This window comes from Colius striatus, chromosome 10, assembly GCF_028858725.1.
Source record: "Colius striatus isolate bColStr4 chromosome 10, bColStr4.1.hap1, whole genome shotgun sequence".
Lineage (NCBI taxonomy): Eukaryota > Metazoa > Chordata > Aves > Coliiformes > Coliidae > Colius > Colius striatus.
This window is the reverse complement of record NC_084768.1, coordinates 21602284-21746462: the sequence shown is the minus strand read 5'-3', so window position 1 is coordinate 21746462 and position 144179 is coordinate 21602284. Positions and strand designations below refer to the sequence as shown.

Below are 144179 nucleotides of genomic sequence, written 5' to 3'. Positions count from 1 at the left end.
GAATTCCTGCAAAACAAGCATCCCTGATACAGCTGAGAGTCACTACGTGCTTTACAATGTATTTCTCCTGAGAGTAGTAAAGTACTAGCATGGCCAACTTCCCCTGATGCTTTTCGTTGTAGATACAGGTTAAAAGTAAGAGCTGGAGTCCTTCTAGCAAAGCATCCCACATATGCCTACATTTTTCTCTCCAATTCCTGTTACTCACATCTTCTTCAAAGGTGCATTTTACTGATAACACCACCATGGTTTATATTTACACAAACCACTGGGAACCCTAAAATAAACACAGTCCTTCAGGAAATTTGATCAGTATCTCAGAATGAGCCTGCAAAAGTCAGAAACAAGTACTCAGGACAATCTATATGGCATTTGATTTCACTTTTTAGATTGGATTTTTGGTGGTTTGTTTCTTAACGTATTAAAAGCCGTAATTCTGCCCCAGGTGGCAATACTCTACATGTAAATGAGAGGTGAAAAAAACTCCACAAATATAAACTTGGAAAAATATTTCATAATGCAAGTGGCAAAGTACCCTCTTTTCCACCAAAATCCAGGTTACTGAGCAAAACTGGTTGGATATAGTTTGAAACAATATCATTGGTAGTACCTTTAGGACTCAAGAATCAGTACAGCAGGTCTGCCATAGTTTTAAGGATACACACATACACAACAGTAACACTGCTTGAGTATAGGCCAAATGTTTTAAGTCAGCTATTGCATTTTTACATGAGTCATTTGTTTATTGTCAGCTTTAGCAGATGAATCAATGACCCTGTGTATCAAAGTCTCTAATGTTGATTTGTTTTGTTTTCTTTCTAAAATGGTACATTGAAATATCTATTTCATTTGCCAGGTAATCTCATGAATGGTTAACACTGCAATCCATAATAAAATAAATCATCAACAGCAAAACCGAAAGGTCTTACCAGGACAAACCCAATCCTTTAATAAAACCCTAAGCATTAAATACTAAATTATTTCTTTCTAAATTGAGTTGCTAGAATTTCTAGCTGAAAAATGTATCCCAAATGAAAAGCTTCCCCAGAAGAGATCACCAGTAGCCTGTTCTCTAGCCTACATCTTTACAAGCTTGAGTTTCTCTGAAAATTGCAAACAGCATTACTGCACAAAGAGGGAAGAAGAGCAAGACAACACATCTCCAAATCTGTGATGTTTGTATCATTTCAGCTCAACCTAATTGGTGGAAAAGTTATCACAGTGTTCTTCTCCATCTTCAATAATATTTTTTAAATTGTTAAATTAACATCTGTTCAAAGAAATTGTTACTAGATTATTTTTCTGGACTTATGCTTCAGCTGAATAATTTCTTCCAAAAGACAGCATGGTTTATCAGCTAAGTAACCCCATGAGAGATTACAATGCACTGTTCTAAAAGACTGCATCAGACTCTGGAAATATTTTCCTTGTGGGACCAATATAGTCATAGCAATATAACAAAGAAAACATTTGCTGTGAGAAAAGCATTCACTGTATTATGAACATCATACATTAGGGCCAGTTGTTTGGAATTCTAGTTTCACTTAGGATACCAAAATAAACCTGCAAACATTTAATTTGTCTGAACTCTATTTGTTCTTTCTCTGAGGACATGAACACAGTAAGACCTAAAACTCCCAGACATACCTCTGTTTCTTTCTAATTAACTTTTAAATATTTTTATTTAAAATTGAAAAGGGTCTACTGAAAAGTGTCTGGTCAGGAATGCTCTGTACAGGGCTTTCAGTGTTGCCCTTCCTCACTTTACCAAGCTCTTTAGGGACAGACATAAATCCTAAAACATTAAGAGAAGGCTCCAAACAGGATTTAAGTCAGTGGTAGTTTTGGTATTGAACTCAATCTACATCTCTTTCTCCCTTTTGAAAAGTGCAGGCTTTTTAATCAGATTTTCAGCTGCCTCTGCTTAAAGCAGATGCACAAATGCAACAAAGTAGTACCATTTCAGGAGCACTGCTTCCAGGCTTAGGCTTAATTTTCAGGCTTAAGGATTACCAGTCAGAGTGGGACCCATAACATTGCACTTGTGTTTTGTGATAAATACACTTCCAGTATAGCCACTTCCACTCTGAATACTCTCTCTGCAAGAGTTTGGGATTATCACTGTCATTGCACCAACTGAGCTCTAGCTGTGTCTGTGCCTGATCCTCACTCCTGTCACCAATCAAGTATTCATTATCAGCATCTCTATAGGCTTAGTGCTAGCAAATATGAAATAGCAGGTAAATAGAATGAATAGGAGTTTTGGCAACTGGGCACAAGCCTTTCAAGACATCCTACCTTACAAACACTGAAGAAAGGAAGATCAAGCCTGTTTTTCCTTTTGTCAAGCCATTGGCTATCAGGAAATATCCACTACCACATCCTTCAACTCTTATGCTAAAGTTTGTAAAAGAAAGGGAAGCAGTGAAGAATACTTTTGAAAAGATGGTGTTAGTATTGATTTACTACCCCATGTATTTGAGCAATAGCTAAAAGAAGCAGCATGATAGAGTCTCCATCTGCAAACTGCAGAGGAAATCCTCAGTTTACTTGAGGTTTCTACTTATGTAGAAACAGGAATGTCTTAATTTAGACAATCAAATCTACAATTTTGCAACAGCTTACTTCCTCTCATGGAAAAGCATTTTCTGAGTATTTTTCTTTAACACAGCAAATATTGATATATTCCCTAAGACATAAAGCCTCATCTATTTTGTCTTTCTGCTGTATCTGACTTGTACACATGGCCTATATAATGTGTTATGCCTCTTAGAAAAGTAAATTTTTAATCAACTGCAGCCTTTGTGACCTCCTTTGAAGCATTCAAAGTACAATCCAGGCTTGGTTTACATATTGATAGGTCACTCCAGAACAAGATCAGTGAGCCATGGAAGTCTTTCCATATGAAACCAAGCCAATAGCAAATGCTGCCAACAGTTGATCACATTAAAAAACATCCTGAGCATGCATGATAACTACCTTTTCTAACTGAGCCTGGTCTGGAACCGCTCTGGACAGTCATCACTCTGTTGCAGGTAGATCTGCATGACATGAATTGCTCTGGATACAGGCTGGATCCAGTTGCTGTTTCTCCTCAGAGGTTTTTCAGATATGCTTGAGGACAGATTTCTTGCCCAAGAGCTTGCTGTAAACATATGAATCTATAGTCAACTTTGGCTCCCAAAAAACAGGGACTCAAACACCTCTGCTACAGAGTTTCACACACAAAAATATTCCTTAGTTCTTCAGGCATCCCACAGCAGATGATATTTTTCATACCAATGGGAACTACTCTATCTGTCATAGTAAACAAAGAACTGATATGCACGTGATACATGTAAACTGTTGGTGGAGAGTCATCCTTATTTCCTACCATCCTGGGATGGAGGAAATCCTGGGCTGTAGCACAGAAGGAAAGGAAATGAGGCAGAGGATGTGCTAGACAACAGTGACACTCGGCACTGCCTCCCAGGCCAGGATCAGCAGGAGGTTTCCACAACATATGGAAACTACTTCTTTTTCACAGCCAGGGAGACAGAACTGAGCAGCCCCTAAGGATATCCCATGCAATTCATGGGGGAAGGTCTGCCTGGTTTATCCTTGTTACACTCCAGGCAGAAAAGCAGCCAAGTAATCAAAAAATGTATAATAAAATGCATTAAAAACACTTACATATTATGGCAAGAAATGTTACTAAAACAAGCGACACAAGCATAAATAGAGAGATCTACACAGAAGCAAGGGAATATGAGCACAGACTCCTCAAAGTAAATCAGAAGTTTGCACTTTCTGCAGCTATCATAGATCATTCCATTGCTGTTCCTGGACACCATTGTAGTATTTCTGCCTTGTATGCAGACTAAGCAGAAATATGATTTCGTCTCTTTAATGGAAGAGTTTCCCCCAACCACTAGCAGCTTTACTTTTTTTTTTGCAAGAAGTATCTAGAAGGCTGCTCTCTCCAATTAGATAGAGAGATAGATGGAAATTTTGCATTTCCATGTCTTCAGCCAATTTGCTGTTAGGTGCCTTGAAAGTGACCTGAACATCTGATGAATGGCAAAAATCCATAATGCTAAATAAAATTGGATCAACTTCAATGTTAATTGAACTGTGCTACCTACAACCACTTGTTTTGTATACAGTAGATAAATAGTACAAATAGTTTTGGGGAGTTACTATGGAATAGTCTGTTTCTGTTGCCTTTCTCAAGGCTGCACAGTGTTCCCTCAGCTTCACACTTAACCTACTCTTTGTGCTAACATTGTGTTGATGTTTTTAATCACCTGGAATATGTTTGTTTTAATGACACATATCCTGCTGTCAACTTGGCCACAAAATCAGCAAGTTCATAAATAAACATCTGCTGGGAAATAGAAGGTACAAGTTCAAAGGCAGGAATTTCTCTTTTGCCTGGTTTAAGGCTGTACTAGCAGGTATCCAGGGAGCAATGGTTGGATCTTGCTCACACAAAGCTGGGCAGACAACCCAGTCCTGCAATACCCATTTGAAAGTATGCTATCAAGTCGGCTACCTGAGCAAGACAGGCAGAGACCTGTTGTCTGGATAGGTCATTTTTTACATAGTCAGGAGGATAGCTAAAAACTGCCCTGTCTTCTCATGTTTTGTTTTTGGTTTGAATCAAGATAGCACTCTTGAAAGTGACAGATGCACTCCTGAAACTTGTAAACACTCATATTTCTTTTTAAAGATTTACAATGCAAGAGAAAACAGAACATTTTTTTGGTCACCTTGCCCCAAAAGCGTGCACAACCCTTCTACAGTTACATCATTGCAGTCTTCAACTTGCCCCACTCCCATCCAGAACAAGGCTTTCTGTGAAGAGCCAGGCTAAACCCTTCCCTTTGTTTAAACAGATCATTCCAATAAACCACAGTGTATGTGGTGTCCTTGCAGAGATACAGACTGTTTACCTAAGCTTGCTAAACCAGGATTTGATCTGCAATATGTTTAGCAAATACATTACTGTCTTAGAAAGAGGGTAAAAGGAAATCTGAGGTAATACGTGACTTGACCAGCCTTTAATCCCTTGAAAACTCATGTACAAACAAATACGGAACAAGAAGATGCATTGGTTCAAAAGAGGCAACAAGTTATGTCTAAGCAATATACTTACTTTCCTGGATGAGACAAGTGGTCCAGTGATAGAAGGGGAATACACAGAGGTTTCTTACACTCAATTTGTCTGGTGGGAAAGAGTCTAACTTTCTCATAAAAATTTATCACCTGGAGTGTAGTAACCAAATCACAGAGGTAAACTCAATGAAGAAATTCCCTTTCCAGCTGTAGTCACCAATGGAATATTTATTCAAACCCAAAGGGTACTACAAGTGAGTTTTGAAGTAGTATCTTAATACAATGACAGGGATGAGACAAGAGAAAGTTTGCTCAGAAAATTTTCAAGGCAATTCCAGGTGCTTTGGAGAATAGGGTCAGAACTTAAAGTTGCCTTGACAAATTGAAAAGTAGGTCAAAAATGAAAGAAGCTGGACCCTAAAGAGACTATCTTACCTATCCTCTGACCCACAGAATCAGTTGTGTCAATACAATTGCTTCCAGTTTTTTGGCAAATTCACTCTTAAAATCTTCTAATGGTAAAATGATTCCACATGCTTCCATGTGTTTGGGGGTTCCTCCCCACCCAGGCTTAATCACATTTACTGCTAGAAGAGCTTTTCCAAATCCAACCTGAATCATCCTTAATGTAATTAATTTTTTGTCTTGCCTGCTGTGAACATAAAGGACATGGCATTTTCTCTTCTTTTTGCAGCAACCTTTTAAGTTCTTACAGATTTATGTCCCACTCTCCTTCCTTCAACTCTTTTTAAACTGAAATAATGGGGGGTTTTTAATCTCTCTAAAGAACTGTATTTCTTCGATCTTTGACTGTTCTTACTGTGTCTCTCCTGAAATGCAGCATCCAAAGCTGGACTCCAGTCAGGGTCTTAGTGATGCCAAGTAGGGCTGATACATCACTATGCTTTTTCAAATAATGCTCCTTATTTCACATTCTCATATAAGATTTACCTTCTAGCATTTGTTTTGTGATGCCCTCTTGGGGCTTGTGCAGCCTCAATTCCTTTGCAGCAGAACAACTCTCTTGCTGCATGTGGTCCAACTAAATGATCTCTTGTAATCCAACTAAAAGTTGAAGGCTCTAAAGTCAGATGTCCACATCTCCACTTTTCCAGGAGAAGGTTGCTTTTTGAGTACCAGTAGACAGAGAGTTTATTGTTTTACACAAGTTGCAACATGGAGTTGATTTGCCAAAATAAAGACAGTGCAAAAAAACACCAAGACACACATTTCTAGTATCTTCCCTGTGTATGACATTTCCTTCAGGCACCTGCATAAGCCTGACTAATCCTGACCTTTTTTTAATCAAAGTGACACCTTGCTTACCGAGGAACTTGATTCAATCAGTATGTGTCATCTCACTGCAGTCAACAATCTCTCCCCTCCAGTCTCTCAGGAAGACCTTTGTACAGCTCGTCTCTCCTTTGATCCCTAAGCTCTCAGCTTTGGCAAAACAGCTACATCACCCAGGTCACATAAGGAAATCTTTATTATCTTACTCTTGTTTCAAAGGGTAATGTTTGGGAGGCTTCTTACAAGGCATTAGACTGCACTGGTTAATTGTTTGCCTCCTTCTGCCTAGGCCTTAAGCATGCAAAACAATGCACAAGATTACTTTTTTCCCCCACTTTGTTTTGTCTTCCTTTCCTGTACTTCCAGTCTTCTTTTTCGGTCTCTCTAGACTTTTCTTCCACTCTCTCTTCCTCATTCTCTCTTCTTCTTTCTTCCTTCTAATGCACACACCCTCCCCATATTCACCTTAAATCTTACCAGCTATAGCTAATGATAATAATCCCAGTACATTAAAGAATCAATTATTCAGACTTAAATTCCATGAGCCACAGCAAGTATCTCATTCCCATTTTCAGTGATGTCAAAAAGTCAATGCTTTAAAAGCCCACAGGCATTCTTGGCAAATACCATAATCTCATTACAGTTGGGATTTCTATTGAGTTAAACATGCACACAAAATAGCACAACACCCTCACCCCTTCCCCCCAAATTATGCTCTTACCTGCCAGTATTCCTGCTTAAAATCTGTATTATTAAAGGCACTTTGCAAACAGAACCACACAAGTCTTACCTGTAGAAGGGTGATGTATACAAATATAAACATTTCCATATTGCCCTTTTATTTGGTCCAATCATTTACAGGTGAAAGAGCAATTCAGCTATTGTTAGCAGGAGGTGATTGATAATTTGTCAGCAAGAGCACTAAAGGGAGTGCTAATAGTGCAGGACAGAGAATACTGTAGTAATCCACCATTGAGCTCCACTGGACTGCCATCTCTAATTCAAACAAAACTATCAATGACTTAGGAGATGGAAAATCATGCTAAAGCATCTATATGTACCCAAACTCTCTGCATTTGCTGAAGTGGAGAGAATACATGCAGTGTAAACCATTAAAAGAGATTCTGAAAGTTCTTCCACTGAAATAGTTCAAGCAGCAAAACAGGCTTCCAGCCACTTTGAAATACACTACACTTTGGAATATCTTTCAGTTTTTGTTAAAATCTTGTTCCAGTTCCTATTTAAACCTTTTCTTGCCCACAAATACAATGAAAGTATTAGTTTGCTGCTTCTTTATCTCTCTCTCACTTCCCAAAAAAAACTTTTTCCAACTGTCTTTTCCAATCTGTAAAAGTAATTATATCAAAAGGAAACAGGTAAAGGACCTGGAGAGAGTCCAGTAGAGGGCTATCAAGATGATAAGGGGAATGGAGCATCTGTCTGATAAGGTAATGCTGAGAAACCTATGGCTGTTTAGCCTGAAGAAGAAAAGACTGAGCAGGGACCTTGTCAATGCTGACAAATACCTAAAAGGCAGGTGTCAAGAGGATAGGGTCAATCTTTTTTTCTGTAGTGACAGGACAAGGGGTAATGGGTATAAGCTAGAACACAAGAAGTTCCACTTGGACATGAGGAGAAAGAAATTTCTTTGCTGTTCAGGTGAGGGAACCTTGGTTGATTAAATGCTTACAGAAGCTCCACTGCATCAATGGCTCCTTAGGGAGGGTGTGGAATCTCCTTCTCTGGAGGTTTTCCAAAATCTACCTGGACACATTCCTTTGCCACTTGATCAAGGTGAACCTGCTTTAGCATGGGGTTGGACTGAATGATTCCTAGAGATCCCTTACAACCCCCACTATTCCATAGAATTCTGTGATTCTCTGACCTAAACATCATCTTGCAAGCCTTGGGGGGGAGGGGGGGGGAAAGAAAAAAAAAGAGAAAAAAGTAGAGGAAGGCAAGGAAGGATGCAAGAAAAAGAAATTAAAAATATTGAATTTATGAGCATAAGCACATCCAATTCACTTTCAAACAGCTGTTTTATCATAAAGATCCAGACTGAGGGTAAAAGTTTCCACACGGGTTTCTTCTACAGAAGAAAATTGATTTTTCAGTACTTCAGCCACAAACTGTGATAGCCAAGAAGAAAATACACATAAGACTTGTTTTACCCTTTCATCTTGCTCCATCAGACACAAGTTACTTTTTTTCTTGAAAGCTTCCAAATCATGCATCAATACTGCTGCTAGTGTTTGGTTATGCAATCTCAAATCATTAGAAAGCAACCAGAAGCATCGTTAGCTTTATTTATCTTTCTTTCTATTATAAGAAACCATGCAATAAATATTGTCTCTAGAAATTGATCCAGGAGAGTGATCCAATGACACTGTTTCAATTGTAGGAAGTTAAGGGCATTGGCTCAGCATCTGTGGAAGAAAACTCAGGGAAAATTGAGAAAGTAGTCCGAAAGTATGAATCTAGGGGTGGTTTTATAACAACTCCTTCTCCAAACCTTTCCCTTCTATATGTTTCAAGTATTGAATCCTGTTTTCACCTATTTCATAATACTTTTGTGGAACAGATTTTTTTTTTAACAAAGAAAAAGAAGAGAAGATTAATTTATTCTAGGAAGAATCATTAAAAATAACAAAAAGTAAGACAAGGAAAGGTTAAAAACAAACAAGCAAAACTCATGAGATTATCTTAAAATACAGATCATCAAGACCTTGCCAGTGAGATTTTAAGTGAAGTGCTTACAGAAGCTCCACTTCATCAATGGCAACATTTGTAATAGCATTTGGTATTTCTACTAACTTTACGAACCAAACAGATAACCTGATGTCAACAGTCACACAACCTTTTTTTCCAGATACATCCTTTGCAGTATGAAAGCCAACCTGATGACCAGGATTTGCTAAATATACACATAAACTAAATAAGTAGCCTTAGCAGGATCCTTATTACTGAGGTAAAGTTTAAGCTACAACAGAAAGACTTCCTTTCACAGCTTTTGGTACTGTTAATTTCCATTGGATTCTAAAATACTGTGAACCTGTCTAAAGAAAAATATTTTTTCCAGAATATGCTCAAACAACAAATCTGAAATCTTGCTAAGTACATCCAAATTCCCATGAGGACATAGTCCTTCTTCATGACAAATACAAGGCACTTTCCTCTCTGCTAGAGGAAAAGTACTCCACTCACGATTAAGAGTATCCACATTATAAATTATATGACCTACTATAGACTAACTTTCCCATTTAGGCAAGTCCTAGGTTTCACTGTGTTTACTCTTCTTCACATGGGTAGTTTCAGTGAGGTTTAAAAAGGTAATTGGTGTCTTTTTTTAGAGAGATCTCTTTCTGCTTAAGAGTCTTTTTGGTTTTTCTAGACCAATTTTCCCCTTGAATATGATGGGCTCATTCTCTAAGCACAGCAGTTACTACTTTCCTTATCTGTGTTGCCTTGGAAACACAGGCAAAGATTAATTTTCCTAACCAGGTCATTGATTTCCTCTCCCTTATGTGCTTATACTGTACTACAGCAGCAAGAGTTAAGCTCCAGTGAAACTGAAAGCTCTCTTTAATGTCGTCAAAACAGTTAGTATGAGTAGGTGCTACTGATATAATACTTCCATTCCTATGCATCATCCATACTTGATAGACTAGCACAGAGGAAAGGTCTTTGTGCATACCCAAACCTTCAGAAATTCTGAGGAAAGAATAGAGTTTCATTTTCAACTGCTTGATCCAGCAAGACATTTTTTCATTTGTTCTTTTACTTGCCTTTTATACCACCCTTTTCCTCCTGTTAATAACCTTAAGAACATGGATAATTGGAAGCCCCAACATTTCATCTTAAACTCCACAGATTTTCACACTGAGTTGACTCTGAATTGGACACTGAATCTGACCCAGCACATGAAAGCAATCTGTGGATGACACTGATTGTATTTCTCTTTGCAGCAGAAAGACCCAGCAAATGCCAATATTTCTTGTTTCTCAAGTAGTGGAAAACAAAAGCTTCCTCTACATTATCAGTTTAGCAAGCATGACTGAGCAACAGCTTAAGACTGCTTCCAAAATACCATGTCTCAGAAACGATGATATATCTATTGTCAATTTGCCTTAAAAAGATTTGTAGGTGCAGTGAAGAAAAAACCTCTGTGAATAAGATGAGCATTGACATCACATCCCCATAAAACAGTACAAGCAAGATCAGAATGTGGCCCTCATCAGCCTTAGCATGCCCAATGCCAATTAAGTCAGTGCAGTTAACCAAAAATTTGCACTGAAGCTGAATTTGTCCCAAAGATCACAGCTTTAGCTTCACGGCTACTATTCAGATGATGAATCACCAAATCCATTTATTATATATCCATGTTAAAAACTGATGACTAAAAATGAAAGAAAGGGGAAATGGAAAAATCACTGAGAACTAGCCTCTCTAGGACTAGAGAATGCAGGGGGAACAAAATGCAAATATTTTACTAGTGTTTCTGGAAGAGTAGTGTGCAGAGGAGTATTTACATTAGGAAGTGTATGTAGCCCGCTTCTGAGGAGTTGAGAGAAGTGGGGCAAACAACATAAGCACTGCTGCAAATCTAGTCCCAGAGTCTTGTAAAATGAAGGCTTTAAGTACAGCAGCCAACCTCAAAAAAGCTGAAAGTTAGTTAATTATTTTTAACCATTTAACCATCAGTACACACCAATGTGTTTCCTCCTTACACTTCAGTCTTATATCTTCAGAGTGCTTAAGCAGAAACTCTAAGTGAAGCAAGGCAACTGGGAAGTTGCTTAATCTGTCACTAGGAAATATTATACTCTATATTTATAAATAAATTTAAAAATTAAAACCAACATGAGGTTGGAACCAAATGGAACCAAATGTATATAGAGATAAAACCTCTTATTATATAAGTGAGAATTATTTACTTGTTGCTGTTTAACTGTAAGAGTAAAGTGCTGCATTTCAGGTAAATAAGACTAACCATCCAAACAAGTTTTTGATGAATGGCATTAGGTACTTTGTGAAACAGTCTTATTATGAGATAATATTCATACACTGAACACAGTAGATTAGTGCACATGCCCTTCGACCATCTCCCAGTATAGTTGCCAACATGATGAGAAGTCCAGGCCCCACAATGCCCTGGGAATACAGACACAGAAAATACCATTGCATTTTTATTGATTTAGACAGCAGTGGCAAACCAGCATTGACAGCTGGAGCTGAATGTAACCTACAGCTGGCAAGAGATACATTGGAAAAATAAGAGAAGGGGGGCAACAAAAGCCCAATCTCAATTAGCTTTTATTGACCCTATTGCATAAGCAGATCAGATAATAACATTAGAGTAGAGCTCTAGACTTTGTATTTTCCCCTTTGCTGATTTTCCGAACTGTCCAAGGGCGCAGAAGTACAGAGAATATTATGTCCTATCTACATGTGCAAGCACAATACAGAGCCAACAACAGACTGAGAACACAGAATAAGCCTATAGAGTAGCTGAAAAATAGTCTGGGCATAAGGCTGAGCAATTTCTGGGGAAAAAAAATAACAATCACGTACTCAAAAATTAATCTTAAGAGCAGAGCTTTCATTAGCTTCCACGGTATTTTCAAATGCAAACTCTTTTTACCATGTGTTCCCCAAAGTTAGAGTCCATCACCAATTTTGCTGTCAATAAAAATGGCATTTCTAGGCAGCTCTGTATAGTATAAGAGGTATTTCCTTCAAGAAGGGGCTAACAAAACAGCTTGAAAGAAGTACTGAGTTTACAAATGGGTACTAGGATAAGAGGGGGCTAATGTTCCTAATTAAAAATGGCATAGTAGGAGATGTAATCACAGGTTAAGATACTAGATTCATCATTACCTGAGGAACAAGTTTTATGATCAGGTCAGAGAGACAAATGATTTTGTCTACTAAGAAAATGCTCATTGGTCAACAATCATGACAAATTGCTATTAAGACATTCATATGGCAGGCCAACAAGTGGAGTTTGGATGAGCCACTGCCACTACCTTACAGACTAAAGGGAAGAACTGACCAGCTGTAGCAAGCATGTTACTGAAAGTAGGCAAGATGTTTGAAAACAGGCACTGAAAGAGTTACACACACCAATGCTGTGCATTATCTCTATCAGTCAGGAAATTAGCAGTTTTGTACCATTTATTTGATCAATCATGCAGGCAATTGCACCTAATGTAAACATGACAGAGATGCTCACTAGGCAGCTGCAGCAGGGAAGGGGAGCATAAAGACTCAGGTTTGCTCTTTTAGAGAACAACAAAGTTTTTACCCTAAGCAGAAATTTAAAATGTGCTAAATGTGATACATAAACTACTCTTGGTTTCTGTGGACTTGGGCATAGGCTGTCTTCATATGTTAAGAGACACAAAAGCCTCAGAAAAGAGAAGTGATTTTCTGTTCTACGTCTGCAGAGCACTGTACTTTCCACTTTGTCTGAGAGTTCTTTAGAGAAGCTGAATACTGAACATTTCCCAGTGGTTTTGCCCTCCTGGTGGAATGTGCATTTTGTTGACTCCATTCTGACTCGTTCATCTTTGAGTCTTACAGCAACAGCCACCATTCACCTCAAGCACAAAGCTGAAGGTATGATACATTAAGCATAATACAGCCTTTGGTCATGAAGAAACAGTATGGGATGAAATATTTCTAATGCATGTATTAAAGGGCACCTCTTTCTCCAGCCTTGGGAGGACTATTATCACTGCCTTGAAGTAGGTTTTAAAGTAAACAGAGACAGATTTTAGCCATATGACTATGGAAAATAAACATGGCATAAGAAAGGAAGGAAGAGAGGAAAGTATTTCCTCTGTTGCAAGGTTGTTGGTTACAGAGTCTTACTGCTGAGAACGGAAGTTGCCTTCATGCTGCAGTTCATCTTTTTATTCCAACTGTTTTTCTTTACACTGGAAGAGCTGTTTATCCCTTCTACTCATCTGAGGTGTGTTAAACATGCCAATTTCCCTTTCTTTGTAGCTACTGCATCTGCAATTACTATCACAACTGTGCCTTAAACAAAACTTGGCAAATTTTATGTCTTTTATCATCTTACTGAGATACTTTAAGCATAAAGCTCTAATTTCCTGGCAATGTTAGCATTTTCAAGTAATTACAGTAATGATTATTAGGAAACCAAATACAGAATCACAGTATCCAGAAAGCAATCCTTGGCCCCAATTCTGATATCATACTAATAAAAGTTAACCTGTTAATAGCTCTTTACCAACTGTTACACAACTGTAAATGACTCACACAAATCACAAGTTCAGGAATTTAAATCAATGTCATGACCAGCTATCAGGATATCACTTGTATATAACAGGTAGACAATGTTTCGGCTCTTCAAGTGATTGACATACACATTAGATAATGTATGCAATATCCCTGTAAAGGGTAAGGACTATTACTTACCATATATTGCAAACATGGAAAACAAATGCAACAGTAAAAACTAAAATTTACACACATTCAGGCAGCAAGCTGTTGTTCAGCTCCAACTTCTACAAACCATTTTAATATGCCCACAATTGACAATTCCATACGAGTTCAGGCCAGCAGTAGGATGAAAACTCACCACATTTCTAGGCTTTGGTCCTCTTCTCAGCTCAGTAAACCTTGTATTTACTGCTACTAAATCTCTGGTGCTGATTCTTGTAGGGGGAAAAAAAAAAAGGTAAGACCCCAAAATGCAAAAATGAGAAGAGAGAAGCCAACCCAGGATTTAAATTTTGTGATCTTTTAATACTGGAAGACACAATTCTTCCAAAGACATGTAGTCAGAGAAACTTAAAAGATTCAGAAACAGAATGGTGAAATTAGGAAGTCTTCCTCCCTAAGTGCTAACAAGTTTGTCAAACCACTTTTCAATGACCCAAAACCAGTTAATTCCTCACCTGTGCTGACAGGTTCAAGCTCTGCATGCAAGCTCAAGCAGCCATTACAATGAAAGCATGAGGTTCTTTGCTAGCTTTACTCCTTTCTTCTTCTTTCAGCTAGCAGCTGTGGGTTAAAAAGGCTATCAGCATCCATATCCTAGGATCATGCCTAACCCACCAGCATGGGTGCTCTTTCTGTGTCACTGCACCTTTCAGGATCTCAGATGAATTTCCCCACCTTTGCTGAAATTCCCAGGAGAAGGATGATTCCTCCACTTTGCAGCTCCTCCTGTGCCAGCTGCCATCACTATTCTTTTTTTGCCACTGGGAGCCTACCTCTCAGATAAGGTTTCACTATGGCACCTTCTCACTGGCCTAATAAGTTCCTGCATAGTACCTCCTCCATAAGATTCAAATAACTGTGCACTCGCCCCTTCTTAGGGACTTTCTCCAAATTTCTGAAGGCTTCCTTACCTGTAGCACATGTGAGTACCTACCACTGCTTACAAAGTGACAAACAGCACTTGCTTGCATTTGCTGTGAGTCATGAGAGCAGCATTATAACCTCTCTTCAAGCTGTGGCATTCTCCATTTGTAATAATTCACCCTACCACTTCCTCACCTGCAACAAAATTCTTGCCCATCAAGATTCAGAGGGTTTTTTTGTGTGTTCTTTAGTTCTGTTTCTGGAATATAAAAAAGCTACTCAAGAAAAGACCTCAAATCCTGTGTCCTCTGGAAATCCTATTGCAGCACTGAGTGTATAACTTAGGCAGGTACATTGGCCAACAGACATCAAAACAGAAGCTGCTGTATATTTGTCCTTCAATTTCTTTATATTCAGTAGTCCCAAAGAATTTTATGTAGTGCTTGTGGCTACAAATGCTGAAAGTCACTGGAACCCAACTCCAAAACTCCAAAAAGTTGTTACTATTCCGGTTTCAAGCAAAGATATAAAAACGAACATGCTAAATCCTCAAAACAACACTGTCCTAAAAACAAGCATTACAAAAAGAATCGGGTTCCTCTCAAGTACTGTTGTTTGTAAGCAGGCTGTATATTGTCATTGTGCATCCACCTACACTTCTGGAAAGGTCTTCCTGGCTACACCACCTGCACAAATTTCAGAAAGATCTCATCTCAACAACTAGTGGAAAAGCTGCATCAAAGAAGATCTTTGTGCAACTTACAAAGATTCTTACAGTATTTCCCTTTTTTTAGTTTGGTTTTTGGAGAAGGTTGTCTTAAGATTTATAATCTTTATATATATTTTTGCATTCATTGCAGCAAGATATCAAATTCACACGTAAATAAGTCTTTGCTTTATTACAACCTAACAGAAAGTGACACTGTTTTCTGGTGTGTGTGTATCTGCTATAGAGTTAAATGCATTCATTAAAAAGTCTATTTAAAAGCTCATCTCTTTCCTTTAAACTCTTCTACAGCTTTGATTATCACAGAAGTTGCCACTGTTTCATCCTTATTAAATTCTTAAGAACTTGTTCATGAGAGTATTTAAACAGAGGCTGACAAAATGAAGATTTCAAGGATATCCTAAGCATTACATTATTTACATCCTTAAGAACACTGTGCTCCAGACAATGAAATTAATTTGAGCCGGCTTGCCCTCAGCTTTTTTCCATTTTCTCAAGAGATTTTGCTACTGGGTTTAACAATATCAAGCTGTTAAAGAACAAAGTACCACAAGACTTGTAGAACAATCCATAAATCATATATAGAATAAAAGTTCAGTGAATTAGATCCATTTGAAATAAAGAAATTATAATACATAAGTATAAAGTGAAGAAAAGCTGCCAAAAATAGTGATGTTCTTACCAGACAGAAATTCAGATAAGTCTTTGTGTTTTTCTCTCTAAAATGTCTTTGTAAACTATTTGACTACTTTGGCCAGATATAGGTAGGGCTGGGAAGAATCTAAAAAGGTACATTCTCATGTTAGGTGGCTCAACTTCATCTAGCATTTGATATTGAAAGTCTGCAGAAGCACATAGTAATACCAAATACATTGTATAATTTTCCCTCTATCAGTAAGAAGAGCTTATCAGAGCTCTTCTACAGTGAAGCTTCACCTGGAGCAGCAGCAGTCCTGGAGTCATCATTTCCACTGAGATCCTTCAAGCACTACACCAGGGTGTCCAGCTCTTCAAGTTGCCAGAAACTCCCCACAATCTTCTCATCCCTTGCCTTGCACATAAGGAAGACATGGTGGATCAGCAGTGGCAAGGGACCTCTCTTCCCTTAAGTGACAAGGACTGAGGGACTGCTCACGTTCCTGCTAAGTGCAAGGATCAACAGGCTCTTGTTTGGTCTTACTTCTGGAAAAGGCAAGTATTCTTGACTTCCAGATAGCTGCTGAGGTTGTCACTACATTCCTTACTCTCCAGCTGCTGACTGGCTTTACAACAAGAGTTAACAGACCTTTGATTCAAGACCTCTGTGGTGGAGACATGGTAGTTCCCAGAAAATCTCCTGCAAGGTCTTTTTTTCTTGATGTTAGGTATTACAGATGTCATGGATATGGAAAACAGAGCAGTAGCTTTGCCTTTGTAGCAGCTTTTTAGTCCTTGAAAACATGTTATTCTTCACTTTCTTTTTCCTCAAGCAAAACTATCCTTATTATAATAATATAATAATAGACCTTATTTCCATGTCCCTGGTTAACTTTCATCACTCATCTCTGGACTGTTTGCTCTGGTCTACCTCATTCTTAAAATGCATTTTTCAAACAGTGAAATCTGAGCACGTCTTTCAATTTAAGGCCTTGCCAAAGGCAAAAGCTTCTTCCCTGAGACCAAGGTTTTGCTATGGGAAAAAAGAGACCCAGACCTTACAAGTTAGCCTGAACAGAAAGGAATTTATGGTCAATCCTATAGTGAAACAAAGAAAAGAAGCATAGAAGCATTACTTTTGCTTTTCAGTTTCAAATTTCTATGATTAATGGTAAGCATATGAACATATTTTCAATACTTGAAGGTCTCTCATTAATTATCCATTACAAAGCATGTGTAATTGCAGATGTTATAGCTCTTATTCACATATTCTGTGTTACACAACAATGATTACAGTGACCTGAAACTGCCACAAGATATTTAGCACTCATTTCAGGCCAATTGTGGAAAAGATATTAAGATGCCTAGAGATGCAGATTGAAATCACTCAAACTATTAAACATAATTAAATACAGCATGCATATACAAGTATGATCTTGTACATAGCTGCAATAAGAAATATTATTTACTAGGTATGGCATAATTAAATCAACATTTTGAACAGCTACAGGAAAATGGACACAGCAAGAACTAGTGTTTAGATGAAGACTTCCATAAAATCACCAACTAAGTCTCGGGAGAGTGATAAGTGATAAAGCATGAAACAGAAAATAACATTATGCCATTACATACACCCATGGTGCTTTCACATCAAGTACTCTGTGAAGCTTTGGTCAAATACAAGGCAATAAAAATGGAAAATATTCATAAGAGAGCAACTAGGATGATTAAATGTTTGAAACAACTTCCATATGAGGGAAATATTTGGTTTAAAGGGCTTGTTTTATAGGTTTATATTCTCCTGAATAGCCTGGAGGAAGTGAGTAAGTATCAACTACTCATCTGATGCAGTGGTTCTTCCACTAGAAGAGAAAACCAAGCTCACTAAGTCAGGTTCAGATTCTTTCCAAAGCACTTGTTCAAACATATTTCAGACTAATGTAAATTTTTGCCACCGACAGCATCCCTTGGTTGTAGGGATTTGTAGAGTTGTAGGGATTTGTAGAGTTGTAGGGGTCTAACACAAGCTGTGTAACTGTCTCCTTCCGTATTTTGGCCATGGAGTTCTACTGAATTAACCTTCATGTGGACACTCTTCTGTACCATTGTTGCCCTTTCCATTTTTAATAAGCAAAAAGCTCACATGAGATCACAAGGCAACGGGGCAATTGCTTAGGAAAAAGCTACAGTTGGGATAAGAAAACTGACAAAATCTATCAGCCTTCCTTGAAAATGGCTAGGTGGGAGAGAACATGAGGATACACAGAAGAGGGAAAGGTATGATATATATTTACTCTATTTTTACTTTTTTCTTGTCATCCATCAGTTTTGTTCAGTAGTGGGCTATACAATACCTTGGTTGAAATCAGCATTTCATGATGCCCAAAACTTCAGTGAAATTTAAAACCAAAATAACTTAATGTACTTTTACCCCCAAAAAAAAACTATATAACATTTAATGTTCTATTTTAAGCTGATACACTTTGAGCACTTTGCTTAGTGGTAGCTAGTAATGAATAATTAGTAGTTGGTAAACAATTATTGATAGCATTGGGAATCTTGTACAGCTGTGAAGATATTTTGTGAAGGTGTATCCTCAGGATTGTTTTCCAGGATAATTCTTCTTCCTTCAGGACTCCTGTAAGTTTGCTGTGATGACTCATTCCTATTACACAGCACAGCTGTTTTTTGGGTGCAGATGACCAGGCTGATGGATTATCATCAAGCTCAAAGCAAAGAAAGGATGGATGGCTTCAACCTTTCACACAGTTTTAATTTTATTAGACAAACTGCCCATAAACCGATTTAAACGATACTGAGTCACTCCAGGTTTTGGGGTATGTCCAATAACCTGACTGACTGAGTAAGAGACATCTTACTCTCTGTCTTTGATAAGGCAAAGGCCAGAAATGTCTGAATTTGTGTTGTGAAATGCCTGAATTTGTGTTGTAAAAAACCTGGTAAGTACACACAGACACTTCCTGCTTGATATTGCCAAGGACTGAAAGAGCCCTCAGTATCAGCAGGAAGACCTGACATTGGCAAACTCTTTTATCTTTGCTGATATTTTTATTCCTTTGATTGTCTTATTTCAAATCTGGATCCAAAATTTCCCAATTTATCTTAATTTTAGGCTCCACTAAGAGAAAACAACCTTTTAAGGTCCATGAATCTTCTGAGCAGTGATGAAATGACATATTCTGAAAACATTGTTTTCAAACCCAGAAGCACTCAGAGGGCAAGCTTGAACTCAAGAACAGGACTGCTGTCTGTGTTAGCATTTTGAAGGAAAATTTAGTTCCTCCACTGTAGTGATTCAAGCTCAAAGTGTGTTGACTTCTACTGCCTCTAGCCATGAACACATTCATTGTAAGTACCAGGTAAGACTTACAGGTGAACCAATGCTTCATTGTTTTGCTGTCAGGAAATCAAACACTTCTGCTGAGTTCTTAGGTTTGCTAAGATGTTGCTACACGAGCTTACATGCCAGTGTAGTGCATTTATAAATTTCTTTGCATGGCAATATTTGGGGAGAAGCAAGACAAAAACTTTCCATAGACAAGCCAGGTCTCTATAATCAGGAGGCTAGTAAAACCTTGCCATGGAACAACATAAGCAGCATAAACACTTGTACATTTCAAGACCCTCAAATGAGAGAATTTCTAGATTTGAAAGGGAAATAATTAACAGATCAAAGTGGACAAAAAATATTTAATTAATACCCTTTGGAAACTTCCCTCCTGTGAGACTGCAGGCAGTCACCACCAATCACTGATGGTGAGCCAACTGCCATTATATACAAGTCAATGGTGGCAACATGCACTTCATAAAATAGAGGTTGTGAATTAAATTCTGACAAGATTTCTGACATTTTTTTTTTATTTATGAGGACACTAAAACATATGAACTAAGCTTAAACCCATCAGAAGCGAAACCTTATTTCTAGTATAATCATCAGCAAGTGACATCGTGGAGAAGAGACTTCACCACAAATCCAATTTACACTGTCTGATCTTCTCCACAGACAAACACTCCTAATTCCAGGAGAGGTAACCTCAAAGCAGTTTATGAGGCTGATCACCTTGTCTTTGTAGGTCAGCCCATCTTCACTAGCCCCATGAGCTGTGATACTAACCTTACCTATAAATTTAGGTCACTTGTATTTTGTCTTTGTGATTGCACAGAGTTCATTTATTCCACTTCAGAGAAGAGCAAAGTGTGTGTGGAGACCAACAGCATCAACAACAGAGAGAAGTAGGAAACGGCTGCTGAAAACTGCAAGGAAACGGGAAATTTATCTGTGAAATTCATTCAGCAATGAAGCAATAAAATTATGTAGTCTGAGGACAGAACAGACTTTAGCAGAAAAATCAAGTATATGTTATAACACCTTTTCACAGAATATATGATTTCTTACATAGTCTTTCTATGTAAAAGTTGTGCATTTTTACAGCAAATTTAAAAACTTTAAATCAGATTTTTTTTTCTGAGCTGCAAATAAAATATTTTGCCACTCTATTTTAACTACTGTAAATAAAAACTGTGGCTTGCTCTGGGCAGACATTTAGAAAACACAGCAGTTCCCAAAAGTCTGAGGAAAGGTTTCTTTTTCCTTTGACTACTCAGACAGTATTTTATTTTAGCCCTGTCATACTGCTCTTTCCACCAGATGGTTTCCTGGTTCCTATTCTAGCTAAGAAGGATTTAACCAGCTTGAATTAATCCTTACAGTTGTCATCAACTAAGTGTTAATGCTCTGACACTGACCTAATCCTTTGGGGTTTCTTTCCTTTCTGTCCCTGCCATACCTTTTGGAAGGGAAGGGAGGAGAATGCTTATGGTATTGAGCTGACAGAGCAATGCTGTGTTCCATGTCAGCAACAAGCCTAGAAGTACCCACCAGGCACTGCCTGGATAATTAATCCAGGTACATTCATAGTGTAGATACAAATGACTGGGAAAGTGCTTTTCTTATTATAGGAGAACTCAGTAATTTAAGCGAAGCTATGTGAAACAGAAGCCCATACACATATAACATTTGGTTTGTTACTTTTTGGTTTACTCAAGCTATTTTGTGTCTTTCACATTGTCCAGTTTTTTAAGTTTTTCTCTTTTAATATATTCCCTTTTGATCTTTCAAAGCTAGAGTCTTTTTATAGCTTTAACTCTCTTTTCTTTCCCTCTGGAGTCCATATTTTCCATTGTACTGCTGAGATTATGAATTCAATATACCTGTGTGCCACCTGTGTGCCCTCTGTGTGCCTTAAGAACAACTCTTGGAATTTGGGTCATTAGTATATCATTAACCTCTGGAAACTAATTGTAAAGCACATGCCTGGTTTACACTGACTTTTTCCCCATGAAGTAACTTAGCAGAATTTAGACTGTGATCTAATAGCCACTGAATTTAATAACCATTCACAAGTATTACGTTCATATTTTAGATGTTTGCAGGATGAAATTATAAAATCAACATTTCCAGCTACCAAATGTGCAATTTCAAAAGAAAACACAAGCCTTCTCTGGTTATGGCTGGGATCCTGAAAGAGACATTCACATTTCCATTTTTATCTTTTCTGTCAGTTGCTTTTTTACTTTTTGCATTAGCATTTTAAGCAGCATAACCAAAAGGTTTTTACAACAAGAGAAGTGTGTATCTATATTCTACTTTTCTGCAGTGCTTTCAAGAAGCAGCAAAGGAATTTTTGCTCAGGTTTCCTAACACTAATCTTCAAGCAGCAACAGGTCATGCAGGACTTCTGCCCAAAAAATGATGCAGGGAAAACATGTTGATATAATGGAAACAAGAGCAGGACTGCAGCTGGTACAACCAGCTTCCAATATTACAATTTAGGTTATATTTATGTTTCTATATGTATATGATTTCCAAAGTCCTTTCCTATCCCTCTACATGTTTACACGGGTTGTGTATCCCCCCTTTCTTGTACTTCTTCCCCTCTGCAACACCTGGGTCTGGCCTCTCATTCCTTCAACAAAAGAAGACAAATACAGTGTTTCAATCCACTTCTCTGAATTATGGCTCCTGAATTTATATAGCATAGTTAATTTTAAGGATACTCTCAAATACAGATACTAGAAGATAAAAAGGTACAATTACAAGCAATTAAAAATGGGGGGGGGCGTTAGTCTGCTAAGATGGTTTTTATTATCCATTTTCACGTTGTACACATTGTGTACTTTAAGCTCAGACTGACTTTTCCTCCTGCTCTATCCTAAATAATACCTTATGATATAAAGATCCTCATTGAACTAGGGTTAGGCTGAGACCAGTTTTGGTGGCTTTTCCTTTTTTTAAAAGAAAATTTCTTCAAGTCAAGAATTGACTCTCTCATCTCAGTTTTTGCATTCAAGGGCCTTTTCTTAGTGAGCAGAAGCTCAGGCAGGGTTTACAAGGGTCCCAGCTCAGTAAAGCACAGCTGTATGATTGATTTCCAATGCCTAAATAGGCCAAGTTTAAGTGAACCTGGGAGTCCTGGTTGACAATAAACTAACCATGAGCCAGCAATGTGCCCTCGTGGCCAAGAAGGCCAATGGCATCCTGAGATGCATCAAGAAGAATGTAGGCAGCAGGTCAAGGGAGGTTCTTCTCCTCCTCTACTCTGCCCTGGTGAGGCCTCATCTGGAGTCCTGTGTCCAGTTCTGGGTTCCCCAGCTCAAGAGGGACAGAGAACTTCTAGAGGGAGTCCAGTACAGAGCCACCAAGGTGATTAGAGGACTGGAGCATCTTCTTGATGAGGAAAGGCTGCAGGAACTGGGGCTGTTTAGTCTGGAGAAAACTGAGAGGGGATCTCATTAATATTTATAAGTATCTAAATGGTGGATGTCAGGAGGTTGGGGCATCCCTTTTTTCTTTTGTAGCTAGTAACAGGACAAGGGGTAATGGGATGAAGCTGGAACACAAAAAGTTCCTTTTAAACATAAGAAAAAATTATTTCACAGTGAGGGTGAGGGAGCCCTGGCACAGGCTGCCCAGAGGGGTTGTGGAGGCTCCTTCCTTAGAGGTCGTCAGGACCTGCCTGGACATGTTCCTGTGCGACCTGATCTACATGGACCTACTTCTGCAGGAGGGGTTGGACTAGATGATCTCTAAAAGTCCCTTCCAACCCCTACCATTCTGTGATTCTATGATTCTCTTTTAGAAGAATTACCCTTTTATGGTAACGTCCTGTCTCCTTAGATTGAATTCCTAACACTTGTTTCTCTCTGCTGTGCTCCAGAAGCTGAGAAGATTTACTTTTATTATGCACAGTACATTTACTTGCAAATGCTTTCATAGTTGTGGCTGTGATCCTTATCCTCTAAAGACTGTTAATTAAAAAAATCTACTCATTAACGTTACAGGATTATTTTGCATGATGTCAGTGATTACCTCTGCTATTACTAAGGACAACATCTTGTGTGAACCTGTGTGTCACAATTAATAAGGCAGTTACTCCTGGTCAAGAAAGAGAGACAATTATTTTACTCTCATTCCTCACTGAATTTAAGCCCTGACATGTACACCTGCCCATGTTAAATACCACCATGGTTACAGTCTTTAATTCAAATAAGTATAAATGTATTCTATTCTACCCAAACACAGAGATCTGGCTAGAATATGTAGTAACCAAGATTCTTGGTCTTGTTGCAACCTGTAACAATCACTATAGTTTCCAACAGTATACTTTAATGTTTGACATTACAAATAATTTCCCTTCTGCTCACTAGTTAAAATAGAGAATTCACCTGTGCTAGTGGGTGCGTGTTGCTGTACATGCTGCCTCATCTTCTGGGGCAAGAGGTAAGAAATGGGACAACGGAGCACATGTGCAGGATTGTACAGAGAAGAAAAAAGCACACACATGTGCAGAAAAAGCTGTGCCCACATGCTGCAGCCACCCCATTCAAGAAGACTCTGACAGAAAACAGAAGAAAAGACTTCCACAGAGCAGGCTTTTTTCCATGGAAGGGGGGACAAAGATAAAGCAAAAAGTAGCAGTGGAGCTATTTCTGCACTGATGAGTGTTCAAGCCTGCTCCTCTCAGCTATCCATCATAGGAGGAAGTTTTGGAGAAGATAAGAGACAGCAGATGTCTTCTCCACTAAAACCACCTACCTGATCTTTACATATTGATTTAATGGCAGCTAGCATAAAGGAAACAGACATTCTGCACTCGATATTATAACCCCCCTGTCTGAAAAAATCCTGTGCCTGGATTAGCTGGCAGAGCTCCAGGGCAGCACAGCATACCATACTCCTCTCTGTGGACTCAATAAACATTGTTTAATCTAAACACTTTCTCAGACCTCTGGCCTTTCTTGCCCCACTAAAGCTTGAAACAGTCTCACAATCTCAGTGTCTCTTCAGGTTGATAAGTCCCACGTGGCTCTGGACTAACCAGCTACCGACAGGATCAGAGGTTTTTAGAGGTCCTTGGCCAAAAAAAAATCACAGGTAAATTAAAATGTATGGTTATTCTATATCCCACTGCAAGTACTAATAGGAAATTGCAAGTTTATTCTGGTGAAATGTACCTTAACTTAGCCATGTCAGATACCTCGCTTTGCCGAGTTAACAACTGGCTTTTACTTCCATGGTTTTATTACAGGATTCTAGAGCTCAGCTTTCAAAGGAAATAGCTTCAGGCTGCATCACATGTTATACCTCCATATGGTGATAGTTATAAACCCCTTTTCTTAGACATATCCAGGAAAACTCAGAGTTGTTGTCAAGGCTGACATAACAGTCTGCTTTATCTCCTTAGTGGAAGAACAGACTAAAATAGCCTTTTTTTGCACACAACGCCAACACAGTTCTGTTGCTATATATATACCCATAGATTTATTGCAAATCTACTGATTAAACTAGTACTACAATAACTTCTGCAGACTACTTAGTGGGTTTTTTCCCCTTTATAAAATTTGAATATACTCCTGGTATTTCTCATTTTAAATCTTTTTACAAGTTGCTCTAGGAAAACAACTCATTTTCAGTGCATTCTGACATTTCCTAATTTGACAAGCACCTCGGAACACAGACATGAACTGTACAATGCTAATAGATGTACTTGGGCTAAATCTGTCAGCTAGAGAAGTGAAATTGAAGTGTTATCTATATATGCCTTAATTTCTGAAATGACCATCTAATAATATGGTGCCCAAGTTATTTGTCAGCTTTGTTGGCAGTGGTAATGTGTAACCCTGCCTGGCCAGAATTTGACTCAGGGACCAGCTTTCAGAAGACTGCATACCACCACCAGTCACATGAGCTGTGCTGGCTCCCAAACACCTTCCTGTCCTTTAGTGCTTTGCCTAAAGCATTAGCACATGTTTTATGTACTTGTTAATAGATGATGGTATGCCAGCACCCTTCTCCTCACCTATTTCCAGTTCTCCAAACAAACCTCTATGTGATGCAAATCTTTTATAGTAACCTGAAAATGATCTTAAGGGTCTTTTCAAACATAAACGAATCTATGAAAAAAAAAAGAAACAAAAAAGGGTATGTGGGAGTGTGTGTGTGGTGTTATTTATGGTAAGCTTTCAGCAGTATTTCTTCTTTCTTCTTCTTCGAAGTTTCTTCTTTCTCTCTGCTGTAGTTGCTGGCAGGTTCGACCTCCTCACTGTGGATGCAAGTTCAAGATCTGATGTCATTCTGACAACAATAGACCACACCTTTCTGTGGAAAGTTTCTAAGGTGTGGTAACAATTACTGTGTCTTGTGCTCCGAGGGATGGGTAAACAGGTATAAGGCAGCTGGATTGGGAACTGCTATTATATAATGACCCAGCCTAAGTTCCAATTATCTAGTAACGCAATTTCTTTGGTTTTCTTAAAGTTCCTCTGAGCAAGCTTTTTTTTTCTGGACCATGTTAGATCAACATAGGTCTTGAATGTGAGGATCTGTCTTTAACACTATGGAGAAATTGGTTTTCGTTTCCAGGTAAGTAGTAAATGCTGGCCTAGGTATGCCAGAGCTAGAATAGAACAAAATTGAAAGAAGCCTTAGATAAAGCCAGAGGGGAGGATTGCTGTGTCTTCTTTTCTATTCTATATAGAAATTCTATTTCTAGAAATTTTTATTCTATTTCTATTTAGGAAGGGCAGTTTAAAAACTGCCAGGGAAACTGAAGTTGAGCCACCCAGGAAAGTGCAAGATGTTCTCTTCTCTAAAACTATCAAGGAGACTAAAAATGAAGAACAGATTTGGCAGCACAGTTTGCATTTCCCATTATTATTTGCACTGTCTGCATGTTGAATATGGCAAGAGAAAGCAAGGCAGCTCTGAAATCTCTTTGCATTGCTCCTGCATAGTCTTGTTTGTCTTTATACCCAAAGCTCTCATTATTCAGACAGACACTCCTACTATTTTCATCTCCTTGCTGTGTTTATCCATGATAGCATGATTGAGTACTTTTCTCTCTTACCATGCAAGTAGGTGTTATGATTTATGCTTTGTTTTCTTAAATAACCTCCTACAACAGACTCCTTCAAAACACAATCTCCACTGCACTTTTCTCTTTTTTTTCTCAGGTGTCAGATTAGGTACCATTCCTGTTGTCATTTCTCTAACCCCAAAGGAGAGGCAGCCTGGGTAGAATAGAGCAGTACTTACCATCTGTCAGCCACAACCTTGATCTAAGAAGCTGATTGAGGAGCCTTGGAGAGAAAGGAAGAGTTTAGTCCTCTTCAATCCTTGTCCTTTTTACTGAAACACTTGGAAGCAGAAATACTTGTCCCTCTGGAACACAATTGAAATCACATTTCTACCTGGCAAGCTCAAATTGTACATTTTTTTAGCCCATGTCAACCTGAGTGTGAACTGACAACTTTATAGATAAAAGCAATGAAATCCATCAACCAAGGCTTCTTTACCACTGACTATTACATTTTCAATTATTGAACAGAATTACATCACTGTGTTTTGTACATTTCTGCCTATAGCAATTTCAGGATGAAAATACTAGTGCTGATCTGTGCTTGCTGTTTTACAAGTCAAAACTACAGCAGTCTTCTGTGATACAGTACAAGAATTTTTTTTTAATGTACTTTTGTAGTTGAGAAAAAGTATTACATTACTTTAGAGAAAAAAAAGTTACTTTCCTGACAGCTACTGTGGAAATAAAGCAGAGTAAGTACAGGAAAGCTAGTGTGCTGTACACTATTGGGTACACACTTCTCTTAGGATCATAGAACTGTTGAATCGTTATGGTTGGAAAAGACATTTAAGATCATCAGGTCCAACCACTCACCTCACACTGCCTGACCCATCACTAAACTAAACCATATCCCTCAGCACCTCATCTATGCATCAGTTGGATCCCAATATTTCCTCAATTTCCCAAACACATGGAATATTATTTACATTACAAATTACTTATACTTGGAGAGAAAACATTCTGAAAACATTGTCATTAGATAAATATTTTAAGCTAAATGTTTAAGCTAATTTTCAAACTCTTTCATCCAGTTTGATTTCATCAGATCCTACTGGGTCATGTTTTTTCTGTTGAACATCTTTCTGAATCAGTTTTGCTCTGCTTCATTATTCTTACACAATTTCTAGAGGAAGTTCACAGGCTAGGAGTTTATCATGTCTTTCCAAATAAAAATGCCTCTCCTAAGCTCTGCTGTTGTTACAAGGTGTGCCAGCCCAGTTAGTGTGCATGTTGCAAGAAACAGAAAAAATCTTGCACTTACAAGCTTATGAACTTACAAACTTCTAAGCACAAAGAGACAAAGTTAATCAGAGGCTATCTTAATTCAAATAGCCCATATAGCTTGCCTAAAAATCATACACTCTACTACAGGTCAGTGCAGAGATCTATGAGGGAAGCAGATATTGAGATAAAGTAACTTTTTTTCTGCTCTTCATTTTTGGGTGAAGCCACTTGGCCTCCTTTGTAGGAGCCCATTTTATCCTCTTGTATGTAAAATAAGGAAGACTCACGTTTTCTCTGAGTTTGCCACATGCAGAGGCTCTTTTGTAACGTGTCATAAAGCACTCTCCATTTGAGGAATGAAGTTTGGAGTTATAATAGAATTTTTCTTTTCTGATAGAAAGACCTAGCAAGTTTATATGACTTCATCAGTATGAGACAACTGAAACTGCTGCTTTACTTACATTCAAGCTACATTCATGGGTTGTATTTGTCCTATTGCAGATCTGTTTTTTCAACATATAATGCCATTAGTAGATACCTCTGTTCTCTGCCCATGAGAACTAAATTATACAGACTACATCACACCCTGCTTGCTTCAGAAATCCAAGAGCACTTCATCCTTGTTCATTATCATCACTGTCATTATAAAAATGGATACGTAGTTGAAAATGGGTCATGTAAAAAAAAGATAGATATTCCAGAAATGATGCCCCAAGACATAACCAGAACCCTTAAATATCTCTATTTCAATGGGTTCAGTGGAGCCATAGCAACTTAAGTAACTCTCTTTATGGCAGTCAAAGGTCAGAAAATATTTCCACGTGTTCAGTAATGCTTCATCACTCATCTTTTACACCCTGTGATAGTTTATTTTTCAATTTATACTTACGACTTTGGCCTCAGGAGGTTAGTGGTATTTTCATGTATTCATATGTGCTCTTAGTTTCACAAATGCAGTGCCACGAATAATTGTCATCACCCACGAGGGATCTAAAGCCTACCAAGTTCTTTTTAAAAAATTGAATAAACCTTATCTCACACCAGGGATTTTTTGGTTTTAAGTGCATCCAATTAATTACTGTTGCCTACTAGATTCATAATCCAATATTTCCTGGAGAGATGTAGAAGCAGAATTCTTTCAGACAAGTACATCCAGAAAATAACACTTGCTTACTCTAGATAATGCTTCCCACTGACTGCTAACATCTAATGTTTATTACATCTTGAACTACAGTCTTGAAAATATTTACAACTTTATCTCCACTTTTTTTTCCCCCCTCTCCCATGGTGTCATATGAAATTTGACTGTATATCATTAACTTTTTGAAATATCCCAGATATAATTTGGAACCAGGCTGTTTTCACATGAAATTATTTAAATGGATTTTTTAAAAGACACTGTTACTGAATCTACTAAATATGGTTTATGTTAGCTTTACCTTCAAACTGCCTGAAGTTTCAAAATGCATGAAGTCTCTGAGAAATTTACAATGTATACATGATGAGGTGACACCTAATTTAGTTTATGCAGTGAAAGTCTGATCCAGTTCCCATAGAAATAAATTAAAAACATTGTGATGACTTAATCAAAGTTGGATTCAACCCAAAAAGGGTAGGACTCTGCTTATAGGAAGAGAAAGGAGGGTATAGAATTTCTTTCAGTGTTTAAAGTGGAATCTCTTGTTAGAGAGGAGAGAGATAAAGACATATCATCAGTGAAGTCAGCAGAGATAAACTGATATAAATCCTTTCAGATGAATTGTACCAACCTGACAAATGATGCAAACCCACTGTAGCTGTTACAGCCTCAGGTTAAAGTCAAGACATGAAATAGAGATGTGTTGCATGAGACACTACTATATTTATGAATGTAAGAACATATATTCAGCTCAGCATTTTCATATTTTTCATTTTATACTTGCATTTATGATCTCATTTAGGTTTTCTGCCCTTGTTTCTTTAACAGTCATAAACCTGCTGCACTCCATGCTTTGGGACTTTGTGAGCTAGCATGGATTCTGCTTGGAGATTTTACATTTCAATACCTATGGAACACTGCATCAGTACTGTAAGCTGTCTTTTTTTTCTAATCCATATGCTTTCATGTTTTGCAAATAGTACTTCATGTAGGGTTAAAGAGTTCCCTGGAAAAAACCCTTGGCTCCTGTGCACTGAATATGATACATGGGAGAAAACAGTCTTCCTTAAGCTTCTGGCATGCTTTTGCTCCCTTGGATCTTCCAGAGGGAAGGACAGCAGCTGAAAAAGTTAATTGTTCTGTGCCATTAAGACTGTGTATACTGGGCATTCTGAGCTACCTGTAATTAGCTATAAAGCCCTTTCTGGTAGCTCCCACATAGCATGGACTAGACTGATGCTGTTACCACTCAGTGAGAGTGAAATGAAGTGGTACACATTTGTTTCTTCCTCATCTGAAGCTCTCTGCAGCATCCATTTCCAGTAGGATAATTACTGTGCACTTAGTACACAGTAACCCTGTAACAAAGCTGGTCCTTAGAATGTGAATAATCATAACCACTGAAATGCTGAAGCAGAATCTATAAAACCTTCAAAGGCTTTTACACTTAGAATTCTAAGACAGTACAGTAAACTTAACCACAATCCGGATTTCTTTTAGAACCATGCTTAAAGACTAGGAAAATAGCGTTGCTGAGCCTACATCTCAGTATATGCTTTGCAAATGAAAAAGTGCATCAGGTATTAAGCCCAGCTGTTTTTTACTGGGACAGTTTCCATAACTGAGAACTGTAAAGAGAGAAAAATCACATCTTCATTTCGACACTGAGGTTCTTCATGAAAAAGGCTATACATTAAGCATGGAATACAAATATATTAATTTATTAAAAAGCCAAATGAAGCAGTATTAGCAAAGACAGTGAATAAGGAAACATAGCGGGGATAGATTTGATTAATACATTAGGAATAGCAAAATAACCCAAGTAATGTTAAGTTTACCAGCATTAAGTAACCTTAATTACATTCTACTTCTATAATATAAACATACATGTTTACCACAGAGCACCTATTCACTATATTGAACAGTAAATTTATGTATTCATTTTTAGAATTCTCAATATCAGCAGCCTATTTTAAAAGGTAAAGTTAAGGTCATGTTATGTTTTGTATTTAGGGTCTGTGCCCCAGCTCACTGGAGTCAGATGCAGGCTCTTACTGAACCCCCAGCACTAAACCAAGCTGTGTAAATGTGAGATGTTTTGTGCTGGGGAGCCTAGTCACTCTCGGGTGTGTCTGCCATCCACTGAAGTAGTGTGTTTACCACTTTTCTATAGGTGAGAAAGTGAGTGCTAAAACTCTAACTCAGACTCTCTACCAGGTTGTACAGCTCCATACTGCCAGGAAGTTGTGGAGAGAAACAACCAGGTAAAATTTGCTACTGCCCAATCTTCAGTAACCCAGGCTCAACAAAACCTGAAGCAAAGGCAAAGTGTTTTGAATTCACTCACTTGCATAAGGTCAGTAATGAATTTTGTGCCCACGGACAGTGTGTGTCATGGACACTCTCCTTGGTAGACCCAAGGACCCCACTGGTGCTCCCCAGCTGTGGTGTGTCTTTTTCCCCTTCAAGGTGAGAAGGGTGACTGGCCTGACCCTGCTGTTTGTCCAAGTAACTGCCATCTCTCTTTAGCAACGGCATGCTGCCAGTTGACTGAAGACCCAAACCCTAAATGAACTGTTAAAGAATAAAGAGGGACAAGGTAAAAGTTAACATTAAACATTTGAAGACTTATTATCGTATTTACAAATTCTTTATATATTTGTCTCAGTGAAAATTATTTATGAAAGGAGATAACAGCCATTTATAAAAGTGACAGTACTTGTTATCACTGTGAAATAAGCAAATCCTGAAAAAAAGTAAAATTATCTAAACTATGAGAGAGGCAGTTAAACCTCATGGTGGTGACATTTAAAACTGTAAGTACTGGAATGAAGTAATCTAGCAAATAATGCCTTTCCACAAAACACTGCTCATAATAACTGACACTTTCAGTCCTTATTTTAATGCCTTGTTGTATGCTAAAAGCTATTGCCACATGAAAACATCAATTTCAAATTGGAAATGTTACAGAGATAACTCCTTGCTACCTTGAGGGAAGATATCAATGTCAAACAAAATTAGCTCATCAGCAAAAACCAGCTTGGCTTCTGTTATAGATGGTGAGAAAAGAAATAAGAAGATACTTGCACAGAAGTAAACAGATTTGGAGTGAGGAGGATTTGACATGTATTATTATTATTATACATTCTATTTTGTCTGTATTGTACTGAGCCCATCAATTGTTGTGCATCCAGCTTTGGGCAGCAAACATCCAAGTTTTGTTAATAAAAAGTACTTTTACTATTTACTCTGCTACAGCTAAAAGCAGTTTTGCATTTCAAGGGAATCGTTGTGTTTATTCCTTCATTAAAAAACCTATCTTTCAGCTGGAAACAGGTTTCATGTTTTGCAGTGTTAGTATTTAAAGCTAGTATCTTCCTATGTTGAGAATGTTACCTACTGATTAAAACAGGGATCCAGCTCAACTGGTCCAGTTACTTCACATCTCTCTGAGATGTCAGCACCCATAAGATGAGATGGATAATACCTGTCTCCTTCACGCAACGATGGGGCAAGGCTTATCAGTTCTTTGTAAAGTTTAAATGAAGGATCTTGATTCTGCAATGTGAAGAAGATCTTGTTCTTCCTCCCAAAGCAGTGTAAAATCTATGTTTTGCAGTCTGAAGCTGAAGTGGTTGGGCTTTAGCCTATGGACCCACTGATTCATTCAGACATTAAGGTAAAATAAGCAGCATGTAGCTAAGCATTTAAACACTAAAACCTCCCCTGTACAGGGTAAGCAGCTGCCAGATGAAGTAGTTCCCATGTAGTTCAGCGTTCGCACCAAATAATGCATCACACATGAGGCAAAGCATCTCGTTCTGAGTTTTGCTGTTATGGATGACTTTGCTCGGTCTGTCACCACCCTAAAGGTGAAGGTCCTGTTACTGTGACTTTTTAGGGCTTGGCAGAATTTTTTATTTTTATATTCATTTTCAGGAAGTAGTTGCACAAGACTTTACAAGCATGTTGTTTTCGGCAAAGAAGGTGTGTTTCTTTGTTCTCAGATTGCCTTTGGACTTACAGGCCTTTGCCATCTCAACAGTTATATCTGAATTACATTCCTGATTCCAAGCTTAAGCAGAACAAGCTAATTGCTAAGTGAGTTCATGTACACAGAGCTATTAATTGCACTTAGAGAATAATGCACAAGAAGGTTGATGGATTAAATTTTGTTATCTAGCCTTAATCACCTCACATGGATTGGGGTTGTAAACTTTATTTCCCATCACATGATTTCTCTGTATATTACCTGGCAGTCAGCCTTGAAAGACACAAGTTATAATCTACAAGTCCTATTAAATTTTCATAAATATTCAACTTTGGTGGTGATATGCTGAGTATCCTGTACTTGATGTTCTCTTTCACTCAGGACTAATTTCCCTCAATAAACACCAATGAAAATGCAACAAAAGTTAATTGACACAATTTCCCTTTTTCATTCTGAATGTAATTGCCCTCGACTTTACTCTGTGTGTGCGTGCCAAGGATCAGTTGTCTTAGAGAGGACTCATTCTGCCTGAAAGAGAAGGCTCACTCTTAACTGCAACATCTATCTACAGGCATTTCTGTGACAATCTCCTCCAGTCTTTTGCCAGCCACTTCCATACTCAAAGATAGTATTAACCTTGTGGTGGAAAACTGTATAAAAATGAAAGCTGTTGTCACTGCAATCAAGAAGCCCTCCTTCCCTTTCACACAACCCTGTAACTTCCCCTCAAAAAAGCAGTTCCCAGAAAAGAGATATTTCTAACTCTATTTTAACCAGAAATACCAAGGAGTACTTTTATGGAAGGTGCTTTTTAGAGGTTTTGTTTATCTTTAAGAGCCACAATATCAGTAGCATCATCATGAATTCTGCCAGTGTTTTGTCTCTCCTAAGCAGAACTGATCGCACTGATCTTTCTCTGACATTTAGCCATGATACCAGTTTCACTTGCTTAAAAATAACAGCACCGACTGCCACATTCCTGAAGGTTTTTACAACATTTGATATTGAGACTGAAAAATAGGAAGATAACCAGAATACAAATGTATATTTGTAATGCTTAAGTTTGTTTCTGATGGCATTATGTACACAGAATGCTTTCTGCAGACAGGCCTTCAGCCTATATATTATTCCTTTGCTCCAAGTCCTCGAAAAATTAGTGAGTATGTCAACATGGGTTTATACAAAAGCAGCCTCCAGGGCCAAAACATGATGCTTGAAAGGCTGGAAATTCTACAGTACAAATGCCTTAAACATACGAGTATGTCACTTTACTCTTAGTATAAGTTAAAAAGCACCATGATTATGTCAACAATTTCAAATGTTTTCTGTTCCTTTCTTTTTTACGGGAAGCTTGTCACCATGCTTCTAAAGATTCTTGAGTTTCAGTGATTTTCAAAAGCTTCTCTGCAAAAAATGTCCAGTTTTGCTCCTTTCCATTGTCAGAGAGTACTCCTGTCTTCATTTTTTGTGTAGCTGCAGGAGCCAACCTAATTGCCTTTACTTTGCACAAGTAAGACCATGTGGAGGTAATCAGACAGATAAACCGAAAGGGAATGGATAGAGTCAAAGAGCATCAAAAAAATTTGACTTCTGATCTAATCTTTCAGCTCACTGGTTGCTGTATAGCCAACTCTGCTGAGTTCCCCTTGCTCCAGGAATTAAGACATCTGGGCATCTTACAACACTAGGCTCAGCACTTACAGGTTACCTGTGTGTAAACCATAAGGTAAAATGGCACTGAGACATTTTTGAGGGAAAAAAATGTTACAATTTCTCCTTTTTATTTGTTACTGAAATCGTATAGCAAACCAAACTCTTCTCTGTTGGTTGGGTTTTTCAAAGTAAGGCCACGGTTTTAGCATCCAAAGTTGTTTTTCTTTAAAATTAAATCCTGAACAGCAGGTGTTTTGAAGTATTTAAACCTTGAAGGAAATGAAAACCTTCAGATACTTCTGAAAATATCGACAGGCCTCCTTATTTTTTCAGATGTTAAACAGCAGTCTTTTTTTTATTGGAAAAGGCATAGGGATCAATCAGTCCCTTTGCCCCAAAGTCTCTAGATCAGGGGATAAAGAAGCCTGTGCAGCTCACTGGCCTTGTTCCTTATACAGAGAGAGTTCATACTTCCTTAGACGGGTTTTGGGTCATGATTAGCTGTACTGCAGTTAAAAAAATTCAGAGATGTATACAGAGCTGCACACAGAGATCAATCCACTCTACAGCCAGGCTGAGAAGTGAGATGTGAGAGGAGCATGTGTATAGAGAAGTTGGTTTGGGTTTTTTTTTTCTGCAGACTGTAAAACTCCCACATTAGAAAGTGGACACAGGAAAGGAAGTAGAAACCATGTCTTGGTTAGTATGTATTCACGGGTGAGCAGACCTGAACCAGGGATAATCTATATCCAGGGGAAGGCACAGGAGTGGGGAGATGAATGAAGTGGTAAAACAGCTGTTTGTGTTAAATGGGAGAGGGTCTGTGCCAGACTGGGATGTGCTGGCATCCCTCTCAGAAGGAATCTCTTCCCTATGGTCTCTCCATACTGTTGTCTCCAGATCACAAACCAGTCTAGAGTAGAGTAAGAAATGACCTGCTTAGATACTCTGCTTTGCTCTCTAGTCCGAGCTGACGCTTGAAGGTGGGCACTCTTCTTCCACACAGTAGCTATAGGATTACTCTTTACTCTTCAGAGATATGAAACTGGTAGCATACGTCAATGTATGTGGTACAATATCATAGGCTAATTCAATATGTCCCAAAGTTAGTGGAGTGACTCCCATAGATTTCACGGGGATTTTGCTCAGCCTCAGAGGACCAGAGTTTTCCAAATAAATTTAGTTGACTAATGGGATTTTCAAAAGTACCTTAATAAATTAACCATCTAGTTGCCCCAAGATTTAGGCACCTAATTTTTATTTCATCAGATTTTCTTTCCAAAATGTGATGCCTGGATGCCAGATGCATTTCCAGGGATGCAAAGATCTCTGAGAAGTGGATTCTGAACAATTTGCCAGTGAGCATGGGGTATATCAGTAAGCAAACTCAAGAGGACAAGTTTCATAGTCTACTGGCTGTGGCTCACCTCTCCTTCTGAAGCTCACCCAGTCAGCCTTAGGCATTAACGAAATTTCAGTGCATGAGTACATCTGGCTGACATGATTAAAAATAAATGTAAATGCAGATATTAAAAGTACCTCCTCATCCTCTCTATTCCACATTGTTTTATGGAAGAAATCCACATGTGTAATTATTACTTGTGCAAGGGAAAAAAGGAAAATTTAAAGTCCATTTTAAATTTTGGCATTGAAAAACTGAATTAGTTCATTTTTATCTCCTCTGGATGCCTTTTTTTACTTTTCCATAGCAGCTGAAAACGTTCCATATTCACATTAAATATTTTGGCCTTTTTAAAATGGCTGTCACAGAGCCCTGTGTCTGACACTCCCTATTTTTCATGGAAATTTTTGCATTGTAAAAAGAGGAGCAGATAGAGTTAGAATAAGGGATACCACTTTATTTAACTTGGCCTCTGCATGGACCTATGTATTTGCTTATGATTTGCAAGGTTTCTGCTTTCATCCAAGCAGAAAATGGTTGCTAAGTAGCAACACTGCTTTTTAAAAGGCAGAGCCAGGGCCTGATCCTGTACTGGTTATTCACAGGGTTATGCACAAGGAATGCAACTCATGCATACCTCCCACCTATGCATGAATATATCTCTGTATAACTCACATAGGTATATGTACACTTGTGTATAAATATCTATATAGAGATAATAATAAATTATTTTTGTATTCTTGTATGTAGTTCTGAGTGCACCAGCACAAACTGGCTTAAAACCTAATATCTACCCTCTTAAATGAATTAATAATTATTTAAATTGCAGTGGTGATGGTGTGAAGCTGGTCCACTGATTTTTGCCTTAGAAAAATCCATCATAAAAACCTTGCATTGTGTTTGATTGCTTTGAGCTTCTCATCAGATTTCAAAATTAAGTAAACCAGAGAGGTTCATAATATATACAAGAACTATCAAGCAATGTATCAGCCTTTCTTGCATTGTCATGCCTCTGCCATTCTTTTTACTGAAAATTACTCATGTGTTGAAATTTATGCAGGTATGTGAGATGCAACAAACTGTAAAAAACATTTGGAGATTTCACTCATGAATCCTTTGCTGAATTTTTATGTTAGATCCTGAATGCATCAGTCAGGACGCATGCTGTCTTCTCAGCTCATAAAACAGACTAAACAGGGAGTGAATGCAAATATATATCTTTCATACACTTATCATATGAATATACAATAATATGATATATAGATAGCATATAAATTTAGACATGCAGGTGACATGACCTCAGCAAATCCAATCTAAACTGCTGGAAAGCCACCATTCCCACCTAGAACCTAGGACTGCTGTGCTTTTAATCTTCAGAGTGCTTTATACATTTCTAATCCTTAGTATTCTCTTAAGAGACAAGTTGAGTATCTGGGTGCTGGTCCAGCACCTGGGAAACCAGTCAAAGGACTGCAGAGGCTCTTCTAGACCCGTAAGAGGGAGTTAGATTGAGGAGAGGTGTCATAAATTCCTTGCTTCACGAGCCTTGTGGTAAATGGGCCAGACTGCAACCCATAAAACTGATGCATGAAATTCCTGGACGTGGCACAGATTGCCAGGTGACTTGGCAGGAATCACACGGTTTATGCACATCTCGTTTCCATTGTGTGCATAATGCAGTGCTCTGTCTCGGTTCTGTAGGCACCTGGGAGATACTGCCAGCCTGCTCTGTCATGAGATCACAGCAGGACTACCCATGGAGACATGTTTAGATAACTCTGTCTTCAGGACACCGTGCTCTCCCTTTCCTCCACAGCCTCAGCATCTTTGTGGCAAATCATGCAGTCACTAGTTTTAAATGACAAGGAGCTGAACATTTTCAAGTGTAGCCACAGTGTCTGACAAGGGACAAGGTAATTTTTAAAACAAGCTTCTGCAACGCTGTCTTTCTCTGTTATTTTTATAAAAAGAAGAGATTAAGTGAGTAACTGAGAGGACTGCAGCTTATTTTTACCACTGGAGAAGTTTTGAGCATCAAACAAAGCCTGTGGCCACAGTTTTGTCCAAATGAGCCCTTGTATGCAATCCAAAGGATCTAGAAGAGGAACGAGACGATATTACTTCAGAGGAGCACAGAGTTCCCTTTGGAGGTATATCCAAGTCAGGTTAGATCCCTGGCATAAAAGCTGGAGCAAAATAAAACAAGGTTCAAAAGTAAATACAAGAAGACCAGGTTGATATACTTCTGTTTGAAATACTACAGAAAGAGGACATGGCAAAGCTCTCTTAATCAGCAGTGGCTGTTTTGCTAATCCGGATGGGATTACAAGAGGCACTTCAATGAGAATTTCAGTCTCATCTTGTACCTGTGTTTATTACTTGTTCAGTCTGTCCACCTTCATAGGCTTCAATACTTAATTAACTATATGCCAACACGTTGCCACAAAAGTGGGAGTCTAGCCAAAACCTCTCAAGTTTTCCCACTGCTAATAATATTAATTTACTTCTGTAGGTATGCTAACAACAGACATTTTAACCACTCTGATGCCTAACTTGCTAAGAGAAGGCCTAGACTGCTTGGATATCTAAAATAACAGCAGTTGAAAAACAGCAGCCCCTCAACAGCTGTGTTTCACTGTTGCTTAAATAAGACAGTACCTCCAAACTGAATTTTAGATGTAAGTAATCATATATATTGCTTCTCTGGTATTCTATAACATTGTGTCAATGTCAGAGTTTAAAACAACTTTGCAACACAACACAACATTCTTAGCATATGAAAATGTAATATTTTGTCCAAATCTCCAGTTCTTGGGAGAACTTATTGCTGTTTCTCTTTGGTGTTGAAAAGCAAACTTAATTTGGAATGTATTTTTAAAAAGCCAGTGGGAAGTTAAAAAGAGAAGTCATACACATGACTCATGGTCCTGGAAACAGCTGTACTGCTTTTGGTGACAAAGGGCTGGTTTTATGTAACTTCAGAAAAATCAATATGCAGCAAATGTACTGAATCAGATAGGAACTTGACCCAAAATTTTGAAAATAGTGCAAGCTCTCTCATCTTCTCTCTTTGAAGCAGAGTTCTTTGTCCCTCTAAATATCTTGCTATGTGTACAAAGAAAAGGGTGAGTGATGTGCCTGAAGTAGATTGGGTCACTTGAAAACAGTGTAGATCAGGCCAGGTTTCAAGTTAACCAGTGCTCTATCATGTTTAACAAAATAAGGGGTATCTTGGCTAGTGAAAAAAAAAAAAGAAAAAAGCCAAAACTCCAAGCTGTGCCCAGCCTAACCACAGGCATCTTCATGAGAGATAAATAGGCTATATGGTACAACTGCATCTGTACAGCAGCTACCTTTCTCTGCACTCCAGTCTCCAAACTTCTCTCAAAGTTCTCTCAAAACTGCTCATTTCCTCACCTCCAAAGCACTAAGGAAGCCAAAGCAGGATTGGAAGGGACCTCTGGAGATCATCCTGTCCAACACCCTGATAAAACAGGTTCCCCTCTGTCAGGTCACACACAAATGCCTTTAAACTGGTTATTTTTGTGCCTGGCTGTAGTTTGTTTCACAATACCTCCAACAATGTTTTACCTTGTGTTTATTGTTATAATATACTGTTCATGTACTCTTGGATACTCTTCTACTCAAAACTAAAGCAAATTCAAATATCTGAGATATATATTTAGCAACCTCAGGCCTATTTATAAAGTGGGTATAAGAAATACCTTCAGGCCAAGGATCCATCTCACCCAAGTCTCTGTCTTTAACAGTTGCAAAGGAAAATTCTGTTTCAAGAGAGTCCATGAGCCTGACCACTTTCTGAGGTCCCTCCCACTGCTCAACACCCCCAATTTGCCTCCATTACCTCCTGCAGATACCAATTCCAGAAGTTCATTACACAGGATTTATGGAAGTACTTTCTTCCATCAGAGTTTTAAATCTGCCTCTTACTTGTTCCAATATGCCCCCTACTACTGAAGGATTTAGTAAGTAACAGTTCATCACGCACCCATCACCTTTGTGACTTTGTATTTATTTTGTCCTACTGAAAATAAAATAACTACAAGTAACCACTTCATGATATAGCACCGCTTGTGCCTCCTCCTGAACATCTTAAACATCAAGCCAGTCATCCGGGGGTACCTCACACATAGTACTGCTGTGTTGATGCCACAGACCATTGTATGTTGGCTGCAGTAGCAATAGCAGGTGTTGAGAATTGACAGCCAGCTGCCCATTCCCATGCAAACTCAATCTGTTGAACAGAAAAAACTCCTTAGATAAAGAAATTGTCTCTCAGCTTAGGTAACTTCATTTTTCTGCATTGCAGCATGTCCCAGCAAATAATTTCATTACTGTGACTGCAGAGGGATAAAAAACAGTGGTGAGGACACAGAGGTTGCTCTTCCCAGCAATGTGTTTCTTGAGCTGGATTTGCAGAACTACAGCAACTGTGGTAACACAGTAACATATAAAGAAGGGAAACATGTTTGCCATATTCCTATTTGGTTAGAAACAGACACAGTCCATCATGAAAATAACCTCTCCCTTCTTCCTAACAAATGGAATTACAGATGATTGTACAATACATCCCTTTTGCTCCTCTCTTAACCCTAATTTGAAGAAATCCCTAACTCTGTGTCTAACAGAGGTATCTGTTGAAGTGCTTGTTCCACCAAACCCCTCAAAAGGTACTGCAGCTTTTGGATTTGTTCCTGAAAAATAAAAAGTCACTCCAAGTAATCCATTAAATGACTGTAGGTCACCTCCACTGTTATGCAGATGTACAACAAGAAGAACGGGATTCCTCCTTGTGAGAGCAAATACCCTCACCCTTTCTCATTCTCCTGAATCAGAAGAGATGCACCTTTTATCTCTTCCTCTTTAACTCATTTCCTGTATTTCACCCATTTAAATCTTGCATCCACCACTACAATTAGAATCCCCCAAGAGTGAGGTACACTACCTGTGCAAAAGTGCAGCATGGCAATGCTACACTAGTCTGTGAAATCTGCAGTTCCTCTGATTCTCATCCAGTACACCAGCTCCACAGTACGAAGAGGAGGCAGAAGATGAAGTATACATGATTTTTCTGCAGAGCTGACTTTCTTCAACCACACGGACTCAGAACACATTTTCCATATCTATGAGTAGTCTTCTCGCTGTTTTTCAGATAGGGAAGCAGCTGCATGTGCAGCACAGGTGGTATAAGATAGGAGAGCAAGTATTTCTGCATCTGTAAGGAGGGCTGTGGAAGAACAATATCTAACTTGACCAGCTGCTTCTCTGACCTAAACTCTCAGTAAGGGAGGGAGGGAGGAAGGAGTTCAGGAGCATACAGAGTGCATTCAGAAGTGAGCCATGTTGAGAGGCTTGGTAATAAAGGAAGGGTTTTCAGGCAGTGGAACTATAGGTGTGCCTGGGAATGTGACTGGAGATGGTAAAAAAAGGGCTGTGGATAATAATGGGTCAAACAAATCCTAAGAAGTCAAGAGTGGCAAAGTCAAATTCAGCAAGAGAGTTTGTGGAATAAGATGAATTGAGTCTGCAGGTGGAGAAGGGCAAAGGAAAGAGCTACAACTGAAAGTAAAGATTTTTCCTCCTTAAAATCATTCTGGGCTATTCACATTTGTAAGGTAGTCCTATTTTAAATGGTTATGTAAAAAACAAGTACACACGCTTGAGTCTTATTATTCTTTATATCACAATAGAACAGCTTTAGGGTGAAAGTGTTAATACAGGACTTGGGGGATTTAAATTGAACTCACAGTCTTCCTTAACCTTTTTGAGCCCCAGATATTTAAGCTGTAAATGATGTCCATAAATCTGAGCTATTGTGGGAATACAATCATTAATCTGTGAGATGGGATCAGACGTCACAGTGGGAAGAACTTCAAGAAAAGTAACTATAGTAGAATTACTAATAATGACAGGGCATAATTCTGATTTGCTCATAAAAAGGGAATGACTATGAAGCCAAAAGGGATTCAGCTTTCCCTTACAGATTTTAAGCTTGTTTGCTTTCTCAACGCTGTGGTTGTAACTCTATAAATGGTTATGCCACTTCCCCTTTCCCATAAAACATTTTGGATCTCATTCATTTACAAGCAAAAGGAAAAGATAACGCTTCCCATAAAAGTACCACAAGAGTAAAGCCACTGGTGATAGTTCTCTCTGATAAAGGGTCTGTAGCTGATCACCTTGGGTTTTGCCAAGAGATATAAAAGCAGACAATGAAAATGACTGAAGAAAGGACATTCAGAAGACAGGCCATAAATGAACAAGAAAAAAAAAACCCAAAACTTCAGGCCCCAGTGATGACAAGTGAAAATGTTTCTTTAGACAGATACATAATGAGCATCTGCTTTGTTTGCTTCAGTAACTACTACAATTCACAAAAGTTGAATACACACTATGCATTTTGGACTGGCTGTATAGTTTTTTTGGTCTCTGTGTACTACCTGAACACTGCTCGTAGAAAAACATGAGTACCTTTTTCTCTTTTCCTTATATTCCTATTATTCCTAACACTAGAGGCCTGCACAATAATTAAAAATTCAAAACTGTAAGTACAGAGTGCTGCAGTTACCTGAGCAATTTGCTGCAAATCAACTCACAGGGCTGACTGGATGACTGAAGTAAATGTTACTAAAGTCTGTTATTTCACAAAACTACCCATGGGTCCAGTTCTTTTTCCCACAGAGCTCAAAGGTAAACATGCTTTTAACTATAATAGGAGGAAGAACTTGGTGTTGCCTGGTGGGGACAGCTGAAGAGCTTTGAAGCTGGAACAAAATACACATGGCCATCACACGTCAGGAATTATCTTAGGAACATAAACATTTACATATCAGCATGCTGCAAACTCTTCACATATGACAATAAAATAACAGAGTCCTTAATGTGAGGGTCAAAATACGGTTTCTCATCTTAATAAAAAATGAGTTTATTTTTTAACTTCCTCTCCTGAGTATCCTGGTATGTTAATATATGACACATAAGAATGGCACTATGTAATGCACCAAGACATATATCTACTTAAATAAATAAACTAGTCATTTCACTGCAGTGTTTGGCCAGATAACAACATTATTGATACTCTAGTGTGACACAAGGCAGCCTGTAGCAGTTACCATTCTCTGTGCTGAAAGAATTGAGCCAGAAAGTGAGATGTATGTACTCACAGTAGAATTTGCAGTCCTTGCGAGAGCAGATAGGTGTGACACCAAGTGCACCTTACATACTCCTGTTGTACTTGGTTCATTCCAGCCATCAGGCTGGAATTTTAAGTCTCCACAGCCTTTTTGTCTCCTCTCAAGGTTGTGTGGTAATTCGGATTCTTGAAGGGACTGCAGGAAAAGTATCTCTTGTGTCTTCAAAGCTCATAGTATTTTGATCATGCAGATTCTCTGTGACTGCACTACAAGCTGTTGCCAACCTAAGGTTGCTTCTGTGCATGAAGGGATTCCTGATTAAATCAATACATGGGCTGACCATCTCTAAAATAAGATCGCTTTCTTCCTTTTTACTTGAATTTAAATTGAATATTGTCATTAAGGAGTAACTTGCAGTTATTTGTGTCTTTTTGTTTTATCAGGGACATTTTCCTAAAGTATAAACAGGTCACTTTACAGATATTAAATATGATCACCTCCCATTTAAATTGTAAGAGACTTGCATGTATTGGCATTGTAATCAGAGGCTACCAGCTGAATGAAAGATAAAATAAAATAAAATAGCTGGAAACAGTGACCTGCTCAGTTTTCAGAAACAGCATGCAATCAGAGGGGCCTCAGCTGCCTCAGTTACCTTTTTAGTTCAACCATTCAAGCAAATTCCACTGCAATGAGGAGCATAATAATGTCCTTCTAGCTTCAAGCTACTGCAGCATTCTGCATACAGCCCCTGTCTCCCATATCCCTTCTGGTGAGTCCAAGCCTCCTCAAGACTCCAAGGAGAGGAGCAAGTTGCTAGGGACACTGGCAGTTACTACTCCTGCAGAACAGAGGAGCCCCAGGCAGCAAAGATCCAGCCTTTATTTGGGTTAGTATCCCAGGATTACCAACACTGCAGTCAGGGCTGTGCTGGAGGCAGCTCAGCACAACCAGCTGTTAAAATCGCAGGCTATTCTCCAATCTGCTCTTAAGTATCATCCCCATTACTTGCTTTCAGCTGCTGCTCCCTGACTTTATTCCCCCCCAGGTATTTCAGGTCACCACTCAAACACCATGCATACATCATACACTGCATCTGCAGAAATGAACGTAGGCTGTCCTGATTTTCATTCTATTGTATTCTCTCTAGATTCAAGAGTTGGGAAACTTAGTTTCTGTCACTGCTGACAGTTCTTGCACTTTTGTGATCTCAGACAAATCAGATGGTTCTGTCCATGCAGTCCACTCATCTGTGAAAACAAATAAACAACAAAAAGAAAAGCATAAATATAAAATAGTTACCTCCCTCTTTGCCTTTCTATGCTGCTGAATTAATTTACATACAGTTTGGAAGTCTTCAAACAGAAAGCATTACAGAATTATGAAGTATCATGAGTTGTGAAAGAAATAATCCTGACACAAACTCTGCTGGCTAAACGTTACTTTTGGTGCAGAGAGATGTCATTTCTGTGGAAGTGTCCCTCAGCCTTATCAAAATCCATAATCTATGGCAGGCCAATTGTCACACTCATCGACACTTTTGGAAACAAGTCATATCAATAAAAGAGTCTTGTCCAAAATGCTAAACAAAAAAAAAAACCCATGTTCAACGAACTCCTGACGTTGCTGAAATAAAAAGAGGATCTGTGTATAAGGGTCATTTTTTCAGACACTGTCAGACTTCGGCATACTACAGAGCATGGACACAGCTGTAATGAATTTCTTGGTTCTTTAAAATAAATCTTGAGCTTTTAAGATGAATATATTCATCTTGATCAAGAAATAATACAGCTCATCTTTGGCTTGTTGTTGTGAACATGTGAAAAACAAGCCTAAAGGAGGCTTTCTCACTAGCCTTCTGCCCTCCTGCCAGCATAGATATACAAAGGGAATACTCTTCCTTCCATGGGACAGCGAGACTTTTCTATGTTTTTCTTCTTCCTTTTTTTTTTTGAAATTAAATTAGTCATAGCATTATTGTAGCTAAAACATATAGTGTTAAAGTGACTTTAGAAATAATGCTACTAATAATGCAGAGATTACAAATGCATAGTCCAACTCTTAATTTTTTTTCTCATTAGCTTTAGATGTTAGTATTAATTAAGAAAAAACAAAATAAAAACTGAAGGTTACTGCAAAAGCTGGAAAAAAAAAAAAAAAGAGCTTTGCCTTAAAAATAGCACCAGAACGGGAGCTTTGGATCTACTAGTGCAAATCTTTGCTCAATGACTCAAATATTTTCTGAGGTCACAATAGAACAAGATGTTTAATTCTCTTTTACTTTCCCAGAAAAGCAGATAAATCACTACTTGCTCATTCCTGCACTCATGGCCTCTATGTTATTTTAAAAGCTAACCTGTCTCAGAGACAGAGATGACAGTGTATTCCTCACAGCCACAGGAATGAAAACAGTCTGTCTGGGAGCACAGACATCATCTTCCAGCCTGTTAGGATGGCGCTGTGCCTGCTACAAATGTTGTATTCTGGTGTTTTAATTACAGTCATCACTTAATGACCAGATTAGGGACGTAAAGGTCTGAAGGACCCTAAGTGACAGACTACTGGTGAGGAGTAGCTTTTTCCAGCCACAGTGGCATAAGAGGAATCAGGGATTCCTCGGCAGAGGAAGCAGTCATTGGGACTCACACATTTCCCTTTCTTTTGCCTCCATGAACTCACAGTTTTCCCTGGGTTAAAGGTAATCAGCTGTGTGTTTGTTTTCCAGAGATTTCCAAGTCTTAATTCTCTTAACATTTTAAGAAACATTACTTTAAATAAAGATTTCTAAATTATTTTCCATAAAACTTTAAGTAGAGTAAAAGTAATGACATACTTTCAGGGGAAGGATAAAAAAAGATGCAAAAGCAAAATGGGAGCTACCAGACTGCAGTACAGCCAACAAATGTATTTTTTGAACGCAACAGCAAGGACAAAGAGTACAAAGCTCTTACTTGTATGCACAGTCAGAAGCTGGCAGAAAGCATAAGGGTCATGATGGCAAACAATCTCAGAGCAAACTGTTTTACAGCTTTTTATTGTAACACTCTGAACAGGATCTTTCAGGCAAAGAAACTATTGTCCTTACGGAAGCAAGAAGGACACACAGGTACACAGAACAAGTCAGTGTTTTTATAATGAACAAGCAATATATTAGCAAATATCACCACACAGCTACCATAAATACAGATGGAAAGAATGGGAAAGGTCATTTAATTTTAACTAGGCTTCCAGTCCTAAAGAACCAATAATGAAATTTCAGGTTCTACAGGAAAGCCATAAAGGAGAGATTTTTTTAAAAGGCTGATTCCTGATCCAGCCTTTGAGGTCTTGAGCAGGCACAGCCCAAAGGACCAGACTTTCAACAGGCCTCCACATTTGCTGTGGAATTGGATTTGAATATCAAATTTCAATTTCTTTGCTCAGACAATGACAAGAGTAGTACATTGTGAGCACTATTATGCAGTTTATATAAACACATCCATACTTTCAAATTGGTGTTACATCTGAGCTAAATGCTGTGATAACTGTCCTAGACCAGGAAAAAAATAACTTGTAGCATAAAGATATTATCTCCATGCACAGAATGGATCTGCTGACAATTGCCTGGTGAGAATTGCCTTGAAAGAGCTATAAAAGCTATATTTTTCAAATAATTGTAACTTTCTCTGTACAAGATATATTTGCAGCTGGGAGCTCCCATGACACCTTATCTTAAAAGCTGTGGTTTTGAGATCACAGGATTGATCTTCAAGGCCGGGTATCCAGAAAATGAGGGGGGTTTATTAAGACATTAACTGGCGTCTCTGTCAGCATTCTCTGTATGTCTCTTATGGACTTAATCCAATTGAACTAATTAAAAAGACTTCTATTCTCTTAATGGAAATGAGACAAAGCATACTTTATAGCCTCAATGTGGAAGAGAGTCTCTGGTTTTCCATGCAACAAAAAAGTATTTGAAATCAAGGAAGGACACTGTGGTGGAAGAATCGTGTCTCCTGAAATGAAGAAGCAAAGTTGTTTACACTGTTTAAGAAAGATGAACAGAGACCTGATAACCTGCCTTGAAAATTTAAGGCCATAGCTAGTAAAACTGGGCCTTTTAATACTCTTTCATACTGCATCTAAACTTCCTACAATCTTTGCTCTGAAGTAAAGACTTCATCCAAGATATCATTGCCTTGCCTAAGAATAGGGAAGGGAAGGGAAAGGAAAGGAGATGAACTGCCCTGATAACAGCTGTTATCAGACAGACAGATGACAGATAACATGCCAGAATTTACAGAAAGGAGCCCAACACAGATCATTAATTTCAACACAGCCTCCACATCCCAAACACCATTGAAATGTCACTTCTGGGGACTCTGAGCCACAGCATCAACAAACATGGTCTACGGAAGGATTTCTGCAACCATAATGGATTACTGAAAATCCTTCCAGAGCACATAAAAGGAAAAGTTATGGAACCAGTAGATTGGCATATGTGATAATCATGGAGAACACAAGTAACCTTCAATTGCAACACATATCTATATATATTTTAAATAAATATGTATAATAAGTGATGCTTCACTAGGTTGTATTTGATTTCATAAAACATTTTGTTCATTTGTAAAATCAATTTTAACAGAAAATCATGGACCAGATCCTTGATGGGTAGCACACCTCGGCTCAGATGGTGTAACATCACTGAGCTACACTCATCTTCGTCCAAAGAGAAACACTACCTGACACTACATTTAAAGACATATTGTAGAGCAGCTTATGTGAAAACAAGGACTTGTTCTTACTTCTAGGACTAAGGTATTTCTTCTAGATGTTCTCCTTTTTAGTGCAGCAATTCAAGCCACATGTTTTCCTCTCATCAAATCCAGAATTTTCCCTCTCCAGTGGTCTTCATGACAAAGTTTTGGTGGAAGAAGGGTATCATGTTATGATATTAAACCCTTGCAATATCCAGAGTCAACAAATTCAGCCTTTGCTTCAAACATTAGATCTTTAGATGAGACATCTCGAGGCCCTTCTAATGAGACAGGGACCAGCAGAAGAGCGACATTAGAGCCAGGGACATCTATAAGCCACCTGACTTTGCAGTAACACATCATTTGGAATAAAAGGCTTTCCAGGAGAGGGCTTTCCATCCATTAAATAGAAAGACTATATCTTTCATAGCAGGAGACAACAGGTACGCAGAGCACTCAGAGCCTCCAAAACCACAACTTTATTATTTTTCTTTTTTATACAATGTTGTTAGAGAAGTGGTTTTGTTAAAGAAGTGTTCTCAACATCTTAAGGACACTGTTACAGCAAAGGACAGCTGTCAAACCCTAATGAACATCACTGCTCTGGTGGCTGCACACATGCTAACTTGTTCTGGCTCAGCTCCTGCTAACTCATCCATCTGGTATCAACCCTGTCACACTGGTCCCTTTCAAGAAAGTGTGCTTCAGAAATCAATTAAGATTTGGCACAAGTTTCTTTGGGAAGGATTGCAAAGTATCCAGCAATTGAAATTAAGGTATTTGCATGTTATAGAAGCCTTTTCTATCATTGTAGAAAATACAGTCACATCTCAGCTGGTGTTTTAATAACGTAAACTAGTTTCATGCTGATTACTAAGAAAGAAGTAGAGAAAAACCCTCTTTTTTTCAGTAGGTGGTGATTTGGGGTGATCAGAATGCAAGTAGCGTAAAGGAGACACTGCCTGAGCTCCCAGCCTAGCCACTGCTCACAAAATCCCTAACATTGCCCTGTCACTGGGATTTACATGAAAAGAAGTGGAAATACCAATTTGTTAACTCTGTGCTTTTGAGAAGATACCACACTTGCTCTTTGACGTCACTTGCAGTGGTTAATAATGAAAATTGACAATGATTCATAGACATCTCCTTTCCTAAGCATACTGGAACAGCAGCTTGCATAATCCTGAGATTTACTTAAGGAACATCCCCAGCACTGTTTTATTTGATCATAGACCCTGTCTTCACCCCCCTCTCCCTTCCAGCTTTACCACAAGTGCCTTTGATTAGCATAGCCCTAATAAGCAGCTTCATTCAAAAAGAAAGCAGAGTGGGAAAGGTAGGCACTGAGGTGTGGCTGGGGATTTTAAAAATGGAGAAAGGAGTGGGTGATACTGTCTGCTACCAACAAAATAAGAAGCTGAAGAGACCACCAAGCTGCAGCATGGGCACTGTGGTGTCATGTATCTCCAGAGAGAAAGAGATTTGTGTAGGTGAGGAATATGCCTATAGCTTAATGCCTCTGCTCACTTCTCATGAGGCAAGACCATTATTTTCAATATTTTGAAGAGATTTCTGCTTGAAGCCTCAGAATCATGGAAATGGGTAAATATTATCATATATGTCATACACATTTAGCAGCTGAGAGACTGAAGCTGTCTCCAACACAATCAACAGGTTTCCTGGTTTCTGACTAAGGTGGACTTTAAACCAGGAGAAAGCACACAGGGAAATAGCATGGGGAAGCACACTGCTGCCTTCCAGGTGACCTTGGCATTTAAATCAGGAAGTATGCAAGGAACCTCAGACTTCATCCAGCTCCATGTTTTATTTATGATGATATTGCAGCAGTACTCAGGGCCCCAGCGATGAATCAGAAACCCATTATGCTATCTAGCATGCAAACACATAACAAACAGACAAGACTTCAAATACCACTTATTTATCGTTAGTGATGTTTTGAAACAACTTTGCCAAGACAGTATTTACTGTGAAAAGTGTGTGAGGTTACTTCTCACACAGATGCGAAAAGGCCTTTCCCAGAACTGTTTGGGGGTGTTGGGAGACAGAGGCAGGACAGAGCTCAGCTTGGCTACCAGGGAGAGTTTGCTGCATTAAATACGGTTTGGGTTTTGGAGTTGGGTTGGGGTTTTTTTTTTGGTTAAGCAGACACGATGCCTTGAACTACAGCTCTGAGCAGAGAGAGGAAGCCACCGCCGAGGAGAAAAGGCAACGCCAGGTTTCCAAAATGAAATTACTGAAACAGGCGGTGGGCTTGTAGCTGTGAGCTACGAGTAACCACCGCGGGGGCAACGTCCCGTCACTCCGTATGGGCTCAGCCCCGGTTTTCCCGTTCTCGTGGCCCTCGCTCCTCCGCCGCCCAGCACCCCCGCACACAGCCATTGCGGCCCTCACCCGCGCCTCCCCCGGCTCCCAACACCGCTCCCAGAGCCGTGGGCGGGGCGCGGCGGGACTCGTTTCTCGGCGGAGCGATGCCCGCCTCGGCGCCGCCCTCCGTCCGCCCCGCTGGAGGCGGAGGGTTACGGGGCGCAGCGCCGCGCCCGCGCAGGCCGTGTGCGAACTGCGGCTCTCGCGGGGACGCGGCCGGTTCTGTGTTCTCGCTGCGCTCCCTCCGCGCGCCGCCTCGCCTCGCTCTCCCCGCACCCTGTGCTCCTTCTTCCCGGCGGGCTGGGGCTGTGTATTCCTGTCGGCTTCCCTCTCAGCCTGGAGGCTCCCAATATGAACGGCATCGTCTGCGTTGAGAGGCACCAGGTACAGCTAGGCGGCGGCGGGCTCCAGCGGGACGTCCCGGGCGGGCGGACGACCCAGACGCGGCCCGCGCCGGCTGCGAGCAGAGGGGAGGCGGGCAGCGACCGTGAGGCCGGGGCGGCCGGGCGCTGCGGCCTCGCCGCCCTTTGTTCCGCGCTCGGCGCTGGGGCGGCGGCGGCGGCCCGGGGCTGCGGGCGGAGGCGGGCCCCGCGATGACGGCCTGGCCCGCCGCACCGTGCCCTCCTCGCGCGCTCGGCTGGAGGAACAGGAGCGCGCCTGGCTCCGCAGCTTTTGTTGCTTATTCGAGGGCAGCTTCTCGGCAGCTGGCCGAATTTCAAAGTTACCGTGCTTATCGAGGCGAAGTTGTGTAAATGGCCTGGGTGGCCTGAGACCGATTCCCCCGCGGCTGCCGGCCCTCGGCGGGGCGGGGTGGGCGCGGATCCGCTGCCGTGGCCCTGCGTGGGCAGCAGCGGCTGTAGGGAATGTCGGGTAGCCCTCAGCCCGGAAAATCAGGCGCTCCCCACGCGGGTGGGTGTTGTTCCAAGGTCAGGCGTTGCCTGCGAGCCTTTCCAAGAGCAACGCTGCAACCGTGTAGTGCACCTTTCTTCAAAGTGGAGGGGAAAAAAAAAAGACTCCCAGAAATCGTGGACTTAAAGAAGAAAATAGCTCTTTCGGGCTGAAGAACGTGTGCTGACAGCTGGTTGCCAATGTCACGATCCTTCCTGTCATCTCTATCAGTTGTAGGAAATAGGAGATAATGCAGAGAAAACAGTGTCTGTCAGTCCTCATTAGTAGTGCTGAGGAAAGGTGGTGAGTATGAATGACAAGAAAGAATTTTTTTGAGGGGAGGGATGAGTCGGGGAAAGTACAGTATTTCTACCTGCATGCACACATTTCCAGCTGCTTTTTAAAATTTAAAGGGAGAAAGTACATTTGCATTGCAAGCCTTGCTGGTCCTTCACACAGGATTCCTATGGCCAGAAATACATGTGGCTGTGAGACACAAAGCATTCAAGTTATTTACTAAGGAGAAAGATAGCCAGACTGACTGATGGTAGGTTAACGGAAATTCAGTATCACCTCACTCTTTCTTTGTCATGGTTCATGAAAGGGAAGATTTTTTTGTTTGTTTGTTTCTGGTGATGGGTATGTAGACACTACATTTATTCTCTTCTGTTAGGGATTCACAAAATAAGAAACCAAGTAGGATGTGGTACTTTGGTGGAGAGATTGATTTTAATTTTAGAAAGTGGATTTTGTAGCCCCAAGCCTAACTCCTGGAGCACAGGATGCAACAACAGTCAAGGATTACTTGCCAGTTAGGAAACTACTTGCCAGTTAGGAAATAGATTTTAGCTCCTGTATATAGGGCTAACTTTGTTTTCCTCAGTGTGAGTTCTTAAGGAGCAGGAGATAAGAAAAGAAAAAACCTGCCCAGAATGAGGGGTGAGAGACAATGCCAACATGCAAACAATAAAACCCCACCAGTTTGCTGGTTGTGTGACAGATGTTTGAAGAACTATAGGAAGTGTGTGTTAGGAGAAAAAAAGTCCATATGGAGGGGAGAAGAAAGTAAAGAAGGAGCTCAGATTTTAGGGCAGAGCATGTGAGGCTGAAAGTAGAAAAAGAGGTGTAGATAAAGCCTATGACAACAACAAAAAGTGCAGTGTGGGAAAGGAGAAGAGGAAAGGCAGAACCAGTACAGAAATGGGACATATTATCAGTGCTAAGGCTCATCAGTTTATCAAAATCATGGGAGGATAGTGTTGGAGGCAAGTACAAGAGCAATAACACTTGAGCATAAAAAACTGCTCCCCATAAATTTTTGAAGTCTACATACATAAATAGTGTTTGGAAGAGCTCTCTAGGCTTGCTGTCTGTAGAGGCCAGTCTAAGAATTATATCCACTTGGGCAGTGTGTGAAAGATTTTGGAAAATATCCACAGTCCCCTTTTCTCCTTTAAATCTTAACCACGGATCACAAATATGCTCTCCCTCTCTCCTTGCAGTTGGTCACAGCTGTGGTTGATTTCAGGTGAACTAGAATTTTGTTCACAAGTCATAGTTATCAATGAGACCAAATATTTAGTGGAGAACTACTAAAAAGTGACTATGCAAAACAAAATGGATAGGAATCTTAAGTCACCGATGTAGGAAGGTTGAGCATCTTGATATATATCTTGGTGCATGCTGCTTTGCCTGAATGCAAACTCAGACATGAAAAGATTGTGTGTTTTTACCATAAATAAATGCTAGTGCATGAAAAAAGATGTTTGAGGATGTCTAGTTTTATCTTCTGATACAGATAATGAGCTAAGAGTAGTGGTAGGTGTGACCTACATTTCTCCTGAAGTGGGCTGTGAGAAGACAGAAAGCCCAACTGCCCAGCTGTGTTCCATTTTCGTTTCACTGTCACCAAGTGTTGATCAAGTGTCTTTATTTCAACAAATACTGATTTTTTTTTTTATGAAAAGATTAAAAAGCATCTCCACCAAGGTAGTGCTTTACTTGTGAGCTGAAGAAGTGACACATGAATCTGACAAAAAATGTGCAAAATTGGCACAAAGCAGATGCATTTACTATTTGAGTGAAACACTGCACATTGAAAGTACCAAAGGAGTATATTAAAGATGGAAGTTTTCAGATGGGAGTAGAAATAAATACTGCCTGTGTTGTTAGATAATGGGCAAGGTGACTTTTGCCTCAGTATGTGGCTCTGGGACCTGTTATCTTGGAGCCTTGCCTGAGCTCACAGCTCATATATGTCCTGAAATGGGCTCTGTAGTGAAGAGTTAGGGCATAGTAATGGTTTTTAGATGGCAGAGAAGTTCAACGGTAATCAGTAATGTTGGAATGTTTTCTGCCATGTACAACTGCTTTAAAAAATTTAATGTTAACAGATCCTAAATACAATTAAACAATTTAAAGTGTATTAGTTAGGACATGTATTTGCTCTTGTAATTGAGCTACTCATATTTCAGGAGTATTTGCAAGATTCATGTAAGAAGATAGTGAAGGGTGAGAAGACAATATCATTGTTATTTAAGTAAATGTTAAGTGAATCTTTAAATGTATCTACAGTGAGATGGAAAAACAAAAGGGAGAAATTTTTTCCTGGAAGACATACTGCAAATTTATCTTAGGGATTGTTATGTGCCGTTGCTCTGTCATGGTCCAGTGATACATGTATTGAATGAAAATCTCAGTCTGTGCATAACAGTAAGTGTTTAGGAAACACAGTTAATAGAGCAGAGTTATGTTTAAACCAAGCAACCGTTTTGAGTACTGGCAGTCCTCTGTTTGGGTACAGCCGTGTCATGGACATGGACCGTGTGAATGCTTTATGGCTACTGACCTCAGTCCTCTGCAGTGAGGACACTTGCATTTAGTGTGCTTAGCTCTGGAATGAAGGTGGTGTTGCCACACTCAATACCAATATCCATCTTTAGTATTAAAACTAGAATGCAAATCCGGGGTTTACATAACACTTTCAGTTTTTGCTTAATTTTAAAAGTAAGTGCAGGAAGTAGGCTGCTCTCATGTAAGAATTTTCTCAAATGGCATGTGTTGTTTGTACTCTGCAATGCAAAATCTGTAGCTTTAACATGTTTAAATAAGTGCATTTTGATGGAGCTTGAAAAGTAAACATTTCAGAGGCACCAGGCTTCATACTTTACCTGGTGGATGGTCATCTGTGATCACAGTTGGGTAAAAAAAAATATAAATCCTGGAAAATCATAATAAAAGCTGCTGACTGTTGTTGCTGTAGTGAGCTAGAAGGCAGGATAGGCAAGCGGGGGGAAAGAGTTGATGACAAAGTAATTTAGATTTTTAACATAAATTAAGAAAGGAATTTGTTTGCAGCACCTGTATGTAAATTTTAAGGCAGAAAATGCAGCATTCTTGGTTTTTTGTTGAATTTTGGCTCACTGTTTAGCTTTTGCTAGCAGTATTATACTAAACCAAAAGGCAGGCAGAAGTGAATGTGCTTGTGCTATCTAATGCCATTTTGAGTAGTAATGTTAGCCATGGTTCACGCACAACAGCATTGAAACTTTGTGGCAATAATTAGGAAGTTCAAATTCTTAGATATTCAGACATAAATACAAAAGATATGGTTTTGCCTTCACACAAAGGAGGACTTTGAAAGGCAAATCTTCCCTTTCAGTCCAGAATTATTTTGGATGTCCTTTATGCATCTTGAAGGTTATAAGCAGGTACATCAGTCAAAGTTAAAACACTGCACGTAAAATAAAGTTCTTCCATTACAGCAGAATGTGATGAAACGCAGCCAGAAATGTAAACTGAGGGAGCATAATTCAGCAATTTAGTTGAAATTGTTTGAATAGTTGTTGAGTAACTTGACATCTGACCAGAGCCTTGATACCGATAATCAACAGCAATGCCAATGAATATTCAGTGGAGGAATTAATAATATGAGCAGACCAGCAGCCTGCTTCTCTGAACTGTGGTAGTGATATGCATTCAGTTTGCTTTGGTAATTACAGACCTCTACTCAGGTAACAGCAGAACTTCTTTGAGAGATCCGGCAAATGAGAAAAAGCTGGTTTAAGATTGGTGTGAGCAAGGTAGGTCCTCTGATGTACCATGTGTGGTTTTCTACTCGGAGTCAAGCAAGCGCTGACAGAGTTGATTTGAGTCTCTTCACCAAAACGGTCTGATGCTTGACTGCTCAGTGCAACTTCAGACTGCGACTCAAAGCTTGTCTTCCTTGACCTTCCTTTTTCAGTGCCTGCTGCAGTTTGTGTTTGGCTAGGGAAGTCTGGATAATTCCTGGAGCAGCAGTGGAAGGTTTAAAATCTGAAATGGTAAAGTCAGAGCTCTCTTGCTGATAATGCTCTTGTACATTCATTAGTATTCTTGGTGAAACATAACTTCTTACAGATTCTTGTGACTTTATCAGCTAATTGATCCCAATGTTTGTGTTGAAATAGTGTCTTTGAGCAAGAGTGTTTCAGGTGAGGAGAATCCTTGGGGAAAGTGTGGACGTCAAGTTGCTTGTGGTTTTGAGTAGTGAAGTGTTCTGATTGCTTTAGAAACTGAAAAGGTTATACTGGTTCTGCCAACAAGAGGAATGTTGACTTCCAAGTGCTTAGGTAAATAAAGTTTGGTACACAGACCTTGATTTTGGTTTCTTAATGCCTGTAAGATTATAAAAAGAACGTACATTTTCTCTATGGAGATTTGCTGCCATTGAAGGACATTGTAGAAAGTTGCAGTTGCTGGGATACTGTTCCCTCAGCCCTCCCTGTGTTGAGGGTACTGTATTACAGCCAGACACCACTGCTGCTCTCAAGCAGCTGTTTCCTCCTTTCTCTGCATGTGTTCGTGGCTGGTTAATTCTTTCTACCTGGATATCTGTTGGCTGAAATATTCTGTCTTCAGAGTTGCAAGGTGCCATTAAAGATGAGGCAGATTTCCACTGGAGCTGATATGTTGTGCGATAATGCCCTCTGCCGCTCTATGTGCCTGACACTTGAGCTGCTGAGCTGCTTGGAGACTAAGGGAGCTGGAAGTCTTGCCAAAATGACCCTGTGTACAAGTGCTGGCCAGGCAGCAGGGCCACGAGACCCTCTTGCCTACAGGATAGGTGACTTTTAATTTTTGACAAGGAAAAATGAGCTGCTGCACCTATTTTTAGGAGACCTGATTCCCAATGTGGCATTTAATCTGTAGATACAAATATAGTTTTGGAACTGCAGCAAGGAACTCAAATAGATGAAGTGATCAATGTTTTCCTGAGTTGGCATTAGGGTCATGGAAAGTTCCAGAATGAATGTTTGTTGCTGGTTCCCTCCCTGCTGCCACTCCTCCTCCTCTTCTCCCCTCCCTGAAAAAAACAGCATAAACAGCCTACTTATGTGCAGAATCCCAACAAAGCAACCCTAGTCTGCACTGCCAGCAAAGAAATTCACTAGAACTGAACAGATTCTGTTTGCAGGGTAGCAAAGAGACTTTTTGGTAACAAAGAAAGTTACCATCGAAATATCAATTTCTGATTTTATACATTTTTTGGAAGTATCAGAGGCTGGAGACATGCCCAGTTACTTTAGACATGTCCTTAATCCGTCTGCAGTCCATTTTAGGCGTTCAGTAGAAGAAGGATATAAGTAGATGAGTAAAAGGTAGGAGGCATGTGAATTGATTTCTTTGTTAATATGTAGTTGTTGTGTTACTTAAAAGAGTTATCTAGTTATATAAGCCAGCAATAGTGATCTAGATATAGGGAGTGCTGAAGGTCAGGGTTGGTAAGGAGTTGTCTAAAAATGGGATTCAGCTGTTGTTACTTTTTCTCTAAGCACTAATTTAGCCACTTTCTTGTCTCTGTGGATATAAAAATTGATGTGGTTGCTCCCATGTTAGACATGAGAATGTCAATACAGAATTTTTGAGGCTGTGTTCTTTTTGTGAGGAAAAACTTGTTTGCATCAAGAATCTCTACTTTTAAGACATTATTAAAATGTCATCTGAAATACATGATCCTTACTTAGTACTTTTTCTTTATTGCAGATTATGATGCACGATTATCACAGAAGAAATTCATGTCTATAGCTTTTAAGGACTTTATTACATCATCTTCAAGCCTGATAGTTTTGGAATCTGTATTGCAGCTGCAAAGACACATCTGTTTTTGCATTTCAACAAACATCTTCCCTGTCAGAAGATACTGAAACTGAAGCATTCTCTTTAACACGGTCACACCATTGGATTATTTTAAGATCTCTCAGTCAAAAAATTACAGTAATATATTTACTAGGTAAGTTGATACTGTTAGATGTGTCTACAATAGTTAATACTTTGAAATTCTGCAACTTTAAAAACTTGCTGGTGCTTTTTTCAGTAAAACACAACAAAGAATATATACAAATGGATCTTTGTCAGCAGGGTTATTGTTGCCAGTTTAGTAGTGTTAACTAATGCTAAACTAATGCTTTCAGTAGGAAGTGAATTTATAATAAATGGACTAACGCTAACATTATTTTCTGTGGAGCTTTCTGGTTTTATTACTGATTTTTCTGGTTTGGGTATTTTCTTGTTGAGTCTGATCTTCAGAACTTTCTTGAACTTCAGATGGAAATATGAATTGTTTCTGGTGACGTTAGCAGTATCCCACGTATTCTTTCCTCTAAAATTGTTGAGGAAAGTATAGTTCTGCATATGCCAGCAGCTCAAACTTGCAAATGTTTTGTTTTGGTTTTTTTACATGTTTATTAGGTTACCTCAGGGTCATATTTCAGTATTCATTATTAGCTTCCTATTTGGAAAGTGAATTTGTCCTAAAAGTGCTTAACTCAAAAAAAATCAATTCACTGAGCTGTAAAATAGCTTTCAAATTCAGAAGTTATTTCCCTGACATTATTTTTCCAGTCGTGGCCCAATTTACCTGAGCTGATGTGTTCGTATATGGCCAAGATCTTCATCACGGCTGAAAAATACGTGGTTTTTGTTCAGAATGTGTTTGATTCTGTTTTGTTGGCTTTAATCTTCTTTCATGACTTCCAGACACTCTGAAATATTTAATTAAAGTCATTACTCACAAAATTGAACGAAACATGGCTGTTCTGCTTCACTGGTTACTTTAAATTCCCAATTCTTTGGGTTTTTTTAATATAGTTGCTTTTTGGATTTGTGTAAAAAATGAAGCTGATCAATATGACAGATTTTGTGCAGTACGTAGAAAATTGGATTTGGGAAATTCATGCACTGTCTCCATAGAGGGGAATGAAGCTTCTTGTGTAACACAGCGGGTTCCAGGTTGCTGCCAGGGAGTTTGCACAGGCTCAGCATGGCGTTTTGGAGTTGGTACCTACAGAAGTGAGGCAGATAAGTTGAAAGTTGTGACCTCAGTCTCTGAAAGTCCTCAATCCAGTCAAGGCAAAAGGTTACTGTCAACACGTACTCAGCAGCAGTAGACTGTTTTTAAAATGGATTTGTCTTTTTAATTCTCTGTGAATGTATGTTTGTAGACAGCGTGTTGATGGTACTTCTATACTGAAGCAAAATGCTACTTGTAAACTTTATACATTCTGTTTCAGCCAGACCAATACCAAAATGATTCCTAATGGGTATTTGATGTTTGAAGATGAAAACTTCATCGAGTCATCTGTTGCCAAACTAAATGCCTTACGTAAAAGTGGCCAGTTCTGCGATGTCCGTCTCCAGGTACTTTTTTTCTGTCCAAGTGTGATGGTTGAATGCGGTGGGGTTTGTGTCATGCAGTGTAATGTCACCCTATAGCTGTGTAATGCCACGGGCCTCATTGACTGGGAGATGTGAGATGTAAAGAGTCTTTACCTTTTTTGAAAAGCAGCATCCATAAAATATAATCAGCTGTACTTTGAGTGAAGTGATGCTAATGTTTTTTTTTCAGCTGATGCAAATTGGAGAAGGTATTGATTTGAAAAATTGATTTGAACTGTGATATTCACTTGAGTAGGTCTTTGTACTGTTAAAAAAAAAATTGTACCGAAAAAAATTCTTACAGCACGTGGGTTTCTCATTTGTGTTCTAAACAAAGGTATGTGGACATGAGATGTTGGCACACCGAGCTGTGCTGGCTTGCTGCAGCCCCTATCTGTTTGAAATCTTCAATAGCGATAGCGACTCCCATGGAATTTCCCACGTTAAATTCGATGATCTCAATCCAGAGGCTGTGGAAGTTCTGTTGAATTATGCCTATACTGCTCAGTAAGTAGTCCTCACAGAAACCAGAGAGAGGAGATTTTATGTTTTAAAAATCCAAGTAATTAAGATAAATTTCTTTAATAGGTTAAAAGCTGATAAAGAACTGGTGAAAGATGTGTACTCTGCAGCTAAGAAGTTGAAGATGGAGAGAGTTAAGCAGGTACAGTTCTCAGCTCTTCCAGGAGTCCATTTTGCTTTCTGAGGCTGCTTTTTGATGTTAATGAGGCAAAAAGTGATAACTCTATGGAAAGAAGTGCTTGGCAGCTGAGCTACTTTAGATGTTCACTAGCATGGTATTGACCTGAGAGGCATCAGGATGCATCATCCCCACTTTGTTACCCCTGTGCTGAAGGGTTCTGTATTCACACCCATATACAAGCAAAACGACTCCTGAACTGCAGGTCGTTCCTCACAGCCAGGTCCATGGAAGCAGGGGGCTGCTTGGCTGCATTGAGAGGCAGAGGTAAACCTGCACATCTGAGCCACTGATGCAGGAAACTAGAATCCAAGCACTGCTCTGGAACGTGTTTGGTAACACTTGACTTTAGAAATCGTTACTCCTCCTGCAGACAGGAGTACCTTTGAGAAGGAAACTGGGATTTTTATCCTTGGCTGGAGGTAGGCAGTTTGGAATAGGCATTCAGTAGAAAAGCATGGGGTCACTCTGTGTGAGCAGCTTTCCAGTGTGTATAATTTTCTGTTAATATACACATTTTCACCATGGAAGATGGCGTTTCATTTACAAATCTGTCAGAAGGATGACAACAGGCTATTCTGCAGTTTAAAAACTGCTGTTGCTGTATGTTGGGGTGGATAATTTAAACGTAGGAAAATCTGTCTGCTTGTAAACTACAATGCAGCCTTTTTTCTTCAAAGGTTTGTGGTGACTATTTGCTGTCTAAGATGGATATTCAGAGCTGCATCTCTTACCGAAACTTTGCAAGCTGTATGGGAGACTCACGTCTGTTGAACAAGATCGATGGCTACATTCAGGAACACCTTTTACAGATTTCAGAACAGGAAGAATTTCTCAAGCTTCCAAGGTTAAAGGTTAGCTTATGTTTGCAGACTTCCTTCTGGTATATGACTTCCAAAAAGCAACCCAAGGAGCAACTGTTACAGCTTCCTTTTTGAGAGCAGGAAAGTTTGGTGTACTGACTTATACCAATCCAGAATTTTCGTGTTGTTAAAATATTCATACTATTGCAAACCTCACCTGTAGAGAGTGCGTACTGTCATCCTTTCTAAGCGTAACAACTACCTGCAGTTGTACTTAAATGTGCTTCTTAGTCTGTGGCACAGGCTGAAAGCTCCTCACATTCCTGGCACAGTGATGAAGCAACGTTTTTGCTACGTAAAGAACAATGTGCTACAAATACAAGCGTAATACCTGGAGAGTAAATCATCTTTTTCTCGTCTAATTCTAGCTCGAAGTAATGCTGGAAGACAATGTTGGCCTTCCCAGCAATGGCAAATTGTACACAAAGGTAATCAACTGGGTCCAGCGCAGCATCTGGGAGAATGGAGACAGCCTGGAAGATCTGATGGAAGAGGTTAGTCTTTAAGAAAATGGGATTAAACATCTTTATTTTTTTAAAACTAAAAGTCAATATGAAGGCTGACCCCTCTTTTTTTAATTTATTTTTTCACTTTTTTAACTATGACCCTAAAGAATTTAAATTTTACTGTAGGTACCCCTAAGCTGAGAAACTGGGGGGGTGTTCAGGTGAGCTGAATGAACTGTTCAGTCTGGTCTTCCGCTTTCCTTTTTTTTGCTCACTACGTGCTGTATAGTAACCTCAGTGGCGTGTATCTCGCTGTAGAGTTGGGGAGGTGGTACTGAAACTTGCCGTAGATTCTTGATGTTTTCCTTTGCAGGTTTTGCTTGTAAATGCAAAGTAGGTAAAAGCTTCTAATGGTTGTTCCTCCCCATTGATTTATCTCCCCATAGGTTTATTAACAAAACTAGGATACCAAGGCTGAAGAACCAAGAAGAAACCTCAAGTGTATTGACACGTACAGAAGCAGCAGTCCTGCCCCAGTTCTCCTAAGAAAATCCGCTGTGGGCAGAGAGCGATGATGATGATTTAATGGTGTTTACTTACTCCTTTACAGGATACATTATTTTGAAATCTGTCTGTTATTAAATGGCTTTACTCATGAATACTAATACTAGATGTAGCCTGGGAAGTGTTTAATGGAAAACAAAAATAGTGGGAAGTCTCAAATTTTGGATTGGCTAGAGAATATGGGCTTGACAAAACCCCATGAGACGTCAGCGTTCTCCGAGTGTGTTGTTACAAGCACGTTAGAGCTTCAGAAACGCTTGTATAGGCAAAAGTACATGTTGATGCTGTCATATATTCTCAAGTGTGTATTTCCTCTTGCAAAAACTTCCCTTTTAAAGCTTTGATCATGTTGACATTCAGATGCGTTTCGTTGAAACGATTGCATCTGGTGCGTAGTTGTGGACAACAGTTTTCCTCCAGAACTAAAATTTGTGTTGTCTTCCCTCATTCCCATACCTTTCTTTTAGAGTCCACTGTTGACTCCTCGTAACTTTTCTTGATGGAGATGAGTTTGTGTATTTCTCAAAGCAGAAAACTTGTTTGCGGGGATGGCAGAAATGCTTGCATGAGATTGTCAATTTGTGTAATTCTGCAGATTAATGTGCCTTTTGCTTGTCTAATGTTTCTCTGCTGGAAAAACAGTAGAAGTCCTTGGAAAATGAAGATTTCTCTCAAGCTGAGAAAGTAAGGAACCTTCATCCCCTGTTTGAAGATTGCCACCATGACATCTGCTTCCTTTTAGTTTTGTCATTCCGCTAGATTGAGATGAGATGACGAGAAGTATGCTGTCGCCTGCCTTTTGTAATGTGCCTGTAGCTAAGTAGCAATGGAGACGGTAGCCACATGGGTGTTCTGTTGTTGTTTTTGCAGGTTCAAACGCTGTACTACTCAGCTGATCACAAGCTGCTTGATGGAAATCTGCTAGATGGACAGGCTGAGGTGTATGGCAGTGATGATGACCACATTCAGTTTGTACAGGTACAAATGGCAGACAGCCTCAGGTAACCCCAGAGAGACTGTAGCAGTTCACAGCACACCTGAAGTCTTGTGTACTGTTAGCAGGGAGAGCAGCCTGAATGGGGAAATAAAAAGAGGAGAAAGTATTTTTCTTAAAACTGCTGGAGGCGATGGTTTGGTCTCTACTTCTGGTTTTTCAGCAGAAGGACTCTGAGCAATGACAAAACAGTGTTTTAGGTTTGGCTTCAAAATAAATCATAAGCTTTTAGAAGACAAGCGGTAGAAAAGCAGTCAGTTGTAGCAAGTTGACTGGGGCTTTCTAGCGGTTTTCAGGAGGCTGTAAAGAAGCATGGGCTGCTTGGCTTGCAGTGGAGAATGCAGCTGTGAGCTTTTGGCATGCAAAAAAAGATGCCAGATGCAAGTTCTAATCTCTCAACTGCCAGTGTCCATTTCTTCTACTCGTCTGCACTGGTAATATGCAAGAGAGACTTTTAGAAGGCAGCAGTAGATAACTTCTAAAATCTGTCATGTGCTTTTTGAGATTTGTACTTCTTCCGTTCAAGTGAGAGATGTAGCCATGCTCAGCTCCTGAAGAGCACGTGGCATAGTACAATGGAGGCCCTTTAAGAAAGAATAAAAAAAGGCTAATAGATGTAAATTATCAATGGCTTTATATAAATAAAAGTGGCTTAAATTCACTGAGTTACAAGCAAATATATAGTAATATTTTAACTCAGAACAGTGGGATGTCCTAATACTAAAGTCTGTTTCTTGAGCCTTCACAGACTTCACTACCTTTGCATGTAGTCTTGTAATCCTTAGAAGCTGTGAGGTAAACATTCAAAAAATTGATTTACAGAGTAAGGCCACGAGCTCTGTGTGCCTTTTCTTGTTTTTAAAGTCCTTTCTGATACAAATTGCCAACTTCAGACATTGTAAACAGCTGGGAGAATCAATACGAGATAACCCATAGATGACAGTTCCAGAAAAATTACAGCTTTTACCTTTTTGAATTAGAAAAACGTAGTTTCTGTAACTGTCGAGGCAGCTTAAGGACTAGAGCTGTTGATTGAGTGAAGATTCAGAAATGACAAAAATTCCATCCACAAATGATCTCATATTCCTGGTGAGCTGAGCATAGCCACCCAGCTCTTCTGTGTGAGGGTAACAGTGAGTTACGTGATGTCTTTCAGAAGTCTTATGACAGTTTCCATAGAGATCAGGCCCCATGGAGCTGTGCAAGCATTGCAGACTTGGGACTGTGATCCCAAACTTTGCTGCCAGGCAGAACAGACAAAACATTCACTTGTGGTGTTTGGTTCCTATGAATCAGAAAAAGCCTGAACACCCTAACCAAGTGTGCAGGGTAATCTCAAATGTGAAATTTGGGCATGGGAGGTGGGGGGAGTTCTTAATTGAGCGGAATAATGTAAGCTACAGTATAAATTTAATTGAAGAAAAGCAAGCAGAAATCTCCTGTTAGTGGGAAGTATCAAGGGAATAAAATCCAAGAAACAGCTAATCTGGGCATGGAGAGGAACTGAGGCGAAATTAATTTGTCTTCAGGGAATAAAGAGAATAGTTATTTCACTTCCAAGTACCATTATGTAATTAACTTCAGTTCCAGAGCTTGTGAGTGGGGCTTCTGCTTTGTAGATCAGTCCTCCAAATGGATATAGGTCCTTCCTTACACTTGAAAATCCTGCTAGTAATGCATACTCTCTTCTAGGAATGGGAAGTGATTTCTAGTCAGACAGCAGCACTATAAACCTGCTGTCACAGGGCAAAATGAGTACCAAGATAAGATGCAGGGTGGGGTTTGGCCAGGCAGGCAAGATGTTGTGTTGAAAATTTAGGTGTGCTGTAAATGACACTACAGAGGTGGTAGATGAGGTGTTCTCTTGAGTAGTTCTCTACTAGTTTGGAGAAGCAGAGGTAGAAGGAGATGTAGTCTCTGGCTAGGTTTCTGTAGCTGCCTTTTGATTTTGCAGAAGAAGCCACCACGTGAGAATGATCACAAGCAGATTAGTAGCAGCTCCTCTGGAAGTCTTTCTCCAAATGCTACTGGTCAGAGTCCTAAACACGAGTGGAAAATCATTGCTTCAGAGAAGACTTCGAGTGAGTAGCTGGGGCAGAGGCTGTCTAAAAGATGCATCTGGTGTCGTTTACCTCCTACTCCTTGGGGATTTCCTCTGGCATCCCTGAGGAATGCAGAAGGGCTTTTTCTTCCTGATAGCACAACTCAAGTAGTTGGCCCAGTAATTAGTGGAATGTTTCTAAAATTACTGAGGCAGAACTGGGATGACTTACACCTCGATTCCTTCGTGACAGGGCCATCTCAAATCCCATGGGATAGTTTACCCCAGTAGCCCTGATAGGCACTCCCTAGTGAACTGAAGAGAGGCTTTCCCCTAACACATCCTGAGGTTGCTGTCTGATGTGCTGTGAGCGCTGTATTGACCATCTAACACTCAAGCTTTTCCCTAACTAGGCTAACACTTGGGACCCATAACAGCAAAGTTTTCCCACTTCCGAGGGGAGAGGCGTTAGCAGAAGACCCGAGTTGGCATTCACTTAAATTCACCTAAAGTTTGATTACATTGCTGGCTTCTCCTTTCCTCTTGACAACAGGTAACACTTACCTGTGTCTCGCTGTTCTGGATGGTGTGCTGTGCGTGATCTTCCTGCATGGCCGCAACAGCCCTCAGAGCTCCCCCACAAGCACACCGCGCCTGCTGAAGAGCCTGAGCTTTGAGCTGCAGCCCAACGATGTGATTGAGAAGGCCATGTCTCCCATGCAGTACGCCCGCTCCGGCCTGGGCACGGCTGAGCTCAACGGCAAGCTCATCGCCGCAGGTAACCAGCCTGTCACCAGGCCCCAAGCAGCTTGCTGGGGGTGGGGGGACGGAGGCTTCTGAACAGTCCACGTGGGCCAGCATCAGAGCCGTTGGTGTTTGGGAATGTGATGGTATCGGCTGCCCCTTTGCTTTTAGGTGGCTATAACAGAGAGGAGTGTTTGCGCACGGTGGAGTGCTACGATCCGCAGAAGGACACGTGGACTTTCATTGCGCCAATGAGAACGCCCCGAGCTCGGTTCCAGATGGCAGTTTTAATGGTGTGTGGTGGGTGGAGATCAGGCAAAACGGGATGGTCTGTAAAGAAAAACCAAAAAAACCCAAAAATCCACCTTGACAAAGTGGTAACACAAGCTGCTTCCTTGTAGTTAGGCAGTTACTGAAGTACTGGTGGTTTGGGTTGCTGTGTACTTGGTTGTGAAGTGGCTGTCTGTTTGTCCTGTTTAGGGGCAGCTGTATGTTGTGGGTGGGTCAAATGGTCACTCGGATGACTTGAGCTGTGGAGAAATGTATGAGCCAGAAATAGATGACTGGACCCCTGTACCTGAGCTGAGAACCAATCGCTGCAATGCAGGTAACGCATCACCCAGTGATCAACTCTAGGCGGGTGTTAAAATGCGACTTCTGTAACTGCCGTATCTGCTTATTGTTCTTTCCTAAACCAACAGGAGTATGTGCCCTGAACGGAAATCTGTACATCGTTGGTGGTTCAGATCCTTATGGCCAAAAAGGCCTGAAGAACTGTGACGTGTTCGATCCTGTAACAAAATCTTGGACAAGCTGTGCTCCGCTTAACATCCGTAAGTGTGCGGCGTCGTTTGGGAGGGAGGAGGGGAAAAGGGTGACTGCAAACTGCAGCTGTGAGGCCAAACCACAAACAGCAGTTTGCGTTTGGGCTGCTGTGGCACACGTCAGTGTGTGGGGTCTGTGCTGGGCAGTAACGGAGGGCGTTTGGTTGCAGGGAGACACCAGTCTGCGGTGTGTGAGCTGGGGGGATACCTGTACATCATTGGAGGGGCGGAGTCGTGGAACTGCCTGAGCAGTGTGGAGCGCTACAACCCCGAGAACAACACCTGGACCCTGCTGGCGCCCATGAACGTGGCTCGGCGGGGCGCGGGGGTGGCCGTCCGCGACGGTAGGTCGGCCTTGCCTCGCGGGCCTGAGCTCCCTGTGTTTTTCATGTTAAGCTACAATGCAAGTAGAATACAAAGTTGTGCTCATTAGGGAGGAGAGAATACAGTAAGAACCTGGCTGTGCCTCCCGTTTAATAAAAAGCTGACCAGAAAAACAAACAGCGTTCCCTTTTCTCCTTTCCATAGGAAAACTCTTTGTGGGAGGAGGCTTCGACGGCTCCCACGCCGTGAGCTGCGTGGAGATGTACGACCCTGCCAGGAACGAGTGGAAGATGATGGGCAGCATGACCACCCCCAGGAGCAACGCTGGCATCACGACGGTGGCCAACACCATTTACGCCGTTGGGGGCTTTGATGGCAATGAGTTCTTGAACACGGTGGAGGTCTACAACCCCGAGTCCAACGAGTGGAGCCCCTACACCAAAATTTACAAGTTTTAAGTAAATTCTCTTTTCAAACTAACAGGCTTAGTGATGTAATTGTGTTTTAGTAGAGTACATGTGTGAATAGGGTTGGGGAGGGCATAGACGTTGCCAACAGCAACACAGAGCTTTTGCATATTGCATATTAATGTGCTGTACATATTTGTTTTGGAAAGAATACCAAGATGAAAGGGGTTTTGTGTATTTTAGAACTTTGGTTTTTGGGGTGTTTTTGGGTTTTTGCAGATAATGCAAGAGAAACTAGACTGGGCATATCATTTCAGGAGCTTCCCCCAGTGTCTGTTTTGTTACTTTGCACACAAGGTGACTTTTCCTGTGAGATGTATCCTTGGGGCAGGAAGTGTAATGGTGATGGGGGATCATGGTTTTCTCTTTGTTTTTTCATCAGGCCTTGTTTTCCTTCAGTAACTGGAACAATCTGTAACAAGAAGCCTTATTTAAATAGATATAATGGCTATTTTTTTTATTAAAGAAGCTGACATGCCTGCCAATACCTTATCTTTTATGATTGCCTTTTTATAACAGTTTTTATATACTCAGCAGAGTATTTTATCTGTTGAAATTAAAACAGCAGGTAACTGGTTAATGAAGCCAAGAGCCGACCTTGGAGTTGGGAGACAGAGGAGAAGCCGTTGAGCAGGGCCCTGAGCTGCAGCCAGGGGTGCCTCTGGCTGCAGCCCAGCCCGCCCAGCACCGTGCAGCTTCTGGACACAACATGGCTGTGACTGTGGGAGTGGGGGATGACACAAGGATGGCTTTGGGCTCCGACTCTTGACAAAAACACAGAGGGTGCTTTCTGGGCAGTGGTTTTGTTACTGGGGCTGAGCTAACCTTTGTAAAACAAAAACCAGCGCGGGGCTTTTCTCATGGTTTTTAAACTCTTTGCCAGTTGGTAACAAAATTGTACTCATCTGATTAGTAACTGTCTTTATTTTTCTAATCTTGCAAGCTCAAAGTGTGATAGAACACAAATAACTTGATCTTGTATGTGCTCATAGTCCTATGTTTGAGTTCACTTCCTCTATTTGTATGGATAAAGCGTGGGTTAGGATGACTTGGTGTCTAATGTGTAGTGCTGCACATGTAACTCCTGTGCCAAACCCAGCACTGCCTGCTTGCTGCTGATGCAAACACATTAAAGGTACCTTTTGGGAAATCCTTGCACCAGGGCATTGCTGTGCTGTGTCCTTTTCTTTAACAAGATGATTTACAAACACAAGTCTGTGATATGTCACCAGACTTTTCACATGGAGGTAGCTACGCAGCTAACAGGGTAGGGGGTGGAGTGCTGTCAGAAGAGAGGGGCTGGGGCATGTGTTACCCTCCCCTGGGGTGGGGAGGTGGGGGGAGGTTGCAGCCCCAAGTTCCTCCAGCCAGGGACCCACTGGTGGGCCCTGGGGTGCTGGGTGTACTGAAACCTGTGCATGTGTGGTGCTGCAGAGGTGACAGGAGAAGGGGGTAAAGGGAGGAAAATGGCTGACCTCTGGTTGAAACAAACACCCAATACCATTGAAGGGAACTTGATCTGCTCATGCAGTGTTAAGTAGCTTAAATTAAGTCACCTTCACATCCTGGGTTACTGCTTTGATACAGGTCTGAACAGGCTCCAGCCCTCAGCCCAGGCTCTGCCACTTCATGCCAGGTTCCCCTCCTGCCCTGCCTCCATGCTTGCACCAGACAGGAAACCACCACAGGGCCAGATAGCTTCATCCAAACTGTAACGCTGCCTCCCCTTCCCCAGAGAGTCAGTGCCCAAGGGGCTGTTGATCTCTGCCAGCTCTCTCCCTTCACCTGTCGCAAAAGTAAAAAGGCACCATCTGCTTAAGTCGCTCCCACTGCCCCAGTTCAGTGCCAGTGTAGCTTGAGCATAACCTCCATCCACCCCACCATGGGCAGGTACCAACATCAACAACAACCCCTTAAACAGAATTGTGCTCCAGCAGTAACTGCCTTTGAAGTGCTGGGGCAAGGACTGCATTAAACTTGCAGCCACAGGACTTGGGCAAAGGGGAAGCAGCAATTCAAAGAGCCTGCCACCAAGAATTACTTTTCTGTAACAATAAATTATTGTAAAAATACAAAGTTTTTACAAATACATCCAAAAGTTGGTATCAAAATAAACACTTGTAAAACTTTGCCAGTCCATGCAGCTCTGTACAAAGAGCCAGGAGAGGTTGTTTTAAAGGCCACAGCAGCAGGGAAAATGGCTTTAGAAACACAGTTTTGGAAAGCAACAAAGAGGAGGTTCAACTCGAGATGTTGCCAGAAGAGCAGAGATGAGGTGAGTTACAGTGTCACCTACAGAGGGCAGGAAAAGTTGCTCCAGCCTTCAAGTGAGGTGGCAGAAGGGGAGAATGAGGAGTTTTCTGAGTGCTGCAGGTTCTGCTGGGGGAAGATAACAGATATTTTAATAAAGGAAGAAAATCCCTTGCCTCTGAAAAGCAGTCCAGGAGAAACACCTGCATGAGGGCAGACACATTGTTTTGTCAATCATTTCCTTCTCCCTTCTCCATACTCTCTAGCCTTCACTGCATGGGATCCATACACTGCCTCTGCAGTTTAGTCCATCCTGCCCGTAGGGGTAGCAAGAAGGGCAGGCATCAGCCTCTGGCTTCCACTGCGTTGCTTCCAGCCCTTTCCCAGCCCCAGCTGTCACAGCACAGTCTGGTTTTTTTCACCTGGCACATCTCAGGTACCAGCAAAACCAGTGCCTTGCCTGGGCTTTTCTTTGCAACCAGCAACAGGTGTGGCTGCTGCAAGAAGGGCTGGAATTGGGTGCAGCAGCCCCTGCTGCTCCCCAACCCAGAGGCCCTCGCTCCAGGCAGGAACTCCTGTTAGCTTCCTCCCCTTCCCAGGACATCTGACATTTAATGTCACTAGTTGGGATTTTTTCCTTCAACTCAAACATAAAACAGCACCATCAGGAAAAATGGTGGCAGATATTGTCTCCTCAAATGTTTCCCTCACATGGCCCCTGAGGAGTTAAGACCTGGGCTGGACACAAAACCAAGGCCAGGGGTGAGCTCCAAACATCAGCGCATGTGTCACAGCCAGCCCCTGTTCTTGGCTTCTGTGTGGACCGAGGCGTGACACTGCTTAATGGTGTGCTCCAGCTGGGCCAGCTGGCAGCAGCCAACTTCCAGCCTTTCCCTGGGGGAGAGAAGAAGAGAAAAAAGTTATCAGGACACAACGGACCCATTTTAAAGACCGAAACATTTCAGTCTATTCCTTTAAAACAAAATTCAAAGGGTTTCTAATAGCACACTTTCACTCTGTCGGGAGCAGAGAAAATCCAGACATTTTTATCTTTGTAGCAAAAGATCATTACAGTGCTGGCTAATCACTAAGTCTCCCCAGCAATGAAATCTTTAAGAAGGAACCAAAAGAAGCACAGCAGGCCTGAGTTCAGTCTCCTCAACCCAAAACTCAGCCTTCAAACAGAAAGCATTACTGGTTTTTACTGAATGTGTTTCAGCTGCAAACCGACTGTATTTCCTACGGGTTTGTGTGTTCAGAGAGAAACAAGTTCTAGCCACAGTTACAACATGGGCAGAGAGTGAGTTTATGCTTCTGGAACAATCCTATTCCCATCTCTCCTGGGTGCAACCAGACCTGTCCCCTCACGCCTGTTTCTGACCATCCGTGGTCACCCATCAGAGACAACACAACATGCATCCACTCACACAAGGTAAATACTATTAGAGAGGGGCTTCTGGTCCCACATTCAATGTGGGACATCTGTGATGAGAAAAACACTACGAACATCTTTTTGAAACAAAACCACTCCAAAAGTGCATTTACCATCAGCACGTTCCTGGCTTGGAGAATGTGGCAAACGTTTAAATAGCAGCTGCTCTAGTTCAGTGCATGAAAAAACCTTCCCATTTTCAGCCTTCTTCTGACAGAAGGCAAAAGGACATTTCCATCCCTCTGAGAGCCTTCCTAACTGTTGACAAAAGCAGCAGCTCCAGGACAGCCTTTCGCCATGCCTGGTTCCACAGGAACCACATGCAGACACTGAACCGCTGCAAGGCTCCTGTGTGTATATTTGCTCCCAGCTTGACCAGCCTTCCCTGCCCAGTTTCCCTTTTCACTGGCTCTAAAATTGCCAAAACACCCACTCCTGGCTTTCTGTTTGAACTTGGAAGTAGATGGTAACACTGGTTAAATGGTAAACAGCAAGGAAAAAAAAAGTCCTCATTTCTGTGCTGATGCTGGAGCACTTCACAAATACATTCAGGGGAAAAAAACAACCACCACTAAATCACTGTCAGCACTGGCAACTTTGGCACAGTGGGGCAGCCAGGAGTAAGCACACATGGAGTACCTACTCAGGTTATCAGTCAAGCCTGCGCCCAGAACAAGGGCAAAGAACAGCAGTAACAGTACAGGTTACCCCTCGCAGCAGGGAGGGCATTGATTAAGAACACTGCTTAAAAAGCAGCACAGAAAAATGGCTCAGTGGAGACAGGAATGTTCCATTACTCTTACCTCAGTTAAAATTCTCCCTATGTAACGGTTAAAACAGTGACCAGTGTGATACTGCAGGCAGACTGTTATACCCAACAACTGTGCAACAGGTTAATTCTAATGCAGTTACAGTAACAAGAACTAAATCTGTCAAGGGAGCTTGTTCCTGCACCCTGGAAACCACACAGGTGCATCCAGTTTACCTCCCTGAGACCCGAGTTTAACTCCCTGAGAATTCAGAGGCTGAAGCCAAAGTGTTCACTGCCCATCGGAGCAAGGGGAAATGCCTTCTCCAGCACAAGCAGCTCAGTGTGCCCTGAAGCACTCTCCTCTCCTGTGCCTATGCTCCTCTCTACAAAAACATCTTTTTACCTAAGAGCTCTTAAAATCTCCCTCAGCATCTCTGCCTTACTAGGTGGTGTCAGTGGTGTCTCTCTTCCACAACATGGAACTGTTTTGTTGCCGCAAGAGCAGCGACTGGGCAGAAGGGCACTTGGAACATCCACGGACTGACTTTGTAACAACAGATCTCGGTCTCGGCCTCCTTTGGTTTTTGTGCTATTTGTAACACAAATATCACCCTTGCCCTGTACTGCTCACCCAGGAAGTCACATTTCTGGTGAGAACGTTTTGGCCACAAAATCTGTGGCACACAGAATCCATGAGAATGCTCCAAGTTCTCAGGCTTTCTGATAACATACACACCTGGGCACAAAGACTCAGAAACCACAGCTCCCTTGCTGCCCTTGGCACAACACCAAAGGCACTATGTACCCTGCAGGTTTTATACAGTGATGAGGATGTCCACAAATGTTTGAGCATTTGAGAACCACAGAGGTGCTGGTCATCAGTTTGAGCCAATTGACTTTCTAAACTACTTTTCTCTACTGATGCATAAATTTGAGTCTCTCCTTCTCTGTGCAACTTTTCTCCCCTGGCCTTGCAATTTGTACTTTCAAATTCACAGAAGTTTAGGAAATCAGTGTGAATCCAGGTAAAAGGAAGATTTTACACAATAATTTGCCTACTCAGATGAAAATACCCTGCAAGGCCTTTTACACAGCTGGTGAACTGTGCTCCCCATCCTGGCAAGTTACAGCTGCCTCACATCTCTCTAACAGCAACATCAAGGAAAATATCTGTCTTTCCCAATCCATTTAAGATTTATTAAGAAAAAACATGATGGCATTTTAAAAACCTTGCAGAATCTGGATTTGCAAGCCCTCAATTATACAGAGAGAAGAAAACTCTTCTCAGCCAGCAACTTTCCCATAAAGCACCGTGAGGCTTGCATGGCACAAACTTTCAGGTTTGTGTTTTCAAAGCCCTTACCTCAGCTGCACAACAGAAGTTACTTTCCTGTGACTGAACTGTAAAAAAACCTCCTGAAGCACAAACAAGTACTTGGGATCTTAGGTTTGTTTCTCCTTTTTGTTTTTTCTTAACTCTACTTACAACTGGCTCAGTACCACACAATGGCTTCATTTCTGACTTTAAAAAGTGGTTAGGCTCTTTGGCCACGGTGTAGCATGGCAGCTGCAGACGTGCCCTGTCTTCATGGTACATCTCAACCCCTTGAACCACCTTGAGAATCGCAGGGCTTTTCCTTCTGCTGATTTTAGCAGTGTTCTCATACCAAGCAGTTCTGTTACAAGAAATACCTCACCAATACAGACCTTCAGCTGCAGCAAAACTCTGGAAATGCAGTCTCATGCTCTAAGTCACCTCTCAGGGAACACTGACTCACACCAGCTCTGCCTGCCCCTGAGCCAGGAATCCAAAACTGGTGAAGACAGACCAACTTCTCACCTCAAACAGCTGAAAATCCCTGTGTAGCTGGTTCACCTGTAATTTGTTACTATTCTCTCCTACCCTGTGGTAACGGTAGCTCATTAAAAAAAGGGAAAAAAGTTAAAACTCCTCACTCATCTTCCCTAAGCCCCTCATCCAAGGGTGATTTGGTGTTGATCCAAGTGGTTCCCTCGTGGTGCTTTGGTCGACACAGCACGTGCCACAACAGCAGCCCAAAACCCCTCTGGTGCGGTCAGGGACTGGCTTACCGATAGAGCTCTTGTGAAACACACTCATAAAGCTCCTCAGCAGTGAATTTGATGCTGGTGTTTATCTACAATGCAGAACAAAGAATGAACACAGTCATTCACTAAATATCACAGGTGTCTCACAGTTATACAGCTGGTACCACAGGTATGGGTCATGTGTTATCCAGCAGGTTATCTCAAGCTGAGATAGTGCATAAAGTCAAGCTGTGTACTATAAAACCAAACACTCCAAATGAACCATCATGACTGGATACAATGGGAGTGACAGATATCATCCCAGCTCCATTGTTTAGCAATTTCTCCCCAAATCTAAAAGATCTTAAATAATTCCTCCTCCCCTCATAACCTGCCCTATGGTTCTGTAGCAAACTAAGTACATTCTGACTCAACTCCACAAGACTATGTACAGGCCCAAAACTCAAGTGTATTTTCCTGTACAGCAGAGGACTGCAAATCTGAAATACCTAATATACTAAATGGAAAAAAATATCTCTATTCTACTGCAAATATTCATTTCCATTTCCCTTCTTACCACCTTTCAGGACCAATGAGTTACAGCTTCATGAATAACTGGTAATTTCAGTTTCTCTTTTTTGCCTCTGAGCTGCAGCCAATATTCCCCACAGGACTACCTGACGTGTACTTCCTCACCTCTCGAAGTGATGGAGGTGGGGATGTTTTGGCGACTGCAGCTTCAAGGCTTTTTTACTCTCAGCTGTGAGTCATTTACAACAAACAAGACTCAGAAAGCCAGGGGAGCAACTCAGATCCCAGCAGATCCCAAGAACTTTTGATGGGTGCCAATCAAAAATATATTTTTATGTCCAACACCCATTAAACCCTCAGAATCGTAGCTTAGTGGAAACACAACGAGGAGACAGCTGACCTGGTCAGCAGGTCAAGGGAGGTGGTTCTCCCTCTCTACTCTGCCCTGGTGAGGCCTCATCTGGAGTACTGTGTCCAGTTCTGGGCTCCTCAGCTCAAAAGGGACAGGGGAGTGCTGGAGAGAGTCCAGCACAGGGCCACCAAGATGATCAGGGGTATAGAACATCTTTCATACGAGGAAAGGCTGTGGGAACTGGGGCTGTTTAGTCTGGAGAAGAGGAGACTGAGGGGAGATCTTATTGACATTTATAAATATCTAAAGGGTGGGTGTCAGGAGGTTGGGACATCCCTTTTTTCTGTAGTAGTAACAGGACAAGGGGTAATGGGATGAAGCTGGAACACAAAAAGTTCCACTTAAACATAAGAAAAAACTGTTTCACCGTGAGGGTGAGGGAGCCCTGGCACAGGCTGCCCAGAGGGGTTGTGGAGTCTCCTTCCTTGGAGGTCTTCAAGACCTGCCTGGAAATGTTCCTATGTGACCTGATCTAGGTGAACCTGCTTCTACAGGGGGATTGGACTAGATGATCTCTAAAGGTCCCTTCCAACCCCACCATTCTATGATTCTATGATCTCACAAAATCAGTCAGGTTGGAAAGACCTTTAAGATCTTCAAGTCCAACTGGCACTCCAGCACTGCCATGGCCAGCGCTAACCCACATCCCTCAGCACCTCAGTTACACGGCTTTGCAATATCTCCAGGGATGGGGACTCCATCACCTCCCTTGGGCAGCCTGAGACAGGGTTTGCCAACCCTGTTGGGGAACTAAGTTTTCCTAATATCCAATCTAAACTTTCCCTGGCACGACTTGAGGCCATTTCCTGTCTTCCTGCCGCTTGTAGCTTGGGAGGAGACCAATCAACCCCCACCTCAGCACAAGCTCCTGTCACAGCAAGTTGTAGAGAGCGAGAAGGTCTCACCTCAGAACATTAAATGCTTTAAAGAAAAAACTGTAACTGAAGTGTATCTGTCATACCTCGTTGCTTATGAGGAAGTTATAGAGGGTCCAGATATCTTGGAAACTGCTGGTTGGGGTCAAAACTCTGAAAAAAGAAAAACGTGGGGTTTTTTAAGCAAGTACAAAAGGATTCTATGGAAGGGGTTAAAAAACAGTTAGAAATGCTTAACGGGAAAAAGAACTCTAATTACTTCCTTCAAAGATCAGAATTTAGTTTTTCTTTAAAGACTTTTCCCTTCTACCCATCCCTTTCCACTCCTCTAACAGAATGAAATGAGTTTATTATTTCTGTCAGGGCTTTCTCTGAAGATTTTTCCTAATTAAAAAATTCAGTTGATGTTTTTATGAGCAGTTTCTCTCTATACCCAGGAAGAAACCCAGCAATAATTAAAAGCCTTTTGTTCCATGTAATGTGGAGGCCCAGCAGTGACACCACATGCCAAACCTTCCCACACCCGCTGAAGCTTTAACTCCTTCCCTCCAGCATTCCCATGGACAGCCTAAATGCTACAATTTACACACTATTTTTGCCACATCTAATAACCACAAATTCCCACCACCAATTTCACTACTGATGTTTCAGTCTCCCCCCAAGTCCTCATCCCCCACGTTACACCCAGAGGTGCCACCAGCAGAAGGAAGCATTGGCTCTGGCACCTGTAAAAGTGGGGGTGAACTTCCAAGAGATGTACATCCTTTTCCAGGAGGCTCCAAAAAGAAGCCAATAAGGATGTGACTCTGTCAAAAATCAATGATCCTGATCTTTTGAAGCAAACACAACTCAGTTGTACCTCAGAGTCACTTCTTTTGGATTTGCTAGGAAAAAACAGAACCCTCTTAAACATTAATAAATGCACATTAAAATCCATGGAATACTTTACATATACTGGGAAGTACTGATAAAATTCTGCCTTAAGTTTTATGGATGTAAACAATGATTAAGAAAATAATCAGACTTGGAAAAAGAAAATGGAAAAGCTCTATTTACTTTCCCATGGGAAAGTGCTCAAACTCTCCCCTCCCTCCCTTTGCAAGCTGGAAGCCTTTATAAATGAACTAATTAGGAACTGGAAAAAAAACCCACAGAAAACTAACAGAATAAGGTAAAAATCACTAGTTAAAAAAGACACTGTACTTCAACCAGGCTGCAAATCAGGGCATGTCAGAGGATTTACTGTATCTACTAAGTCCGCTGCTTATTTTTATCATGACTTTACACAGGAATTATCACTGTTAGAAGAATCAGTCACACATTCTCTCCTCCTTCCTAAGAAGACATACCCAGACTTTTTTCCTTAAACTGAACCACTTAACCTGCCAACCAGAGAGTCGGGAAGGGAACCAATTGGCTCCTTTTGCTCAAAATCCCTCGAAGCCTTCAGCCGCTGACAGCCTGCAACCCCGGCAAAGACAACTTGGCAAAGATCCCTGCAAGTGCTGGGAGCTGTGGCAGGTTGGGATGTGGAGCAGCTACAGCTCCCAGTGCCCAGCTCCAGGCAGCCACCAGCCATGGTGCTGCTGCCACTGATAGCAGCTTCTGCTGTTGCATCAGTCACCCACAACAGAAATTGCCACACAGACCTCAGTCTGGGGAGCAGGATTTTGATGGCTGATGAGTTCTCTACTGTTGTGCCTTCTACTTCATGAAAAAAGGAGGAAAGTTTGCACATCCATCCACCTTCATAACACCAAATGCAGAACCATACAAACAGATGACAGAACAACTTCACCTGAAGGCCATTACATGTTCCTACACAGTACTTTGGGTCAAAAGACATTCATGACTATTTTTCCAAGGGTGTTGGGTCAGTGAGAGCCAGCCAGAGCAGCTTTCTGTAGGAAGGATGGAGGGTGTGGAAAAAGGGCAGCTGGTGAGAGAAAGACCTGTAGTAATTACAGGTTTCTGGATCTTGTGGAAGGAAAAATATATGTTTGAGCTACAGAAAGGTGAAGGAAGAGACAGAGAGAAGAGCAGGAAGCAGGACAGGAGGGTGCTGCCTCTCCCTGCACTACATAGCATCCCCAAATGGCTCTCTGTCACCTGACCTCTAACTCCCTGGGGCAGAGAAGCAGCTACCAACTTCCCGTTTGACTCCCCCATTCACAGCAAGGCTGCATTTAAAGAAAACCAGTTCAGAAGTCACTTTTGAAGCAGTATCAGACTGTAACCTTGAGGTAATTTTTAGCCCCCTGGTTTGGCACAGATCACCCATATTGCATTGCCTTGAGCACTGGCACCACACACACCATATTGGATCTTTCCTCACTGGAGGAAAGAGCCCTTCTGAGCCATTACTAGAGAACCTGAATCTTGACCCCAGCCGGAAGGCTGCAGATGTAAAAATTCTCCCATGGATGTCTCCTAGACCTCGTGCTTCAGGCACTCAATAAGGGAACCCTCCCCACACTTCACATCCATGTCTCATCAGGACATTTTGCTGCAAAACACTTGTTTTGTACTGGTGACCTGGGTGTGCTAGCAAGCAACCAACATCAGGGGTTTCACCAGGAGTCACCAGGCCTCATGGGGAGGTACAAACCAGCTGTGCTTCCAGTTCTCCAGGAAAAACAAACAAACAAACAAGGGAAATAAGCACATCAGCAACTTAACATGAAATACTGTAACTAATTTTATGGCATTTGTTTAGATTATGACAGCAATTGCTCCTGGGCTTATAACCTGACAGAGGGATCAGACATTTGGCTTGAAGCTTTATGGTATAATAAATAAAAGAAAGGATGTTTGCTGTTTTTAAGGAAGAACTGTTGCTACACCCCAAGCACTGACCAGAAGCTGAGCAGAGAAGAGCTCACACTGACTTCCCCCACAAATTCTTAACAGGTCAGCATTCATCAAACACACTTGTTACTGTTTTCAACCAAGTAAGAACTGGAATCCAAGCTCCAGGCTCAGAACATATTTTTCTGTAGAAAACTGTAACATGCTCCTCTCTGCAAGGCAATGATTTCCTGTCTATTTTCAGTTTCTTTCATCTCCTGTAGCCACCATTCTGTGTTAGGGAAAACTGAAATGCTGAGAGAAGATGTGCATTGGGAAATCAAAACATGTTTGTACACACATCCACTCTGCATCTATTATTTCATTAAATGAAGTTGATCTCATTTGCATCAAAAGTTTCTCAGTGGAAAAAAGCCTGCCTCAGCCACAGACCTATGTCTAGAACACACCCTCTGAGTTAAAAATGCATGAAGCAAATGGGCTGTGATGCAAAACTCTTCTAAGGAGTAATCTGAACCTCAGCATTGTGACTACAGTATTAACTGCTGCTTTTTCTTCTCTCTCCATGTGAAATCAAACGTACTTGACTTTGCCTCTTCTATCAGTCCAGCCATGCGAAACCAAAGCACCAACAACCTGGCCTTCAGCTTTAATTAATCCAACCATCGTGCTCTGAGCAGAAGTTGCCCAGAATACTGGGTGACATGCAAGCTGGATTGCCACTGAAACGCAGTTTGTTCATCAGGCTAAAAACTACAGCATGGGTTTTTGGTGTAATTTCCTGAGGTTGTGCTGGACACGTTCAAGAGTGCCTGAAGGAAGAATCAGTGCCTGAATAGTAAGTTGGACTAGATGATCCTCAGAGGTCCCTTCCAACCCCTGTCATTCTGTGATTCGCTGTCATAGAAAGACACCAAAAGCAACTATGGGTACCAGATGCAAAACAGGTTCAAGAGCATTGGGGCAGCAGGGAGGAAGGACAGAGTCAGACTTAATGACTGCGATCCCATAAGCAACAGGGCTTCCCAAACCACTGACAGCTTTACAAAGAAGGGTATCACTACACACATTTCTCTCAGGAAGTGTGATTGTGCTTTTCCTATTGTTTTTAACAATCAAAAAATCTCAACTTTTAACGCACTTAAACTTATTTGTAAAACTTCCAAACTTTCACAAGACATCTTTCTCTCTTCTTTGTTATGGACAAACACAGAAAACATTTGTATTTTGATCACTAAAAGCTGTATTACCTCCAAATAGTCAAGCTAGAGCTTTTTCACCACATTGTCTCCAGGTAACTCCTTGTCTGCAATAACTTCATCAGATTAACTATAAGTCACTGAAAGGAATCTTATCAAAAGTCAAGAAAAATAAAGATACTCTATGTTCAGTGTTAGAAAGGCTGAGTGACCAAGGCAAAATGGGCTTCTGCTTTCTGAAAACCTCAGACTTTTTTGTCATAATCCTCTGTAATATACAAAACCAACAACAATTTATAAATATGGCTTCTGACTCTTTGGAAAAACCACTCAGAGTTGTTAAATACCGACACTCAAGTCTAAACCAGAAAAGTTTGTGTTACAGTCTCTCCGTATTTCTTGCTCCACGATGCCTCCTACTGTAAAACTCTGGAAGACACTCAGAGCGTTTCCAAACATAATCATGAAGGAAAACCACTCAGTTCTGAGAATCATCCTGGATGCACAAGTTGTCTATTTCAGTTCAAGGGTCGGAAAGGAAAAGAATACAAGTATGAAAGGAATATTTAAAGTCATACATCAATTTTATAAAGTGTCATAGTAATCATGTGGAAGAGAAAACAGCTTCTCCATTTCAAATTAAGTCAAATAACAGAATCCTGTTTCTTTTTGTGCCAGATATTCTAATGGCTCTAATCAAGAAAGTACATCTTTTGTAAAATACATTCTTCTGATATAGTCTTAGATCTTTGTATTTTCACACAGCTCTTCCATAAGGGGAAATATAGGAGGTAAGTAGCTTTCACTAAAAGAAATAAAAGCCAGCTTTTGTTATCACCAAAGCTTTGAGGAGACAGCTCTGCAACACAGAAATAACGATCTTGAAGCCCCACTTTCCCATTAAATCTATCCAACACATCCTGGTACCACAAGACTTCTTTAAAAATGGGAAAAGTAAGAGAAAGGGAATATTATCCTTTCTAAACTGAAGTTCCAACTGATTGACTGTCATTGTTACCTCTGCAACAAAAGTTTTGACTCCTGAAGAACACTCTAGAATTGGTAACAGCAAAGACTCAAAACTTTCTGTCCTTCATTATATCAGAATTTGTCCCAATTCCAGTGGGCTTTGCATTTGAAAAACAAATGTTCTGAATTATTCAAAGTTTTTGCCAAGGTATTAGTTGATCATGCTCAGGTTACACTCTGAGCAGAGGTGAATGGCTTGTCATTGAATCCTGCAAAACAAATCCCAAGTCCTGAAAGAGAAAATTCACTACAAGAGATCTAAATGTCTGCAACAGTTTCTTCTTCCTTTGCTACCAAGAAAAGCTTCTAGGTAGGCTTGAAAACAAGACTTATACTGAAAATCATATAACTAAGCACACATAACAAATTGTAGTTTGGTATCAAAATACATCAGCGACCTTAGGTGACTGTTGCTACCATTAGCTTTTATGACTTATTTAAATGCTTACCTACTAATTCCTTCATGGATATCGTTTACAGCTGCCATCAGTTTCTGCAGACCTAAAAAAGCTTCTTCAAATGAAGACTTTGCAGTCACAGCTACTGTGTTAGGGTCCAACTTTTGGAAAATTTCAATACTAATATCAAAAAGAAACATTGAAAAGTAGTTAATAATAATCCTCAAAATTCAGAGAAACCCAGTGCCTTTTGCATGCAGAATATTAAAAAAGACACCACAAGATCAAATGTAAATCTCTACTAAAACCATGTTATCTAAAAAAGTTTCAGAATAAGTGGTAGGAAGACGATGCCCTACAGCTGTACTGCTCTGTTTAACACCGTCCTTGGCAACTGTATTCTCTAACAGTCTTTTGATTTAAATAGATTTATCATTAAATTTCACTTAAGAATGAAACAGTCCCTTCACACATGACCAGAGGAAGCCTCTCTTAGAAGAGAGCTGTTAGGTTAAAGAACCAAAGTAAAATGCTTTCCACCAATTTTCCAAGCACCTTCCTTTTCCAGAATGGGCTTGACATCTGGAATGGCTGTGTTGGGAAGATGAGCTGCAGTCAACATATGAAGCAGCATCCCCAGAGATGCCAGGTCAGCAGGGTTTTCTTGATTTGAGCTACAAGAGTGCCAAGTGACCCTTGATTCTTAAGATTTTACCCTCTTCTCACAGTATGCTCCTTAACAGGTCACAAAGGCCAACAGTTCAGTTGCAGTTTCATTACAATGTGGTATACGTGAGTTTCTCCTTGATGTCCACACAAAACCTTCAAGCTCACTTGTAAGACAAGAAATTGAGTCTATTCTCTGTTGCATATCCTCAGTTGACCTTAACATCACATCAAATCAACTCCTGACCAGCTTCAATTCATGTTAATCTGCACTGGTGTAAGTCAAGAGAAGAATGCCAGTGCAGCTCTAGAGTCATTCAAGTGCCAGTGGAGAAATACTAATTATCGCTGGTCATTAGGTGAGTCCTTAAAAGACCACCAAAAATGGAATATCTTTGTGCCTGAAATAACAAGAATCTCTCCTCTGAAAAGATTTCAGATGAAGACTACAAAAAGAAAATGCAGTACCTATCCAGATTTTGTGACAGCATCAAAAAATACAGCATCTTGGTGATTTTCAAGCAGACTTTAAAAAAAAAATAACGAAAATTAAAGTGACAAAACATCTAGATGGAGAGGGGGGTAACTTCTTACAATTTTGAGTTTATAGGAAAAAGGCAATTCATCACCAGATTCTGCATTTGGATTTACAGAGTGAAGGATTTTGCTCACCAAAAAAAATCAGTATCTTTCAAATTTAATAATGTGGTTTTAAGAAGTAAACAATTTTGTGTAAGTTAGTATAACACAAGATAACTTAAGAGTTTGAATGCGGCTCTTTTAGGGATAAAGATGAGATTTCTACAGATGTCTCATACTTGTGGTTCTTAGAGGGTTTTCAACACCATTCATTAAGGAAACTTATTTTGGCTACTGCTCAGAAAAGGAGCAGAAGACTAAAGAGAACACTGAATCCACATAATCATTTACACACTCCTAACTTGTTTTGTGTGACAAGTTGTGGGGGTTTTTTTGGTCAATTTTGATTAATTACTAATAGCTTCCTCTCTAAAATAGAAGGAAAAAACCCTCAACAATCCACTTTCTAAAGGGCATTTGTTTAAAAATAATTGCTGTAGAAATTTTGAAGTTCTTTAGCATGCCATACCTGTACAAGTTTATGGTATTCCATACACCTTCAAGGACTGACCAGATTTCCTGGTGTCTGTTTTCCTGAGCTACGTGGAAGTCTGGAAGTAACTTTTTTTCTTCAGAGTTCTGCAGATTTGGTGTCATTGCTTCCATTTTTTCACATGCAGCATTTTCTGAAAGAACCATGATGTCTTCTGATAAATCCTGCTCACTGTCTGACCTCACCTTATAAAACAGTTTAGCAAACAAATAATGAATGTATTTGAGCCCTAACTTAAGAAAACTTGAACACTTCTATGTTTTTTAACGCAATGCTCAAAAACTCAAGGCCAAACTCTTCTAGTCATAACCACGTTTGTTATAGTCTCTGCATCTAAAGCATCTCTCATTCTTTCACCATTTTTTTCTTCTTTAATGTAGATATTGGTATTTCTACAGACAGGAAGCCCCATGCCAAAGCTTTCCAGGCATGGAAAGCTGGTACAAACCAGAACTGCTTCTTACTCTTCCTCCCTATCCCACAACTGATACTACATTTTCCTCTGCAACAGCACAAAGTATTCATCTACTAGTTTTGTAAACTGGTTCAGAAAATTAGTCCAGGTTACAGTGAAACTGATCTGGCCCAATCTAGCCTGTATAAGGGCAGTTCTTTGTGAACCTGCCAGGAGAAGAGCAGGAGGAAACAAGTTTTCAGACAGAAACCCTGCTTCTTACAGCAGCACCATTCACAGAACTGCAGACTTGGTGTCTGATTGCGATACACAAAGAAGTTACAGCACAGGAGACAACCAACGCTCCCCAGATCATGTTTCCTCTCCTTGTCCTTCTTCCTCCCTTCTCCTGCAGCTCCAAAATTGAAAAGAACTTTTTTGCAAATATCCTGACCCGTATTCTTTCCCACACATACAAATATTTCCAGTCATCCTTGCTTGTTATTATATCGTTCAGGCTAATACAGATGACACTAACAGTAACCGCAAACCAAGACACCAAGATTAGTTCCCCAGCAACTCAGAGATGAGCTGGATGTAGAGACATACTCCTCAGAAAACTAAAACTGTCAGGACAGCCCCCAGCCACTACCACAAAGCACATAATACTTCTTGAGTAGCACTAGAGTAACCAAGACAATGAAAGCTGAAACAGCACACCTACGAACGGTAGCATGGGAGTGACGTTGTAAGTAGAAACAACACTTTCAGTTCTAATCTTAAGCTTTAAGACCCTTTTCCGTCTGCTACAAATGCAACAGAAAACTAAGACATTCTCCTGAAAGCAGCTGAAAAATGTTTTTTAGTCATTGTCCTGATACTATCCCATTTAGACTGGTGAAGTCTACCAAGGATATACAGAAAGTCAGTTGTTTGCTACAGGAAGAGAAAACAAAAGTGAAATTTGAGGTCTCTTCATTTTGAAAACACTTTAGCAACAACAATTCCTGCAATAATTTGCTGAAATTATGGGAATAATTTAGAAACCTAAACCAGGTTTGTAATATCAATATAGAGCATCTTCAAAAGTTGTTAGGTGAATAAATACTAAAGCTGTCCTTACCTCTGTCAGTGTTTGGTATAGCTTATTCACTTCAGCGTAAGCCCGGGGAAGCACACCATTATAGTCTGACCTTGAACTGAAAGCATGGAACAGTTTTTTGGCTTCCTGGAGCACAACACGCATTGTTGAGAAGTCAACTGGTTTATCTGATATTTAAATATTAATATAGGAAATAGGGGGGGGAAAAAGAGTATTAGATGGTAGGATTTCTTAGGAGGCAAATTTAATACTCAAATATCTAGATGAACTGAAGCACATAAAAAGCTCTGAAAATAGTTCAGAAGTATTGGATAAAACAATCGCAAGAGAAACTTGTGTGAGGTTAAGATTTCTCACTTCTTAATCAAGACTTTCTATCCCAGGATCTGCCAAGAGGATCAACTGGCATATCTAAATAATTCTGTGTAATAGAAATATCCCCAAAGTGGTGTATCTGTTAAAGTCAGATTCTTGCATATCCTTAGAACAAATGAAAGGGGATCTTTTTTGTTGTTGGCTTTTTTTTGCAAACAAACCTCCCTGCCCTCATCTACCATATGAAGTAGTCTCATCCATAATTTAGTTGGCAAATTCAGATCATTTGGCAACACATAACCTGGTGTCAAAGGGGAGAGAAAGATTATTTGCTTTTTAAAATTAGTTTAGAGACATTGGTGACCATTTATACACATTAATTAAAATGTTCTCCTGATTTTTGCAGGTATGTAGAGATGTGTGGAGCAAGTTCTTACATGCCATGATCATTCATATATTTTCTTCTACTGCCTTTGTACAGGAAGTAGAAAAAATCCAGAAGTGACAAGGGAAAAAGGAGAGGGGAGAGTAGGAGAAAGGGGAGAGGAAGAGGTAGGGGAAGGGAAGAAAGTGGAGAGGAGAGGAGAGGAGAGGAGAAGAGAGAAGAGAAACATTCCAGGATTAATTTTCATTATTTTTGCAAGTGATCTTTAGACCAGGAGGAAAAGGAGGAAGGAACACATTACTATTTTAATAGAGTACCTGTCCTTTCAAAGTATCTACTTCTGTAACTACTAAAACCAGAAGAGTGAAAGGTTTTTTTACGAGCTTACAATTAATGTTCGCAAAGACTCTTACCTGTACAAAGATGCTTATAGAGACATTCAATGGATGAAAGTAAACTCCTTGGCACAACATAACCAAAAACAGCCATCCAGTGTTTTTTATAACACTTCAACAAGTTTGCCAACGTCCATGGTGGTTTCAGATACAGGATCTGAAAAAGAGTATGTTCTCAATGCCAAGGCTGACTTTCATATAGATGTGTTTCACATAGACATTTCACAAGTGCTCTGTTCTTCAATAATGTTATGATTTGTGCTTGCTGGAGTAGAATTCCAGTGACTGCTCAGAAATAAGGGTATATTCAGATTTAACAAGTTCATGCACTAATAAAATATTTAATTCAGCTTTAAGCAGAGATGCTCATATAGAAGAACTCAGCATAATAATCTTACATCCTCTTTACAACAAATACTCTTTAGTTATCTCTTAAAGCAATGTATTCTATTACTTGTGTACAAAAGCCAGAACAACAGCAAGTATGCCTTTGACTTTCCAGTGTCGTAAAAAAGTAAGAAGAAACAAGAGTTCTCCTAGATGAAACTATATATACCTGAAGTAATACTGCAATAGAATTGAAAATTATTACTTCCAAGTGAAACCAGAGTTTGGAAAGATTTTACCAGAAATCAATCCAGCTAAGCAGGAGTGCCTAAAAGCTTAACAGCTCATCAAAGTTCTATCTTGGGGAACAACAGTCATCCCATTCAAATTATCTCTTCCCAGCTATAAAATGGAATCTAAACCAAAGCAGGAATAACTTCAAAGTGCCTTGTACATCAGTTTTATTTTTTGTTAACAATACTTTTGGAAAACTGTTGGGAGGTTCTCATTAACACCCTTGTAATTCTGTATCTGCACTGTAACCAATTCAGCTGAGAACAATTTTATCCACCTGGTAACTAAAAACATCTGTTCTGATGGGCATGAAGTACCTGCAACAACAGGGCTTCAATATTATCTAACTCGTGATGGAATAATTTCCTAAAGGACGTATTTACAATGCAATGATTTAAATATCCTAGAATAGGCAAAACAGAAATCTAATGCAATGCAAACAGCTCTGAAAACTGACACTGTACAACCAGCATGTTTGTTGTTATGTTATTAAAAGACTATTAAAACACACTGAAATATTCACTGTCAGTGAATTACATAACTGTCAGGCTTAGCACAAACACTAATATCATTAAAATACCAAGTACAGTTAAACCTCTTAATACTTGAAATATCAAGCAATATGATGTAAGAAATCACCTCCACCCATAGGTTTCCAAATGCAATTTTCATTTCTGTCTCCAAAATACAAGATAAAGCTTCTCCCAAGTTCTTCTCAAGGTCTGGAAGTGAATTTGGGAATTGTGGAGCGAGACTAGCACCATCTTCTGTTTTCTCAAATTCTGTATCTGTCAAACCAATGATAAATAGGTACTCATTGCAAGTGTTTCTGCATCTAATGTATGTTGATAGTACACAAATAGCTTGCCCCCATAAAGACAGACTGCACTTCACATTTCTGTTATAAAGCAGATGGGCTACATCTAATTAGGTTTCAAATTTTTCTAGTTACACCTACTCGTACTGTAGGTATTTTTAATTAGGAGCTACTAACCAAGAAGATTAAGTTCCCCAGAACATTATTCATTTGTGATCTTTTTCCACATTTCTTTTTTCCTAAAATAGTTCAGATTATACAGAGTCAGTGTGGTTATCAGTAAGTACAAGATCATCACTTCTTAATTCTGTAAGCTGCATTTATATTTTTGGCAAAATGAACAGGCAATCTGAGAATCAAGTTCTACTGTTTAGGATTCAGGTGAAGGTATTTGGTATTGGCATAAAGCATAGAGGGATCTTAGCATACTCAATTTCGCAGCTACAAAGAGCAGAATCCAAACTGGCTCAACTGGAAAAACCTCTTCTCAGTCCTAAAAAGTTCAGGACACCTTTTAAACAACTATAAAGACAAAATACAGAATCACAGAATGGTGGGGCTCAGAAGAGATCTCTAGAGATCATAAAGTCCAACTCCCTGCTAAAGCAGATTCACCTCCATCAGGTCACACAGGAATGCATCCAGAGGAGACTCCACAGCCTCCCTGTGCAGTCTGTGCCAGAGCTCACTCATCTCAACACCAAAGAAGTCCTTCCTTCTGTTTAAGTGGAACTTTTTGTGTTCCAACTTGTGCCCATTACCCCTTGTCCTGTTGCTGGACATTACAGAAAAAAAGCATCACCTCATCCTCTTGACACCCACTCCTTAGGTATTTATCAGCATTGATAATGTCCCCTCTCAGACTTCTCCAGACTAAAGGTCTCACAGCCTTTCCTCCTAAGAGAGATGTCCTAGTTCCCTCATCATCTTTGTAGCCCCAGTCTTTGTACATCACATTTGAATTTCCTTGACCTCTTAAGAGACAGGTGTCTTAATAAAGGTCTCCAACTTTCAGAAAACCATTTACCTTTGGAAAGGAAAAATCTGCCCCAAACAAAGAGTATTCCTAAAGACTCAAAGTATATGAAAATTGAAGTTACGGTAGAAACTGTTCTGTCTCCCACATTATTACAATCCCCAATGCCAGTACACGTATACCTGCACATTAAACAAACTTACCACACTTTGACTGTTGCAGCTCAACACACTTTTGGTGCCTGTTTACATTCAGATTCTGTAGAGCAGTAACCAAATCAGCCTTGCAGAATGCCTTGACCTCACTCACAATTGCTTTACTACATAAGTTTTTATCATCCCTAGGAGAAGATAATAAATTACTGACATAAAACTGACATGATTATATAGTGAGTAATAGAAGCAACACAATGAAAAAACTCTCTTTGGTAAGCTTGGGAGCTTCATTAGATACAAAGTTTTTTTTCTTAAGCAGTTCTAAAAATTAAACCAGAACATTAACCAAAACATCTGCTCTGAAAAAATTAGAAACATAGTGAAAAATGTTTTGGGCTCTAGGTTTACTGTAAGAAAAAATCAGCTAGAAACACTACAGTTGGTACAATCTTGGAATGCAAACAAGGCTGTAACGGTAAGACAGTAATATATTATTTGATTGCTACAAAAAGTTCTCTTTTTTGACACCCTTTCTTACTGTTCTACTGGTCAAAGCATTGTCCCAGATGCTGCCCTGAGGTATACACTGCTTCAGCAGAACTACTATAAAGATGCACTGCAAAGTTAGATCCTAGTACTTTCTCAAATATTCCTATTGTTTATACTGGTGGAAGATGAAGAGATTCTCAGATGAAAAGCACTTCAGAAGTCACCTCTTGCTCTCTACTTAGAGAAACCTAGAATCACTGCCAACTGCCCTACAAATACTGTGACTGAAATACTATTCTCAGCAGCAACCAAATCCACATGTCAACTTCAACCAATCAGCTGATGCCTGATGTCTTAACCCCACATACTGAAACTACACAGGTTCTAGCCAAGACCAAGGCAAGCTGTGTACAGCACCAGTCAAGGAATATTAGCCCTTTAAAAAACAGCTTTGTGTGACTTGTATAAAATCAAGAATAAATACTCAGAGGTTAGCTGTTTCCTCAAAACAAGGATAGAGGTAAATCTGTCTCCATTTTCCCTAAGCTTAATCCTCAATGCCTATCATCCTCCTCAAAGCAAAAGCAAATCTATCTCCACCTTTCCTCTAGGACTAGACTTAATTCTACTTCAGGCCTCAGGCACATGGAGGTGATTAAGTCTACACTCTTTGAGTTTTAATTATATTCTTTTACTCTAGTTTCAAAGAGGGTGACTGCTCTTCAAAAAGCTCACCTCAGGAAGAGCTCTTCATTTTAGGATATGATTTGAAAAACGGTGTGTTTAGTATGAGACCAACATACACCTCATCAGAGACCTAAAACTACACAGGAACTCACGTGCAGAGTATGACAACAGCTTGAGGAAAGAGGTTTTGATACTGCAGACAACACTGTAAAACACGATCATCATTGTTCTCGTCACTCAGGCCATCTGCAAATGTAGTTAAGACAGTGCTGACACATTCAGAAGTAACTCAACATAATAAATACTTCAGTATAGTCACGGTACTGTTTTTAAATGTAATACTCCCCAAACAAGGACTAAGAAGTGTAAGCAAAACACAAATGGCAGCTTTGATTTCCTAGGTAACTCGACTCAAAAGCACTATGGTTTTGCCAGAAAGCGTAACATGAGCCACGGGTAAATTTGAGCACGTTGGATTTGGTGATGATCAAGGCAAAAGTAAAAGTACACAACACATCCTTAGCTCACAGGTAAAACTAACTAGATGAAGTAATTTTTCATTAAGTAATCCCTCACTCACCAACAGGTGTAGCTACAAGTGATAAACATTTGATGAAATGATAGTGAACGAAGCCCTAACCTGAATAAGGTAGTTGCACACTACAGCCTTGGATACACCCTGAGGGCTGCTGTAAGCTATTAGCTCACTTCAACTAGCAAACTGCGGAATGATGACTGTATTAAACTCCAGTTTACAACCAAGGATCACACTAGATGAACTGCAAGGCTTAAGTATCCAGAACAAATGAATTGCACATATCTTACATATTTTTTGAGAAGCAAGCTGCATGGATTGTCCCCACAATCTGGAATCCTGGTTTTTGAGACAAGTGTAGATGAATTGGACTGCAGGGATAGCTTTGTCCCGAACATGCTGCAACACTTTCCCCTTCTTCAAGTTGTCCAGCTCTTGTAGAACAACCCAGGGAATTATTAAGGCAAGTCTGCCAATGCCTGGAAGTTAAAAAAACCCAACATAACAAACACCACAACCAAGAAACATTTTGAAGAGCCAAGCAAACCACTGCAGATAACTTTTAATTCAAACATCATTTTTAGGTAACCACTTATCTTTTCTGACTATTCTGTATAATCCATGCTCAAAAGTACCTAACATTAATAATTCAACAACTGAAAAATGCCAACTTTCCTCTTTCTAATCTAACCTCAAACTGGCCCTACACTGGTTACAGGTAAAAATTACAGTATTAGGCAAAAAAAAAAAAGAAAAAATAACTTTAAGCAACAGAATGCTTTGACAATAGTGTGTAGCAATATTATCAAATATATTTGCAGCAATTACCACTTTGTCACACATTCACTGTAAGATGTTAAAGCAAGGGGACTGCAGCTGAAATAACAGGCTGAAAACATCTGAATGGCTACAGTAGTCCCTGTGCCAGAAAAAACGGCCAATAAAAGTAGTGCTGGTTTTTGTTAATCACCAACCAGCATTCCTGAGCGAGGAAAGGGAAGTATGGATATTGGATTGTGGTTCTATTGGTGTGCAAGCGTGGTCTGAACTGTATTATATATTAAATATATCAGAAATGCAGTGACTGTTCTGTTGGTTCAAACACAACAAAATTTGAACTGTCTTCTTCCTCATACATATCATATGATTTTGAAAAAATACATTAATACTCATCTGCTTTGTAACAACTAGGCCAGGAATCAGCAGCCTTCTGAATTTAATGGGTCTAGTGCAGGACCAGAAACTGGAAGTCACAATAGTCTAAAAAAGGCATCCCAGTTTACACAATGCAACACCATTCCTACTATGGGAAGAGTCTTAAAAATTACTCAGGCTCCTGTTCATTTTCCAGGTGGCCAGAACAAATATGTTCATTAGCTGAAAGCATCAAAGCACCAGAAGTACTCTGATAGATTCCAAACATGCCCAGCAACAGCTGAGAGGCACGATCCTCATCCTCATCCTGCTAACATTAAATCACTAACACCTTCACAACATATTAAAGCCAAACATTGAAGTCAGGTTCTGCAATCTGAATTCCTGAGAAACTGCTCATGGATCTCGCAAATTCTATGACCTTTACCAGGACAGAAATAAAGTATAGTCTGCCTGCTTCTTAGATTTTAAAAGTGTTTTTAGATTTCTATCAAAAAATAATGCCACAAAAAGACTAGAAAACATCATTACCACTAGTAATGGACGAAAGGCTTAAAAGTATGTTCTTACAATAGGTAAGGCTTATGTACATCTAAGGATTCATGCAGATCCCTAGGAATATCAACCACAATTCTATTCAGGCATGTGGGTATAAGCATAGTAGGTTCTATTTTCCTAGCTGAACTTTCCTTAAGAGACAGCCTATTTGGGTTCACAGAATCAGGTTCATAAGCATGATCTTTCTGCCTGCCTTTTAAAGGAACCCAGGTTTGTTTTCCTTCATGTAGCCTGATTTTCTTACAGCATGAGTTTTTTCCTAAAATATCTCATTGGTCATCATGTATTCACATACCTGGTACATCCTCAGATTTCAAGGATCTGACAAACTCAAGGTGACTGATCATTATGTTTGTGTCAATCACCACTAATATGTTCAGACCAGAAGTAAAAGCCTCTGGGGGAGAAAGAAAAAAAAAAAACAGTTGTAGTTGTATACTCTCTACTCAGACCATTAACTGACTGTAATAACTAGTTCCAAGTAGATATTGGAGAACATCAAATCATGACATACCAGAAGAAATATTTAGATCCTGTTCTGGAAGATCTATTTCCATACTTGTAAGCTCTCCACAAGTCTGTACTACAGACAGTGCCATCCTCTTCTGAACACGAGCAACATGTAAATCCTCAACTATTTGCATCTACAATGAAAAAAACCTGCATGTAGGAAATCAACTGGAATCACAACTTGTTACAAAAAAAGATTCATGTTAATGCTGTTGTGTTAAAAATAAAAACGAAGCAAGAAAAAGATTAAGTTAGCACAGCACATCTAAAGTAATGAGAACCTTCTGCACATCCTCCAACACAAAATGTCCATAAAAGACATCCAAACTATGGCCTAGAAGGAAGACTCATTTATAACCTTTCTACCTGGTGCCCAAAGCCTTTGTTTCATAGACTACAAGTTTCCCAAGAGATGTTTACTTAGAAAAGGAAATAGGCTCTCTTCCAACTTGAAATTTAGAGGATGAAAAAAGAGATAGCTAGAGTATGTAAGCAACTATGAAGACTTCCCAATGTTGCAGAGAATAACAGAAAGACAATCCTTTATCTCAGAAAGTTCCTGATGAGCAGTACTTTACCAAGTTTGCTCAGTATTAGAAAAAAATTCTTTGAAGTGTAGATCAGAAGTCAACAATGCAAAATGCTAGGAAAGGTCATGGAATCATCCAGCTACACAACCTCAGTGCCATGAGTTTTAAATACAACTTAGAAATGTCAAATTAAAGCATTACGAACCTCTTGGTCTGCTTCTGGGTTTTGATTATCTTGAAGGGGTGGAGAGACTTCAAAGCTCTGTAGCAAAAATTACAAAAACCATACCAACACCACAAAATAGCAAGGAAGACTGAGGGACAAGTGATCCCCACAGAAAGGGTTTTGGAAACAGCTCTTTAGTGTTAAACAAGAACACCACTAACCTTTTGGACAGACTTTACATCCTCAGCTTCTTGGTAGGGCTTAGATGTGCATGGGACCTCAAAATTCTAGAAGCAGGTAGGAACAGAAAAAGAACATGTTTCAGTCTTTCAGAGTGCTTTCCAGGGAACACTGAAGATTCCTAAGTGAACTAAATAGGTAACATAAAACATATTTTTGATACCCATGATGAAGCATCTACAGGATCACTTCAAAAGGGCTTAGAAGGATGGGTTTCTTCTAAAACAGATATGGTGGTTTACACAGAAAGCCTATTTCTCCAATCTCTTGTGGGTTTGTGACCATGGTACTCTTGTTCTGGGCTTCCTGGTACAAGACAGGCATGAATTTAATGGAGAGAACTGAGCAAAAGGTCACTAAAATAACTAAAGGACTCGGGCATGTCATACAAGAGGCTGAATGAGCTGGGACTGTTTGGTCTGGAGAAGGGGAAGTCTTATCAATGATGGCAGAGTTTAAAGAAGGTGGAACTGGACTCTTAGCAGCATTCAGTGCCAGGACAAGAAGCAACAGGCACAAAGTGAAACACGGCAAATTCCATCTGAACATTAAAAACCCCCACACACATTCTCCTGGCACCCCTTTGCCAGCAACGAGCACCTGTTTGGCAGGCAAGTTTTCATGGGTTCAGTTCATTCATTCAAAAATCATATAACCATTATACCTAATAACAAAATTCAGCTAGTTTGGAATCTCTAAGAAGACCATCTGCTTATATAAAAAATGCCTGCCAATCCAAATTTAGCCTGAAACGTGTAACATGAAGAACTGGCTTCTGATTACCTGCTTAAAACGTAATGCTGTGGCTCCAAAGGCCCTCTCTTCAGTCCCTGAATTACCAGCAGCTTTACTGGAATCAGCATGCTGTTTTTTCCATTTACAAGATTCCCATCGTTGGCGCGATTCAGTTGGAGAGTGTGCTGGTGTAGGTTTAGTCACACGGCATTTTTTCTTAGAAAGCTCCTTATAGCCTTCTTCATGCTCTTCTTCCCAAGTCCTAGATAATGTTCTCAGCTTCTTAGAGACAGGCCTATCGTCACACACAGCCCCTGCAGAGCTAGCAGGTGACTTTTTTGGAATTCTGAAACCTTCACTCTGTTTTTTTGATCCCTCTGCCTTTTTGTGTGGCACATGGGAATCGTACACAGGCAACTTGAATTTTTCCAACATTGTTTGTTCTGCTTTTAACTTTAGTTTGCAGAGTTCAGCTTTCTCTGCCTTCTTCTTCAATGTTTTGTCTCTCTGAACTGCAAAGCTATGCCAGAGTCTTTTTCCTTCTGTTCCATCAAAACGACTATTGTTGTAACTGTCCCTGCTCGTAGTCACTATGTCGGCAGCGCGTGTACTTTTCCCATGTTTAATTTCTTTGGCTTTAAATGGAATAACTATTTTCTTCCTCTTTTCAGTTTGGATTAAAGAATTGTCCGTGCTTTTGCTTCTGTTTGGAGATTTCCCTCGGGATCTTCCATCAGCACCATAAGAAATTTTAGGACTTTGGTCTTGCTTCTTCTGCTGCCCATCATTCTCTGTTTTGAATCTATAGAAACATTACCAAAAAAAAAAGTCATGTAATCTAGCTCAGTTAATGTAAAAGAACAAAAAAACCAACCAACCAATCCAGCCCACATTTGACTTAGGCAGTTACAGCTAAGTATTTATGAGTACCAGTTTGATATGCTCTTAAGTATGAACCTGAAGCCACATCCGTCCTTTGAAATAGTTTGACATAGCATTTTTAACATTTCATCTTATCCTACAAAACTGAGACAAAGCTTCTGCTGCATTAGTTTGAGAGATACCCTACAAAATCTAGCTTCATATTATCTCAAGTTTAATAATAGATGAGTTGTGTCAATCCATAATTTGGGTGTGCAGCAGTTGAGCCTGGTGGCGTAGCACTGATCAAATGCTGCACAGCACTCCAGCAGTGCGGGATAAACAGTCTGGGATAGTAGGAAAAGGAATGACTGATAGGAATGTAGCAAAATCAGAAATCATAAATTATATGAAAACTGAATAGGAAACTTTCTTGTAAGAGCAGATAAAATACTAAATTTACCACACACTAGGTTTAAAATACCTACAGAAAGTTTCTACCCTACTCTGTAACAGTGCTGTCAAAAATACTGGGGAGGCAAAGGCCATTTGGCAAATTCATGGAGGACAGGTAACTTCAATGCACTGATTGGCATCCAACTTCTGATTTAGGAAACCTCTAACTGGTTCTTTGAAGGTGGAAGGGTATGTCACATGAAAAATCATTTTTAAAGTCACCTTGTTTCATATACCCCTTCCTATGCAAGTCCTGCTGGCCACTGTCAGTAATGGAGCAGTGGGCTAGACAGAGTTTTGGTATGAAAAAGGTTACTGGGTTATGGTTATTGTCATACTGTACTAATAAACAGCGCTTAGCAGCATGTATAGATGCAGCCAAACATTCTATAACTTACAAACCCAGGCTAATAGAGAAGGTGTTAACAAGGTTTTTGCCATGATTCAGAAACAATCCAAAGCTTCTCCATCTAAGGATCTGTGAGAATGCTCTCACTTTGTATGAAGTAGTTTCCAAACACTGTTCATATTTGCTGCACTCAAGGTGAAAGATTGCTTTCTTTGCCTTGGAATCAATTACTTCAATCATCAGGAGAAATCAACGAAACCATCAGGACTACAGGAATCTATTAAAGGTACTAAGTTCACTGCAGAATTATCCTCCAGACTTCACTGGAGCTTTTCACTGGAGCTTATTTTCCTAACAAAATATGTATATGTCATACAGACCAACAAGGTAGTGCTCAAAACAAACAAAAAAAGGATCTTTTCATGACAGCAGTGTTGGAAGGACATCGTTCTTAACTCATCTGAAGTCTAGTGGCATACACTATACAGTTCAAAAAACCTGAGCCCTATCTTCTCTACTGAAGATCTTGTAAAAACATAGTAAAGGTTTCAAATCTCTACAGAATGAGTATTTCTATAAAATGGGATGTTTAGTGTGTTGAAACAGCAAAAAGTTACCTCTGAAATTCTGTCTCTCCTTTCATAGTATGGCTATAAGACCTTGTGTCTTCAGAGCTCTGAAAGAAGGAAAAACATCCAAGGACTTGTAAAGATAAAACTACAACTAAAAGCAAATCTTGATAAGATGGAACAAGCTATTGCTTCATACCAGATCCACTATGGTTTTGAGTAAGTTAACCTTCAAAAAAGCAGTCACATACCTTGCTATAATTTAGCATATAGACTTTGTTGTACTTAAGAACAACACAAGGAGTAAAAACAAATGTGGCACACAGACCTGGGTTATAAATAGAGAAAGCTCAAACTAACTGAACATATTTAAGATTCACATATTTGAGGAACTCTACAAGTTTATCAGTATGTAAGACATACATTGTTGTGTATTTATAAAAATGTTTAGGGAAAATAAAGTTATCTGAAGTCTGCTTCCAGCTACCCCCTAGGTAAGGCCAAAAAGAGGATTTTTGTGCAGAGGAGACGTGCTACGAATTCTCATCACATTTACTGATCAGGTGGAACAGTGTGAAACTCTAGGCCTGGTTAGGAGTAAAAACCAAAAAGTCCCCCAAAGAACTTGAACGGTTTTTGTTTGGAAAGCAGTTGTATCACTGCTTGGCGTGTCTGTACTGCAAGCAATGTCACATTCATGTTGCAGAGCAGCTGGAAGGAGACTTAGATGACGTTGTAACAGAAAGCAGTTTATTATTGCAGCTATGGGAGAAAACAGAAAGCAGCAAAATGACAACCTCTGCTGATATGAACTCTGGCAACAAGGCAGGTAATTTTTATACACCTTTGGGTTATATGACTCAATTTCCCCAAAACTACAGCAGGGTATATGAGATTACAACAGAGAATGATAACACATGGATTAATTCAGATAAGGAAGCTCCAGATAATACATCCTTCCACAAACAACTCACTCCAATAACTGGGTCATGCTGACTCAGTGAGGCCATTAGGTCACTGCGACAGAGATTTTCCAAACTAGGAAGTCTGGCAAAGGCCTATGAAGCCTTTGCTATTTTATTTCCACAGTAGAAAGCACTTAATTAAAAAAAAAAAAATAAAGAGTGGCAGAAACCAGTGAAGTCCTAACGAACTAAGGGAATTTTGAGAACTTCTGCTTTTGTTTGGTTCTGGAGTTCTAACAGCGGTAAAAATCAAGGAAATTGCCACTTAAGAGGCTATTAAAGGCTGCTGCCACCAAGAATCACAGCCATGCAACTTGCAGGTTGAACTTCCTGGAGCATTATTATAATCAAACAGGAATTAAAGCATTTTATTGGTTTAGTAACCACTCAATGAACTAGCAATCCATGGACTACACCTGAGGACCAGTACTTGTAATATAACACAAAAAATACAGTAATAGATAGCTATATAGTAATAGATAAGTACAAAACAAGACTAGATCAGATGACTTGGTACCAGAAAGTTTTGATTTCACACACTCATACAACACACTTCAGCATATACACTCGTGCTGTTGAACATGTGGGTGTTCCAGTCATGTGTGCAGACATTCCACTTCCTACCAGCTGCTGATGCACACACTAGTGAGAAAGGCCCCCTGGGAGGTCACATACACACCCCTCAAGGTGTAAGTGTCTAAGGGATGGTTGCCCTGTACTGTCAGTGCCTGGCAGTAAAGGTGCTCCATCAGGGTAGGTGGAGGCTGGTATGCTGGTGGGACAACTTCTGGCAGTACGAATCCCAGTTCGACTCTGCGAGGCCTATGGCCCTAGAACCATGAGTTTCACGATGTTTTTAGTGTTTCTTTTCAACCCAGCTCCCTTTTTCTCTCAAAAGTTTCTGATAATTCCCTGAGGCCTACAAGAAAGCTGGAGAGGGATTTTTTTACAAGGGCATGTGACAAGACAAGACATAACAGTTCAAACTGAAAGAAGGTAGATTTAGCTAGATATTAGGAAGTTGTTCTTCATGAGGAGGGTGAAGCACTGGAACAGCTTGCCCAGAGAGGCTGTGACTGCCCCATCCCTGGAGTGTTCAAGGCCAGCTTGGATGGTTGAGTGGAAGACATCCCTGTTGATGGCAGGAGGTTTGGAAAAAGGTGATCTTTAAGGTCCCTTCCAATCCAAACTATTCTATGATCTCAAGCAAACCTTCTGTTACTTTCCTCTTAGTATTATCAGTTTGGAGTAAATATTGTCTTAGAGCAGACTTCTTTAGGTGTCTGTTTACTATGACTGTCATATCACCTGGTGTTATCCAGACCATATTACCAAGGGCAGCTATGCAGACTGCTCCAGACAGCTCTGGGTAAAGCTGGTTTGGTTTATACTGAGACAAATGTCATTTCCTCCTTACAGAATTACATGCCAAACTGATAAAAGCTGTCAAGCATAAAGTTTTCTATAATCTGTGGTCATGCTTACCCTACATGAGAAAAACCCCAAAGGCCCCACACAATTAAGCCTAAAACATGACTCTACTTAAATGGCTTGCCCTCACCTGTAAGAGCTGAAGATACCTCTTATCCCTGTGTAATCACAATGAAGAAACATTTGCTACGGTCAGAGATTTCCTGATCTTTTTGCTGTTACTAGTTTGGGTTCTCACTTTTGCTTGTGCAATATTTTCTACATGAGCAAAAGGCTTTTAAGATTTATAAATGAGTTTATAATGCCACAATACCATACTTATGTATTTACATCACTCTTCCATGCACTTTTGTGACATTTATGATTAGGCAGTGAAAAGCTCTCTCATTTCATAGATACCTTCCAAATTCCAAGGGAAAAAAAAAAGCTAGCAAACTAAAGTGTGGATTTATTAAACTATTGATTTATTGGATATGCATTACACTACTGGCAGGAAATAACTTCCCAGAAGAGGATACAAACAATAAGAATGGGAAGCTACATACAAGCATGACTAGAAAGATTACACCCTTGTAGCACCTACACAGGACAAATGATTCAGTGAACGCTTACTCACTAGACACAAATATGTACCAGAGTACACGAAGAATTTTCACCACTGATTTGTGTCTCTCTTTCAGTGGTTTGAGTCACCTGCTAAAATGCTGTGAAGTACTATTTGTGAAGTACAGTAAAAAAAATTAAGATATAGGATCCAAGACAAAGAATAATGTAGGTAAACAGTAGTGGGTTTGACAATAGTTTTAAATTCAATTTTCCTCATCTAAGAAAATATACTGCAATACACAAAATCTCTCATTTTTTGATACCAACATAACTCATAGCCACTGGAGAAAAAACACAAGCTTGTTACTTGGCTAGAACTTGCAGTTCTCTAACCAAACCAGCCCTCCTGCCATTCTTAACGACCTCATCTTTAATCTATCACAAAACTCTTGAAAAATATCATGCTCTTCTGTTGAATGCAGGAGCTTGAACTGAAGTAATAATAATAGCAATAATACAGCTCTTCCTACTTTGTCATGTCGGCCATCCAAATTGTCTTCCTTTCCCATCAATTTCTTCAGTTTCTTTTTAGACATCTTCAAATCCTAAAGAAAACAGTGTTGGCATTATTTTTAAGGTTTTATTTCTAGCCTGTATAAAAAAATTAACTGCATAGAAGAAAAATACTGTAACAGTTGTTTTCCCTTCACTTTAGAGTCACGCCAAAAGGTTAACTATTAACCTCTCACTACTACCAGAACTTCACAGGGAAAAAACATATGTTACAATTACTTCACTGTCAGCTCCGGAGACACCTATTTTGTAGCAGCAAATATATTAGATTAACAGAAATAGACATCCTTTAACATTTCAGTCACGTGATAGTCATGTTTAAAAGCCATGTACCTCTCGCCTTAGCTCCCACCTCCTCCCGTACTCTTCCCCTAGGGCTGAGGTAATATTGTGACACCTCTACATAAACCAGTCTTGGGAGCATGCGGCAAGAACTGGTCGAAGAGGGCTGTAAGAAGGCTTCATCAAGCTTTCAAAGCTCCAGAGGTCAACTACCTGAACGCCACAGCTCAGCCATAAAGCTGAAGAACAAGTAAACACATGACTCTTTAAAACAGCCTTCAAGATGGGCGGGTTGAAGCGACTACAGGAAGAGCTGTTGCTGTGCCGAGGCCAAAACGGGGGCAGCAGCCTCCTGCCTCCAACCCCCCGCGTGAAGAAAGGGCGAGCACACAGTGATGCTCCGGGACCCTGCAGGGCACAAGCAGCGGCCTCCCCCCGACCCCGTCCGGCCCGGCAGCTGACAACACCCCCTCTCATCCCTTCTGCCCCTGCCCGGTAGCACGGTATCGGGGCAACCCCGCCTCACAGCAAGACACCTCGGTCGCACCCTCCCGTCAGAACCGATGAGAGCGGCGGCGACTCCGTCCTTCGCCGCTGCCCCTCTCTTGGGCCGGGACTTCCCCGTCAGGCAGGGCCCGCCGGGCCCCTCCCACCGCGGGGCGCGCTGGGCCAGGCCTGGGCTCCGGAGCCCGGCGGCGCTCTGGGAAATGTAGGCGGTGCGGACCCGCCTCCTCTCCTGCCGTACGTGCCGGGCCGCCAGCGCCGAGCCTGCCTGCGGGCCCGCCTCCTAACCAAGAGGCGTGTGGGTACGGCGGCACGACCCCACGCTTTGCTTCGTCTTACCTCGGCTGCTGCTTCTCCCGCCGCCGGGCTGTCTCCGGAGAAGATGGCAGCAGAGGAGGCTGCGGAGGCCTCGCTGGCGCGGCTGTCCGCCGAGCAGACGCAGCCGCGGCGAGAAGACCACGGTGACGATGAGAACCCCGAAAGCGGCGGCGGCGGCGAGACCGCAGCGCTCAGTGAGGGCCGGGCGGGGGGGGTTCTGAGCGGTGGCGCACGGGATGCGGACCCTCCGGCGCGCTGAGGGGCGGCTGCTGCCCCTCTGCCCGGGCGGTGCCGAGGGCGGGCGCCATGCGGAGGCGCGGGTGGGAGAGGCGCCTGCAGACAGCCCCGCGGGGGTTCGAATTTACAGCCGGGCGCACGGAGCCGCCTTCGTGCTGCTCATCCTTCACGTGAGCCCTGGAACCCCTGCGAAGTGAACAGAGCTCGTTTTTCCCCATTTTGCCGGCTGTTGTGTGGGATGGGGCCGGTGCGGGGCCGCACGTGCTCCCGGCGCGGCCCGCGGAGACCCGCCCGTACTGCGGGAGGAAACCGGGGCTCGCCTCACCCTTTAGTGAGGGGTTTTACTTTTGCCGTCGTTGATGATCTTTTATTCTCTCAAACCGTGGTCCACACGGTGCCATTACAGCCGAGGGCCCGCGGTGTGTGCCGCGCACCAGCCCCGCGTGGTTGCTCCTCAGTGTTTTCTGCCGATTACACTGAAACTGGTTGTGCTACTTTTCCAGCCGTCCCTAATGCGTTGGTGCTTTTACTGCTGCTGTCTTAGAGTTGAACTGACTCTTCTAACTAAAGAAAAAAGAGAATTTAGGCTCTTGGAAGCCTTTTGTGTTTGTGCGTATTCCTGATGGTCATTTTAAAAGTCCTGCACTCCTGCTTCTGCAGCAGACTGCTCTTCTTAATCATTTAGTGTGAAAGTTTATCTCTCCTCTTGCAGATGTATACACAAACTATATGTGCATATAAGCATACTCTCTCAGCCATTTTCACCTCTGCATTTGCTTTGATGATGAACGTTCCAACTCTGATGGACTTCAGTCACTGCTATCCTCTCACCATCCATTTTTGTAACTTAACCAGTTGTTCTTACAGTGCATAGAGTCATAATAAATCACTGTTGTTACAGATTTCTTATCAGAAGTCCTTTTACTCATTAAATTCTGTTTGTTTCTTTTATTTAACAACATCAAGTTGCACCAGGGAAGGTTTAGATTGGACATTAGGAAGAACTTTTTCACCAAGAGGGTTATTAAGCATTGGAACAGGGTGCCCTGGGAGGTGGTGGACTCCTCATCCCTGGAGATATTTAGAAGATGCATAGATGAGGTGCAGAGGGATAGGGTTTCATTTAGTGATGGACTTGGCTGTGTGAGGTTAGTGGTTGGACTCTTAAAAGTCTTTTCCAACCATAATGATTCTATGATTCTTCATTTTATCTGTATCCTTCTAGTAATAAAGTCTGTAGAAATTCTCACCAGGCACCTCGCAACTTTCTAACTGAGAAGTAGTCAGGAAATACAAGTCTGTCTCAGGTGAGTTGTCAGCCTAGAAATAGATCTATGAGAAATACATCAATACTCTTTGAGTGGCAATGCTGATCTTGATATATTTTAAGGTAGGCAGAATAACATAATACTCTGCTGCTGTCTTTCTAAACATTCTGTCTTGAGATATTCCTTTCATTTCCTCTTTCTGTTGTTTTTAATAACAGCAGAGATTTATGTCCAACTGTAATGTTTAAAAGCAAACAAAGAAAAAAATGCCAGGATGGCATTATTTCACTGGGGTTTTCAAGTATGTCTGATAATTAATCTCCTGTTATTCTCCAATATACTGTTTGTGTTGGGTTTTTTTTCTCCTTCACACTTAAAGAAATTTTTGCTTGTTTGAAGCACCAAATATATTTGTGTAATTCATTTATATCAACAGCACTGTTATTGATTCATTTGTTTGATTGATTTGTTAAGATGGCATCGTTGTCTCCGGAGAAACGGAAAGGAACAACCTGGATGTGAAAGTTCCTAAGTCAGAATTGGAAACTGAGGAAAAAGGAACAGAGGAAGAATCCACGAGGGAATCCGATAGCAGCATTTTGGATGTATCTTCTGATTATCCAAGAGGTTTGCTAACGAACTCTTAAGAATATTTGTGTTGTACTCAGAAAGGAGGAGGCAAGGCAGAAATAGTGGGGAAGAAAGGTAAAGGGAAGGTGTGAGCTCTCATTTTGCATATGTCCAATAGATACGGATGCTTTTGTCCATGCACCAGAATAAAATATTTTCCTAAGGTGTTAAAATTCTCTTTCAATTGGATGTCATTTTTCCCTCACAAACGTTTGTAGAAATCACTGGCAATTCACACATATGCACTGAAGTAAAGATGAGATGAAGTCAGTCTCTAATGCTAAAAGAACCACAGAGAGCAGAGAAAATCCACTGTACCCAACTGCAGAAATTAAAAGCCAGGAATTGCTTTTAAGTCTAGCTTTAAAACTCAGCTCTGTATCTTGAGCACGTTGATCAGTTGCTATCTTTGTTTCATATAAGAAAAGACAAAAACTGATCTTGTAAAAACATAGTAAAGGCTTAAAATTGCTGCAGAATCAGTATTTCTGTAAACTGGGATGTTTGGTGTGCTGAAACCAATAAAGTTGATTTATTGGATAAGCTGATTCTCTTGGTTTTAGCAAATTCTCCCATTGACTGATAGGTTAAAATGTTAGGAGGTAAAAGTAGAAGTTAAAACTCTCCTCCCTAAGGAGGAAAGAAAAAAAAAAGAGTAGAATTTTTTGTGTCCTGGCTATACAGTAAGTAATTGTTACCTACAGTTTGCATACTTCTAGTTGATACTTGTTTTGTCAGACAGTCCATAGGATATTTCTGTACTGCCTTGTGCATGATTTGCATTCACTAATGATGCTGAGCAGTAAAATAAGGAGTAAATGGAATGTGACTTGATTTTTCCAATTTGAGACACTTGATGTGTGTCAGTGTTAAAAAGCAAATAGAAATATAGGGAAATGTATGGCTTTTGATACAGAACTCTTCTGGGGATTAATATTCCAGTCATTCCTTCTACTGTGGATTTTGAAGGATGCAAACAAGTATTCTAATTGGTATTATAGTTGATCTCTAATAGTGTCAGGTTTAAAAGGTTGCATAGAAAAATAGCAGTGAACTAAAAAAAATTACCTAAGAATGTTTAACTTGTAAATATTTCTGCTTTTCAGAGAAACATATTTCAATTCAAAGGCATCTTGCTGATCTAGAGAAACTAGCTGACCTGAAAGAAGGTGAGTTTACCATGGCAGCATCCCACAACACAGGTCTTTATGCTACAGGTATTTATATATTTCCTTAGCTTTAATTTTTAACACACTATATACATTTGTAATGCTTGAAGACTAGGGGTGTCATAGAAAATAGCTCTATGAATTGTTTCCTTTCTTATTTAATGTTGTACTTCCTTCAGTAAGTTGAAGGCCTTAATGATTCAATCTTTTTCTGATACTGGCAGTGTTCATGGATCAGCAAAATGGTAATTCTAGCTATGCTTAGTCTCATTTCTGTTTTAGTTCAATCACCACAACAGGGAAGTTGATTGTTGTATTTGAATATCAGTTTAAATCAATATTTTTTCTGGTTTGGATGTTTGGTTTCTTTTCTTTCTCCTCACTTTATATTCATTTCTGATCTAGATGTACATTGGACGATTGCTTTGAGACTGGAAAGTGTTTTTATTGCAACTCCTAGATTTTCCCTGATTACATGTGTGTATTTAGTAGTGGCAGCCCTTGCAGCTGAAACTAGTCTTTATTCACAGATTGAGGGAAAACATCAGGGTCCACATAGATAGGCTCAGACTCATATAGCTCTTGTGCCTTAATCATTTTTTTGAGTGGCCACTGATGGAAATAATAGCCTTCCTCCATGACTGTTTAATTCTACTAACAAATACACCAAAAGCTTCTATAGAGAGTTTCTTGCTTTTTTAATAATGAAATAGACCAGAAGTATCTCCTAAGTCTGGTACTAGTAGCTGTTGCTGAGCCAAGTTACATGTGAAGTCCACGGTAGTGACAAGAATCCTATTGTTCCCTTGCCTGTTCTCAACAGTCATTTTTTCCTTCTGCCATGGATATAGCATTCTTCTGCCCTGTCCTTAATGGACTGGCTTGTATTTGTTAACATTGCCTTGTGAGTTTCATACTCAGTAAGTCACAGGTGAATAAGAGAGGTTGATCTGCCTCTGTTAGCTTCAGTGGCTTGGGATTCTGCATGGACAGAGGAATCAGAAAAGGAATGTTACTATTGTGCAAGACTGAGATAAGTAATTATTATTATAGATGCCCATGTTATATGGCATGTTTCCAAATTCATCCTCTACTATTCTACCATACAGAATTTTCAGCTAAATTCTGCGTGAGGGGCAGCTTGACATTCATCAGTCTTAAGACTCAGCAGCAGATGTATCCATGCTCTGATACAGAACTCCTGTGTACAGCTCTATGACATACATCTCCCAACACCTTTGATATCCAATGATCTTGCCCTTGCTTTATCTAAAAGATTCAGGAGAAGGAAAGACAAATTCTTGTTCCAACTTCTTCAGTTGAGGGATTCTTTTGAAACTTTGCAAGTCTGTAGTCTTTGTCTATAAAATTCTGTTATTCTGCAATGCTCTTCAGAAGCTGCAGTAGCCTCTTGTTGCTGGCATAAAAAATACTAGAAAACAAAACCTAAAGGTTGTAGAAGTTAATGATCTTTAAAGGAATAATGTTCTTGTCTATATTCTACAGAGCAGAAAGAGACAATCCATACATTTGAAGTTTGTTTGTGCCTGAAATAGAATATACCCTGGGTCATTCATCTTTAATTCCCATTGATAGTACCTTCATCTTTTTTTTCTCTTAACATGTATCTCTGTTACCATGAGTGTAATATGTTTCCCATATTGCTTACTTATTTTCAGATGAAAGGAAGCCTTGTCCATTGTGTCCTGAGGAGAAATTCAAAGCTTGCTTTAGTCATAAGCTCCATCGTCACCTCCAGAATTTGCACTGGAAAGTTTCTGTTGAATTTGAAGGTAACGGCAGTCATATTTTAATAGTAATTACTAGAAGAAATTGTGTTTCTGTAGGACATCATTCAGAGTTTCATCTTTTTAAATTGATCTTGACTGAAGCATCTTGTTACCAGCTCTGAATTAGAACTATATTTTAACATAATGAATTTAGACCTAGGATGTAAAATGTAAATGTAAAATACTTCTTTATTCTGCCAAAATAGTTACAGTTGTGCATTTTCTCATTTAACAAAACCCAATTCTTTGGCATGTCATAACAATTACTATAACATTTCCAATATGTATATGATAAAAATTACTTTAATAAAAGTCTTGATTACATTGTTAATGATCAGACACACACACCAGTGCAGTCATTTTTGGCTTATAAAGATTCCATTCCATACCTGAACTATTTATTTAGTATCAGTGTTTACTGGCTGTATCTGTTACAAAGACTCTGTGGTCTGCTTGTAAGATGCATTAAAATCCCTACAGGAAGATAAAGAAGGAAAAGAAGGTGAACAGTGTGTGGGTTTTTTTTTTTTAAAAAAAAAAAAACTAGGTATGTGGGTTTGCAGGAAATAAAATTACTAATTGGAAGAAGATGGACAAGATTAAACTAAAAATGATGTGAACTGAGCTCTGTTTGTGTGTGCGTTAGCAGGTGTCTTTTGGGGGTATTGTTTTTCTTTAAACTGTGGAACCTAAGTTTTAGAGAAGTGTTCACACAAGTCTTTTAGCCAGGGAGCAAAACTTCTGTAAAGCACTCACAGGTACTTTTGAAAGTTCCACCTTCTGTTGTCTTACTGTACTGTGACATAACAAGAATTTGTCTTCCAGGATACAGAATGTGCATCTGTCACTTACCTTGTCGTCCAGTAAAACCAAGCCTTGTTGGAGACCAGGTAAAAATGCTAAATCAGAGAAACATTTGTTACCCTACAAAATGGGGGAAATGGGTGATTTAGGGCAAGTTTTGCCATCTACTTAGTCACAAAACATGTCTTGCAATCTGGTGTGGGATATTGAGAGCATTATCAGTCTGGAATTTTAAGTATTTGGTATAACCCTTGGGGAGTTGAGTGTCCTGTCTCCCTCTTATTTCTGTGGGTAGCTGCTTAGGTGATGTAAAACACAGTCACAGTTTGGAGCCAACAGCAGCTTTGTGGGGAAGAGAGAAGGGTTTGTAGGCCAGGCGATGGATGCTTCTCAGCTCCTTCCCTGGCTGCTGAGTGTGTGGGGCTTAGCAGCATGCAACTGGTCGAGGTGCAGTGGCAGGGTGGCTGTGCTGTGCTGCCTCTGCAGGAGTGATTATCTACAGGTTGTAAATTCAAAATATTCTGTATGCACCAGAGGTAACAGACAGATGACTTCTTCCTGTGCTAGTGTTCAGGTACAGTTCTACTGTCACCATGTTTTATGTATTCTGAAACTACAGGTACTATGTTTTACAGGCATTTTCAAAGATGGGAGCCCATTACCATTGCATCATCTGTTCAGCAACTATCACACGAAGAACTGACATGATAGGTCATGTTAACCGCCATGTGAATAAAGGAGAGACTGAATCAAGGTTTATTACAGGTAGGTTTGTTTTTACATAAAACATTCAATCTGTTTATGTTATGTAGCACATGCAATAGCTGTGATATGTAGGTGAGAGACCTGAGAAAAATTCCCAAGCAAATTTAGCTTTAATAAAGAGAAATCTGCCTTTAATATTTCGGAACATTTTTCTCCACGAAGATGTAGCAGTGCTGTGATTCAGTCTCTGCCAGTTACTGGGTTCTTTTCCGTAAATAATACTCCCTTCATAATTAGTTTAATGTTGTAAATACACATTCTGTCTCTCAAAAAGAATGAGAGACATGGCATCCATAAAATAAAATCTGTACAGACAATTTCATGCCTCTCTATTTCATAGAATCACAGAGTCATTTATATTGGAAGGACTTTTAATATCATTAAGTCCAACCATTAACCCAGCACTGCTGTGGCCACCACTAAACTGTGTCTTTCAGCACCACAGCTACTTGTCTTCTGAATCCCTCCAGGGATGGTTACTTCACCACTTCCCTGGGCAGACTCCTTATCTGCTTGATCCTTATCTGTGAGACTAGAAGAGAAATTGTTGCCTGCTGTTCTTCCCCCAAATGCTTGTTAACTGATCCACATGCTAGCTGGGTTGCAGTGTAACCCATATTTCTTACTACATGGAAGCAAATTTTCAGTTTAATTTATCAAATGTGCTTATCTTAATTTCAAGTCTCTTTCCTTCCCCCACAATCACTTTTAGTTCCTGCTTCCAAGTCTTCTCATCGAGTGCTGAAAGAGTCAGCCACAGAGGTGCAAGTTCTTCCCAACTACTCCACACCCCAGAAAACAGATTCCTATTTTAATCCTAAAATGAAACTCAACAGGTAAGAGAACAGGGAGTGGGAGTATGCACCAGAGAGCTGGTGAGTTTGTAGTAAAAAATACTCTGTGTTTTGAAAAGCAAACCCTGTGAAACTTTTGTTCAGATGGAAGGAGGAATAGTTTTCCATCAGAGAATTCTTCTTGGCAAATAATAAACCCAAGAACACTTTATGGGAAATATTGCCATTTCTGAAGCAATAAGATATTTAATAGTTTGTGGAGAAGAACTGGATTTGAAAGGAGCACACTTCAAATGAAGTGCTTCACTTCAATGAAGCACTCTTCATTGTATGTGCTTCAGATGTTTTCCTGTGAATCTCCACAAGATGCTACAGAAGTCACTGCTCTTTCTCCTCTAACTGGACAGCAGCATACCTGTGATTTACAGTTTCATATTCTGGGCCTTTTTCTATGGGCTCTCAAATTCCTCAAGTGTGTTCTCATTATTTGCTTTTTAAAAAATGAAGGAAGAAACATTGTCTTTTTATAAAGTGAGTCATAAATGGTGTCTGTACCACAACTGTGTTGGTGCTCCCACTTTACAGTGTGAGCATCGACTGTGCTCCAGCCCATGCTGACCCTGCACATCCTTAGGGCTGTTAATATTTGCTCTTGGGGGTTTCAAGTTTGCAGAGGCATGCCTCTGAAGAGGGCCACTGCAACCAGGGTTAGAGCTGTGTCTAGAAGAGCAAGGCCTGTTCCTCAACACAGTGGAATTTCAGTGCTCCACAGTAATTCCTGACATCTTTGCAAACACAGAGCCATTAGTCAGGTAGTGTCAGCTTGTGGCAGGAAAGTAAGAAAAGCAGTTTATACTTTTGACTGCTCACCACTTCTCACAGTAACTTACTTTAAGAATAATATCCTTTTAATGTCCTTTAAGGATCTTATTTTATGAATATCCTGCTGTAAAATTAAATTGTGAAGGGTAGTTGAGAGGTTTTGATTTCCCATTCTTAAGTGTAAAAGGCAGAATTAACTTAAATATTCTAGAATTATGTTCAAGGGAAATGAAACAGAATAAACATATTTTTTTCAGTTTACTGTGGCTGTTCTTTTTTCTTTCCCAGGCAGTTGATATTCTGTGCACTGGCTGTTCTAGCAGGGGAGCGTAAACCAATAGAGTGTTTGGATGCTTTTGGTGCTACTGGTAAAGTCCATTTATCTCATCTTTTGCCTAATATCCAATAGTAAGAAGCTGCAGAAATCAGTAGTAACTGACATTGTGTATTCAAAAATTACGTGAGATACACAATCATTTTCTTCTGTAGGCAGGCACTTATTAGCTTCCATACAAGAAAACAACTGTCAAGAGTCTGGTAGTGGGATTTTTTTAAAAGACTTAAAATAATATTAAAGCAAAGTTTAGTTGTCTCATTAAATGTTGCCTTAATGTCCATGAAATGGCATCTTCCTAAACTTACGTCCAAGGGCACAGATCTCCTGTAACTCCGTAGCAGTGGAATTTGGCCATAAAATCAAACTGTGGTTTAAAAATGGTGATGAGTACAAACTTTTATCAGAATAATCTCTTAATGGACTACAAAAATGCTGAACATGAATGAAAAGTGGTAATATCAGTGTCTGTTAACCATGTGGGACAGAAACAAAAAGAGATTTGGATTGCTGCCTCATGATCAGCCATCTATTGTAAATTTACAGTCCTACTTGAGAACAGCAGGAACCGCTTAGTGTTTTGAATAAAAATTCTTGGTAATGAGTTTATCAGCATTCTGAACTAGACCAGACTTCACAAGAGTATCCTGTCCAGAGCTGCTGCAGTGTAATCAGAGACTTTACTACAAATTTCAGCAATAAACACTCAGCTCATCTAAGAAGGTGACAGACTGTACCTTTTCATACCCCATTGCCCCTCTGTGCTGAAACAGAAGGTCACCAACCCATTGTTTGCAGGAAGATGACAAACTTAGCAGCACACATACTTCTGTATTATTAAAAGGATTACTTTTTCTTAGCAAGTTTGACCCAGAAGCCAACTCCTCCTCCTGTCCCACAGTTAACAATTCTGTCTTTTCTTAGGTATAATGGGATTGCAGTGGGCAAAGCATCTCAGAAGTTCTGTGAAAGTTACGATTAATGATTGTAATGAAAAGTCTGTGACCATGATTCAGGAAAACTGCCATTTAAACAAAATGAAGGTGAAAGTGAACACTAAGGAAGAAGACAATGATGAAGCTGTGGGAGATGGAGAGGAAAATACTGACACCATTGAGGTGACAAAAATGGATGCCAATGTTATCATGCATTTGAGGTCATTTGATTTTATGTAAGTGTTGAATGTTGCTGTAAGAATTTTCTGACTTGATAATGACACACCTCAACTCATCTCCTGGTATATGATTATTTGGGCAAGTTGGAATGAAAGAATCAGCCAATGACCACTTGGTATTTTAACTGTAATTCTGTTGACCCAGAAATGGGGTGAGGAAAGAACTTTGAATCTTAAATGTTTTAGAAATCAGTGGAAAAATATTAAGCCCTTCTTACATCCAGAAGGACTAGAGATGTACATGGAAATTTTAAGCCAGACTGGTTTTTTAATAACTTCATTGTCTGCTTGATAAAGAGAAATGTCAAAGTAGTCTCTTTTTTTGAAAAAAACCCACCTTCTAATTAGTTTAAAATGCATACCTGTGCATGGTGGTGTTCAGAAACTGATTGCATCTCTTGTTTAAATCCATTTAGCAGCACATTCATTTTCAATTAAAGTAGGCAGAATCTTCCAAGTTGGGTTTATAGCTGATACATTCAAAACCTGTACAGACATCAAAATAAGTGATTGGATTTTGAGGATGTTGATTAATGTCCAGATCTAAGCAGCAAGTATTCAGTATGAAAATTAGGCTGATTATTTAGACTGTAAATTGGAATGCATGCATATGAAGATGCATCGGACCAATATTCTTGTAACTTGCATTAGTTAGTGGGTTAGGATGCAAAGAAAAGAACTTGCTGTTTTGTGGTGATGTGAAATTTCTAGCATAGTGCTTCCCTGGCTTCTGCAATTTGACACTTTGTATTGAATATTGTGAATTTCAATTCCCGTTCCTCCTTTTGTTTTAAATATGACTATAGGTGAGGATTATAAAGCAGTGTTTTCCTCCCCTTAAAGGTAAACTCTTGGGCATTTCTGGATACTTATGGTATTCCTTTCTCTTCAGCCATCTGGACCCCTTTGGAACTTCTGTGAATTATCTGGATTCTGCCTTTAGAAACGTGAGAAATCTTGGAATTGTGTCACTGACCTCCACAGACATCAGTTCTCTGTATGCAAAGGCTCAGCACGTTGCCCTACGTCATTATGGCTGCAATATTGTCAGAACAGAGTACTACAAGGAGCTGGCAGCCAGAATAGTAATTGCTGCTGTTGCAAGGTACTGCTAAATTGCCTCAAACTGTGGTAAAAAAATGAAGATTCTTAGTGACAAATACTTTAGGCTGATGCTCTACATGTTCAGTTCCCAGAATTCCCCACTTCTAAAAGACAGACTTTTTCATGCAAAATTCATGTTTCAGATTTTATGTCTGCTGGTAAGGAATAATGTAAATGTTAAACTAAAAGACTGGGCAAGAGGAAAAGGCATTGATGGAGCAGGGGTTTAGGGTAGGAGTGAGAGGTGGTAACAAAGTAATACCCAGGCCTGTGTAGCTGCAAACTCATTCCTCTGTCACTGTTATCATTTTAGTGCTGTGTAGGACTTTGTAAATATTATTTAAGCTGCTTGAATGGCTTCTAAGGTTTACAGTTAGACTTGCTTCAGTTGAAACTGATGTTTGCTTCAGACCCCTGTGCTTGAGGTTAAACACATGTATGTAATTAATAACTTGTGACAGCAGGCATTTACATATCAGTATGTTCAGTAACTTCAGTCAACTAAATAAGACATAAAACCTGGTCCCTACTTGGAGGCAAAAAAGATACAGGCAAGAGGATGGGCCAGCTGCTTAGGACAGAATGGGATGAAATGCGGGCTTCAGAATGCGAGGGCAAACTACTGACCTGAGTATGTTTAAGCTTTGCTTCTCCATCTCCCTGCATATGTGAAGTTGCCCCCTACAGAATATTCTTAGATGCATACATTCTGCCTCAGCAAGCTTTTAGTTGTGTCCTGGGTTCTGTGCTCCAGCTCCTCAATGCTTACCTGTTCAGGAGCTGCTCACTTGCCTCCCCACAGCCCTTACTCAGTTAACGCTCCATGACTTACCATCACGTGTGTCCCTCCATGTTTCCGCTTTCTCAGATTCTTACGCTGTTTTGTTAGAATCTCCTGGCTGTAGGTAGGTATTTGGATAGAATGATGATGCAGATGGCAGAGCAATATTTCTAGATGCAATAAAAAGAGGCACACCAAAGTTTGCTTAACCTTACGGGGAGACAAAACCAGGCACTTAAGAAGCAACACTTCTGATTGCTTTCTCTGATCTTCAGGGTTTTTTTCTAGGAAGTGGAGGAGCTCAAGAACTTCTCAGGGAGTTCAGGCACCCGTGGCAATCTTTGTCTGCTGCTTTCAGTACAACATGGTTTTCTGTTTGTTTTTCCTTCGTAGAGCTGCAGCTCGCTGTAACAAAGGCATTGAAGTTTTGCTCACAGTAGCTCTAGAACATTTTGTTCTAGTAGTGGTCAGAGTTTTAAGGGGACCATCTCCTGCGGATGATTCAGCAAAGAAAATAAGATATCTCATCCATTGCCAGTGGTGTGAAGAGAGAATCTTTCAGAAAGAGGGTAATATGGTAGAAGGTAAATAGTATTTCCTTTGTAATTTCTGAAAGGTCTGAATCCTCTATTTCCATTTTTTGCATCTTTGGGCCTTATATGCCTTTAGTAAAGTAATAATTCCCTGTAATATAGCATTAGGTGTATAGCATGAGGTGGAGAAGGTACCATGCTTTATGGTAATGGGTTAGTTGTTTGCAAGCATGTTCCTGTGAACATGGTGGATTTGTTTGTAGCCAGGACACACTCCAATCAGCTGCAGCTGCCAGGGCCCTGATATGCCCATGGGTCTGTCCTTTCAATGAAGGGTATGTAGAGTGGGACTGTACCACTCAGTTCCTCCAGACAGTGGCAGCTGGATAGATTTGGGTTGTCAGACTGCTTTCCCGCCGTTCATTTCAGTCACCTTAAAATGTGTGGGCTAACCAGGGTCACTTCCCTGACCTACAGGTTTACTCTGCCTGCACTCAGGCAGTACCTGATGGAAGTACCTCCAGAGGTGTGTTAGGAAAGGTACCCACCTTTGGAATGGGCAGCCCGTTCCAATGCTTGACAACCCATTCAGTAAAGAAATTCCTCCTCATATCCAGCCTGAACCTCCCCTGGTACAACTTGAGGCCATTTCCTCTTGTTCTATTGCTTGTTACTAGGGAGAACAGATCAACCCCCACCTCGCTACAACTTCCTTTCAGGTAGCTGTAGACAGTGATAAGGTCTCCTGTGAGCCTTCTTTTCTCCAGGCTAAACAGCCCCAGACCCCTCAGCCGTTCCTCATATGAGATGTGCTCCAAATCCTTTACCAGCTTGGTAGTCTGCCTCTGGATCGTCTCCGGCATCTCAATGTCCTTATAGAGAGGGGCCCAAAACTTCTGAGTAACTTCCACCAGTGAGCTACGACTTCACATCTGTGGCATCTCTCCAGTGAATCAGGCATTGCTGACTTTGAAAACAACACAAATCCTGTTTTTTTTCTGTTGTAGAAAACCCTTACCAGCAGCTGCCTTGTGATTGCCATGGCAGCATGCCGGGCAAGACGGCCGTAGTTCTGGGGCCTCTCTGGTAAGCTGGAATGCAGTACAGAACAGGAGAACAGCACAGGTTGGAGGGACCTTGGGAGGGCAGCTCTGCAGTCTTGGATTAAATTGCAACTGCTGGGTATTGCAGCACTGCAAAAGGCATTGCAGCAATGGGGGGGAATCTGGAAACGTTGATTTGATTTGCATTTGCCAGGCTATTCAGTTTTTGCTTTTGTTCAAAGAGGACAAAATAAATAAGAAATTTGCTTTACATCTCACATTCAGTGCAACAGATGTGACACATCCTGCACAGGAGAATCTGGCTGTGTGTTTCTCTAGTTGCCAAATGTTAAGCAGCAGTTTATTGCTTGAGACTTGTGGAGCAGTTAATGAGTAAATCTTTATATGTGCTGAGGCTAGTAAGTAATGTTATGCTTCACAATTCATAGTTAGCATTTTCTCTTGTCAGAAATAAAAAGAAATTCTTTTAAGTCTTTCAACCAGTATTAAGTCTTTCAAAGCAATATTAAAATCAACTGATAATGCCTTTCTTCTAGGGGTCAAATTACTTTCTCGACGTTGTAAGGCAAGTCACTGGTGGAAACAGTTACCAGTGCTGAGATCTTGATTTTTTTTTAATGTGAGACCAATTTTTTGCTACTGGAAACAAAGCCATTAAAAATATCACTGAGTTAAGAACAGGCAGCTTGATGAGCACTTTGGTGTAGTAAAATTGCTGATCAGTCTGGGTGAGAGAGTTTTAGAGCAATGTTTTTGCTTTCATTGGAAGTTATAACTTTTCCCTTGTCTTGCTGTGTTTCATAGGTCAGGAGCCCTCTTTAACACTGGATTCCTCAGAAGAATGCTGCTTGAGGCAGTCCAGTATGGTTTGGATGAAGCTCAGCCACTTCTGAAGACGTTAGTTTGTGAAGCTGAGTGCACACCTTTAAAACATGCTTCTACCCCTAGTCCTTACGATGAGAACAAACAAGGTAGGAAAAAAGTAGGGACTTTGTGGTGGTTTGGAGAGGTGCTGCTCTTTGGTTGCTCACTGCTAACAGCAGTGTTGCAGAACGAGGTCAAGAAAATGTTTGTTGCTTTGACTGCAGCATGGGGCCTGTCAGCTCTTGTCAGCTGGTCTCCAGTGCTGCAGAAAAGAGCAGGGTCTGTCAAAGGCTGAGTGCTGCACTTAAGACATCTTTAATCAGTACAACAGGTCCTGAACCACACAGAGAGAAAATGCAGGCAGCTTGGCAGCCAGGAAATGCAGCACATTCCCTGAAGCCTGCTCCTCCTTGGGTGCACTCTGAGCCCGGGCCTGTGAGCCTGTGCTGTTAGGGAGGGCTCCAGCAGCCCTGCTCTGAGGGATGGCAAACCAGTGTGCCACAAGAAAGGGCTTTCTCACAGGACTGCTCTGCTGCTGCGAAAGGAAATGGAATTTTGCACATCTCATCTCAGTTCAAAGTACTGAGTTTGTAAGGAAAAGTTACCCAAGTGTGTGCTTCTTACTATGCTTCCTTCTGGAGGCCAGAATGTGCCAAGGCATTTTGCCATTTGACAGTCTTACAGTAGAACTAATTTTGACTTTTAATTGCATTCTAGAAGAGTGTGGCGTATATATCAAAACACCAAATACTTCTGCAGAATCCTACTTAGTGCATGGTAAGTAGACGGTTTTGCTGTAGCTCTTGCAGTTTAAGATGAAGCTATAGTTTCACTGATGACTAAGCCAACCTCCTCTTCACATATTTTTTTTTTTTGTATTTAACAATACTGGTACTCAAGATTTCCCACTGATTTTACTTTCATCCAGAATCCTATTCACTAGTAAAAGAAGAACTCCATGAAGCTTGCTTGACTTCTTGACTTCTTTTTATTACTGAAAATGGCATGTTAATTAAATTCAGGCCAGATTTTAACTCTATACAAAATACTAGTTTATAAAAACAGGCACAAAGGTGTAGTTGCTAAGTGGCTTTTTGTGTGTGTGTTCCGAAGAAACACAAGGAAGAATTTCTTCACTGTGAGGTTGAGGGAGCACTGGAACAGGCTGCCCAGATGGGTTGTTGGGTCTCCTTCTCTGGACACATTCAAAACCCACCTGGACGAGTTCCTGTGTGACCTACTCTAGATGTTCCTGCTCTGGCAGGGGGGTGGGACTAGACGATCTTTCAAGGTCCCTTCCAGCCCTTAACGTTCTGTGATTCTGTGTGTGCTCCTATGTACACGCTTTGGTTTCACTGACACTTTTTTTGGTCTCACTGAATCTTCCCTGCTTTCACTGGCCTTTTTTGTGGTCCAGGAAAAAGAAAAGGTGAGGAACTGATGCGAAATGCAGCCAAGCGCCAGAAGTCTGAGGGCAGCTCCGAGCACCCTGCCTTTTACTACAACATCCACAGACACAGTATTAAAGGAATGAACATGCCAAAGTAAGGTTTTCCTTTCAATTCCAGTCTTTTAGTCCTATGACAACTGGTACTGAACCAGTCTTATTAGCATTACCTCCTTCTTAAATGTTTGTGTGCTTGGTTTTTGTTTCCAGGTTAAATAAGTTCTTGAGCTATCTCTCCGAAGCTGGGTACCGAGTGAGCCGGACTCACTTTGATCCCATGGGCGTGCGCACAAACGCGCCCTTGGCCCAGTTTAAGACTGTTCTGATGAAGTACAGCACCCCCACGTACACGGGGGCGCAGGCTGAAGGCCCTCTCCATCTAACTGGAGAGGCCCAGGCAGGAGAGGAGGTTCAAGCTGCTGCAGAAGATGCCAAGTTTCTAGAAGAGGATAAATACGGAGTGGCTGCTGCCATGTCAGCAGCGCAGCACCCTGCACACTGTGCAGCTGAGTAATGCATGTCGCTTTGCTCACACGTGAGCCTGGCAGACACTTGCCAGCAGCCCCTGTTCCAGGAAGCCAGTACTTCTCACCAAACTGGATTTTGAAAATAGTTGCCCACTCTTTTAATTTGAAAAGCTGTTAGAATGATGTAGCAGAGCTCAGCCCTGCCCACAGCATCCAGGGCCAAAGCACTGTTGCTGTGAGAAGGTCTCTGAGACAGTTCCTTACTTTTATGCTGATGTCCACACTGACACTGGGCCTGCTCCTGGCTCTTTGTTAAAGCCTTATTGCTAGCACAGAGTCCAGACAGGGGGATGGGGCCAAAAGTCTTGAGCATTTCTGAACATGAGGTTAATGTGAAATGGAATATTCCCAAAAAAACCTGACTGGTAACAGTTCAGAGGGAGGTGGTGTGAAGATGATAAAATACTGTAGGATAAAATACAATCTGGGTCTAAGCAAGCCAGAGAGCCCTAACTGGGTGCAGTTGGAACTCCAGCCTGCACCTGTGCTTTGGCATTGAGTCAGTTCCATAGCTGTACCTACGAGTGAGAATGGAAGGGAACGGTTACACAGCTGTTATTGAAACCTCTGTTTCTAACCAAACTTTAGTGGACTGCGTTAGTCACCCCAGGTAGCTGTCTGTTCAGAGATTACCTTTGGTTGTGCATAGGGTCAAGGCACAAGGTGAAGTTCTAGGTTGCTGGGAATTGGTCAATAATACAGTTTTAGCTGTTAAAAAAGAGCTCTTCCGTGAATGAGCAAAGATGCTGTGTGGTGGTAGTAGAATCTGGTTTCTTTAAATAAATGGCAGCATTCCAGCCACAGAAGCTTGACTTTGTCCTTTCTTTGCTCCCAAATTTTGTTCAGATCCCTCCATCGCCGTCACTTGAGTTGGGAACAGTGCTCACAACTGCTGGCATGGTTTTTCCCAGGTTTGTTCAGCCTGACCCCCAGTGTTGGGCTTATTCATCTAAGAGCAGGATATGAAGGGGCTTGTGCCAAACAGAAAAACCAGAAGTGATGGATTGCCAAGAGGGTTTGGGTGCTGAAATCAGTGTCAGGTTATCTGCTGATCAGTGTGCTGTGGGAGAAATGCCAGAAGACACTGAATTGTTAGGATATGATGTGGTTACCAGTATGGCTCAGGCCTCTGGTGCCTGTTAGCTGAGGGACACATCCACCTCCACACTCCATACAGCAGAGAGGAGCTACCCACAAGCACAATGAGCTCTGGGGGTGTTTTATTTAGCTGTGACTGAGGGAAGCTTTCAGGGAGGCAACGCTGTTCAAAGGTGGCTCTGAAAATCACTGTTGGCACAGCTCCCATAGCAGGAGTCCAGGCAGAGAGAGCTCCTCCTCCCATCTGAGGGCTTCAGTGCAGCTAAGGCAGCCCTACTCTGAGCATACACCAGCATTCCCTCTTAACACCCAGAGCATCCTGCTGCCTAACAATTGTAATAACTATAGAGAGAAAATGTCAAGGAACAGAACTTTCTTGGGCTCCAGGCTCCAGCTGGAACAGCAGTGACAGGCATCAGGAAGAGCTGCTTTCTTCTCCAAGCCCACCCTCCTCTCCACAGCTCCATTAAACCTACCAGCACTGGCCAGAGGGTTTATTTTAGGAATTACCAGAGGAAGCAGCACTAGAATTTCCAACAGCTTGATGGTAACATTTTTTTGTTTTATTGTCACTTTGAGAATTTCAGTGTGACTTCAGTTGGATACTAGAGCTCTTGGGCTCAGCCTGTACCTAGTGCATGTCCTAGACTTCAAAGATAACGTGGCTTTAAAAGGAAGAGTAAAGTCATTTTAACAATAAAATAGTTTCTAGCACTAAAGACTCATAGTGCAATCAATGGTTTAATCAAACAACTACATTAGATATACATAATATTTAAAGAACATAAATATTCAGTAAATTCACTACACCATGAAAAGAAAAGCTTCACGTTCTCCCACGCTTCATAAAGAACTGGGGACAGACAGCTCCGAGACAGACTGTTCAGCTTCACAAACACCTCTTACGTAAGGGACAGGACGTTTCCTTAGCTATCACAACGGGAAGGGATGCTGCAACTAACCTAGAAGTTTCCCCAGAAATTTTAAAGCATTTATAATCCCCACTCCCCCACCCCCCAGATGATAGTTACTGGACATGCACTACTAGTCTCTACAATGCAACATTTCACCAGAGTCATGAATTGCCTTTAAAACCACCCCCTCTGTGCCCTGGGGCCTCAACACTTCATTTCACGTCACAGAAACCCAAGTCTTTCCAGGAAGATGAAATAATGAAGTTACTCAGTGGAACCTGTGCAGGTTTCACATGGGGATAAAAGCTGATCTGAGGAATAGACACATACAGCAATAAGCGCTCAGCTCAAGGGGCAGCAGCAACGGAACGTGCCACCTTCCCCAGGGAGCCCCAAACACTTCTGTACTGCACACCAAAACCCACCTGGCGCCCGCAGAACAAGGGAGAAGCGACAGTTCACAGTGTAAAATTGATGACTTCTTGCCTAGCAGCCACATTTTTTGCTTCTAGCTTCAAGTGCAAATGGGCAAAAGGCTTCATGGGCAAGTACTGCAGCAAAGGAAGCCTTGTGGTAACATGGTTTCCCATAAGAGGTAAAGCAGCCCCCAGGCTGGGACGAGGGGAAGGGAGTCTCACGTGCCAACGAACAGCAGCTACTGCACTTCACACCACAGCCTACTGCCAAGGTTGAAAACTCAAACCTAAATTTAAGACACTAAATGGTCAACTTTGTCAAGTACTACAGTTGTCTTCCAAAGTGCTAAGCCATGTTTGTTTAAAGCTATAGCAAAAGAAAAAGCAAAAGTGAGTGTTGGGGCAGCTTGGGGTTGGGGCCCTCTCTGCTCAGGGGAGCCTGCAGAGGCACCCAGCTGAGGCTGTGCAAGCCCCATAAAGTAGCGCCTGTCAGTGCTGCCTGACAGCCACACACTGTGATTCCAAGGATTTGCTTAAAACCAGTCAATTCCAGGCCTGTCACAGAACATTCCAGTACATTCACCACACAAATCTGAGGGAGCTGGCTACAAGAATGCCAGAAGGTTTTCTTCAATGGAGCTGGTGAGCACAGGCTAACACTGCACCGGGGCCAGAGGGGAGGTGGCCGTGGGCCGCACAGTCAGTGCGGCCCACACAGGGAAGGGTTAAGGGTTTAGGTTGTTTGGGGGGTTTTAACTGGAGGAGTTTTAATGAGTGTTTTTTAATACTCATTCAAAAGTAACCCAATCTCCTGACTCACCTTGCACTGAGGGATTAAACCCAGTTTAAAGTGTCAGTTTTCTCACTACAGCTCCGCAAGAAAACGACTTTTGAATCTTCTCTTTAGCTGCAGGACTCCCAGAAATCAATTCTCTCCCATTCCTTTACATGGATAACCATTAGCAAATGACAACATTTAACACATTCCTTGGCATATATTACTACTGACAAGACTTACTGGGCCATCCAAAGCTCGGTATTTCACAGAGGCTACTATAACTGTGTCAAATGTATTTGAAATCCAGATTTACCTGGACAAAATTAAGACATTCCAAACTGGAACACTCCTTCAGTAATCATGCATTAGGAACAAAAAAGCATGTCAGACACTGGACTGCACTGGAGAAGGTCATTTAGTCTCCTAGGGAAAAACCAAAAACCCAAACCAAAGACTAAATTAAATACAACCCAGAATACTGTCTAATCATCTTAAGGAGTATACTGAGAGAACCTGAAGGCATCACGAGTGCTGTCCATGAAGTTGATGGCGGTGCCCTCTTCTCATATTAAAGAAGTTGGAACTATAAAAAGAGTCGGTCCCAGCACAGCTTATTTGTGTTCTTTTGTCGGTGCATAGTACAGTTCCATGGGTTTGTTCACTTTCCAGTACTTCTCACTCACTAGTTCCAAGGAAAATGACCCATTTAACACCTAGAAGAGAACAACAAGCCAAACCAGACATGAAATCCAACAGCTTGCACAGGTAGTATTGGAGTAACAGATAACTGCACATAGCAGAGGTAGTCACTCATGATGTGGAACAAGGTACTGGCTAATCTGAGGGCATCAAAAAGCAATGATACAAGCTATTCTAAATTCCTGCTAACCTCACCGAAACAGCACCAGAAAACACTTCGGCAAAGTTAATTTAAGTAATGTGAACCCGAGTTTTCCTCCCTTCTCTGTCAGCAAACAGCAGGAGTAGCAGATGTGTAGTTACACCAGGAACATCTCTGCTTTTGTCTTTAGGACAATCTGTAGTCATATCTGAAACAGACTCTTACTGCAAAGCATTTGCCTCTCTTTTAACCAGTAAACATTTTATTCTGAGAAATGCCCAAGTGGAAGACCAGGCTCAGAGTTGAATCCAACTCCAGTCTCTTATCCCAAGCTACAAGTAACAGGATGAGAGGAAATGGCCACAAGTTGCCCCAGGGGAGGTTTACATTGTGTATCGAGAAAAATTTCTTCCCCAAAGGGTCGTCAAATCCTGGCACAGGCTGCCCAGGGAGGTGGCGGAGTCTCCATCCCTGGAGGGATTCCAAAGCCGTGTAGCTGTGAGGCTGAGGGACACTGGTTAGTGGTGGCTGTGGCAGCGCCACAGGGTAATGGTTGGACTCGTGACCTTAAAGGTCTTTTCCGCTCTCAACAATTCTGTGATTGCCCTGTTGCAGACTTCAAAATACACAGAAACCACAACTTAGAGGAGGGAATCCTCTCTGAGTGTACTCACAGCTGTTCCACAGCAGAACGTGAGAAGCCTGCACTGGAAGTGGAGAAACTCCACCATGCCACAGATGCTTCCTGGTGCTTGAACTATCTGCTCTTGAAACAAGGTTCTCAGAGAAAGTCATATTTTTCCTCTTTGGTTTTAACCGTAAACTGATGGCTTAAGTCAGGTAGTTGTTCAATAGGATCCAACTGGATTAGATTTTTCCCCAAGAAACTTCCAAGCCTCCTTTTCTACTCAACAAGCTTCTGCTGGATATATCTTTCTAAAATGCAGTTGATGATCTTCTAAACAAATTATCCGGTGCTATAAATTTTACCCCTAAGCCAACTCAGGAAAAGCCCAGCTGAGCAGACTTTAAGCAATCTGTATCAAGGATGTACTGATGCTCAGTTTTACTTTCAGAAGTGGCACTTACAGTGAACTGCCCGTTGGCAGTGGCAATGTAAATGGTGTACTGCTTCTCGCTGGCCGTGTCCAGGTTCATCTGGTTGGATTCTCCTTTGCTACGAAGCTCCTCTAGCGCCAGTCTCACAGCCAAGTACTTGGACAGGTGATCGACAGTGGCATTGCCAGAGGTCTTGATGTATCTGTGAGACAGCCACAAAGATAATCAAAGACATTTGAGCTGCAGGTATAGGAAAAAGACATTGGCACAGCTCCACATGTTAAAGCATCAAGTGTAAAAAGGCCTTTAAAGACACCTCACAAGCAAGAACATGAATTGCCTTCACCCAGGACACACAAGCAGCTTACCAAATGACACCGTTCCAAAGCATCCTTACATGTTTTTGACATTTCTCCTGCTCTTTATAGAGAGAAAGCAGTGCTATCCTGTCATCTGCTCAAAATGCAAAAACCTAACAACAGGTTGTCAAGGGGCTTTGACAACTACTCCTGGCTACTGAAACCTTCTGAGAGCAGATAGAGCCTGAGGTGCCTGGATAGAAGGCCAGAAGGCACATGCCACACTCTGCACCTCTGCTCCATGTTACTGTTCCTTGTTGTCTCCTTGCCTGTTCTCACTTCAGTCGTTCAGGCAAGAATTAAAGGCTGACCCAAATGTTGCAGAAGCCTCTCCCACAAGCTTAGCTTTCTTTTTCCCTTTCAAAACAACCCTGAGAACTCCCTCCAAACCAAAAAATAAAAGTTGGCTGAAGCTTTTCATATATTCATAGACCCTGCAGAGAGATGTCTCAATGGGAGAGAAAGCCAGGAAGAGGCCCAAGGAAACTTCTCAAGACCACTCCAGACATACTGCAACTGTGATCCAAAATTTGCAGTCTGTCCTTGGACTGGATCATGAAAAAATACTGCCAGGAAGAGCTTCCAGCCTCCAAATCCCACTGACACAAAGCTGCTCTGAAAACTGCTGACACTATGGAAGGTTTGTTTATTCCAAAAGATTTTAAGGATCAGTAGAAATGGGCTGATACTATACCATCATCCTAGTACCTGCTGTGAACTGCAATGCTACAAACCCTTAAAAACATCTTTATTGGTGATCAAAGGCTTAACATGGATTGTGACTCTATTTTTGATCATAGTTGAGTGGTACCATCTATCTGACTTGCAGTGGAAAGAGAGCACATGGTTAGACAGGATGCAGCATGACCCAAGTAGATGGATTTTTTAAAGCCCCAAGAAGAGATAGAAAACAAAAACACGGGGAAGTAACAGCAGGATACATGAAGAGGAACAGAAGCCATTTACCTTGTCTGTGCACTGTCATCGTTCTCCATGAGGGTTGGATGAGGCCTGAAGACTAACTCGATTTCACTGGCACCATCCATTACGGGGTCTATTGCCACAGTAGTGGTGGTATTGTCCAGCTCCAGCCCAGAATCATCTGAGGTTTTGGTCCTCTTATTACTGGGCCCTGCTTCCTGATTGCTATGTGTTGAGGCATTGCTGCAGTGTGAGCTGTCTCCATTATCTTCTGCTCCACTGCCATTCTCAATCTGCTGTTTCTTGCCCCTCTGTAACCTGATCAGAAAGGGGTGGAATAAACCCTAATCACCATTCAGAATTCACCCAAGGTACTGGCCCATAACACTCGTCCAGCTGCTCCCTCTCCCGGTCTCTTGCATGCCCGCAGGCAGGTGTGTGCACACACAAGCACCAAATGTTTCAGAGGTATTTGAAGTTTAAAAAAATAATTAATTCTTCCTTGTGAAAAGATACTCATAGTCAAGACTGGATTTTTTTCCTATCCCTCAGACACCTTTTAGACACACTTCAAGATCATTTTTAACCCCCTTAGAGTTATTTTTATTTTTCGGGCAATTTCAGACCATTATTTTCATCCAGCACACATCCACATGTGTTTAAAAACATAAATCCCATCATGCTTCACCACAACATAAAGTCTGGGACCTCTTTCCCAGCTGGCTCTCAGGTTTATGTGTATACCCAGAATTTCACTGCAGTGTAAATACTGTTTCTTCCAGCCTCATGGAAGTCATAAATAAAAGCCAGCTTCTGGCATTGTGTCGATTTCTTTGCCTGTAACCGTGATGCATTGGCAGGAGGGGGGACAAACAGTGTATTTTTAGTGTTAAGGCAAATAAAGTTAAACGTGAACAAATGACATGGATTACATACCTGTTCATGGCCTGAATCTTTAATCCTTCCTCGATGCTGTGACTTAAAGCTTGCTGGTTATTGTGCTTGCTGATCCTGGCTAGCACTCTCTCCTGGTGAGCTTCGTATTCATCTCGGCTTGGATAAATTTTACTGATGAGAGCATCAAAATTGGGATCTGGTCTCAGTGACCTTTTTGAAACCAGCTTTTTTCGACACGTGGGACATTCTTTGTTGCTGGACACCAACAAAAAGGAAGAGAACAATACTAACTCTCTGGAAGAAACAGCAGGCTGCCCTAATGCAGCAACTCCTAGTCAGAGCGCTCACTAAGACTCAATATTTATAGCAAATCTGGAATGGGGCTTCTATCTTTTGACAGATTGGGTAGCTCCAGATGTTTAAACACAACTCCCAAATACGTATCTCCACGCTGCTTTGTCAAGTAAACTGTATTTAGACTGAATGGTTCAGAAGCTCCACTCTGCAACCCAGTTGTCCCCTTAACCCTCAGACTGAATTTTCACCTAGAAAAAACGCACATCTAGAGGACACTATGTCAAGGCACAGTCTTTCTAGTACTCACAGGAAAAAACAAAGAATAATGAACCTACTCAATAGTTCAAACACTAATTACTGGGAAAACTGAAACAGTCTGTTCTTTCCTACCATTTTGTTCTCACTTAACTCAAGTGTCAGGTTCATACATTTATTTTCCTGTAAGAGGAAGAAGCCTCAGTGGCTGAAACACTGTCGTCTTTACTTGTGATCACTTTCTTCTTTCTCTGATGTGTTTTTGCTAATTGTTTATCAGAGTTCACACAGGCACAGCAAACAAGTGTGACCTCTGAACACAGATACTTGCTGTTATGAGAAAGGGGTAAGTCGTTGACTTAACTGCTGTTAGTTGCCTCCAAATTCTAGTGCTTTGGGGAAAACATGAATCTGTAACTGAAGAATACAAGAAAAAATCATTTGTCTTTTACTGTAGGTTAGAATCATAGAATGGTAGGGTTGGCAGGGACCTTTAGAGATCATCTAGTCCAACCCCCCTGCAGAAGCAGGGTCACCTAGATCAGGTCACATAGGAACATGTCCAGGCAGGTCTTGAAGACCTCCAAGGAAGAAGACTCCACAACCTCCCTGGGCAGCCTGTTCCACTGCTTCCTCACCCTTTTTTCTTAGGTTCTTTCAGTAACGAAGCTTCAAAGTAGGACTACTGATGAAAGGCTGCATAATTTGCAATTTACTATTAAGAAAAGAAAGAAGAAGGGAAATGAGACTCATTTTTAAGTAACATGGTATGTTTTTGTTTTGCTGTTTCTGGACCAAAAATTAAAACAAAAAAATAAAAGAGAGGCTTTCAACTTGAAAGAAATAAAGTTATGAGTGACTTTAGATATGAGGGGAAAAACCCAGATCTGGTCTGCCACTGATGGCCAAATGCCGAAGAATGACACATGAAAGGTGTCTGACACATTCAGAATTGTGCAGCACACAGACAGGTAATTGTTCCCCCCTGAGCACCCAGGACTTCCAAGGATTTCCTTGACCACATTTTTAGCTAAAAGAAAATCCCTTTTCCCTGTAGTGATGTTTCCATACCCACTCCTGAGGGCTGTAATGATGCAGTCAGCGCAGAAGCGATGCAGACACTCCTTTGTCGTCATGGTGTTTTTCAACATATCCAAACAGATGGGACACATCAGTTCACTGTGCAGGCTCCTGGGTGACACCACTATTTCCAAGCCATCAGTGATGGCTTCCTAGTGTAAAAGAAAGTATAATCATAGAATCATTTTAGTTGGAAAAGACTTTTCAGATCAAGTCCAACCACCCACCTCACACTGCTAAATCCACCACTAACCATGCTCCTCAGCACCTCAGCTACACGGCTTTTAAATATCTCCACGCACGAGACTCCACCATGTCCCTGGGCAGCCTGTGCTGGTGTCTAACAACCCTTTCAGTGAAAAAGTTCTTCCTAATCTCCAATCTAAACCTCCCCTGGTGAAACTTGAGACCATTTCCTCTTTTCCTATCACTTGCTACTTGGAAGAAGAGAACAACTCCCACCTCCATAAAACCTCCTGTAAACAATTTGCAGAGAGTGATCATGTCTCCCTTCAGTCTTTTCTCCAGGCTAAATATGCCCCAGTTCCCTCAGCTGCTCCTCATCAGACTTGTGCTCCAGACCCTTCACCAGCTCTGTTGCCTGTCTCTGGACAGGCTCCAACACTTGAATATCCCTCTGGTAGTGTGGGTCCACATTGAACACAGTATTCAAGGTGCAGCTTCACCAGCACCAAGTACTGGGACATAATCACTGCTCTGGTCCTGCTGGCCACACTTTTTCTGATACAAGCCAGGACACCATTGGCCACCTTGGCACACTGCTGGCTCACATTCAGGCAGCTGTTAACACTCCCAAGGCCTTTTCCTTCAGACAGCTTTCCAGCCACATGTCCCCAGGCCTGTAGTGTTGCCTGGGGTTGTTGTGGCCCAAGTGCATGACGCAGTACTTGGCCTTGGTAAATCTCATACAACTGGCCTCAGCCCATCAATCCAACCTGGCCAGGTCTGTCTGAAGAGCCTTCCTGCCCTCAAGTAGATCTATGCAACTGTCCAGCTTGTTGTTATCAGCAAATTTACTGAAGGTGCACTTGATCTCTTTATCCAGATCATTAACAAAGATGTTAAACAGAACAGGCCCCAATTCAGCCTTGGGGAACACCACTTGTGACCGGCCACCAACTGGACCTAACTTCTTCAATGAAATTTACTAATCTTCACACCCAGATGGCACTTTTTACTGTTCTTTTAAAGAGTAACAAAGTAAAATAGAAAACAAGACATGCACAACTGCATCAAGCATACACCTTCATGCTGCTAAGAAGAAAGAAACACAGATCAAACATCTTTTTTTTAAATTACAAGAGAAGTTTTGTTTTGAAAGAATTTCTTTTAAATATTCTATAATTTCAAATAGGCAGCTGACACACTTGAAGGAAAAACAAAACCTTAAACATGAACTTCTGCATTTTAAGAAGTGCAAAAGCGAGCGTTGCCACCAAGGCCAGCTCTCCAGGGCCCATTACCTGCGGCGTTCTCTGCAACTCGTACAGGCTCAGCTCCCAGGTTTTGCTTAAAGGCTGCGTCCCGTTGGTCTGCACGGCTTGAGACATGGCTGGGGAGAGAAAGAGAAACGAGTTGCAAACTCACGTCCACCTGGCTCCAGGAGCCAGCTGCCTCTCCCAAGGGTCTTCCCTGGCAAGTGTAGGGTCCCAGGCCTGAGCAGACACAGAGATGTCTGTGCCCAAGCACAGTGGGAACACTAGTTCAGCCAAGTACCAGGCTCTGCTGCATTACACATGGATAATCTCGTGCTCTGTATCGCTCCAGAGACATTGAGGCAGTCAGTCAGCCATGAACACTTTGTGAAAGTCAATTAAGGTTGTTAAACAAAAGTGACACAGAACTGAAGGCCAGAGAGCTTTCACTGCTGTGAAAAAGCTGCAAATGCCACCCGATGTGGAAAACATTCATCAAAGGTGCACTTACAAAGGTGCATACAGGTCAAGTAGAGTCTACTTGCAAGCTGAGTGAAAGGTCAAAATTACCCAGTCATACAAAAACCAGCTGAACACATTCACTGCAAGCACACTGTAATATTTTTTTTTCCCCCCTGAAAATGCATTCCTCTGGATTTCCAATCAGAAGTTCAGAGAATACCGAAAGATCAGGAAAACCTGGTCACTGGGCAATGGCAATAAAGGGCTCTGGGTTTTCTGTGCAATTCTCCTAGGCTTTAGTGGATGTCCACCTCATTTGCAGTGATCTGTGGCAGAGGGGAAGTCCAAAGTTTTTAAGAAACTCAAATCATACACATACTATCAGAGTTTCACTCACTCTTTTGTATCAGTAGAGGCAGAGACACATTCCTGGACATGGACAGGGACAGAACTGCACTCAAGAGATGACTGGTATGCTCCACAACCACTGCTGTAGAATTTGCTTACAGGCAAAGGCACTGTCCTGCTGTAACCCCAGCTGGCAACTAACCCCAGCTGGCAACTAACCACTGCAGTTGCTTGCTCGCTCATTCCTTCCCGGTGAGATGGGAAAGGGAATTGGGAGGGGAAAAGTGAGAAAACTCATGTGTTGAGATAAGACAGTTTAGTAGGTAAAGCAAAGGCCACTCACACATGCAAAGGAAACCACAGGATTCATTCCCTACTCCCCATCCCAGGCAGTGTTCAGCCATCCAGGAGAGCCAGGCTCCCTCATGCAAAATGGCAATTTTGGAAGTGAAACACCATCATTCCAAATGCCCCTCCTTCCCCAGCTTTATATACTGGGTGTGATGCCACATGTTATGGAATACCCTGGGGTCAGTTGGGGTCAGCTATCCCAGCTATGTCCCATCCCTTGTGCCTCCCCTGCCCACTCACTGTGGGATGAGGAGCAGAAAAGGTCTTGACTCAGTGCAAGCTCTGCTCAGAATAACCAAAACATGCCTGTGTTATCAATACTGTTATCAGCATAAATCCAAAACATGATCCCATATTACTGTGAAGAAAATTAACTCTACCTCAGTCAAAATCAACATGGCAAGGAAAGAAAGTTGGGTACAAAACAACAGAAGAAAATGATGTTTCTGAACAGAAAATGTTTTCACACTGGGGGAGAAGGTGCAATCCCCTCCATCTCTCCAAAAGCACCTGCCTCAAAGCAGGAAAAGTTATTCAGGACCATGTGATACATTTAAAAAAAATAAATGCAACCATGCAAGAGTCGAGATTGCAGTTGTAGACATTTCTCTTGGGTGGAAAAAAGCAGAAGTGCTTTCTTCTATTTATCACTTCTTTTTAAATTCTAGGTTTGTATTTCCAGACCCTTTAGATCCACAGCCAAATGCAGATTCTATCGGCATCTACCAGGTACTTCATCCAGTTTCTAATTCATCGAGTTCTATCTGAAAAGGGTCAGTCTCTCCAGAGAGCAAGGTTCTATTATAAGCTTTAATTAATTGCTGAAGGAAAAGCAAGAGGAGCACTGCAGCAAAGATTATTATGTCTACTTTTATCCAGGCACAGAAGAGTTTTCTCACCTTACAAAAAGAGGAAGGAGGGGAAAAAAAAACTGAGATAAAGTAGCCATGACCACTATTATATCTAATAAGTAACTAAGGTCTGGAGAGGCATCAACAGAAATCATTAGGACGTGACAGACCATCAAGTTCAGTTTTTGCTATATAAATACTGTGCCCTAAAAAGACAGTTTGCTTGTCATTAGAGACGTTCTTCTGTGTAGATCAGAAAAGTAAGATGGCCAGTTCAGCCCTTACTCCCCCTTGTTAGAAGTGCAGAACAACCCGAGTACACACTGTCAGCTCTCAGTCTGGTCAAGGATCAGCAAGTCCTGGCTGGGTATTTTAATTAAATTACTCAAAAGTGTGAATTTAATGATGGTATTAAGTTACACATCTCAGCACGGAAGCAACATTGAAAAGTGTACTAGTGGCAAAGAAAGGAAATAGTATTTCTCTGTGTTCTAATTCCCGTACAGGAAGCCAAGTCCTTTGGGTAGGGAATTCTGTGATGTGGTGTTGCCAGTGAGTTGTTCTACCAGAAGCCCAACATTACTATTCTGTGTCCACACTGGACACTACTCTAAAGTGCTTTTTAAAGCCGATACATTTAACTGTCATTTCAACTACTGAGAGAAATGTGTGAAGCTGCTAAATATTGACACCCTTCCCAAAATCCACTGAAGCACACACTCAGACTGCAGTACATTAACACAACTAAATCCCAGTAATTCCAGCCTCTCTTAATGGAAAGCCTGCTCTCAACATTCCCCATAAAGAGCTCATCTAAGCAGCCCCACAGCAGAGATCATTGCACGCACAAGTAGCATCTTGCCTAAACTTGCATGCTTATGCTTGCTAAAACATAAGTGTGGCAGCTCTCCAGGTGTCAGGCTGCCAGCAAACCCATCAATCTGGAGAACAAGTGTATTAACACCATCACTTAAATCACAGCCTTGCTGAAGAGCCTGAAGCTACATTGCAGAAGACGTGGTACAAGTGCCATGCGAAATAACTGACCAGCTTTACTCCAAAGGCTTCTGAGATGCCGAGTGCCTCATTATCACCCTAAGGTCTGCAGTAATAGGATTTTCCAATTTTAAGAGGAAAAACCCTTAAAGCTAGCTGAAAGCTGGAGGGATTCACGCAGGCCGCTCATCACTAGCAAATACCTCCTACATCTCTGGTATGTATGAAGTCAAAGCAAGGAACAGTGGAAACACGGTCAATTCAAACAAGGTGAAAAGCTCCCTCACCCTCCAAATCAACAACAATAAAATCCACATTACACTGTGTGGAGTTTTTAAATTACTCAACATTAAGCCTGCAGACACCTACTATAGTATAAAAAGCACTCAGCAAGTCTGCTTAAGATGGGAGTTTCCTCCATAAACACATGACTCAATCACACATTTAAGAAAAAGAACACTCTTAAATATCTTCTGAGAACTTGTGGAACTAGCAGTAAAACTCACAACTATGCATTTTTGTTTAAATTGGAAAAGTAACAAGTAAGCTCCAAAACACCACACAAATGTTTTCTGAGAATAGTTTTTCCCACCTGTATGTACATCTAAATTGACCAACAGCAAGCAAAAATGCCTTGGGTTTTAAGTACCTACTGAAACACAGGCCTCTTCAGAACTGAAGGTATCTGCTCAAATTTAACACTTGTTGGTGTTACAATAGAACTATAAGTGGTGGCAGATGAGTAGTCAATCTGCAGATTCATAAGGATTGGGTACAGACTACAAAAATAAATTCCAGCAAGTGAATAGATTTGCTGCTATCACAGAACACCTAAAAGTACCTTCACGGGCTAATTTCAAAATTACTACCAAACACTTCTCAGCTAATACTCTGCATTAATGTGAGTTCCTCTGTAAACAACTACTATGTTTAAAAATTAGTGGTTAGCAAGGCTTGCACAAAGACAGTGTTCAAAATACTTCTGTACACATTAAATAGAAGTCTATCATCTGCAAAGCACAATCAAAGCCAATTAAAAGAGTATTAAAGATTCCAAATTAATACAAACTATGAAGCTGAAACTTCAAATAGCAATTACATGCTCTAGAAGTCAAATCTGGTAACAAACAAGTATTTATACCATGTTTTCCAGCCTTATGATAGGTCAGCTTACAAAGAAACACGTTCTTGGACTTTATCTGTGGGATAGAAAGACCAAGTTAGAAAAAAAAACAAGGGAGAAGAGACCATGTCAACCCAGAGGAAAATCACAAGCGACCTCCACTGCAGGTTTGACTGCTGCCCCTACACTCTTCCCTGGATATCCAAATAATGGCACAAAGACTATATTTAGGATTGCTGGAAGGCTGACATCATAACCTGTACTTTAGGAGAGGTATTAACCACAAGGCACTCAAACAGTTTTTTTCCCCAGGTCCATTTTTAAGGGATTTTGTATTTCACTCTATAAGAGTAAACCTTTAAACCTGTTCTGGAGCTCAACAAAATAAACAGAACTTAAACCTGAATAAAAACATATGAAAATAAAGACTAACTGGGATTACCCTGAGGCCACATGTGACCATAAATAAGAATTACAGAATCACAGAATGGTGGGGGTTGGAAGGGACCTTTACAGATCATGTAGTCCAACCCCCTTCCTAAAGCAGGTCCAGCTAGATCAGGTCACACAGGAACATGTCCAGGCGGGTTTTGAAAACCTCTAGAGAAGGAGACTCCACACCCTCCCTGGGCAGCCTGTGCCAGGGCTCCCTCACCTCAACAGTGAAATAGCTTTTCCTCATGCTTAAATGGAACTTTTTGTGTTCCAGCTTCATCCCATTACCCCTTGTCCTGTCACTAGATACAACAGAAAAAAGTGATGCCCCAATCTCTTGACATCCACCATTTAGATATTTGTAATTATTGATGAGATTCCCCCTCAGTCTCCTCCAGACAAAACTGCCCCAGTTACCACAGCCTTCCCTCATAAGAAAGATGCTCCAGTAATGGACATTAATGCAAGCACTTGGCTGCAGTGCATGTTGCAGGTGATGTTCAATGTGATGAAATGACTTACAGCAGGTCTATCCTTTCACTACTTCAAGTCATTCCAATTTCAGTTACCCTTGACAGTGTGACGCACATTGAGAAACAGACACAATGTCACAACCGTTCTGATAATTTCATTCTAACAACACCTTCATCTGGTCCCTTGCCATCCTGTTCTCTTGCTTTATTTACAGAAATAAATGAAGAGATTAACATCCAAATGTTTGATCAATTTTATCAATATAGGCCCAGTATGGCTGAGAAAACAATTTAACTGTAATAAAACCAGAACACTAACATGAAAATGAAGCACCAATTTTACTTTCAGATGAGTACATCCAACCCCCACTGAACATCAGGTAACTGATTGACTGGCACAATGAAGGAATTACCAATATAATAAAATTAATTGTACATACATGAGTATCAGATGTTCCCCACACTCAAGGTTGTATAAGTTCTACATTTAAAATACAAATCCAGCCTGTTCTGTATGAAAAATAACGTAGTCTCCTTTTCTTCATAGTATTCTCACCAGAATGCACATTAGGAGAAGTTGTAAGCACACATTTTTACAGGCTCCTTGAAAGCACACAACCTTTAATACAGTTTGTCCGATTCTCTCATTTGTCCCTTAAAATCTAGCCTAGAATTCTCAAAATGTGAAAGTTCTCATCGAAATTCTTTGTAAAGGTCACCCCAGAAAGACTCATACTTTTTCCTCTCATTCCATTACTCTTGATAAAAGCTTTTAAACTAGAAGAGACTTGACTACATGAGACATTACCTTACAGCATTCAACACTGGAAGTACATAAAAATTTGGGAAGCTGCGTTTAGCTCCAAAGCAAGTATAAAGCTCTGTGTTTTCAAACGGTCAAACTAACAAATCCAAAGTCTGCCAGTCTATAAAGAGCTGTTAAGAGAGACAACCTAGAGCACTACTAGCCAGGTGAAAAAAACCGAACAGTTGTATAATTAATGCAAGTCCACAGACTCAAAAATGTCCCAAAGCAGCCAATAAAACTGAGGAATGTAGAGAAATATGAGGCACTGGTACAGTTCAACAGCCTCAACAATTTGTAACACTGTCGAGGTTTTCCCATCATGATTGGCCCTCTCAATCACACTACCTCCAACTTTTTCGTTTTCCTGATAATTAGTCCCATTTTGTCACAGCTTGCATCATCAATCTGATAGGCATTTCTCTTCAATATTAAAAAAATCCTTGAAAACCAAGTTACGCCATCTAATGCTGTGACTATGAAACATAATGTAATTGTGACCATGAAATGTAATGTCTAGTAAGCTACTGGACAGATGACATCTGACAGGGGGAAAAATACTGCTTGCATTTCTGAAACACAGTAACTTGCTAGCACATGGACTGTTACTGTTTCTTCACTGTATTTATTCTCATAAGGAACAAAGAGCTTTGCCAGGTGCCTTAAGACGCAGGATCTTCCAGTTAATTGCCATTCACCATGTAACGGACCTGAAATGAACTGATCCGTGGAGTATGGCAGCATTTCCAATCTGGCAGTCAAGCTGCTCACCCTGGCCTTCAGAAACATTTGTGCTATGACCTCATGCAAACCATCTGCTACACATATGTACACCTATGACAGGATTCAATGAATCTTACACTAATAGAAGGGACCAAAGAGAGACAATCTTCCCATTTCAGATGTCAAGAATATTAGAAAAATAAAAAGTATCAAGTTAAACTTTTGATCACACTGAAGGCTGTTTTATCACAGTGTTAAGGACGTCCAGACACGACAGAAGTGCATGACTTTAAGTTGGTGCTTCTCTGTATACTTATAGCAGTAGAGTATCATAGTGTAAAAGGGCTAAACATTCATTTATTCTAATAAGTTCTATATTTCCTGCTAGGGGCATCAGTGGCCTTTTCACATAGCCTCCTAGATCACACCCCTACTGTTGATATCTCAATCCTTAGTGTTTAACTATTTATTTACAGTTCTGGATCAGACCTTCCTAGACATCTCCTGAGCTACAAAAATTGCGGCACACAAAATTATCGCTGTATTTGCAGAGGCCTTTCTCTATAACCTGTTAGCTGCCTCCAGGCACCCCAGAATTCACAAATCTTTCTCTAGCCCTCCTACCCATAAATGCCCAAATTCATCACCTACAATCCATATAAAAGGAAAACAGACATTACCAAGCCATAATTTAGCCCTGTGAAGTATTAATATTAATAACTCTGTCGAGAAGTGAGGAGAATTGACATATTCTCGGTTATTTGTTAAATTTTATGCAAAGTTTCTCATATTAAGAAGCACACTACTGTGTATTGTGTGACTACCCAAGTGAGTTTCAAAAATTAAGTTCTTAAGCTCTTAGAGTTAAATCAACCTTAGACTTCAGAATTAATAACCAGCTGTGAAAGAGAAAAGCAAAAATGCCTTTCTGAAATCCTGCCTAAAACTCATTTAAATGCTGTACAAGATCATAGGAGGGATAAAGGATTGAAAACTTTTGAGAGCAAATAAAAAAACCCTTCAAACTCCAGAAAAGTTGAATCTGTCACAGTAACTAAACACATATAAACAGGCTAGGAATGATACAGATTGCCTCAGGATACCTTTAAATCAGACTTTGTTGTTCCCCTTTTCATGTTCACTCTCTAGTAGCGTATTTATAGTTCACTGGACCTTACAGTCTGCTGCACAAGACCACTTTTATATGGATGTGACAGTGTAACCCCTCTCCACAGGATCATGCTTCAGAACCAGTATTTTGGGTTGGGTTTTTTTGTAGTACCTTCTTACCCTCACAGCACTACTGGCACATTTTTTTGAGGGTATCTGATTTCTTGCTCTCTCCCTGAAATACTAGCTGTTGAAAGCAAGAACTAACTGTTTCAATCACTAAAGGTTAAGTTTAACAACGTGAGTACTGAAATGATCAGCTTTTTAGTCTGTTGCATATTTAAACAGAAAGCATACTACAATTCAAATCATCTTTCCCATCTCCACAAATGCTGTTACTAGTTCAGCAGCAAAGGTTAGGTCTCTAGAAATCTAGTCTTCTATTTTCAATTTTTAATTAGAGAACATGAATAAATGCTTCACTGATGACTGTGCTGGTAGAAATCACTTCTACAGCTACAGTTATAACAGGGGAAAAAAAAACCCAAACACAGTTATGCTTTTACCTAATCCACTTTTAGTGGGGATAATGAAACACACTGATTCAATTTCACCCTCTGGACTTTGCAGTTTTAATACAACACTGTGCTCACACGGATGGTAACCTCCTGCCAGAGATATGCATGGTCAAGGCTTCCAGGTTCCTTCCTGACAGCTGTGGCATCGTCAGGCACCACCACTGTCAAAACCTGTGCTCTGTTCAACTGCAAACATGAAGATAACTTTAATAAGATGTTAATAAACAACAGTGACAGAATTGATCTATTGTCTCCACATCTTATTTGTTAGAATACTTTTCAAGGTTGTACCTCCTGCTCCCTGCAGCACACTGTGGAGCCCTTGGACATCCCTCCCCTGCCCAGGGATAAAAGTTTGCTCACCACCTGCCTGCAAGACAGTCAAAAAGGAACTGTCTTGCGTGACCATTGCAATGACCATGCTAGACCACCAAATGCAGTGCTTTAGGAGCCTGCACAGATTTGCTTATACTTCCAACAGGAAACTAACACGGATTTCAAAGAATCACAGAATGGTAGAGGTTGAAAGGGACCTCTAGAGATCATCCAGTCCAACCCTCTGCTGAAGCAGGTTCCCCTTGATCAGGTCGCACAGGAGTGTGTCCAGGCAGGTTTGAAAACTTCCAGAAACAGATTCCATAACCTCCCTAGGCAGCCTGTGCCAGGGCTCCCTCACTCGCACAGCAAAGAAGTTTCTCCTTGTGTTCAAGTGAAACTTCCCGTGTTCCAGCTTGTGTCAGTTATCCCTTGCCCTTGTCACTGGGCGCCACAGAAAAATGGTCTCATCCTCTTTGACATCCACTCTTTCGGTATTTATAAGCATTGATAAGGTCTCCTCTCGGTCTTCTCTTGTCCAGGCTAAACAGCCCCAGGTCTCTTAGCCTTTCTGCTGCCTAAGAAACATGTTCCAGTTCCCTCACCATCTTAGTAGCTCTTCGCTGCACTCTCTCCAGAAGCTGTCTATCTCTCTTGAACTGGGGAGCCTCAGAATATGTCATTTTTTCATTCTACCAGCATAAAACATGAAAGCTTGCTCATCAGCTACTTGGACTTCTGTTTTGGCAAATTTTAAGAAACATTGTAGAAGCTCAAGCCAAATACACCATAAATCAGGTGCACTGCTTTCCCCTGTGATCTTTTCAAATGAGACACCTTTGTTTCCTTTGTTTTCCTTCCTTATAACATATAACACATCTACTATTCATTGCATTTATGAATATAAATGGCAGCAAGCAGTAGTATTCTAATGAGTTTATATTGTGGCAGAAATTCTGAAAATATGTCAGATAGACAGAAAAATTTCTCACCCACTTACCAGTTATCATAGTGAAACTTACCACAACCAAGAGTGACAGTTTTCCTAACAAGAACAAAAGCTGGCTTGATTATTAATAAACAGAAAATACACTCCCCCACAGCACTCAAGACACAAAAAAGAAAGACTCAAAACATCTTATGTGTGGTTGACTCAATAGCTGCAATAAGTATACAGAAACAAAACTGTTAATTTGGCAACGAGACAGCTTTCATCTAAAGCTAACAATTTGTGCTTTAAGGACTCTCTCAAACAAAATTGTACACTTTGTAAACAGTACTAGGAGAGCAATACTCACAAATCACCCAAAATAATTTAGTATTATCCCTAAGTGGTGAAGAGTAAAGAGCAAAGCAGGTTTTTAATTAGGTAGCAGAACACTACTCCTAACTCCCAGCTGTTTGCCAGAGAGCCCCACAATTGAGATGTGGGGGGAAGGCAGACAGGGATAATTCCTAAAATATTTATCCTCTGCAATGAGTCTGAAGAGGTCCATAATATCAAATCTGCTCATTCCTCAGAAAATAAAGAATTAAATATCAGCATCAGAGGCCAGTTACTTTCATCAGCAAGCAGAGACAAGTTGAGGCTTCACAACATTCCTCCTCCAATCTCTTTGTCTGCATCATTATTAAACTGTTGATTTATTCAGTAAAAAGCAAGTAAAATGCAGAAAGAATCTCTTTACTATGATACTCATTTCATGTATATTCTTTGAGCTGATGTTTCAGTAACAGTAGATCCAGTGCTTCTTTCAAGAAAAACACAACTGAGCAGTTGCAGACTTAGATCTTGGTTTTTGGAAGTTCCTTTTTCCCCTTGCCTTTTCCCCCCTTTGCATTCCTTCTGTTAAGTGAGGGAATGAGAAATGTTTAAAGCAAGCTGACAAAATGCATGTATCTCAACACCTATATCATATGTAAGACTGATGGCTTTCCTGTAACTGTCAACCATATTTCTATTTAATGACAACACAGCCCTGAAAATGCCAGAATTCTGCCTACCAAGTCTTCATGCTCAACATGTTAGTGTGCATTACTCTTAAAACATAGCGTTTTAAGATAAAGGGATAAAAGGAGTCCCATGCAATTTATTTCACTAGCATTTCCACATTATTTCAACTCTAAGACATGACAGGCAGTGCTTTACCTTGGCAGCTGCAGCAGGGCTGGTTTTCCAAAGCTTTGAAGCCAAAAGTCTAAATTTTAGCCACTGAAGTAGTTAAAAATACTCCCCCAATGCAAAATCTATGTCCCACTGTTATTAGGAAGCTGAATGCAGAAAGTAATACAGTATTTATTAAATATTGTAAATCACAGTTCACTGTGTCAATAAGGTCTAAAGATGTTCTAAGCTTGTCATCATTGAAGTGTACTGTAACACTCAGATCTAGCCATAAAGCTTGCTACTGACACTGTGACTCATGCTAACATCCCACTAAAATTCCTACCGTCTCTAAACTGCTGATAAAGGTAATCCTTCCAGCAAGTGCATCCTCTAATGCGAAATATACTGCTTATTGATACCCACTTCTTTGAGTGCCTGTCTTAGCTGACAAGCTGAATGCCAGCTCTGAGCTTGACGTGATGTATAAAAAAGTCAAATTATCTCATTACAAAAGTTTTTAGTGAAAATGTAGATGAATACAAATGAGAGTACCTCTGCAGGGAGCTCCTATGACAAATCAAGTCCTTGTCACTGAATGAATGACATATTTGATTAAAGAATTTTCCCTGAGCAAAACTAATTTCACCTGCACACCAGTTACTTTTTTTTCAAATGTAAGTAATTTCCTTTAATCCTTAAAAGACTGTGTGCAATGCATAGCTATCACAGAGCTCTAACAACTTCCAAAAAGGACTGGACTTCTATTCCAACACTGAAAATCATCTTTCTCTGCTAGCTGTCTTCTGGATTCCTGTGGGATTGGGCACTTGACCCCAAACAAAAATTTAAAAGCTTAACAAAAACTAAAAATACACAAATATTGCTTGGAGTGTTTGTTTCATGTATACACTATGCCACGGGGTGGGTCCAAGGATGGCAACTGATTTCTAACAGACGGCTACCATAGAGTATGAAAGTTGGCAAGAAACGGGTGCTAAATTCATACCGGAAGCTGCAAGAGTGTGAAGGGAGGCAGCACATCCACAGCTCCCAACACAGTGTCTTCCTCCACTTGATGCCCTGCTGGAAATGATGACATTTTCACAAGAACCGTCCAGTCGTTCCCAGACCTGGTTTCTCAGCATCATGCCTTGCAGATACTGTTCCGGGTGGTGATGCACACCAGCTTTCAGAGAAACAAAAGACTGGGAATGCAGTGCAATAAATCATATTGAACACTGTATTTTAAGCAGGAGCAATCTATAAACCCAACAATAACGGCTTGTGACTCTATTAATCAGTGCTCCCTTCCCAAGAAAGGCATTTGGCAATGCCTTGCTCTCAGGGTTGGTGTTATGGTATTCAGTTGCAATACGGAGCTGTGTATGGTACCTCTCCCTGCAGCTTCCAGATTGTGAGTGTGCACATATACACATACAGATACAGATATTCCCGCAACTGCGGGCTTCGCCGCCACACGCCGGGCCCCCGGGAACGGCCCGGGGCTGGGGGAGCTATCCGCGGCCCTGCAGCAACGCCGAAGACGCCAAGCTGGAAAGAAGCTGAAAGGGTCCCGGCACGTCCCACGGCCTCATCACCGGTCCCCACAGCGCGCGGGCGGCGAGCAGCCCCAGCCCGCCGGGGACTGTCTGTCAGATGGCTCAAGGCGAACGGAGCCGCTGGCACCGGGGCGCGCGGCGCGCTCACCTGCGTGGCGGCTGCCCGGCCAGGGGAGTCCGACCCCAGCTCCTCGCCGGACAGCTCCCCGAGCCCGGAGGGAAGCCCACTGCGGGACACCCCCAGCCTGCCAGAACAACCACCTGCCCTCCTCCACCTTCCCTGCACCAGGGGCTCCCGGCACCAGCCAGCCCGCCGGAACGCCGCCGGCTCGGCACTCTGGCCCTGCCCCACTACGGGAGACACCCGTCGGCAGCGACTGCCCCCGCAATTGCCTTGCCCGCCGCTCCGCGCTCACCGCCCGCCGCTCCCCCTCAGGCCGCCGCGTCTCGCTGCGCCGCTCGCTCCCGGTCGCCCTCCCTCGCCGGCGGTGAGTCCGCAGCCCCAGCAGCACAATATGGCGAGCGGCGGCCTCCGCAATGGAGCTCGGGAAATAGAAGGGAGTTACATATTCATGGCCGCGGCTGGGCAGGGGGAGCGCGGACGGTGCTGGCGACACCAGACAGCCCAGCGCCTTCCTCCCTCCCCTCCGGGGCGCGGCGGCTGGGGGCTGCTTTCCCCGCCTCCCCCACACCTCCGCTGCGGCCGCCCGGCCCCCGCCCGGCCCCCGCCTCCCCATCGCCTGTCAGCGCTGCGCTCCTGACGGCCTTTCCCCCGCCGCGGGTCCCGAGCGCCCTCCCTTACCTCAGCCTGCGGCCTTCGCTCTCCCTCGCCACCCTCCCTATTAACGGCCCACACCGGGACTAAGCTCTCAAGCTAACCGCGGTCCTTCGCCCCTGAGCCAGCGCCGCGGGCCTGGAACGGCACTAGGCACCGGCAATGTCGCCGGACGGGAGGGAACGGGGGGGCAGTGGTGGCTGATCGCTACCTGAGGTAAAGCCGTGGTGGGCGATTGCTCCGACCTCTTGCTTTCCGCTCCGACCTTCTGAGGAGGGGACGAGGACCGCGAGGCTAAGCCTCCCGCAGCCCCGGTGCCTGCCCGGGGGCCAGCAGGTCTGCTCTCAGCGGTGTGGAGAGATGATGACGGTGGTATCTTGGCTGAAGTCAGGTCTGGCCCCAAGCAACTGCTTGTGTCTCAGTGTAAGGTGAAGTGATGGAGTGAGGTTACTAATTCTTTGGATGAGTGTGTCCACCAGCCTCAGGACCCAGGGGGGCAAACTCATGGTCTCTGGCAGGCCTTTGCTGGGCCTTTCTCCCTGAACAAGCCACCTAAACTCCATGGCCCTTAACCAATCTTGCTCTCAGCCGTCTTTCTGAGGAGAGGAACGTAGCTGCTGTTTGTAGGCCATGAAACAGAGCTAGATGCCTGGGCAGGGCTGAACTGTGAGGCTGGAGCAGCTGACACCCATCCCAATGTAAAAGCATGTTGCCATCTTCATGGTCAGACAACAGGAAGAAACTGTAGCACAACTCAGTGTGCTTGTGTTTAAGACACAAAAATGTACATTAGATGTTTTCAAGTGTCTCAAGTCCACTCTGTGGTCATAAAGTGAAATAAGCATTTGCCTTCTGGTGTCTGTGTTTTAATGTTTGTTAAGATAGTTTTTATGAGCTTTGGGTCTTCAGTGGTGCGTTTATTGGTCTTGTCATTAACTGTTTTACAGCAAAAGCAAAGCAGTACTCTTAGTGTAATTAAATCTGGTGTGAGTGAAAAATGAACAGAGATTACTTCATGAGGTGTAAATTTGAGTTAATACTTCAGTCTTTAATGATGTAGCAACATCATCTAAGACTATTCAATATGGAGTATTTAAAACAATTCAGTATGGATTTTTTTAAGTTTTGCTAGACTTTTACAGTTAATATTCTCATAATTGGAAAATTAACAAAGCCCTGGTTTGGACTTTTTCTCTCTTTGCAAAAGTTCATGTGTTTTTAAGAAATTCTAGCCTATGTCTGGTTATTCCTGGTCATTCCAAGTAACTAATTTTATGTAGCAGCTTTCACTCCCCTACACTCCTTGTGACCTACACTGCAGCCTACATAATTAAATCCACCCAAGCGCTTGATAAGGTAGTCAGCAGCTCTGTTTTCTAAGTGTGATCAAATGTCTGCACTAAATCTCACAGGGAGTCAGCTGGGGACAGGATTTAACAGTCCTTTTTTGTTCTTTTGTTTTTTTTAAAGAATTATTTTACTTAACTGGGTTGTGTTAAGCTCTTTAAATGTTAAAGTTCAAAGCAGGAACAGAACAGAAAAAGATTCTGATAAGTTTCTTTCTTTAGAATTAAACTTGTCAGAACTACTGACTGAAATTTTCCTGATGTTTCAGCTGTCTGTCAGTGCCGAGGGAAGGAAGACATCATCTGTCAAGCTATTGCTGTACTAGAAAGTTTTCTTTGGTGAAAATTGCCTCATTTGTTAATTGGCTGCAGTACTATGGTGAGTGAAGAAATTCCTATGTTAATGTAGCACAGTTAGTAAAAATTATTTCAAGATGAAAAAGGTTAAATGAATGTTAGGTGATTGAATGCTGCAAAAATAAAGATTTGTAAAATGAAAGCGTGCAGTTGTAAGGAAGGCAGATCTCCAAAGGTAGATAGAGTGCAAGGTGAGATGGAAGCATCTGGTAAAAGGCAAAATGATACAGTGGCATGTAAATTAGCAAACTAAAAACATTTTCCAGAACGGAAAGAGCGACAAAAAGAAATTCAACACAGTTACGTTGTGCAAGTGGTGTTCAACTTACCATGTTTATAAGAGTATTCATTTGATTTTGGTTTATATTTCCTGTATTTACCATTTAAAAGTAGCACCATGGATCTTCTGTGCTAATAATATTCCTGCTACTTCTTGTAGCAAGAATGTTGTGAAAAAAAGGGTGACTGAGTACTTTTCAAGTGAAGGCTGTCAGTCTATCAATACATCAACATGAAGAAGGTTTCCTGTTCACAAGAAAACTGTGGTGTAGATGCAGAATTTGTCTCCATATCAGGTACCCTGATCAGTACCAGAGCCAGGACTCTACTGCTTCTGGGACTGGCATCTTGGGTGACACAAACAGGGACATCAAGAGGGACGTGAGTCTCATCTGCTCAGCACTTGTTCAGTCACATCCAGATACCATGTCTAGTTTTGGTGTTCTAGTGCAGGAAAAGCGTTGACAAACTGGAGCAGGCTGAGAAAGGCCCCCAGGGTAATTAGGGCTAGAGCATTTGCCCTGAGAGGAGAGGCCATAGGAGTGGGCTTGGTCAGCCTGGAGCAGGAAAGGCTTCAGGGACCCTACACCATCCAACCCCTTCCTATGAAGTTATTGAGAATCTGGAGACAGGCTTTTGTCAGTGTTGCCAAGGAGCAAGGTGAGAGATGACAACAAACTGAAACAAAAAAGGTTTGGAGTGAATGCAGGGAAAACCTGCTCTCCATGAGGACACTCAAGCAGCAACACAGTTTGTCCAGAGATGTTGTCACTTCCTTTCTTGGAGGTTATCAAGACCCAACTGGTTCAAGCCCTGAGCAAACCTGGTCTGAGCCCAGAGCTCACCTACTTTGAGTGGGAGGTTGGACAGGGACCTAATGAAGTACCCTCTAGACCAAGTTATCCCATCATTCTGTGATTCTGCATTCACAGTGCAGATAAGAAAGCCTGGGATATGAATAATATTGTATTTGAAACCTTTGTGTTTGTGAGCGTTTTTGTTCTTTGCAGCTTTCTCTGCAGCAGGCAGAAAAAACATGCAGTATAAAGTCCTGCTATCCCATAACATGCTTCCCTCTAGTATCACAGCCAGGATGCCAAGGCTAGTTTCATGTGCTATGCAGGGGCTTCTGCAATTAAGCAGTTGTTTCAAAATAATTACAAATGAATCATTGTAAATCTGCTTTAAAGACTGTTGGTGTTTCTGTGTTAGATGTGATAAGGGATGACTTTTTGGAATGCTTTAGTGAAAGAGAGCTATTTCTGTGGCAAAAGGGGCAGTTAAGTAAGACTGAATCTAGGCTAGGTGTCAAGCTGCATCTGGTTTTCCCGTAACTCCTTTTTACTATCTTATTTACCTTTTGCATTGTAAGAGGTGCATTGAGGGAAAAGAGATCATTTTGTAGTTTGGCTTTTAGCTTCTTGTTTCCTAAAAATAGTTGAGATTTTGCACATACTTTCAGAAGGATCTACATAGTCTCAGGGCAAAGAAGAATGCAGAATGTTTCAGCTCCAGTGCCTAGCAGAGGTAATTTGAACAGAAACAGGGACACGATAAAACCATTTTTAGAACTTATAAACTTGTGATTCAGCAAACATATTTGCAACATCCTATCTTCTGCAGTAAGGAAATAAGTGTGATTAATACTTACCAAGTGTGGTCTCCCATAGAGGAAACTATTTACACAGTGTTTTGAAACAGTTAAGGTCTTGATGAATGGCACCAGAATATCTAAGTATACATGTGAATTGCAAAGACAAAGTCAAAGGCCTTGAAGCATGGAAAGTGGCAGCATTTGGGGGAATAACTCTATAGACTGAGACTAACCTGTAATAAATCTGACTCTTGCACTGATGAACTTTTGATTTGTGGTGAAAAAATTGCGCTGTACCCTGGAAAACTAATTTAACAATCACTGTTCACATCCTAGAGCTCTAGGCAACGTTTTAGATATGTGCAATATTTTAAGTATGTGATATCAGATAGTAAGATCAGAGGTTCATAGGTAGAAGCAATACCTACATGTGAGCTCTCCTTATGATCCAAAACAGAAGCAGCAAACTTCAAGCTGAGTGTAGTTGAAGACCTGACTTATAGTCGGTTAATACAGCTACTCATCTCAACTTAGGTGAGCTTTTTCACCATAGGTGCCTGGATGATGCTTAAGATAACTATCTGGTGCCCTCTTGAGGAGTTTTTCACATCAGACGATACAGCTTGAAGTATCTTACTCTGCCTCCATAGTATCCACAAAGGTCTCTCTGAAGGAGGGCACAAATAAATTTAGTCACATTTGTAATTGTAGCTGTATGAACCAGGTGTGATCAAACATAGGGGTTTTTTTCCTGTAATTATTAGTTCTGTTAGTGTAGATGCTTTTTCTGCCAGTGACTGGCCTAAACAAGAGCATTTTTGCTGAAGTTTTTGAAGGTTTTTCTTGCACTGAAAAGTGCACAAGGGGTAAATACATATCAGGGTGTCTTGGCTTGTTGTGTTTCTCAGCACAAAAACTGATAAACGGAAGTACATTTTTAAACAGATAGCCAAGGATAAGGACAGAAGCATGTAAAGAAAAGGAGAGGAGGGAAAATCCTGAAAAAAATAAATCAGGATGCATGAGTTACAGAAAATGAATGACCACTCCTTCCCTCTTTTTTACCATATTTTAAAGGATTTTGCATATCACAGACTCACTCTGTTTTGGAGCTGATCAAAGCATGCAATGCCCATATAACTGTGTCATCAACTGTGAGCTAATTTCCTTAAGCAGAAAAGCTCATCAGGTGATTGTGCCATTCTTTTCAGAGGCTGCTTAAGT

At 41.0% G+C, this 144179-nt stretch overlaps 4 protein-coding genes across 11 annotated transcripts; 2 read left to right on the top strand and 2 right to left on the bottom strand.

Moving 5' to 3' along the window:
- The first annotated feature begins 50348 nt into the window (after positions 1-50348).
- IVNS1ABP (influenza virus NS1A binding protein) lies at positions 50349-67925 on the top strand. Of its 3 annotated transcripts, XM_062004275.1 has the most exons (16): positions 50349-50596; positions 57125-57371; positions 58651-58777; positions 59133-59302; positions 59384-59459; positions 60176-60349; positions 60727-60852; positions 62239-62346; positions 64317-64443; positions 64957-65181; positions 65319-65440; positions 65628-65754; positions 65849-65980; positions 66142-66315; positions 66500-66753; positions 67328-67925. In XM_062004275.1, exons 3-15 carry the CDS (start codon positions 58667-58669, stop codon positions 66751-66753), a joined length of 1926 nt encoding a protein of 641 aa, XP_061860259.1. In that variant the 5' UTR covers positions 50349-50596; positions 57125-57371; positions 58651-58666; the 3' UTR covers positions 67328-67925. The 3 variants fall into 3 exon arrangements, with proteins under 3 accessions (XP_061860259.1, XP_061860258.1, XP_061860257.1); XM_062004274.1 differs by having other exon boundaries at positions 58655-58777; positions 66500-67925; XM_062004273.1 differs by lacking the exon at positions 50349-50596 and adding an exon at positions 56534-56739 and having other exon boundaries at positions 66500-67925.
- Positions 66401-99765, bottom strand: SWT1 (SWT1 RNA endoribonuclease homolog). Of its 5 annotated transcripts, none has more exons than XM_062004272.1 (19): positions 99615-99765; positions 98764-98838; positions 95340-95398; positions 93105-93858; positions 92303-92368; positions 92121-92177; positions 91390-91519; positions 91171-91272; positions 89453-89641; positions 88780-88873; positions 87500-87636; positions 86143-86291; positions 84901-85039; positions 83809-83954; positions 82268-82476; positions 80545-80673; positions 75146-75212; positions 73287-73351; positions 66402-69906 (listed from the first exon to the last, which is right to left on the bottom strand). In XM_062004272.1, exons 2-19 carry the CDS (start codon positions 98827-98829, stop codon positions 69801-69803), a joined length of 2664 nt encoding a protein of 887 aa, XP_061860256.1. In that variant the 5' UTR covers positions 98830-98838; positions 99615-99765; the 3' UTR covers positions 66402-69800. The 5 variants fall into 5 exon arrangements, with proteins under 5 accessions (XP_061860255.1, XP_061860256.1, XP_061860253.1 ...); XM_062004269.1 differs by having other exon boundaries at positions 99636-99715; XM_062004267.1 differs by having other exon boundaries at positions 99625-99713.
- Positions 99766-99817: 52 nt separating this feature from the next.
- TRMT1L (tRNA methyltransferase 1 like) lies at positions 99818-116799 on the top strand. Its single transcript, XM_062004176.1, has 16 exons — positions 99818-100104; positions 101890-102042; positions 103152-103214; positions 104894-105007; positions 105830-105894; positions 106444-106573; positions 107286-107409; positions 108478-108557; positions 109448-109694; positions 110590-110802; positions 111976-112166; positions 113123-113201; positions 113984-114150; positions 114761-114820; positions 115461-115587; positions 115701-116799. The coding sequence occupies exons 1-16, from the start codon at positions 99975-99977 to the stop codon at positions 116002-116004; spliced, it is 2247 nt and encodes a 748-aa protein (XP_061860160.1). The 5' UTR covers positions 99818-99974; the 3' UTR covers positions 116005-116799.
- A 1114-nt stretch (positions 116800-117913) lies between these two features.
- RNF2 (ring finger protein 2) lies at positions 117914-139263 on the bottom strand. 2 transcript variants are annotated; one of them, XM_062003728.1, is made up of 7 exons: positions 139021-139263; positions 126417-126505; positions 124924-125084; positions 123340-123555; positions 122449-122721; positions 121154-121325; positions 117914-119936 (listed from the first exon to the last, which is right to left on the bottom strand). In XM_062003728.1, the coding sequence occupies exons 2-7, from the start codon at positions 126501-126503 to the stop codon at positions 119835-119837; spliced, it is 1011 nt and encodes a 336-aa protein (XP_061859712.1). In that variant the 5' UTR covers positions 126504-126505; positions 139021-139263; the 3' UTR covers positions 117914-119834. The 2 variants fall into 2 exon arrangements, with proteins under 2 accessions (XP_061859712.1, XP_061859713.1); XM_062003729.1 differs by lacking the exon at positions 139021-139263 and adding an exon at positions 138052-138092.
- Between the last annotated feature and the right edge of the window lie 4916 nt (positions 139264-144179).

Excerpts from the sequence above, each read along its gene's own strand:
- IVNS1ABP (XM_062004274.1), top strand. The coding sequence starts at position 58,667 with ATGATTCCTAATGGGTATTTGATGTTTGAAGATGAAAACTTCATCGAG. Across the intron at positions 62,347-64,316 it reads ACCACATTCAGTTTGTACAG|AAGAAGCCACCACGTGAGAA; the intron begins GTACAAATGGCA and ends TTGATTTTGCAG. Across the intron at positions 65,441-65,627 it reads TCCAGATGGCAGTTTTAATG|GGGCAGCTGTATGTTGTGGG; the intron begins GTGTGTGGTGGG and ends TGTCCTGTTTAG.
- SWT1 (XM_062004272.1), bottom strand. The coding sequence starts at position 98,829 with ATGTCTAAAAAGAAACTGAAGAAATTGATGGGAAAGGAAGACAATTTG. Across the intron at positions 83,955-84,900 it reads CTATAAGCATCTTTGTACAG|ATAAACCAGTTGACTTCTCA; the intron begins GTAAGAGTCTTT and ends TTTAAATATCAG. Across the intron at positions 80,674-82,267 it reads AATACCATAAACTTGTACAG|TATTGAAATTTTCCAAAAGT; the intron begins GTATGGCATGCT and ends TTTTGATATTAG.
- TRMT1L (XM_062004176.1), top strand. The coding sequence starts at position 99,975 with ATGGCAGCAGAGGAGGCTGCGGAGGCCTCGCTGGCGCGGCTGTCCGCC. Across the intron at positions 105,008-105,829 it reads AGTTTCTGTTGAATTTGAAG|GATACAGAATGTGCATCTGT; the intron begins GTAACGGCAGTC and ends TTTGTCTTCCAG. Across the intron at positions 109,695-110,589 it reads TTGAGGTCATTTGATTTTAT|CCATCTGGACCCCTTTGGAA; the intron begins GTAAGTGTTGAA and ends CTTTCTCTTCAG.
- RNF2 (XM_062003728.1), bottom strand. The coding sequence starts at position 126,503 with ATGTCTCAAGCCGTGCAGACCAACGGGACGCAGCCTTTAAGCAAAACC. Across the intron at positions 125,085-126,416 it reads AGTTGCAGAGAACGCCGCAG|GAAGCCATCACTGATGGCTT; the intron begins GTAATGGGCCCT and ends CTTTTACACTAG. Across the intron at positions 122,722-123,339 it reads AAGATTCAGGCCATGAACAG|GTTACAGAGGGGCAAGAAAC; the intron begins GTATGTAATCCA and ends CTTTCTGATCAG.